Source organism: Chiloscyllium plagiosum, unplaced genomic scaffold, assembly GCF_037043375.1.
Source record: "Chiloscyllium plagiosum isolate Xiang-an unplaced genomic scaffold, Cpla_swu_hap1 HiC_scaffold_20, whole genome shotgun sequence".
NCBI classification, from domain to species: Eukaryota; Metazoa; Chordata; class Chondrichthyes; order Orectolobiformes; family Hemiscylliidae; genus Chiloscyllium; species Chiloscyllium plagiosum.
The window spans coordinates 23,612,283-23,722,006 of NW_028270158.1; the positions used below are offsets into that span (position 1 = coordinate 23,612,283).

Here is a 109,724-nt window from a genome sequence, read left to right on the forward strand (position 1 = left end):
CTTTGCTTCTTGTGATGAAAGTAAAATGGGAATAGTTGTCTCTACTACTTAATGAGCTAATGATCGAAACAAAAAAGGTGACCTGATGCTCTTCCCTGGTGGGATGGGAATGTTGGGAACTGAGGCCAAACTCCTCCTGGTTCTGCCAAGGTGGCCTGAGGGGAAAACTGGGAGCAAATCTGTTCCTGAGGGGGTTGGGTCAGTGGCTAAATACTAATCTGCCTCTGGGCAATTGTATCAGAGGAGAGATCATCCTGGATTCAGAAGAAATTGCCTGGCAGAGGCGCGGAGATAAGTATTGACAATGAAGTGGTCACGTTGATTCCCTTAGGAATGTGTTTCCGGTAGAACACAGCTAAAGTTACAGGGTGCCCTGTGAAAGGATTTCCCCTCAACAATGATGCCCTGACAATCATGAAAACACTAACTTCTAATTATTTTTCAGATCTTCGAAAGCTCCTTTCAGACTGAGACATGTTTGTCTCCCTCATTGGCTGTGCCCACCTCTCCCAGTGCATCATGCAGAGCCCTCCCATTGGCTGTGCCCACCTCTCCCAGTGCAGCTTGCAGAGCCCTTCCATTGGCTGTGCCCACCTTTCCCAGTGCAGCTTGCAGAGCCCTCCCATTGGCTGTGCCCACCTTTCCCAGTGCAGCATAAAGGGCCCTCCCATTGGCTGTGCCCACCTTTACCAGTGCAGCATAAAGGGCCCTCCCTTTGGCTGTGCCCACCTCTCCCAGTGCAGCATAAAGGGGCCTCCCATTGGCTGTGCCCACCTCTCCCAGTGCAGCATAAAGGGCCCTCCCTTTGGCTGTGCCCACCTTTCCCAGTGCAGCATAAAGGGCCCTCCCTTTGGCTGTGCCCACCTTTCCTAGTGCAGCATAAAGGGCCCTCCCTTTGGCTGTGCCCACCTCTCCCAGTGCAGCATAAAGGGCCTTCCCACTGGTCCTCCTTTGTTCGGGGATGGTCAAAAAGTGAGTGGGCCAGTAGCACACAACGTTGGGGGTCAGGACTCAAATTTGACCTGCGTTGAGGAGAGCAGATTCTGCCTCTTTTAAGTCTACTAATATCCCCATGATCAAATAGGTCCGTAAGTTGCTGAGCATTTTTCAGTTGAAACGCATTGCCTGCTCAAACACCCCCACCATTCTGATGGCTGCTGATGTGTTCAAGCCTGGTCCCATTGAACTACAATCTAAATCAAGGTCCTGGTCATTGCCTCAGCTCATTTCAGCTCTTCAGATATCAAGCTCAGAGAGTTAATAAAGCGGTTGTCAGAAATGAAGACATTATCTCATACATACACAGCAAAGGTGAGGGTACACTTGCCATGCCAAAAGTAAGGATTTCAATAGACATTGTATCTAATCCATGCTGTACCTGAGATGGTTCGATGCTGTCAATGGTGAAATATTCAATCATCATACACTGTCATCCATCACCTTGATGAGAGACACAGTCCTGAAGAACAAATCCTCTTCCTGTGGATTGAGACTGAACCTCTGCAAGGAGCAGACTCTTAGAAGAAGAGAAAAATAGATACAAGCTGCACATTGGCTGCTACTGATGGAGTTCTGGCACAGTAAATGCGTGCAGGTTGGAGGCCAAGTTGTGCATTATAATTAGATTATGCATTATGCAGATAAGTGTGTCACGATCGCAGAAAGAAAGACTTGCATTTATGTAGAACCTTTTGGGACTGCAAGACATCCCAAAGCGGTTTGCAGACTATGAGGTAGCTCTGATGTGCACTCACTGTTGCAATACAGGAAACACAGCAACGCATTTGTGCACAGCAAGCTGCCATAATCAGTCATGTGACAATGACTCGATTATCTGTTTATAGATATTCTTTCAGGTATCAAAATTGGCCAGGACACTGGGGGCAACCTTTCTGTCCTTTTGTGAAAAGTGACACAGAACATTTTACTAAAGAAGATGGACAGGGTTCTGTTTTGGTTTGGAGTCTAATTCGGAAAATACCACCACTGGTGGAATGACACTGTCCCAATGCTTCACTGGAGCGTGGGCCTAGAGTATTGGCTCAACCATGTGGCCTGGGACTTAACTACCATTAACAGTTAACTACACTGGGGCTCAGAGGGGAGAGCACCAGCTCTCTCTGATTCTTGACTCACATCAATATTTCCAAATTGCTGAGAATTCCTAGATTTTAGGGGGGAAAAAACCCACGCAGAACAGGGAAAAACTGGAAAGGATGATGAAGATGATGGCAGCAGGTGTATACAGGGCGCGAGGGAAGGAGGCGTGAGGTGGAGACGGTGCGAGGTGGAGGAGGTGTGAAGTTAGGAGGCATAGGTTGGAAGGGTTCATGAGATAGACGATCACGTGAGTCGGAGGAGGCATATATTGGAGCCAGTATGAGGTGGAGGGGGTATGAAATAGAGGGGAAGTGATGCAAGGAGGCACGGGTTGGAGGAGAGTTAGAAGGGACATGAGCTGGAGGGAATAAGGAGTGAAGGTGACATGAGATGTATGGGCCATTGTCATGACGTGATATACCTTTAAAGAAGTGTCTGTCACACTGGTGTCAGTCACTACCATGTTGACTTTGTGATGCATTAGTTCTGTGGCTTGTCATCTCCTTGCAAGGAGCAATTTAAAAGGCAGATACATGTACTTAACTTCCGAGTTAATATTACTTGTATGGAGTCCTATCTTCAAATAAAGAACACAAAGGGCTGAAGCTTATGATATTTTGTGTGTCATTTTCATAAAGGGTTTTATCCAGTCTTCTTACACTATTTTCCCAAATTCACCTAATTAACTACTTAGCCCATCCCTATGCCGTCCCCCTTGACTGATGCTAGCCTGATTCCACTATACGCCATGACTGGAAACACTTGCCACAGCCAGGATATCCAGAAATGGAACATAATCCCTGGCCTGAGTGCTACCTTTGTCAGCACAGAATAGCCCTGCACGGTTTCAGACGTTTTCCTCAGAATTGACACAGAGAAGGAATTTGGAGCCTACTTTGCGGACAGTGACTTAGATGTTGCGCTGGAAGGGGTGGTGTTGAGGGGATTCGTTCCACCTCCCCACCCCCCCACCCCCCTTTCCCTCCACCTCCCCCCCCCCACCCCCCCAGGACCCACAGACACAGCCACACATTCGTGTCAGAGTCAAAGACTAGCTAAGCATGAAACCAATGATATAATCTTCCACTGGGGCGATCGCTGCTTTGTCAGATCCTACCACTAGTTATTTAAAGCCAAGTGCATGCTTTGCAAATTGATCCCCTGGGACCAAAGGAAATGTATTTCATTTTGTACGAAATAAATGGAAGCAATTTATTTACTGCCGTAGTGAAAATCCATTATAAATATTAACTTTCATCAAGGAAGAGGGAGAGGCAACAGGAAGCAAGATAATGAAACCTTTTGGGTTAAAGGTGGAATCTCCTGCTGATGAGCTGAGGTGGTTTTGTTACTTTCAAAAGGAATTAAAATCTTATTGAGGAAAAATCAGCAAATATTTTAAACACACACCAGGCATCTCAAGAAGCAAAGGGGCTGATAGGTTTTCTTTCATTCCAGGCTATTTATCATCCAACAAATGAAAAAGGAATACCTTTATTAAGATTTAAAACACAATTACATTGGCAATTTGTTCCTCAAGTAAACTCTGTGCTCAGTAGTCTGACTAGGCAGTCTGCCTCTCACCAGTTGCTATTTGGTACATTGTGCCAGGGCCAATTGCTGCAGAATATGAGAGATTAAAATCCCTACAGTATGGAAACAGGTCCTTTGGCCCAACAGGTCCACACCGACCCTCCGAAGAGTAACCCACCCAGACCCATTTCCCTCCGACTAATGCACCTATCACTACGGGCAATCTAGCATGGCCAATTCACCTGACCTGCACATCTTTGGATTGTGGGAGGAAACCGAAGCACCCGAAGGAAACCCATGCAGACACAGAGAGAATGTGCAAACTCCACACAGACAGTCGCTCGAGGCAGGAATCAAATCCAGGTCCCTGGCGCTGTGAGATAGCAGAGCTAGCCACTGAGCCATCGTGCATAGTACTTTGTATTATTCACTTGGGGGATATTGATGGGCCAGCATTTATTGCCTGTCCCTGGTTGCCCTTGAAAAGGTGTTGGTGAGCTGCTGCAGACATGTGCTGTAGGTAGAGGGAATTCCAGGATTCAGACCCAGCAGCAGTGAAGGAACAGTGGTGATATGATTCAAAGTGGCGTGAATGATTGAGAGGGACAGTGTGGTTACCAAGAGAGTGGCAGTGGCATGCAGAGTGGGCCTTACTTTGTTGACGTCAAATGAACATTTCTGCATCCCTGCAGGACTGGTCACTACAAGGGCAAGGATTCTCTCGTTGCAGAGACGCCAAATGTCAGGCATCACCCTCCCTGCTCCTTTGTACCACCCAGTCCACCAAGACATCCAGGTCCCTAGCTGAGAATCACAGCCATCTCCCCCTTCTCTACCATGTTCTGACTCTGACCTTTGACCCCAGGCAGTTTTAGAATGTCAATGCTCATCTGAACACATGTGGCATTTCTAACGATGGCCTGGGTGCAAGGAATGCTGGTCTTTCAGTGGATACCTGCTGACACATGGGTTGTTCCAAGAACAGCATGAAGTAAGAAGAGATGGAAATTGGTCTCGACAGATGCTGTAAACATGGTGTGGGTAAATAATGAGGGGAGTTTGATGAGAGCCAGTCAGAAACCTCCTGGGCCTTGGGGACACAACTAGGCAAAAAAGTAAGATTCATCCCTTAAAGAAGAGGAAGTGGTAGAGGCAAGTACAGTTACATAATTTAAAAGACATTTGAAGAGGTACATGGATAGGAATGATTTAGAGGGATATGGACCAAATGCAGGCAAATAGGACTAGTTCAGTTTAGGAGACGCGGTCAGCATGGACAAGTTGGGCTGAAGGGTCTGTCACTGTGCTGTATCACTTCTTGACTCTATGACTCAACAAGAAATCATGTTCTAAGTATCTGTTACAGGATTTATTATAATATAATTTAGAATTCATTTTTACCACAAATATTCTTAAGCAATTATAAAAAGGTTGCAGTCAAATGCATTTATATCCTCACCAGCCCACATTGACATAACAATATCCTATAATTCTTTAGTTTGGTGAACATTTAAAAAAGTTTCTTCTGTTCTAACATATATGTGTAGATATATTCTAACCTGAGATAATTTTGTTGGTTTGAAAACTCCTGGGGGCAAGGGGAGGCAGGAGTAGTGGACATTTCACTACACAACCCAGTCTATAGCTGGTAAAACTGACTAACAATTTATGATCTGAAATTTCTCTTCCTTCAGGTTTTAAGTAAATGCTAAGATGGACAGGGTAGGTTTACCTTGCTGGGGGGAAGGTAGCATAACCATTAACAACCATAAGGTCAGAAGAAGGGTGTTCACTGATGACTGCACAATGTGCAGTGCTAAATGTGACCCTCACATACTGAAGCAATTCATGGCCATATGCAACAAGACTTGAACAACATCCAGGCTTGGGCTCAAAAGTGACAGGTATCATTTTCACCACACAAGTGCCAGACAATGACCATCTTCAAAAGACAGACTCAAACCATAACCAATTGACATTCAATGGCATTGCCATTGCTAAATCTCCCTTTCTCAATATCCTCAAGTTATGATTGACCTGAAAATGAATTGCATCAACCATATAAATACTTTGGTAACAAGAGCAAGTCAGGCGCTAGGAATCTGGGTCAAAACCCTGGTACTTCCTTATGAATATTGTGGGTGTATTTTGCCCCCTGGAGTGCAGCAGTCCTGAAGACTCCTCACCACCAGTCTCTCAAGGGCAGTTGGGGATGGGCAATAAATGCTGACCTAGCCAGCGACACCTTCATCCCAGGAATGAATGAAAACGCAATTAGCTATTGGCTGGTACTCTGGCAATTTTACCTTTGTTGAGCAAGCTACTAAATATGTAAATATGAGTCGTCTGCTACCCAGCTTCTCTTCTCTATTTAAAAGTCATTGTTGAATCTGCCCCTTCAGGTGGTCACACATTCCAGGTTATAAACCCAGACCCCTGTTTCCATTCAGGTTGCAACAGAAGGACTGGCATGGAGACATCATTAGAAACCAGCTTAAGTGGGTCACAGTGGGATGAGGAGGAGATGGAACAGAGTATTGTGATTCATCTGTGCCTTCCACAAGTATCCCATTCCTCAGTTGTGACTCGTGGATGGCCTCTCACCCCCAGCACTGCTCCCTGTTTGTGGGGGAAGGGAGAGTAAAGACTAGGGAGGAAGCTATTGGTGACCAATCTCCCTTTGCTGCTTACAGTGACTCTCCTTTCCGAGAGGAGGCAATGAAGTGAGAGTGACCTCTTGTTGCCATGGGATACAGTCTAATCCCAGACGTTATTAGCATGCAAAACATAATGGCAGCAATGACAGATACTTGCAGCAAGTAAGCAATTATATACCACTTGATGCTTTTAGTGGGGTGAAAGCACATCATAATGTGAGTGAAGGAACGGTTGTAGGTGAAGGTTGTGTGTATAGTGACCCCAGCCTACCTGAGGCACACTGATAGGTACTTCACCACACTGAAGGGGGAGGGGGTTGAAGTTGATTGTAAGTTGTGGGCATGTTCACTGCAGTAACTTCATTAGACTTGGTTAGGTGATTACACACCTTGTTGAACTAAATTGCCACTTGATTTTTAGAAGCTCATTCTCAGGGGGACGGCATTGTGGAAATGATCAGCCCTCAGTAGGGTAGTGGTTGGCCTCGTTTCTGTGACTGTTACATTGTGCACCACGCAGTCAGGGAGGGAGTTCCAGCATTTTGTCCTAATGCCAAGGAAAGAACAGCTGGTATACATCCAAGTCAGATGTTGTGTGACTTTGAGGGGAACCTGGTGATGATGAAGCATCCAATGCGGTCTGCTGCCTTGATACTTCCAGGTAATGAGAGGCTGCTGAAAAACACCTTGACATTCTATCAGCAATGCATCCAGGCAAGTCACCATGCAGTCATAGTGTGTCAGTCTTGCAGGAAATGGAGAATCGATCAAATGGCTTGTCGTTGTTTTTCCCGGAATGGTAGCCAGGATTCCTGAGATCAGCGAAATCTGTAAACAGGTAGTGAAGAGAATTCCATCATACTCCTTCCTTGTGCCGTGTTCCTGATGGAACAAGCTTTGCAAGGTCATGAAGTGATGGGCACACAGCAGAATGTTTCAGCAGACCAGAAAGTCCACCATTTTCCAACTTGGGCTTTAGCCTGAGCCTGAAAAGGCTCAAGTGATATGTAGCTGTTGGTTGCAGCACGTGTCTGTCTCCTGAGGAGGTCATTACGGTCCCTTGTTGTGGCACATGGGAACTGGCGGTCAATGAGTTGAGCATCATACCCCATTCTTACGAGGGTATCCCTGAGTACTTTCAGGTGCCCGTCACGTTCCTCCTCATCTGAACAGGCCCAGTGTACGTGTAGGGCTTGTCCATAGGGGATGGCTGTTTTAATATGTTTTGGGTGGAAGCTGGAGAAGTGTAGCATTGTGAGGTTGTCTGTGGGTTTGCGGTAGAGTGTGGTGCTGAGGTGTCCGTCCTTGATGGCGACACACATGTCCAAGAATGAGACAGACAGTCGAGAGGAGTCCATGGTGAGTTTGATAGTGGGATGAAACTTGTTGATGTCACTGTGTAGTTTTATCAGTGACTCCTTGCCATGGGTCCAGAGGAAGAAAATGTCATCAGTGTACCTGGTGTACAATGTCACAATGGGGGTGATGCAGGTTGGTGTCTGTATGGCGGTGGTGTCGGTGGGTGTCCGTATGGGGGTGGTGTCGGTGGGTGTCCATGTGGGGGTGGTGCAGGTGGTTGTCAGGGTGGGGGTGGTGTGGGTGGGTGTCGGGGTGGGGGCAGTGCAGGTGGGTGTCGGGGTGGGGAGGTGTAGGTGGGTGTCAGGGTGGGGGTGGTGTAGGCGGATGTCAGGGTGGGGGTGATGTTGGTGGGTATTGGGGTGGGTGTGGCGTAGTTGGGTGGTGTAGGTGGGTGTCAAGGTGGGGGTGATGTACGTGGGTGTTGGGGTGAGAGTGATGTGGTGGGTGTGTGTATGTGGGTGGTGTAGGTGGGTGTCGGGGTGGGGGAGGTGTAGGTGGTTGTCAGGGTGGGGGTGGTGTAGGCGGATGTGCATGTGGGGGTGGTGTAGGTGGGTGTCGGGGTGGGTGTGATGTAGGTGGGTGCCGGGTAGGGGTGGTGTAGATACTTGTCGGGGTGGGGGTGGTGTAGGTGGGTGTTGGGGTCAGGGTGGTGTAGGTGGGTGTGCGCGTGGGGGTGGTGTAGGTGCGTGTTGGGGTGGGTGTGGTGTAGGTGGGTGTCGGGGTGGGGGTGCTGTAGGTGAGTGTCGGGGTTGGGGTGGTGTGGGTGGGTGTCGGGGTGGGGGTGGTGTAGGTGGGTGTTGGGGTGGGGGTGGTGTGGTGGGTGTGCGTGTGTGGTTGGTGTAGGTGGGTATCAGGAAGGGGGTGGTGTAGGTGGGTGCTGGGGTGGGTGTGGTGTGTTGGGCGTGCCTGTGTGGGTGGTGTAGGTGGGTGTCAGGATGGGGGTGGTGTAGTTGGGTGTCGGGGTGGGGGTGGTGTAGGAGGATGTACGTGTGGGGGTGGTGTAGGTGGGTTTTGGGGTTGGGGTGCTCTAGGTGAGTGTCGGGGTTGGGGTGGTGTAGGTGGGTATCGGGTGGGGGGTGGTGTAGGTGGGTGTTGGGGTGGAGGTGGTGTGGTGGGTGTCAGGGTGGGGGTGGTATAGGTGGGTGTGCATGTGGGGGTGGTGCAGGTGTGTGTTGGGTTGGGGGTGATGCAGGTGGGTGTTGGGGTGGGGGTGGTGTAGGTGGGTGTCGGGTTTGGGGTGGTGTAGATGGGTGTCGGGGTGGGGGTGGTGTGTTGGATGTGCGTGGTGTAGGTGGATGTGCGTGCGTGGGTGGTGTAGATGGGTGTCGGGGTGCGGGTGGTGTAGATGGGTGGGTGTATATGTGGGTGGTGTAGGTGGGTGTCGGTGTGGGGGTGGTGTGGTGGGTGAGTGTGTGTGAGTGGTGTAGGTGGGTGTCAGGGTTGGGGTGGTGTGGGTGGGTGTGTGTGTGTGTGTGTGTGTGTGGGTGGTGTAGGTGGGTGTCGGTGTAGGGGTGTGTGGTGGGTTTGTGTGTGTGAGTGGCGTAGGTGGGTATCGGGTGGGGGTGGTGTAAGTGGATGTGTGTGTGTGGGTGGTGTAGGTGGGTGTTGGGGTGGGGGTGGTGTAGGTGGGTGTCGGGTTGGGGGTGGTGTAGGTGGGTGTTGGGGTGGAGGTTGTGTAGGTGGGTGTCAGGGCGGGGGTGGTGTAGGTGGGTGTTGGGGTGGAGGTTGTGTAGGTGGGTGTCAGGGCGGGGGTGGTGTAGGTGGGTGTCAGGGCGGGGGTGGTGTAGGTGGGTGTTGGGGTGGGGGTGGTGTAGGTGGGTGTCAGGGCGGGGGTGGTGTAGGTGGGTGTTGGGGTGGAGGTTGTGTAGGTGGGTGTCAGGGCGGGGGTGGTGTAGGTGGGTGTCAGGGCGGGGGTGGTGTAGGTGGGTGTTGGGGTGGGGGTGGTGTAGGTGGGTGTCAGGGCGGGGGTGGTGTAGGTGGGTGTTGGGGTGGGGGTGGTGTAGGTGGGTGTCAGGGTGGGGGTGGTGTAGGTGGGTGTCAGGGCGGGGGTGGTGTAGGTGGGTGTCAGGGCGGGGGTGGTGTAGGTGGGTGTTGGGGTGGGGGTGGTGTAGGTGGGTGTCAGGGTGGGGGTGGTGTAGGTGGGTGTCAGGGCGGGGGTGGTGTAGGTGGGTGTTGGGGTGGGGGTGGTGTAGGTGGGTGTCAGGGCGGGGGTGGTGTAGGTGGGTGTTGGGGTGGGGGTGGTGTAGGTGGGTGTTGGGGTGGGGGTGGTGTAGGTGGGTGTCAGGGCGGGGGTGGTGTAGGTGGGTGTCAGGGCGGGGGTGGTGTAGGTGGGTGTCAGGGCGGGGGTGGTGTAGGTGGGTGTTGGGGTGGGGGTGGTGTAGGTGGGTGTCAGGGCGGGGGTGGTGTAGGTGGGTGTTGGGGTGGGGGTGGTGTAGGTGGGTGTCGGGGTGGGGGTGGTGTAGGTGGGTGTTGGGGTGGGGGTGGTGTAGGTGGGTGTCGGGGTGGGGGTGGTGTAGGTGGGTGTCAGGGCGGGGGTGGTGTAGGTGGGTGTTGGGGTGTGGGTGGTGTAGGTGGGTGTTGGGGTGGGGGTGGTGTAGGTGGGTGTCAGGGCGGGGTGGTGTAGGTGGGTGTCAGGGTGGGGGTGGTGTAGGTGGGTGTCAGGGTGGGGGTGGTGTAGGTGGGTGTTGGGGTGGGGGTGGTGTAGGTGGGTGTTGGGGTGTGGGTGGTGTAGGTGGGTGTCAGGGTGGGGGTGGTGTAGGTGGGTGTCGGGGTGGGAGTGGTGTAGGTGGGTGTCAGGGCGGGGGTGGTGTAGGTGGGTGTCAGGGCGGGGGTGGTGTAGGTGGGTGTCAGGGCGGGGGTGGTGTAGGTGGGTGTTGGAGTGGGGGTGGTGTAGGTGGGTGTCAGGGCGGGGGTGGTGTAGGTGGGTGTTGGGGTGGGGGTGGTGTAGGTGGGTGTTGGAGTGGGGGTGGTGTAGGTGGGTGTCAGGGCGGGGGTGGTGTAGGTGGGTGTTGGGGTGGGGGTGGTGTAGGTGAGTGTCGGGGTGGGGGTGGTGTAGGTGGGTGTCGGGTTGGGGGTGGTGTAGGTGGGTGTCGGGTTGGTGATGGTGTAGGTGGGTGTCAGGGCGGGGGTGGTGTAGGTGGGTGTTGGAGTGGGGGTGGTGTAGGTGGGTGTCAGGGCGGGGGTGGTGTAGGTGGGTGTTGGGGTGGGGGTGGTGTAGGTGAGTGTCGGGGTGGGGGTGGTGTAGGTGGGTGTCGGGTTGGGGGTGGTGTAGGTGGGTGTCGGGTTGGTGATGGTGTAGGTGGGTGTCAGGGCGGGGGTGGTGTAGGTGGGTGTTGGGGTGGGGGTGGTGTAGGTGGGTGTCGGGGTGGGGGTGGTGTAGGTGGGTGTTGGGGTGGGGGTGGTGTAGGTGGGTGTCGGGGTGGGGGTGGTGTAGGTGGGTGTTGGGGTGTGGGTGGTGTAGGTGGGTGTTGGGGTTGGTGTGGTGTAGGTGGGTGTTGGGGTGTGGGTGGTGTAGGTGGGTGTTGGGGTGGGGGTGGTGTAGGTGGGTGTCGGGGTGTGGGTGGTGTAGGTGGGTGTTGGGGTTGGTGTGGTGTAGGTGGGTGTTGGGGTGTGGGTGGTGTAGGTGGGTGTTGGGGTGGGGGTGGTGTAGGTGGGTGTTGGGGTGGGGGTGGTGTAGGTGGGTGTTGGGGTGGGGGTGGTGTAGGTGGGTGTTGGGGTGTGGGTGGTGTAGGTGGGTGTTGGGGTGGGGGTGGTGTAGGTGGGTGTTGGGGTGTGGGTGGTGTAGGTGGGTGTTGGGGTGGGGGTGGTGTAGGTGGGTGTTGGGGTGGGGGTGGTGTAGGTGGGTGTCGGGGTGTGGGTGGTGTAGGTGGGTGTTGGGGTGGGGGTGGTGTAGGTGGGTGTTGGGGTTGGTGTGGTGTAGGTGGGTGTTGGGGTGTGGGTGGTGTAGGTGGGTGTCGGGGTGTGGGTGGTGTAGGTGGGTGTTGGGTTGGGGGTGGTGTAGGTGGGTGTTGGGGTGGGGGTGGTGTGGTGTGTGTCGGGGTGGGGGTGGTGTAGGTGGGTGTGGTGGGTGTTGGGGTGGGGGTGGTGTAGGTGGGTGGGTGTGAGGGTGGTGTAGGTGGGTGTGGGTGGGTGTCGGGTTGGGGGTGGTGTAGGTGGGTGTGTGTGAGGGTGGTGTAGGTGGGTGTGTGTGTGGGTAGTGTGGGTGAGTGTTGGGGTGGGGGTGGTGTAGGTGGGTGGGTGTGAGGGTGGTGTATGTGGGTGTGTGTGTGTGGGTAGTGTGGGTGGGTGTTGGGGTGGGGGTGGTGTAGGTGGGTGGGTGTGAGGGTGGTGTATGTGGGTGTGTGTGTGTGGGTAGTGTGGGTGGGTGTTGGGGTAGGTGTGGTGTAGGTGGGTGTGTGTGAGGGTGGTGTAGGTGGGTGTGTGTGTGTGGGTAGTGTGGGTGGGTGTTGGGGTGGGTGTGGTGTAGGTGGGTGGGTGTGAGGGTGGTGTAGGTGGGTGTGTGTGTGTGGGTAGTGTGGGTGAGTGTTGGGGTGGGTGTGGTGTAGGTGGGTGGGTGTGAGGGTGGTGTAGGTGGGTGTGTGTGTGTGGGTAGTGTGGGTGGGTGTTGGGGTGGGTGTGGTGTAGGTGGGTGTGTGTGAGGGTGGTGTAGGTGGGTGTGTGTGTGTGGGTAGTGTGGGTGGGTGTTGGGGTGGGGGTGGTGTCATGATTTAGAGGCTGCGAGGCACAAACAGGTGATGGGAACAGAAATCACTCAAAGCTGCTCACCCCTCCCTCCTTGCCACCTTTTAGCCTGGTCTGCAAAACATACTAAATGGCCGTTTTTATTCTGCCTTCGTCAGCCTCTGGAATTAGTGCAGCGGCAGGAAAGTCCTGTCCAAAGCACTGTTTTCCTGAATGTGACTCCGCACCTGCTTTAGTTTACATGCATCCCACCCGCCCCCCACCCCTCCCCTCCCCCGCCACCACTTCAAGTAAGTTGGGGGGGAAATATAAAATTCATTGCACTGACTCCAGAGAAACTAACAACGGGAGGTAAAAACATTACATCTGCTCAGCTTCAGTGGAGTGGTCATCAGCTGTTTCCTTGCAGAATTAGCACAATTTACAAACAACTGACTGGGACAGGGGTAAGAGTCATTGCATTGTGGTTGGCACCATTGTTAACTCCCTCCTGGCAATTCATCGATGCCACAAAATTTATCCTGACAGCACTAACCTCGGACTAATCCCAACGATCACTGAGAACTTTCAGTCAGATTGATCAACCCCATTATAGTTTGATAATTAATTTTACACCATTACTAGAAACACTTGCATGGGATTGCTCGTCAGCCAAAGTGACAGACCGATGTCAATAATTCAAAGCGATCCACAGTGCTCTGAATACAATATTCCGCAGTCGCAAAAGCCATATCTTTTAATGGTCAGATGACGATGTAAATGCTGTATAGAATAACTATGAAATCACTCTGAAACTGTGTAAAATATTTTATCGTTGGGTATAGCAAAGGAATCCCAACAAGGCTGTGTAGAATCTAATAAATCCCTGGTAATCCCCCCACAAAATCCTGCCAATATCGCTGAGTGCGGCTGATTATGGCCACAAATATTTGCTGAATATCAGTAACTACAAATCCCAGCCTTCCTCCAGTGACAAAGCGGATCAGGCATTTCCTCTCACATGACAAGTTCTATTCTTCTGACATTCAACTTGGGAGCTGAAGCCATGACAACAAGAGGTATGATGTAACTCTTTTGCAATGATCCTGAATTCCAGTTTAAGCTTAACCCTATTAGTGACACTATAACCCAATTGACAGCTGAGCCAATTCCAGGTCAATGGCCAGTCTTTAGAGGAGCAGTCATTGAGGTGGTGAAACCAGGTCATCAGAGCAAGTGGATTGGGAATATGTCAACTGGAAAATAGGATTTTGAATGTTAAAAATACAGCCACTTTGTAAGCTGTATTTTTGGCTGATTGTATTTGTTGAGAGCATTGATCTAGAGTCCAACGTAAGCACTTGGAAGCTTGAAACATCTAGACAATGGAATGAGATAATGTCCTGGGTGAAAACTTTAGAAGGCGAGTACTTCCTGTCACAATTGGTGGCTGGCTTTACACTGCTGCAGTCCTTTAGATGGGTATTTTGTTCATTCAGTGGAGAGATGTCAATGTTACAACTGGAAATACCAACCATTTCTTGCTGATGTCAACACCACACATGTACAATTTACATACAATTGTACTGCACTCAGATCAATTAAACATAAAAGACAGAATCAGTGCCGACTGAGTACAAAGAAGCAAAGGACAGTACAGCACAGGAACAAGCCCTTTGGCCCATCAAGACTGCGCTGACACATGATGCCTTTCTAAATAAAAAATCTTTAGCCTCTACACGGTACATATCCATTTATTCTCTGCCTGTTCATATATCTATCAAGCCGCCTCTTAAACATTGCTATTGTATCAGCCTCCACCACCTCCTCTGGCAGCACATTAAAGGCACCTTCTGATTAGATTAGATTACTCACAGTGTGGAAACAAGTCCACACCGACCCTCTGAAGAGCAACCCACCAAGACCCATTCCCCTACATTTATCCCTTCACCTAACACTACGGGCAATTTAGCATGGCCAATTCACCTAACCTGCACATTTTTGGATTGCGGGAGGAACCCGGAGCACCCGGAGGAAACCCACGCAGACACGGGGAGAATGTGCAAACTCTACACAGACAGTTGCCTGAAGCGGGAATTGAACCCGGGTCTCTGGCGCTGTGAGGCAGCAGTGCTAAGCACCGTGCCACCCATACTTCTCATAGTTCCTTTAAAATTACCCGCTTTTACCTTAAACCTATGTCCCCTAGTAATTGACGTTTCTACCCTGGAAAAAAGACTATCCATTCTATCCATGCCTCTCATAATTCTATCAAGTCACCCCTCACCCTTTAATTTCAAGTGAAAACAAACCAGGGTTTGTCCAATCTGTCATCATAGCTAATACTTTCCAAACCAGGCAACATCCTGGTAAACTGTTTCTGTAGCATCTCTAAAGTCTCCATCTCTTTCTGGTAAGGTGATGACCAGAATTGTATGCAATATTCCAGTTGTGGCCTAACTAAAGTTCTAGACAGTTGCAACATGACTTGTTAAGTTTTGTACACTATGCCCTAACCGATGCAGCTAAGCATACCGTATGCCTTCTTGACCACCTTATCACTTGTGCTGCCACATTCAGGGAAATATGGACTTAACTGCCTAGTCCCTCTGTATGTTGATACTACTGAGAGTTCTGCCATTTACTGTATTCTTCCCTCCTGTATTAGATCATCCACAATGCATCACCTCACATTTGTCCAGATTAAGTACCACCTGCCATTTCTCCGCCCAAGTCTCCAGCCTATCTATATCCCGGTGTATCCTCTGGAAATCTTCCTCATTCTCTGCAGCTCCCCCAATCTTTGTGTCACACAGACTTACCAATCAGGCCACCTACATTCTCCTCCAAATCATATATATAATATATTTTATATATATATATATATATATATATATTACACACACAACAGGGGTTTGAGCACTGATCCTGAGGAACACCATTGGTCACAGATTCCAATCAGAAAACCACCCTTCCACTGCTACTCTCTGTCTTCTGTGATGAAGCCAGACTGTATCCATCTTACCAGCTCCCATATGCAGATCCCATATGACTCACCTTTTATATCAGCCTGCCAAGAGGGACTTTTCACAGGCCTTGCTAAAGTCCATGTAGACAACATCCACTGACTACCCTTATCAATTATCTTTGTCACTTTCTCAAAAATGCAGTAACACTTATGAGAAAAAATCCTTTCCCATACAAAGCCATGCTATCTATCACAAATAAGTCTATATTTCTCCAATTATGAGTAAATCCTATCTATAAGAATCTTCCCCAGTAATTTCCTTACCACTGCCATAAGGCTCACCAGCCTATAATTTCCTGTGTTATCCTATTGCCCTTCCTAAACAAAGGAACAACATTAACTTTTCCTTAGTCCTCTGGGACCTCTCTTATGACTAAAGTTGATGCAAAGATTTTGTACAAGGTCACAGCAATTTCCTCATCTACCTCCCTCAGCATTCTGGGATAGATACCATCCAGTCCTTGAAATTTGTCGATCTTAATGCTTTTCAACACGCCCAATACCTCCTCCTTTTTAGTAGTGACATGCCCCAACATCTCAACATACTTTTCCTGAGATCCCCAACCACTATATCCTTCTCCTTTGTAAATTCTGATGCAAAGTTTTTGTCAATGTCTTTACCCACTTCCTCTAGCACCATGCATAAATTCCTTCCCTTGTCCTTGAGTGGAACTATCCTTTCCCTAGCTACCCTCTCCCTCCTTATATACACCTTGACATTTTCCTTAAAAAAAATTACATAATTGAACCAGCTGTTTTTCTTTTCCTTTCTCCAGCCATTTAACCTGATTATTACTACACTCCTAATTCCAGACTTTTTGTTGATCTTCACTATCTGCCAGAGCACAATTCCAGTCAGGTACTCTGAACATTACCTCAGTCTGAGCCTCATCCCTGATGAAGGGCTTTGCCTGAAATGTCCATTCTCCTGTTCCTCGAATGCTGCCTGACCTTCTGTGCTTTCCCGCACCACACTCTTGACTTTGAATTAACAATCTAGCAATAATACCACTCGGCCATCACCTCCCCTTATTCATGGGAATCTATAATTTATAAATATTCCATTATTATCTTCTTGCTATTGCTGACATGAGTCAATATCTGATCAATGAATGTCAGATAACCAATACAATTCTAAAGCATGCAATCACCAAGAATGAAAACATGGCATCACAACCACATTTTAATTAGCATTCCTATAGTATCAAAGAAATGGGCCAATGTTGTGCAAAGGGTTAACTATACTGTTACTCCAATAACAGTTAATGATTGCACCTATGCCATACTGCTGTCAGATCACACGGAACTGGCATGTGAAATGTAGGGTTGCAAAGGTGTCTGCTCTTACCTTCTCCAGTGTGCAGTTGCAGTTAATAAAGATTGTCCACTGGGTGTGGGTTACCTCTATGAACACAACCCAAACATGATCATGCAACATGATAGCAAGCAGTGACCAAATCCGCAGGTCCAGTGGCAAGCAGTAAGAGAGCACCTGAAGAAAAACCCAGTGGAACTAGAGTGTAGTGGGTGAGGGCAAGCCCAACAAACCAACCACAGGAATTCGGGAAAACCTGAAGAGAAACCTGACTATAAGAGGGAGGAATGGTGATGGACTTTGAGGCCAACCCATTCATTGGGTCACACAAAGGTAAAACTACACAAGAGAGGTCACCCCACTCAAAACTGAAGAAGGGTGTGAAGCTAGAGATTTTACATAGCACACCTTACAATAATACCTGATAATGGAAAAGCCTTACCTTCACCAAAACCTCCAGACCATGCAGAGGCCCTGACAAGATTGTGTATTGGAGCACCTGACGCTGAGGTTTCAGCAGGTACCACATTGTCTCAAACCTCAATCAAAAACCATTCAAAAGCCAAGTCCGAATGCCAGAGTAATTCTCATCAGACAAGTGCAGGAGACGAACTCACTAAATATTACAATGCCATTGATGTCTTTGATTCTTAGTTTAAGATATAACCCCATCATACACTGGAATCATCGATACTTTTCTGAATGACTTGCACCACCTCGCTAATCATGTGGATCATTGAAAGATGATCTCAGAAGTGACTGCATTATGGTGAGATGCTGGATGAAGCTGTGTTTAAATTCTGATGAGGAATTCACCTTAGCAGAAGACGAGCAACTCAGCAGACATGTTGAACTTCACAAGCTAAGTAAGTTTATCCAGGGGACAGGGAACGCTCCTGAAGCCAGACAACTGACTACAATTCAGAGCAATTAATAAATTAAAGAGTTCCTAACATGCCTGCAATGCGGCAGCCCCAGTGTGAGAAGGATGTAATTTCCATTGGGGTCTTTGGGGTTTGCTGTGGCAGGAAAGCCACAACCTTGCCCACCTTTGCATTCCATAATGAAGGTCATTTTAAAGTGGTTTGTCAAAACAGCAATAGGAGATTTCCATTTGCAGGGTGAAAGTTCAAAGCAGATCACTCCAATCTGCTGCTCTCCAAGAAGTAGATGATACTGAGGACTGGCTGTGTGGAGTTTGCACATTCTCCCCGTGTCTGTGTGGGTGTGCTCAGGTTTCCTCCCACAATCCAAAGATGTGCAGGTTAGGCGAATTGGCAATGTTAAATTGCCCGGAGTGTTCAGGGATGTGTAGGTTAGGTGCATCAGTCAGAGGTAAATGTGGAGTATTAGGGTAAGGGGGATGGGTTACTCTTCAGAAGGTCGGTGTGGATTATTGAGCCAAATGGCCTGTTTCCACAGAATATAGATGCTATGATGTGTTTCCATACCTTCAGGTTCAGCACCACTTCTCTAGCAAGCTTCAGGTTTAGGAGGTATTGCATAAAGGCACAGATAGGGTTATTTTTGGCTACACTGGGCAAGAAATCATTAACTCTCAGTCAGGATTGGTTATTATTAAACAGAGTAGCTTTGAATCTTATTTATTCACCAGCTGCAGCAGAAGAGGTTGTCTCATTCCCCTGCCAGCCAGTCCTTATTGAAGAGTCAGCAGCTCTAGAACTTCAGGAGGATTTTACAGATCTTTGCTTTGTCTCTGAGGGGAGGTGAGAAGATCTGAGAACAGGATGTAGTGAGAACGACAGTGACTGACAGCAAAATGACATTCTAGACTTTATCTTGCTCTTTCATGAACATAGAATGAAGCAACAATCTACTGTTTGAAGCGGTGCTGGATCTTGCTGTACTCTGCGTCTGATCATTTGAGTCCTGGAGCTTTGCCTCTTCAATCAGTTTTCCCTTGATTGCTCTTCACTGTTTTTACATTCAGGTCATAGTACTGTCAGAGCTCAGGACCAGCTATTGTGAGAAGTTAGAATTCCATTCTCCCAATGTGTTGACCTTCCAAGGAAACGGTACATCCTACATGTCCTTCATGAGAGCAGAGAACATGGCTGGAGATTGACACTTCAGGCACAAGAAAATTCACATGGTTGAGGGGGAGAGATCTAAGGGTTGAATGGTAACTGTGAATACTCAAAGGTTAACAGTTTGTGGCTATGTCACTACATTGTGAGACCATATGGAATTGGGATACATGTGATACAGTGGTTAGCACTGCTGCCTCAAAGTGCCAGGGATCCAGGTTCAATTCCGGCCTTTGATGACTCTGCGTGGAGTTTGCATATTCTCCCCATGTCTGCTTGGGTTTCCTCCGGGTGCCCTGATTTCCTTCCACAATCCAAAGATCTGTGAGTTAGGTGGATTGGCCATGTTAAATTTCCTATGGTGTCCAGGGATGTGTAGGCTAGATGGGCTAGCCATGCGAAATGCCGAGGTAGAGGAATGGATTTGGGTCAGATGCTCTTCAGAGGGTTGGTGTGGAGTCAGTGGGTCAAATGGCCTGCTTCTGTACTGTAGGGATTCTATGATAAAGTGTGTAGGGTTCTAGAGGTGTCCTCTCTTACTGTCGCCTGTATGCAGTATGTTTAATGAAGATTGGTGATGTTTACTGAATATTGGTGTAGATTACTTCAAATCAACAAGCCAGACATGATCACACTACAACCTGCATATTATCAATCTGACTCTGGATTCAAACTAAGGATCGAGAGCTTAATTTGTATTTTCATTCTAACTTTCTTCTCTCCACACTTGAGTACAGTCAGTTGTTTTGCAGCACAATTCTATGAACTTCAAAGCCCTTTCAAAGTCTGGATATGGGATGCTCAGATGGCGAATATAAGTGAATTTATCTATTAGTAATGGGAATGTCCTCGGCGAGACTGAATGAATCTTCATGCATTGCCCACATACAAACACTTCCAGCCAGGAATAACTGGAGAGTGATTGTTCAGGGCAACATTAGACTTCTTAATCTATCAGCTTGGAATAGATCCAAGGCTGATAGTTCTTCTTCCAAAATGGTTTGACCCAACTAAGTGACTTGTTTAGTCATTTCAGAGGAAATTTAGAAATGAACCATGTCGCTGACAGTCTGGAGTCTTATCTGGGCAAGTCTAATCAAACTTCCTTCCTCTGAGGACATCAGTGAATTATTCCAATAATTCAGTACTTTGATGGTCTCTGTTACTAGTCTTTTTAATTACAGAATTATTGATTAATTGAATTGAAATTCCACCAGCTGCTGTGGGCAAACAGGATTTGAACACGAGTCCCCAGAGAATTGTCTGGGCCTGAGGCTTAATGGTTAACCCACAGCAGTACCCCCAATTAATACTCTGGCAGCTTCCCAGAAACTGAACTGGATCGGCTGTTTAAAAGCTGTAGCTGCAATAACTGATCCAAAGCTGGAAATTCTGCAGGGAACAACTCACTTCCTGACTCTCCAGTTCCCATATACCATCTACAAGGCACCAATCAGGGGTGTGATGGGGTGCTCTCCATTTATAGACACAAGTATAGACCCAACAATGCTCAAGAAACTTGACACCATCCAGAACAAAGAACCCATTTGATTGGCACCGCGTCCACTAACTTGAACATTCACTTCCTCCAGCGCCAGTACACAGAGCCAGCAGAATGGGCCTGCTGTTGTAGATGGGCCTGAAAGCGATGCCATAAGCACAATCCACTCTGATGATATCATCGGACATGTGGGCAGAACAGTCTCTGTATAAGTATCAGTTATACCAATGTGACCTGTACCTAGTTTGCTAACATGAATTAAATGATATTCTGTTAACTACAAAATATTCCTGTAGTTGTGGAGGAACTCTCTACCACATCAGAGCATGCCAGCCCTCAAGTTTTGTGCCCTTAAATAGGATGTTAGCAGCAACCTTCATCTTGGGCAGCAGCTCAGACAGAACTTAACCAGCTGGCATACCCATCCAACATGGGCAAGGCAAATTATAGAAATTCACCAATCTTCCTTTGGCAACACCTTCCAAACTGGAAAATGTTACCATCTAGAAGGGTAAAGACAACAGATGAATGGGAACACCACCAGTTACAAGTTCTCCACAAAGTAACACATCATCTTGAGTTGGAAATACATCAATGGTTCCCTGACCATTACTCTGAATTAGAATCTTGAACCTGGCTTGGTAACACCACCTTGGGTACAGCGACATCAAATGGGCTGCCTCAATTCAGGAAGGTGGCTCACTTCCACCTTCTTGAGGGCTTACCACCCACTTCCTGTGGAAGAATTTTCAAAAATATTTCTGTCTTATAATGGAATGAGTAGCCCCATGATTGAACTAGCAATTTAGAGACATTGATGGTAGGGACAACAAATGCTGGAGAATAAACACAGCAACAAAGAGATCAAAGCCCAACTCAGGGAGGAGTCTGATCTGAGTTGGGGATCTGATCCTGAGGAGGCTCCAGTCCTTGAGGTATGGGGTGCAATCTGTTACACCTGCATTAGAAAGGGGTTCAAACCGATGGATACAGGAGATATTTGTAGTGGGACATAAGTCAGGGAGCAGCCTGATGGAACTTTGGTCAGGGAACATGTGCCTTGGAATAACTGGAGTCATTAGGATAGGTGGGGAAGAGAGATCAGAGGTCTCTGTTGGGAAGTTTAAGAGGATGGAATTCAATGAGCTGATAATCTGCCTGGGAAATGTTCTGTCACTTGCCCACCTTTCCTCAAGAGGAAAACATATGTGTGAAAATGTGTTAATAAAAGCCTCAACTACTCCATGTAGCAGCAACATCCACATTCCCGCCATTCTACAGGTAAATAATTCACTCCTGAATTCCCTGTTGGATTTATTAGTAACTGTCAGAGTTCAAATTATTTAAATTTTATGTTTTAGACAGAATCAAAATTAGATCAGTGCAAAGAACTCACAAATTAAACACTGCCAAAACAGTCTATTGCCATGTTGGGTGTTAAAATCATCACTAAGTTTAGATCAGATCATTTTAGGTCGTTATAATGACTCAACAGCCTCAGGAGAGAACATTATAATTTCCCTTAAATGCACTGCATTTCATACATGGAGAAAAACAAAGAAAGCAGAAACATTGCTTTGAAGGCATGTGAATAATAAATATCACTGACAGAATTGAAGTACTGGGTGTCCCCTAGTCAGTGCACACTCTGTACCATGCACAAGTGCCAAGAGTTGTGACAACAATTATATCCATCCATATGTTTACATAAATTTGTTGCTCTTTAGTGGAACAGAGGGAATATGGTCTATTGGCAAATGCTTTAATTTGAGAGGGTGTGAAGGGGTATAGTAAATAAAATTTAACAAGAGGATTTCAGTAAGAGGACATATCCATTTGCAGCCCTATCAATGCTCAAAGACTGTGTTCTAATTTCTCATTGGCCTGATGTTACATTTTGTTTGGTAATACTTCTAGGAAGTGCTTTCAGACATTTTAGTAAGTCAAAGACACTATATAAATGCAGATTGTTGTATTCGAGCCATTGCATGAAACCCATTATGCAATGATACATAGAAGAGCAACAGCCTGCTGCTGCCTGACACAAAATTATCACATATCACCAGGACAGAAATGTAACTATGAATGTGGTGGAAAAGCTCTTGCAACTGGCTTCCACACACTCCACTGAACAGGTTGACTTTCCTCTTGATAACCAGGGAAGAACAGCTTGGTGGGAGGGGTTCCTTACCTAGCTTGGCCAATTCTAGCTCAACACATGCCAAGTTCGATCACATGATCTCCCAATATCCTAGCTCCACTTGGTCAGCGGACATGCCCTATGTGATGCTTCACCACCTGCCCACAGCCTGTTGGATAGTGAACAGACTCTTCATTGCTAGATTGGATGGTGTTGACTCTCAGTTAAACTGCCTTTTCTTTTCAGTCATCCACACATTTTTGTATCTAACAAATAGATATTGATAGACACTTTTAATACTTCTATGATTTTTCTCCAGTGTTGTTTTCAGCAGAATTCTGGGAATTAATCTTTAACTCTGAAGAGTTGGCAATCCTATTGTGAGTGCAGGCTGCTTAGAGTCTTACATTAAAGTGAATGATGGAAAACCAAGAAAACCTTAGGCTTAAATTTGTGCTGAAAGCCCGTCCTCTACCAACTTCTTACAACTTGAAAAGGAAATATTTACCTTTAACTCCACAATAATGTATCAAATATTTAATTCGCTATCTTTAAGCATTATTGCCAATATTTTTCCTCCTTACACATCCAGTGCTGACACATTGTCAAGGGTTAATTCATGGATGTTAAGGTTGTACAGGACATTGATGAGGCCTCTTCTGCAGTACCATGTCCAGTTCTGCCCCCCCACCCCTCTGCTATAGGAAGGACATTATTAAGCTGGAGAGGATTCACAAGAGATTTACCAGAATGTTGCCAGGAATGGAGGGTTTGAGTTATAAGGGGAGGTTGAATAGGCTGGGACTTTTTCTATTGGAGTGTAGGAAGTTGAGAGGTAACTTTGGTGAGGTTAATAAAATCATGAGGGGCATAGATAAGGTGAATGGCAGGTGGTTTGGCCCTGGGGTGGGGGATTTCAAAGTTGAAACTTTATTGCTGGAACAGCACAGCAGGTCAGGCAGCATCCAGGGAACAGGAGATTCGACGTTTCGGGCACAGGCCCTTCTTCAGGAATCCTGAAGAAGGGCCTGTGCCCGAAACGTCGAATCTCCTGTTCCATGGATGCTGCCTGACCTGCTGTGCTGTTCCAGCAATAAAGTTTCAACTTTGATCTCCAGCATCTGCAGACCTCACTTTCTCCGTGGGGGATTTCAAGACAAGGTGGGCATATTTTTAAGGTGAGAGGCGAAAGATTAAAAAAGATATGAGGGGCAACTCTTTTTCATTTGTTTGTGAAAGTCATGGACGTGGTTTTAGTTACAATGTTTAAAAGACATTTAGATAAGTGTATGAATAAGAAATGTTTGTAGGGATAAGGGTCAAGCCCAGGCAGGTGTGACTAGTTTAGTTTGGGATTATGGTTAACATGGACTGGTTGGACCAATGCTGTGGGTTGGTTTCCATGCTGTGTGACCCTATGACTCCATGGATACACTTCGTGTGAGCCTTTCAACAAGGTATCCTTGCACACAATAATACTTGAACATATGCTTAAAAGGAAAAGCAATTTGCATTTTGAGAGTGCCCTACATATCTTCAGAAGCTCTAAATGTGCTTTGTAGTGAATAAAATACTTTTGAAGTGCTGTAATTTGGGAAACACAACAGTCAATTGGGCTGCAGCAAAATCTTACAAACAGCAATATGATCATGACAAAGGATTTTATTTTTGTTTTGTTTTATTGAAATTGCTGACAGATAAATATTGTCCAGGACACCAGGGATGATGCACCCATCTGTTCTTTAAAGTATGGCCAGGGAATCAGTGACATTTTTATGAAAAGGACAGAAAATACCTCAGTTTAATTTCACAGCTAACACAGGTATCTCCAACAGTGCAGCATTCCCTTCATTAATGATGACTGAAACAAACTGTTGAGACCTCTAAGTTGGACGTGAACCCACTACTTACTGCCTGAAAGACTGGAAAGGTCATTCTTAGAACCCCACCATACTTATAATCCCAAAATTATAATAATGGTTGCCTGGGGATTCAAATGTATGATAATTCTGACCAAAGTATCTTAGGCCTTTATGAGTTCCAACATTACATAATGACAATTCTAATACCTTTCCCTCCCTCCCTCTACACATCAATCCATAAAGTTCTGCATTGCACAATAGGGTAATCAGGGATCTGTTGGCTCTCTCATCAATATGAGAAGGCTGGGTGCCTTGAGGTTGGGCGTTTTGAGGAACCAACAATGCAAGAATGGGTAAGGGAGGTCCTGTTTTGAAATCTCCTGGAATATATCCAACCTCAGAGGGCAGCCCAAGCTGTTTAAATAGAAAGACAATAGAAGAGAGAAACATACTTACATGCTCAGCTCCTGCACAAAGCGTGGACGTTGGGAGCTGAGCTTTGAGGAGCTAAATCTCAAATTCCTAAATTCCTGAAGAAGGGCTCATGCCCGAAATGTCGATTCTCCTGCTTCTTGGATGCTGCCTGACCTGCTGCGCTTTTCCAGCAACACATTTTCAGCTCGGAGCTAAATCTCAGCATGAGTCAGTGCCTTCAGGAAACTGGATGGGGTGAAACCAGTCAAGGGAATAGATGGCAATTCAATCACAGGTCCTGGTGATTTTCATCAATCCCTGAAGACAATCAGCATCACAGAAATGGAAAGCACCTTTTCAAGGAGTTACAGTAATTTCATTCCCAATAACACGCTCATCAAGCACTTGTTTGTATCCGTGAAGGCATTTTCCAAGTTGGTGAGTCCTTTTCTCGATGGATACATCTTTTCCAAACCTGATCATTCATGCCTGTGAAACCAAAGTGAATGATTACACTTTTCAGAAGCATACTTTCTCTAGATTTTGCTCTTTCTGGCTGATCACCTCATTGTGGAACTGGATGAAGTAGGGCTCAGATTAACCCTAATCAACAAGGTTTGGAGCTCTGACTTTCCAAATATGAGTAATGGAATGTTCTAGAACAGCAGTCAAAAAGAAAAATGACTCAAAGTAGGTCCATTGCTATAAATACAGATTTCTGCCTGCAGGGTTTAGATGAAAGGTTAATTAAAGAAGAATGATTACAGCTCCATTTGTTCCTTTAGTCAGAGGACGGAATGTGGGCAGTGCAGGTATATTGTTTGTGTTAAGCAGGAGGCCCTGGGGGTTTCTGAACAGGAATATTAATTCATTGCATGAGATGCTTGTATAGATAACAGCAAATTAGTACTGACTTTTTCTCAGTACAACATAGGATTTTATACTGTTTCTATGCTATTGTAGGCTCATGGCGTAACATGTTTGTACATTAATGAGATCTTTCTATGGGATGAACAGTGCCTTTACCTGCCTGCTACCTAAACCTCTGCTCCCTGAAGGTGTCCTATCCATTTTTGGAGCTGGTCTGCTATGACAGCCTGCTATCATTGCAATTCCTGCACTCAATCATTTGCATTTTTGCTTAGCACCGCAATTTTATTTTAGAAAACATTTAAAAACTGCAGATGCTAGGAGTATTTTTTTTTCAAAAAGCAGACTTTGCTGGAAACACTCAGACAGTGTCTGCATCGAGAGAAAAGATAATAAGGTTAACCTATCCGGTCAATGACCTCTTGTCGGAGCTCTATCAGGCTTCCAAGTGATAGAGTGAGATTAAATGATTTAGATTTTCTTTTGCTATTTAATTCAATTTATTTTGCCAAGGAAGAACAGTGAACTAAAGCATGTCATACTCAGTGAAGATCTGAAAATTATTTTACCAAAACCACAAGAGACAAGTGAAACAGACAGAATAAGCACAGCATATAACAAGTGAAGAAAGAGAGAATTTATAAGCAATCCGAATTTAAGAAATACTGAATTATTTCAAGTGTATGATTCAACAGAATCTTAGCCAGCCAAGCTTAACAAGTATCATCAGTGTGTCAGCTGTAGTTCAGCAGTAACACTCCTGCATCCAAATCAGAATGCTGCTTGCACTCCATTCTGCAAACACTTGAACACATAATCTAGGCTGACTCTCCGGTGCAATACTGAGGGAGTGCTACATGTCCAAGGTGCTATCTTTCACTTGCAACATTAAACCAAGGATCCATCAAACTCCACAGATGAAGTACTACAGTAAAATTTCGAAACTAGTCATGGAATCTTAGCCAATATTCATCCCTCAACTAACACAAAAATTATCTGGTCATTACCATGTTGCTCTTTGTGGAAGTTTGCTGCAGCTTACCTTGCATTTTGACTGTAACTGTATTCCAAAAAGTGCATCACTGGCAGTAAAGCCCTTTAAGATTTCCTTAGGTTGTCAAAGCCTCTATATAAATGCCTCTTTCTGTCTATCCATTGCATCGTTTATGAGGGAGAATTGCTTAATATTCAGCTATTTAATTTCTATAATAATTTAAGCCATGATTCTAGGATTAAAGTGGACTTCAAGCGAATCAGTTCTTGACCAAGGTGCACTTATACAGGCACTGAAGGTACAAATGGTCTCTAGAATTTAAATTCAAAATACAGAACAATGCCTCCATTTGCTTTCTCAAGGAAAAGGTCAAGGAATTATTTCATGTGCACCTCAGTCCTAATGTCCTGTCTTTATGAAGGAAGTCAGTTAGAATTGACACACACTTGTCCACTTGATGAACACGCAGTGGCATTTGCAGCAAACACCTTACTCAATGTGCTAAACAAAGCAGTCATGTAACTTCTAACAAAGTACATTCAGATTGATGCAGAAATGTCATTTTCAGACCTCAAGGCCACTTTTGCATTGCTCTGCCTTTCTCGGTTATGTGAATAACTTACAAACGTCCTGGAATATCTCTGGTGATTGAGGGCTGGAGTTAGTGAGTTAGTTTGTTTTATGCTGACTTGCACGGTACGAGAGCAGCATCCAGCTCAATTAATAATTAAAACAAAGAATAATGAAAACAGAAGAATTAATCTTCAGATTTATCAGCATTTGAGAATAGAAGAACAGAGTTAACTTTTCGAGTCCAATGCGACTTGCCTTCCAATTCAGTCAGCCAAGTTGGCAGCATATTAATTGGTTCATTAAATTGGCCAACACGCAAACAAAACTAAACCAGTCAGATTTTGCCTGTCCTCGGATGCTGCCTGAATTGCTGTGCTCTTCCAGCACCACTGATCCAGCACCAGCAGCTTGTTCTGTGAGTGCCATTAATGTGTTAAATTTACCATAGGAGCTCTATGAGCAGGTACATTGGAACAGGTGGCCATTCAGTCCCTCAGGACTGATCCACAATTTAATTAAACCCTGGCTGACTGGGATCCTCACTATTTACCTGTCTAACAGAAATCTATCAACTACACTTTTGACATTTTCAATTTATTGCCAGTTCAGCAGCTTTTTAGGAGATGAGGTTTCACATTGACACTGCCCTTCAAGTGAAGAGATGCTTGTAAACATTGCTCGTGAAAAGTGTGAGCTCTAGTCAGGTTACAGCCGTTCATTAATGTAATAAATCGCCCAGCAGAATCTGCAGGAACGGAGCAGCATTTGTTCCAAACCAGGTGGAACGTTAATGGGCAGTGGGCCTCAATTGTCCTAATGTACAGTCACAATGTGTGAGGGATCCCTTACCTTGTGCTTAGGATCAGGTCACCCAAGTCCGTTAAATTCACCATCAAATCCCTGTAGAAAATGTAACTGCTCCAAATCCAATTGCAGAACTTCACAAAAGACGATGTCAGTCTTTCAGCGCCTTTTCATACAAGGAGATGAGATTAACAGTAAGAATGAAGAATTACTTGAGAGCAGCAAGTTAACTGATATGCCTTCTTATTCTTCCCATCTGCCAACTCACTCCTTAATTCTCCATTACACTATGAGTAGGCGTTATTAATTAATTTGATCGTTACCTTCACTTAACTTCTGATCTCATCCTCATATTAAAAATTAAGTTCAATAGAATTGATGTAGAGAAAATACTTTGTATTTATATAGCACCCTTCATGGCATCAGGAAATCCAAAAGGTTCCCAAAAGTGACAGTGCGGCCATTAAACTGAGACTGAGTTGTGGGGCAATGGCCAGTTATGTGTTTTTCTTTACTTATTTGTGGTACGTAGGTGTTGCTAACAAGCCTAATGTTTTACTCATCCCTGTAGTCCTTGAAAAGCCCTTGAGGATAATTAGCTCTTTTTTAAAATTGCTGCCCTCTATATTTTTTTGGTATACTCACACTGTTGTTAGACTCAGAGAATCCCTCTAGTATGAAAGGAGGCCTCTAGGGTCATTGGGCCCAAATTGACCCTCCAAAGAGCATCCCAGGTGGATCTACTCCCCTAACCTATCCCTATATATCCCACGGCTAATGTACACATTCCTGGACACTATGGACAATTTAGCATGGCCAAACCACCTAACCTGCACATCTTTGGACTGTGGATGGAAACCAGAGCACCCGGAGGAAACCCACGCAGACACGGAGAGGATGTACAAACTCCACATAGACAGTCGCCTGAGGCTGGAATCAAACCCAGGTCCCTGGTGCTGTGAGGCAGTGGTGATAGCCACTGAGCCACTGTGCCACCCAAAAATCCCCTTCGGGAGGGAGTTCTGGGATTTCAACCCACCAACAGTGAAAAAAAAGTGGTGATATAATTCCAAGTCAGGATTGGCCTGTGATTTGATGGGAACTTGAGGGTGGTACTATTCCAGGCAGTGGGAGGTGAGTTACTCACTGCAGAATTCTGACCTGCTCCAGGACCCAAAGTGACAGGGCCAGCTAAACTTTTCATCAATAGTAATCCCAAAAGTAATCTCCAAAGGGATTAAGCTTTTTGACCAAAATGGAAAACTGGAGGTCAGAGCATCTGCCCGACCTCTGACAGAGCAAAACTGGTTACAGCACCTTATTAGAATCAATAATTTAATCCTGAAAGAGAACTGGTCACACTACTATATTACACTTAAGCTTCATCATTTGCCATTCCACAGATGTCTTGGCATCATACCTCATCCTGATAATGGCACCTCCAACTGTGCAGCCCTCCCTCAGCCTAAATGATGTGCTCAGCTCTCTGGAGTGGGGCTCAACCCCAGAAAGTTATGACTTAGAGGGTTACCCACTGAGCCACAGCTAATAGCTTTGTAGGAGAGTCGACTTCCACTTTGATAGCAACGTAGAACAGGGTGTAAAATATCGTGCGAGATCTGGGAGGTTACACACTAAATTACTTTTATTTCAAGTGAACAGTCAAAAGCTCAAGCCCCGGAGACTGGAGTTCAGAATTCTTGAGAATGCTGATTAAAAAAAAAAGTCCGCTGTCACATTGATTTGACAATGGTTGAGCTGCAAATCCGATGGTAAGCACTGAATGTGCAGTTCATAAGTGATTCTGTATGCACAGAGATTCACTGGGCTAACATGTGATGAGGTTATGAGAAAATGCAACCTTCCAACTGATGCTCTGCCAATAACCTTGCCATACCCTGAACTCTTAAGCAAAAGGATGTATCAGATATTTCAATCATTTAAAGTAACTATAAAATGTACTCTGCAAAGACAAAACTTTCACCATCTGCTCCAGTGTAAGGACATTTGATTGGTAAATATCAGACTATAGGGATTTATGTGTGGCTCACTACTCAACTGAATGCACTGGAGGAAAGATACCCTTCAATTAAATCTGGAATGATGACTGGGACAGGGTTTTGGTAAGTGGAGTACTGGTCAGTTGGTCAACTACCAAGCCAACATTCTGAAAGTGTCCAAAGTGCAGTTCAAGCAGATCAACCAAGAAAGGAGAGAAACAACGACACACAGTAAGAAATAAGGACATAAACTTGTCTTGCTGGATTTAACCCCATTCAGGCTGTGAAGGATAAATCCAACATTTTGTGGGGAGCTGAGGAGGAGAGGTGGAGAAGATAGTTAATTGTCTGGGTTTGTTCGAAGGGATGGGTGGGTGTGTTCCAGCACCACCCTGGGATGTCTGTCCATCACGCAATAGCATAGCTTTTGGGAGGTCAAACCAGCTGAGAGCTAGAATGGATATTTACGTTGAAGAAAGGCTCCCACATTATCTTTGGGCTCAGGTATTCTATCCCATCCAAATAGTTTCAATCTCCCATAGCACTGCAAAACATTGCGTTTCAATTATCTATGTAACCTGAAAAGATTATTTATCAAATCTCTTTCCACCACCCCATCAGGCAGTACATTCCTGATTATAACATTGTACAAATTTCAGTGGATTAGCCAATCTCCACTTATTCATTGCATAGAATTCTTAATGAAGACGTAACACATTACCAACTTATCCAATCACTATCAAAATCTTTATAGTTACTGTTTCATGATAACATAAAATTAATCACTGGCAGATTTTACCCTATGGAAAACAGCAATATTCGAAAAGTCTATAAAACGGATGTTTCTAGTGTTTGTTGTTGTTTTTCAGACTGAATGAAGAACTAAATAGTTTGCAGTGCAACTATCAAATTGATTGGTTATGTTTGAAGTTTACTGAAAGTTTTTCATCAAAATAAAGGACATTAGTGCAATGGGTGCAGTGAGCATTCCACTTCAGGCACCTAGTTTTTGAATAAAGCAACATTAGGTCAGTTACCACACAGTACCACCCAATAAAATGCCTCATCGCAAAATTCTAAACTCGCAGAAAGCCTCTGTGTAAGCCAGGTATAAATGAGAAGCCAGTTCTATGTTACCCAAAGTGAAGTAATCCCCACCTTACCCTTGCAGTCTCCACTTGTGGACAAACATAGTGGCAAGGCTGAGTTTTTTTGAAAAATATACTTCATTAAATTCTTAAGGCTACTTTACAGAATAGTTCAGATTTGATTTGACATGAAGTGTAGCATAGATCAGTTTCTTTCAGTATAGTACATGAGTTTTCTCACTACACCTGCCATTACAGGTTACATTTACAATGTACATTAACATTTCATGTCAAATATTCTTTGGTGCATACAGCATGAAAAGTCTTATACAAGTTCCAGACCTTCCTGGGGAGAGAGTCTTACAAAATGGTCTTCCCTAACAAGGTCCTTCATGTTAGGCTGAACATGAAGTCACATGGGATCCACGGTGAGTTGGTAAGTTGGATACAAAGTCAGCTTGGTCATAGAAGAGAAGGTAGTTGTGGAGGGATGTTTTTCTGACTGGAGGTCTGTGACCAGTGGTATTCCACAAGGGTCAGTGCTGGTACCCCTGTTGTTTGTTATATATATAAATGATTTGGATGAAATGTAGATGGTCTGATTAGTAAGTTTGCAGATGATGTGAATGTTGGTGGAGTTGTGGATAATGAGGAAAATTATCAAAGGATACAGCAAGATATAGATCAGTTGGAAAGTTGGGTAGAGAAATGGCAGGTGAAGTTTTATCTGGGAAAATGTGAGGTGATGAACTTTGGGAGGTCAAATGCAAGTGTAAAGTATACAGTAAATGGCAGGACCCTTAAGAGCATTGATAAACAAAGGGATCTTGGGGTCCAAATCCATAGCTCCCTGAAAGTGATAACACAAGTAGGTAAGGCAGTAAAGAAGGTGTGTGGCATGCTTGCCTTCATCAGTTGGGGCATTGAGCATAAAAGTTGGTAAGTCTTGTTGCAGTTGTATTTGGAGGCCACCTTTGGAGTATTGTGTGCAGTTCTGGTTGCCACACTGTGTGGGGTCTTTGGAGAGGGTGCAAGAGAGCTTTACCAGGATGTTGCCTGAATTGGAGTGCAGTAACTATGAGGAGAGATTGGACTAAACTGGATTGTTTTCAAGGCTGAGGGGCAACTGATCGAAGTATATAAAATAAAGAGAGGCATCGAGAGGGTGGATAGTCGGAGTCTTTTTCCAAGTGGAAATGCCAAATACTGGGGACAAAGGTTTAAGGTAAGAGGGGGAAAGTTTAAGGAGGTGTGTGAGACAGGTTTTTCACACAGAGGGTGGTGGGTGCCTGGAATGCACTGCCAGTGGACGTGGTAGAAGCAGAAACATTAGCAAAGTTTAAGAGTTCAGACAGGAAATAGAAGGATGTGGGCCATCTGCAAACAGAATGGGATTAATTTAGAATGGTATCATGATTAGCACAGACATAGTGGGCCATAGGGCATGTTCCTGCGCTGTGCTCTTCTATGTTCTATGATGTGTTGAGCTAGAGAACTCAGGGTTGTGTATGTATGGAGTTGGGGCATATTGGGAATACAGGTATTCATTTTCTTATAACCCCAACACATTAAAGTTTCAACCTTCTGTGTAGACCATAAAGGGATGTTTGAGAGAGGCACAATGGAGCAGACTTCAAAATTTGAAATAAATATCCATGCATCTCAGTTAAGGATACTGTATAATGTATGATTGCACTCTCATAATGGAAAAGGAGCTCTGAAGTGCAGCCAACTGAGTCTCATAAAACAGAAGTTTCTGCTGATTAAATGCAATTCCTAATTAAATGTAGAGTATTGTGGTAGCAAGTCTTTCTTTAGCTTTGTCACTCAGATTTCACACCTTTCATTCCAGCACCTTGCCAACAAACAGAGCAGCTGTGTTGCTCTCTTCTTTCCAAAATGCTATTAATAATGATTTACATAGTCCCTCATCAACCACCAAAATGGAATAGTAAGGCCATACTACAGGAAAGAGATCCCCAGGCAGTTCAGCAAACCTTGGTAATTGTTGAGGAATCTATACAGCAAAAGAAGTTCAAGGACCAAACAAGGAAAAGACAGAATGTGTGCGTGTGTGTAAGAGAGAGATAGAGAGAGAGAGAATAAATGTCAGGGAGAAAATGAATAGGAATAACACATTAGTAATGAGACCTGGGGAAACAAACTCTGCAACCTAATGGAAATATGGTGTTGAGAAGCGCAATTCCAATCTGCTCTACCATTTTTAGTTGTAATTGAAACAGTAGTGAGACATAAATTAGCTCCACTGATTTTTGAATCCAGGCTATCTATGCAAATTAAAAGCCTTTGCATTGCCAATACCAATCTAAGATGAGTACATCCACTTGGCATATTTCGCTTTGTTGACAAAACATTTTTAACTTGGACCTAACATTTTTTACTGTTCAACCAATTTCCAATCCCATTGTTTCACCTCAATGTGCATCACTTTGAAGTTCACCTGCAAGCTTTTGTGCAGAGTGTTGTTGATATTGTTTGGATGGTTAGACGCATCACATCATGGAGCTTCCCATTGGTTTGCTAAGCTGGCCCTTTCAAAAAAGCACAGTGGTTAGCACTGTTGCCTCACAGCGCCAGAGACCCGGGTTCAATTCCCGCCTCAGGCCACTGACTGTGTGGAGTTTGCACGTTCTCCCCGTGTCTGCGTGGGTTTCCTCCGGGTGCTCTGGTTTCCTCCCACAGTCCAAAGATGTGCAGGTCAGGTGAATTGGCCATACTAAATTGCCCGTAGTGTTAGGTAAGGGGTAAATGTAGGGGTATGGGTGGGTTGTGCTTCGGCGGGTCGGTGTGGACTTGTTGGGCCGAAGGGCCTGTTTCCACACTGTAAGTAATCTAATCTAATCTAATCTAATCTAAAAGATTGTACAGGGTCTTCCTCTTTCAAGTGTTAATCTAAAAACAGGTATTGCTGATCTGGCAGTATCTGTGGCTCTTTCAGTTTTTATTTAGTATTTAACTCACTGCACTTCTCTTCTAGACATGGTCAACTTGAAGAAGTTCTGCTCCTCTCTCTGACAGCATTTCCATTTCCAATCTCTTTTCTTGACCACCATCATTAATTTCACTGTCGCTCCTAGTATTTGACCCAGTATTCGCTAAGACCCGTTTCCAATTCGCTACATCACATTCTTCAGTGACTGCACCTGGCTCAGACTCACCCCACGTGGATTTTAACTCAATTTTCATCCTCCGTGCTTTGAATCCATCCAGGATTATAGGTTTTCCACAGATGCTTCCAGACTTGCTGAGCTTTTCTAGCAATTTCTGGTTTTGTTTCTGATTTACAACGTCTGCAGTTCTTTCAATTTTTATTTAATCTATTTTGACATGGTAGGCCACTTTAAAAAGCCTTGCATTTATATAATATCTTTCATAAACTCAGGACATCCCACAGCGCTGTGGAGCCAATGAAATACATTTTGGGTTCAGCCTCAGAGTTTCACCTCACCAGTTAGACAGAAATGCAATCTGTGGAGTGTTAAGTGGAATGCGTAAATGTTGCATTAATGCATGAGCTGCATTCTGAAATATGAAGATTATACAAACCTGCACAATGTGCCATCTGTTTGACAATTTTGATTGTGTGTGACATAACAGTTCAAGTAAAAGGTCCATACGTGTATCAAGTTACAACAGGGGGGTCAGTAATGTAACCGAATGTTTTTCAGCATCATCCTGAATAACCACTCGTAATTTAGCTCAGCTCCTGCACACCATCTTGAAGAAATATTGACTCTTTATTGTCATTGGACAAAAGCTTTGGGAGCCAACCCATGGCCCCATTCCTCCCATCTCTTATTCCGAGTGATGGTTCAGGGAACTGTGATTTAAATCAATGTAAAAGGACATTAGCAAAGCATGCAGAAAACAATCGCCATTGCTTCCAGCTCGTTTTCATCTCACATTTTATAGGTATGGGCAGGCAATGTAACTTCCTTCAAATACCAATTTAACACGAAGTCAATCTTTACATCTAAAAAAAAAGTTTATTTACATTTAAAGCACTGCTTCCATTTTCTCTTGAGCATTCTGCGATCATTCATAACTCCACTGAACCCATATTTTGACTTGGCCCATTATCAGTTCCCTTTGCCAAGCACCAGCATTGCTTTCCGTTATTTAATCATTACTGCTTTCTCCCACACCTTTCTCTTTAGTTTTCTTCACTTCCACCTCCTTTTGCTCTAACTCATTTTCTTAAAAACTCTTAGAGAATTGTCTGTGCTTTCATTCAGGCGAAGGAGTTGTAATCTGTTAGCCTGCGCACACTGGTTACAGTGGAAGTGGGTAACATCCAGTCTCAAAGTTGTCAAGCTATTTTCATGTCTGCATTCATTAAGCAGCACCTCAGTGCTCAGCAGCAGGAATTTGCTGGCTGTGCTGTGTTCTTAACAATGGATGCAGGGAGCTTTTTGTCATTAAAGGTAGTTTATCTCTGATAGGTGATAGGGGCAATTGTTGAGTGCTATTGCTGTAATTTTAATCAAAGATAATATAATGGCAGGGCAGAGATGGAGCTCCAGGGTCACGGATACAGTGCTGGAGGTTTTAGTATTGGAAGTGAGTAAGTGGGGAGATGCCATAGTTCTGTGGTGAGCAGAGGATCTTAAGAACAAACATCTGACAGCAGATGGTCAGACAGATTAATTCCTGATGTGTAGCCTCAAAGCCTTGGCAGCAAGGCTTCAAAAATCCTAATGATCTCAGGAGAGTGGACACGCTCAGTGAATGCACGTTCATGTAGTAACCCCTATCACCTCCCCAGCAACCATTCACCCACCTCCAAAAGCACCATATTCCATCACTCACCCATTAGTGGAGACTGCACTCAGGGTTCATGCACAACAGCCAAGTACCCCACCTCACTCTCACATACATTCCAATGCAGCTAACCTCAACATTGCTGCTGCTTTTCAGTCATTCAGATTATCAGTCAGGCAATCAAAGGTTATGGGGAAAAGGCAGGGAGGCGGAGTTGTGGGTGATCAGATTAGCCATGGTTCTATGGGCTGAATGGCCTACTTCTTCTCCTCTGTTGTATGGTTGCATTCCCAACTGCACTGCGATACAGTCACTGACATTCTCCCATCCTTTTACAAGACAAGATGTCACACAATGGGAGCAGCGGGGAGACAGTGGGGAGGGAGAAGGGTGCAAAAACCTATGGCTGAGGTGATACTCTATAGCATGAGGTCAGCTTTGCTCGACTCTTGGTACCCAGTGTCAGTGAGAATGTGGAGGAGCTATGTTCCTGCCCCTTGTCCCTTCTCAATTCCAAGTTCACCTTCATCATTGTATCTGGTTTAATCCGTATGGTCTAACATGGATTTTCAGCTTACAACCTGTCCCCCTTTACATGTTCCTAAACTCCTCCCTCTATTTTCCTGTTTTCTAACACCCAGGAACTGCCATCCATAGGAAGCGAAACAGAGAGAGAGGCAGCACAATTCTGATAAAGAAGCACCATCACTCAATGTGATACTCACAGTGACTGGTATGGATATTACAACAGCAAAGACCCTGGACACGACGAGATATTTTTAATCAACTTTCTTGGAGATGGCACACCTCTGGAGCAGGTGGGGTTTGAACCCAGATCTTCTGGCCCAGAGATAGGGACACTTGCACTGTATCAAAAGAGCTCCCCCTCAGAGATAGGTATTGAGTTTATCAGACTGCTTATCATGTATGCAGAGCTGAAATCAGGTCAGGGCTATGTGTTAGCTGCCCAGAGGACAAGATGGCAAATGTCTTCCATTGCAGGGGTCTCAGATGAAGACCTCAATAGAGTTACGTGCAGGGAGATTCAATGGATATTCACATATAGAGGCTGCATCCACTAAATGAGCTGTCAGCCAGTCTCATGCCACTGTCAAGATGAACAATGGAGTTTGGCTTCATGTTGGAAGAAGCCATCTATGCAGCTTTTACTCTACTTCTCTGTTGTGCTACAAATGCAGAGGTATCCCAACACCGTGACCCAGTGGTTAGCACTGCTGCCTCACAGCACCAGTGATCTGGATTCAATTCCATTTTGTGGTGTTTGTATATTCTCCCTGTGGCTCTGTGGGGTTTCACTGGGTGCTGCAATTTCCTCCTACAGTCCAAAGATGTGCAGGTTAGGTGGGTTGGTGGAGGGAAATGCAGAGATAGAGTAGGGAGCTTGGTATTTGGGTGGGATGATGTTCGGAGGTTTGGTGCAGACACAATGGACTGAATGGTCTCTTTCTGCACTGTAGGGATTCCATGATTCTAATCATTGCTCTCCCCATGCACTTTGGAGCCTTTGTACAGAAAATTAACCCACTCCTCTGACATCTCTGTGAGATGCAGAAATGCTCACTACCACACCCAGACACATTTTCAAAAATACTTCACTGATCCTATCAAACAATTTGCAATCGTAACAGTTCTTCAAAATGATCCTGTTGCCAAGTTGGGCATCTGGCCCTATAAGTAATTTTAATATCAAGCTGCAATTGCAGCTGGACCCTTGACCTGAACTGAAAGACAAGCTCTGTTTCTCTCTTCGCTGATACTGCCATACCTGCTAAGTGCTTCCAGCATTTATTTTAAATTTCCAGAAGACAATGTATTTTGCTTTTAACTCATTTATTAACGTGTTTCACTGATGCTGTGCGCAAGCTGGAGAGATTGAATGTGGTTACCTTCTATAGTACTCTGAATGGAATTTTAAACAGGTATTGGCCTTTGCCTAGCAGCAGCCTCTGATTTCCTGGGCTTTGGATTATTAAAGTAATCTGCAGTATCTGCACTTTAGACAAGTGTCCTGGACAGCATGGTTAAAAACTAGGCTGTCAGACAAGTACAGTAAGTATGATGTGTGAGTGTAAGGTAGTAGGAGTAATGAGTAATAAATATTCTGTTCTTATCTTGGAAAGGCTCAAGCTTGTTCAGATAAAACTGAAGCAAGAGTATACGCATCCTTTGTTCCATATTTCCACTCATTCTAAATAATAAATGAATGAATTAATGAGTGTATGTTTATTCTGAAATAAATGGTAAATTGCAAGCTGGATTTCAATAATCGTCATGTTCCAGTTTACAAACCTGCCAAGAATTGCACCTGTGTATTTACAAACATGGAAATTAGAATCTGTCCCCTTCGGGCTCCAGGTTGAATTCAATCCTTTTTCTTAAAAGAAAACCTGGTAAACCTATTTGTAGATAAATCAAACAGAATATTAAAATTGCTGTGAAAAATCTACTGAGTTTTAAAAAAATCATAGAAACCTTACAGTGCAGAAGCAGACCATTCAGCCCATCAAGTTCACACTGACTCTCTGAAGAGCACCCCACCCAGACAGACTCCCCATCCTAAACTGTAATCCTATATTTCCATGGCTAATCCACATAACCCACGCATCCCTGGACACTACGGACAATTTAGCATGGCCAATCCATCTAACCTGCACATCTCTGGATTGTGGGAGGAAACCGGAGCACCCACACAGACATGGGCAGAATGCACAAACTCCACACAGACAGTTCCCTGGCGCTGTGAGGCTTTGGTGCTAACTACTGAGCCATTCAATTCTAGATCAGCTGCTCCCAATTCAAGAAGATATTGAAAGAAAGAACCGGCTCAGGAAATTGCACTCCTAATTTTCTTTTCAGTTGGAATCCCAATTAGATTTACAAAGGTGATATCATTATATTTTCAACTATGCACAGAATCTTACAATATTTTGGCTAAATGCCAGATTTCACAGCTGACTTCTCATTTCACAGATGACTACTGTGCTCTTGCATAGGTCCCAGAGTGGGAGTGTACATTTCAGGTAGTTACACAACAACATTTTTCACATTCTGGTATTGAAGTAGGCATTCACTGTCTCTGTTCAATGGAGACAGTGTAGTGTGTTCAGTCAATCAGCTATTTGTGTGCAAGGTACATGAGCAAGCACAGAAGAGAGAGAGATGAAATAGAAATTGCTGGAGAAGCTCAGCAGGTTTAGCATCATCTGTGGAGAGAAGTCAGAATTTCGAATCGAGTGACCCTTCCTCACAAGAGAGAGTATGTGTAATCCTGTGATACTTTCACGATGTAAATAGTTTGTGTTGCTGATAAACCTCAAGATATCTGCCTCAGCAAGAGGCTGTTCTTTGTGACATATATTACATGAGCTCAGGTGAAATCTTGCTGGCTATGGTGTTTGACCCAAGAAACCATGTCTTAGTAGCACATCATGCAGCGCACTCTCAGGTTGGTGTGTTCCAGATCCAAACCTTCTGTATCTGAACCTCTATCGCCCAGAAGGGCAGCAGACACTTTGGAGAACCACCACCCACTAATAGCCCCTGCAAGCCACAAATGATCCTGATTTGGAAATATATCACCATTCCTTCACTGCTGCTGGTTCAAAATCCTGACACTGTTACCTAACAGCACTGTGGGTTTCCCCCAGTGAAAAACACTGCAGCAATTCAAGAAAGCAGCTTCCCAAGGGCTGTTTGGGTTGGGTGATGAATATTAGCTCAAGCAGTAACTCTTACATCATGTGAATACATTTTAAAAATATTCAAAATGTTTTCCTGATATCACCTTTGATTTTTTTGATATTCACATGAAATTGTTGTGCACTGGTTTGCAACTTTTCTGCCATGGAAAATGGTATCTCTCTACTTTATCCTGAGCCCATGTTATTTTGAACTCCTTTAAAAAAGCTACCTCGTGCCTTTTCTTCTTTGAAGAGAACAGTTCCAGTTTTTCCAATCCATCTACGTAACAAGTCCGTCATCACAGGTAATGTTCTTGTAAATCTTTCCTGCGTTCTCTCCAATGCTTTCACAATCCTACCAAAGACATGTACCCCAGAACTCGAGAAAATACTCTATAGACCTCACCACTCCTCAACCTGCTTCTCCTTCTCTCAGGTCCACCCAAAATACCTGGCTGACCACGCTTTTGGTCACCTGATAGCATGTCCCCTTGTGTGGTTCAATGTCATTTCTTTTGTTTGAAACTGTCTTTGTGAAGTGCTATGGAGTGGTTTATAAAAGGCTGTGTGTCAGACCATGGGCAAATTGGATAGGAACCTAAATGACTTGGGTTAAGGGGAGATTTGTGGCAGATTTGCACAAGCAGTCAGTGACATAGGGAGCAGCTCGCTGTGTTTCCCAACAGTGTTTCACAATGAGATTCTCGCTGAGCAGCTGTGTGGAGTCTTTAAATGGGAATTACTGCTTATTAACAAGGCTTCCATCTCATAAATATTAATGTATGGCACGGTGGCTCAAGGGTAAGCACTGCTGCCTCACCAGGACCCCAGGTTCGATTCCAGTGGGGCTACAGTAAGAGGGTAGGGGGATGGGTTTGGGTGGGATGCTCTTTGGAGACTGACTGGGCTGAATAGCCTCATTCCACACTATAGGGTTTCTATAAAAATGCAACTTCCTATCCTACCTCCCGCTGCAAGGAAACTAGAAGTCAACAATTCCCGACATGAAAGTCTGTGTGGGAACCTGGTAACTGCTACATTAGGTTAGATTCCCTACAGGATGGAAACAGGCCCTCAGCCCAACAAGTCCACACTGAAATTCTGAAGAGTAACCCACCCAGACCACTACCCTATATTTACCCCTAACACTATGGGCAACTTCACATGGCTAATTCACCTGACCGGCACTCTACAGATTGTGGGAGGAAATCAAAGCACCCAGAGGAAACCCACACAGACACAGGGAGAATGTGCAAACTCCACACAGACAGTTGCCCGAGGTGGGAATCAAACCCAGGCAACAGTGCTAACCACTTAGCCACCGTGCCGCCCCTTTCTATTTTGTGATCAAAAATGTAGAGGTCATTTCCAGCTCGCCATCTTGGACACCTGGTAACAATGTTTCAGGGTCTCTAGGCATGTTCCAGGGCCACCAGTCACACATATTTCATCTCCACAGATGCTGACAACTTCCAGCTTCTCGGAATCCTTGTGGCACTTGCTGGGTGATCATATACTTTGGTGGACACACTAGCCAACTGTATTGAAAGGCTGCTGGAAGAGTACTTTATTCAGAGGTTCAGGCACTCTGCTCACACACTGGACCAGGCAACACCTCAGAGCTTGCTCACTTACTTTCTTCGTGCTCATCCATTTAGTGCCTCCCTGGTGATTCCAAGCATCCCTGCCTTACCTTACCTTCCCTGCCCTGCCTTTTAGCACTTTTCTGCTGCAGCTGCACTATAAACACTCACAGTACTTCTCTCTTGCTTTGCAGATTAGCACAGACACAAGCTTGTCAGCCATTATCTGGCTGGATATGTTGCTGCGTAGCACTGTGCTGTCAATGTCATACCGATACCAATAGCTTACACCATCATCCCACTGCATGGACTTCAACCACATTGTTGTGTCTCAAAGTCGGAGGGCAAGCAGTCCTTAGTCAAGTCAGGGGGAGCTGCTGCCGATCAGTCAGAGTCAAAAAGTATGGCGCTGAAAAAGCAAGTCAGGCAGCATCTAAGGAGCAAGAGAGTTGACATTTTGAGCACAAGTCCTTCATCAGGACCTTGACGCTTCTGCCCCTCGGATGCTTCCTGATCTGCTGTGCTTTTCCAGCACTATACTTTTCAACTCTGACTCTCCAACATCTGCAGTCCTCACTCGCTCCTGTCAGTCAGTCAGTCAGGGAGGGGAAGCAGGGTGTTCCCACTGCAGTCAGTCTATGGCAGCGACTGTGATTAGTTGAGGGGTTTCAACACACTCAGATATCTGCTTGGAGGGGTCTGGGTCGTGAGCTCGTTCCAGTCCAAGGAGTGGGCTTTGGCCAGTCCTACAGGTCCAATGCAACCAGTTAGGGAAATGCATGGATATTGGTCAAGGCTCTGGTCAGTCATCATTCAAGGATGACCATTCTAGTCAGTCAGGGGATGGGGCAAGGTCAGTCATGGGTGGGACAGGGGGTTGTCAGCAGAGTAATGTCAGGAATATGCATCTGGGGACACTTGTGATTGGGAGCACTCAACTCTGAGGGTTGCAGACAACAAGCTGGATTGGAGAGGGGACGAGGAGGGAGATAGGCAGTTACCACTACTATGGCCACGATAGGAGGGGGTGGTCTGTGCAGCAGGATGGTGGGAATAACCCGACTATAGTGACAGGGTTGGGAGGGTAATGGTGGAGAGTTGGAGATGCAGGACGAGGTGCTGGGTGGGAACATGTCGAGGTTCAGTTGAGATGGGCTGTCCAAGGAGTGTTGGGTGGAATGGGAATTGGAAGCTCAGTGAGGGGACCTAATGTCCAGGCTAAATCTGATACACATAGCACTGAGATCAAGCTGCTAAACCTTCCAGATCTGTTGAGTGCTAAATGTGGCCTCCAAATTGATAATGGCTTCCACCAGCTGAAGAGAATAGTTAGAAAATTCACTTTTAACCTATTGAACATCCAAATTACTTATCTAAATAGAACACAGCTGGCTGAGGAAAGTCAAAAAGTGTGGCACTGGAAAAGCACAGCTGGTCAGGCAGCATCTGAGGACCAGGAAAATTGATGTTTCAAGCATAAGCTCTTCGTAGCAATGTAGGGGGACCCAAGGGGACTGAGAGATAAATGGGGGGGGGGGGGGGGGGTGGGCTGGGAGGGGAAAGTACCTGGGAATGTGGTAGGTAGATGAAAGTGAAGGGGGTGTGATAGATCAGAGAGGAGGATGGAGCTGATAAGTGAGAAAGCAGATGGACAGGTAGGACGGTTCAAGAGGGCAGTGCCAAGTTGGAGGGTTGGATCTGGGATAAGGTGGGGGGAGGGGAGATGAGGAAACTGGTAAAATTGATGTTGATGCTGTGTGGTTGGAGAGTCCCCAGGTGGAAGATGAGGCATTCTTCTTCCAGGTGTTGGCTAGCTAGGATTTGGTGGTGGAGGAGGCCCAGGACTTGCACGTCCTTGGCGGAGTGGGAGGGGGAGTTGAAGTGTTCGGCCACAGGGCAGTAGGGTTGATTGGTGCGTGTGCCTCGGAGATGTTCTCTGAAACATTCTGCAAGTTGGTGCCCTCTCTCCCCAATGTAGAGGGGTTCAGCCGCAGGGTGGTGGGGTTGATTGGCTGGGCAGGCAATGTATTGCAGCTACTGTATGTGGGAAATCTGGGACACTAGGGTGATAAGGACAGAAAAAATCAGAGCAGGAGTAGGCTATCTGGCCCATCAAGCCTGCTCTGCCATTCAGTAAGATCATGGCTGACCTTTCCCTGGACCCAGGTCCACTTACCTGCCCCTTCAACAAAACCTTTAATTCCTTTACTGTTCAAAATTCTATTTATCTTTGCCTTTCAACGAGGTAGCCTCAACTGCTTCACTGGGCAGGGAATTCCATAGATTCACAACTGTTTGGGTGAAGAAGATCTTCCTCAGCTCAGTCCTAACTTTGCTTCCCCTTATTTTAAGGTGATGTCCCCTAATTCTAGTGGAAACAATCTCTCTGCTTCTATCTGATCTAATCCCTTCAATCATTTTATATGTTTCTATAAGATCCCCTTCCCTCATTCTTCTAAATTCCAATGACTATTGACCCAGTCTAGTCAATCTCTCTTCATAAGCCAGTGACCAGATCTGCAGCAAATGTCAGCTGCAAGAGGAACCTCAGCTCAGAGTAGATGAACTGGAGTCTGAACTGTACAAACTGCAGGGAGGGGGAGAGGTACCTCTGAGAAAGGAGGGTGAGGCAGGTATGGGAATGCAGAACTTAGCTTTGGAGGAGCTGCAACCAGTGCTCTTGCCATGTAAGTACAAGACTCTTGCTCCTGGTGTGGTTAAGGGCACAGACAGCAGGGAGGATGAGCAAATTGACCAAAGCCAGAGCACCATTCTAATAAAGAAAGAAAAGAGAATTGTAGGAGTAATTGGGAATATGATGGCTCAGGGACTAGATGTTATTCCCCACACTAAAAACAGAGAGTGTGTCGCCATGTGGTGGCAAGGTTTAGGACATCTATTCCGGACTGAAGAGGAATTCGGCACAGGATGGGCCAGATTCAGTTGTGATCCGTGTAGGTATCAGTAAGACGAGGAAAAACATTCTGCTCAAGCATAGTGGTGGTGTCCTTACCTTTGAGGGAGAAGGCCTGGATTTAAGTCCCACCTGCTCCAGAGGTGTGTCTGAACATCTTTGACGTGGTTGTTTAAGATAATTGAAAGGCTACAGCCAGACCCGGTGGCGGTTTCAGCACTTCAATTTGCCATACGATGTGTGAATTGCTGTTCATCAGGGAAGGAATGGATTTACTGTCGCTCGTACCACTTGCAAATGTAAAAGCTGCCCTGCACACTTATGTAATTAGTGGTTAGCGATGTGGTCTCAGTGGGAGATATAACCTCCAGTGAGGAGGAGAGAGTGCAATTTGATTTGATTGATGGTTCCTGATCTGTATGGGATGAAGGGGCTGCTGAGGGCAAGATGCTAAAGGCACTGAGTCGGGCTGGGAGGCCTTATCTGTCCAGCCATGTGTACAAATGAGGAATGACATTGCAGTAAATGTCAGAAACACAGTGCCAGAGGAGAATCACCCTTCAATATTGACAATGAGTTCACTGTTGCGAGATCAGCTCCAATTGGGCAGGGGGCAGCCCCTCATACAATCCGAATAGCCCTGAAGGTTAATTCTACCCTGAGTTTCCTTATAGCTGCTCACAAGAATGGGTTTCGGGGAACAGAAACTTCGATCATGGAGACCCATTGGAGATGCTGAGGCTGGTTACTCCACTCCAAGGAAAACAAAGAGGAGATTTGACAGATGTTTTCAAAATCCTGACAGGTCTGGTCAGAGCCCACAGGGAGAAGCATTTCCTGCTCATCAAAGGATCGAAAAACAGAGGGTGCAGATCCAAAGTAATTTTCAAAAGAAGCAAATGCGAGCTGGGACAAATCCATTTCACAGAGTGAGTGGTTAGGGTCAGGAGTGCACAACCAGAAGTGTGATGCAGGTGGGTACAATTCAGGCCATTCAGAAGGGTAATGATAGGAATAGGAGAAATTTGCAGAAAGATGGGAAAAGGCAGGAGAATGGCACTAAGTCGTAATGCTCATTTAGAGAGTTGGTGCAGGTACTCTCTGCACTGTAGTGATATTGAGCCCCTCACTCTGGATGACAGCAGGAGGCCTGGGCTGATATCAGAGACCCCTGTCTCCTTTGGCCTGACTGAGGCCTACCCCCCTTAGGTTTTCAGACATGGCCATTTGACTTAAGCACACGCAATCTGATTGCCAAATGTGCTGCTGGCACATGGTACAAATGTGAGATGGACATAGCACAGTGCTGCCCAGCAACATGCCTGATCACCGCTGACAAGTTACTGGCCTTTGTATCTCCACTAAAAGGCAACTTTTTCTTTGAATTCACTTGTGGGATGTGAGCATCCACGTCGCTGCAGAGTGAGTGAATGTTAAGAGAGCAAGCAATGTGTTCTGAGACACAGTCTGGTCTGATCTGCGAGCTGTGTGCATGTCCCTGGACAGCAGTGTTACAGTGATAAGTGTCTCCAGCACTCAAGTGCAGAAATGTATTGTGAGTGGACTGGAGATGAGCTGTGGCAGTGTGATGAGACTGTGGTGAGGTACCAACATCTGTGGAGGGGCTGTGCGGCCAGTTGTTACCCATGGAGGGTGCCCTGAGATGGGAGGGGCTGATGACCAAGATGGAGGAGAAAGTGATAGGCGGGAGTTGGTAAGTACATGCTCCAACTTTCTTGTTGGCAATTATTATCATTTAGTTTCTATCCTGAGGGTGGGAGAATAGAAAAATGCATATCAATGAGGTGAGATTAGATAATAATGACATGCAAATGGATACAAATAGGTCTTTTGCCATATATATTAATGAGAGTCTCATCTCACCATTCAAAATTTTGTTACAGAATACTCAATGTTGAGAGTCTAATTTGTCTGATCTTGCCATATCTTCCCAACCAACTGGCAACTACGGTGTTGCTCATGGGATGGGGATGATTCTGCCCAATGAGTCAACTGGCCTACTCCTGCATGCTGACAATTGTGTGATTCTGTGGAACAGAATCATTTCTGGCTATATGAAGAGACCTCTGTGTAACAGCACATTGGCTATCCCATCACCAGATAAGGCTCTTTATCAATGCTATGTTCAGGTCAGAGACAGTGGCAGGTTTCCCAAGTTATTCAAGGTGTGATTGAATGCACATGTCACCAGCAGGGTTCCATCCACGTGGATGTCTAAACAGAAAGGCCTTTCACTCCCTGAATATACAGTTAATGTAAGGCCAAAGAAACTCAAACAAACTCCCAGGTACCAGACTTGTTTCCCTGACTGAATGCCTTGGAAACACAGTTGCTGGGTGACAAGGGCTACTCTTTGAAAAAAGGGCTCGGTATGCCCATGTGGGTTCCTTGGGTAGACACTGGGAAAAGGTACAATGCTAGCCATAGCACTGGTCAGGGCTATCATTGAGCAGTCCACAGGCCTGCTGAAAATGAGACTTTCATTGATCAGCAGGACCTCTGCAATGCACTCAATCCAAAGTGTCCCTGATGACCATTGTGTGCTGTGCTCTTCTACTCAGCCTCTCCTCTCACCTGAGGTGACCCTCAATTAAAACATCGCCACTCTTCTCTTTCAAATAAGAGAGCAGCCCTGTGGCCTTCTGGGACCATGGTGATTTTACCATTACTCAACTGAGCGTGAGGCCTTAATTCGACAGTGTTTCCAAGCATTCGCAGAATCAGGGCCACTGGACAACATGTAGTCCCGTTACATTCCCGGCAGCCAGGGAACTAGTCCCACAATTCCAGTCTCCACAATCACGATCCCTGCTCAGCATGCCAGGCTACATTTCGACACACCTCCCCCCCCCCACCGACATTCTATAGGGTCTTCATGTTCCTGCATCTTAACTGCTAAGACATAAACCACTTCACCTCTGCTTGAGATCTATGAAGCACATTATTCACTTACAAATGGTCCCCTGCAAATTGGTTTGGATATCAAAGGTAAAAACACCCTTCCAAACCAAAACGTGATGAATGTAAGTTCTTTCTGAATCTCTGCCACGTGCTGTGTAATCCATTCAGTGACAGTGGATACTGCCAATTCGTTTGTGCCCCACCCCGCCCTGAAAGAATTTGGAAGGCATTGCCTGGGCAATTGAGTCCCCGAAGGCCATGTTGCAGGAGAAAGCTCTTACACAATGATGTCATGAGCTTCTGTTAGTGCAGCAATTGAGAGTGACAGTGCAGAGAGTCAGAGGGAAGGACACCCCCAGAAGAAATGCCTGGAGAGATGTTTTCAATTGGATCCCTGATATTCAACCTCAGCCCAGTTTGAACTTCCCTGCTGAAGCCTCCCTCCACGCCAATACCTTGCCCCCACAACATAGGCTGTTATCTTATTAGCAGCCTCCTGTGAGGGCCTTCTGAAAAATCCAAATAGAACACATCCATCAGCTCTCCTTTATCTAACTTGTTCATCGCCTCCTCAAAGAATTCCAAGATGACCATCCCTTGACAAAGCCTTGCTGACTCCATCCTATATTACCATGCATTGCCAAGCACTCCACAATCTCATCCTTAATAACGGATGCTAAAATCTTACCATTGACCGAGTTCAGGCTAACCATTTATTGTCCTGCCTTCTGTTTCCTCCCTTTTTAAACAGGAGTGTTACATGAGCCATTTTCCAGTTCTCTGTGAACCTTCCCTGACTTGAGTGATTCCTGAAAGATCACTGCAATGCCTCTACCACCTCCTCAGCTATTTCTTTCCAACCTCTGGGCTGTAGTCCTTCTGGTCTGGGTGATGTATCAACCTTTCAGCTTCCCCAGCACCTTCTCCATAGGGATGGCCACTGCACTCATCTTTGCCCCCTGACTCTCTTGAAATAACCCTAACCCGAACCCCATCCCTCAATTACATAAAATAACATTTTTGAGTTGTGAAAATTTGCTTCAATTTCTGCTCAAGGATGTTGACAATTGATCTCTCTCATTAAGATTTGTACAAAGGTGTGGGTATGCATAAGAGATGCTTTGGGAATGTGTGGAATTTCCATGAAATAGCAGCGTTGGTACCATCCAGTCACAGGACTAACCACAGACTCCATTGTAATCTATGGCTTTGCTGCCAACATGTAACACAAGGTATAAGTATTGGAATCATTGTCAGGTTTCATCTTACAGTCTGCAAAATCTGCATAGCTGGCTACTTCAATCTTGGTCCTTAACAAGATGAGACAGAACTCTTTCTAATCCAAAGAGAATAAATAAATATTCACTGCAAAAACAGAACCTTTCTATATTCCGACAACAAGACATTTAGTGTAAAGTCTTTTGGGATATCTGAGGTCTATCTCTTGCTTTCTCTTTTTTCTTAGTACATACAAGTGTTTAAACCATATGCTTGGGGCTACAGAATACTTCATTAATATTGTGTTTGCTCTTTCAGTGCTTAGTTTTGTCATAGTTTTAGACCTTGGCCTTTCACTTAGATTTCTGAAATAAAAATAAAAGACCCTTGCTTACTTGTCCATCTGCTACTGCTGCTCTCTCTTCTAAAGTAAAGGGAATGCTGCTAAAGAGTTTGCATGAACTATTCCAGCAGGTCCCCCAGAATGTAACATAACGATCATGTAATGATGCACAGGACTGTGCTCTTTGCGGATGGAAAGACTGTGTACACACACTGCATCTGTTTCAAATCAACAAACTAGGTGACACCCATGTTCTGGTTCACTTCTCAGGGCAATGTCTTGATCAACGAGATTCAGCCTGTCTGGTTTCAAATGTTATCAAAGCTTGGCAGTTAATTCTCAATCATCATTAAGTATTGTGTCCTCCAAGGCAATGCTTGTACCAATCAGAATTCACTTGCCAACCAATCAGCACTGTCCTCTCACACTGTGTCAATATTACGTTCCCCTTACTTTAGTATTTCTTGCAAGTTGAGTACAAAATGAAAAGCTTTAACAATACATGTGTTTGACTCAGCAAAACAAGTATACATAATTCATAATGTAGTTACAGACTTTCATAAATTAAAGTATAAAATAGTACAATAATAAAAAGCTCGAACAATCATTATCAATTCAATATACAAAGAATTACAATACTACAAATACAAATATATTTGCCTCAGACTAAATGCAATGTCTTACACATACAAATGATACATACAGAAAAGATAATGTGCTTTTAAAAAAAGTAGCTATTTCAGACTCTGCTTTATGATTACCAGTCTATTATTTGGCAGGTTTATAGTCTTCAATGGTTTCAAATTTAAGTGAGTTTCTTTTAAAGCAAAAGATTCAAAGCAGGTTGTAAAGTTTGTTGGAGATGAATGGTGAAGTATTAGGTCTCAAGTGAACTTTAAATGGGAACGGATTATGTTGTCTGGTTGAATTCTACCTCACAACATGTTTTGGAGTCTGGTTCGCAGATTAGTCTAACCAATAGTTTGATAGCCTCGGTGAAGCTACCTCGAGGAGGCAGTGAGATCACAGATGCTGGAGATCAGAATTGAAGGTGTGATGCTGGAAAAGCACAGCAGGTCAGGCAGCTATCTCTAACCAGCTCTTAGCTGAACGAATAAACAAGAAATTATGAATGTTTCAGTAGATGACTTCTCACAAGCTCATTGGTTCCAACACCCTTGAAGGTTTGAACGAGTCAGAGTATTTATTTTAGAATGATTTATGCAATGTGATAATGTATTTTTGATTGATTTCAGGGAAGGGCACTGACTCACCTCAATCTGGAAAGTTATTTTGCTTTCTCTTGAATCAAGGTAGTAGTTCTAGACCTCAAAAAAGTCAAGTCTCCCTTGGGTGGTCATTGTTGAATATGACTTGCCAGAATTGGTATAACACTGGCCTACACAGTATAGAAATGCAAGATCTGCATTTTGTAATGTGGTGTTAGGTTGTGTTTGTTAAATTCTCCTTTTTTTCACATACTATTTATAAATGTTACAAAGTTGGATATCCATTGGAATTCACCACATGAAACTGGCAAAATGTGCAGACAATTTTGGAAAGGGTTTCTATTAATTGCCCACCTAAATTATGGCAAACCATCAGGAATGATAAAAGTTTGCTTACTTCTAACTGAACATCTGATCAGAGTAAGTACATTGTAGCGATTATGGTCCAAGCTTTGTCTCATCTTGTTTAATTATTCATTGTCAATGTTATGAACCTTGCTGATGATATTCCTGGTCAAGTCAGTTTCCAGACTAAAACCTGGTTTGATAGAACATATTTTGTTTTGTTTTTATTTAAATTAAAGGAGCTCTTGCTAAAAAATACACATGAAATGCTGTAAATTTTGCTTTAACAAGAAAACAAGTTTATTAGCAAACAAAATGAAGATAAAATAGAATAAAACCAATCTACTTATCTCATAATTTCAAAGATATTTGAATGTGCAGTAAAACTATAAGTACAGTGATCCCAAAACATTCCTTTAAAAATTGAAAAGAGAAACGACATGTTTTATATGTAGTATTCACATCAGAGTTCCTGTTTCTAATGCCTTGATATGTTAAAGTACAGACCAAAACTTCAGATAGCTCCTTCTTGGACCTAATATACACCTGAATTTAAACATCCCCAGCTTTAAGTAACCTCTTCATGGGTTTGTCCCAACACTTTTGTCTGAGATTAACACTAACACCTGACTCCAAGGTAATCTGATTTCATTATCTCCCTCCCTTCACAGGAGCACTGATCTACACAACCATCTTCATCTCTCAGAACTTCACAGAACTGTTCAAAAATCAAAGTAAAACTGAAAAAAAACTCTTTAAGATGTACATGTTTCCCTTAAGCTTAAGAAACACAAATGCCAAAAATCCCTAACAAACCTTGACATCCCATTATTTACCTTTCTGGGTTACAAAACAATCTAAGGTAAACAAAAATCAATTAATTGTAAAGTTAGACATCAAAAACTGTTTTAATTGGCTCTCAAAATACCTGCAAGTTAATTATTAAGTTCAGACACAAAGAAAACCTACACATTACGATCTCAAAGGCCAAAAATCCAAACTTACAACAAATTATACTAAAAATATATAAATCATAATCTGCATCACAACAAGAATATTCCATAGTTATGACAATTAAAGTATTACTTATTGTCACACCAATTTTAATGTTTATTTAAATATAATTGGGAGAAGCAGTGGAAAACCAACGGCTGACTGCTTAATGAGAAGCATTTCTATACTTACTTGTGCATAACGACAAAGCCAATTGTCCCATGCGTATAGGCATTTTATGGAATAGGTCCTGATCCAGTCCTAACCCAGAGGAATTGGCAATGTTACTGGCTTAGTGATACAGGAGCCTGCACTAATGCTTGAGAGACTTAATATCAAATCCTCCTGCAACCTGTGAATTTAAATTGAGTTAATTAAATAAATTTGTAATAAAAATTCTACTATCAGTAATGCTGACCATTAAGTTACCAGATTGTTGTAAATACCCCGTATGCTTCATGAATAATTTTTAGGCTCACTTGCTCTGACCTTTCTGTGCTTCCAAGCTGTTCGGGAGAAAGTTCCAGGATTTTAATCCAGTGACAATGAAGGATCTGTGATATATTTCCCATTCAGGATAATGCATGACTTGAAGAGGAACTGGCAAGTGGTGCTAATCCTATGCCTTCTCGTCTCTTGGTGGTAGGGGTTGTGAGTATGGAAAGCACTGTCAAAGATGTTTTGGTGAGTGCTACAGTGCGTCTTGTAGATGGCACATATTGCAGCTCACTCATTATAGTGTCTGACCTTCCTCTCTCTGATGCTTAACATTCTGTGCTCAGCAAAGAACACAGTTTTATCCTCTTATATCTCCACTTCAATGAATTTCAGTATCAGAGTGACGTTGAACTATCCTTCCATTGCCTTTGCTGACTTCTTTGCACAGGAGTCCTCCCACCATTCAGTGGACACTTTCACTCATCTGCAGTACTCCGCCTCCCTCCTGCCTCTTATCCATTCTTGATATTTTCATCAAGAACTGTCTGCAGGACATAGACCATCTGAATTTCTCTGCTCCCGTCACTCACACTAACCACCTACCTCTGATCTGCTTACTGCATTCTCTCAGATTTGACCCTGACGTGGTTTTTATAAATGTTGACAAAGATAGGACAGTTGTTGTCTGGTCTACTGACCTCTACTCTACAGAGACTGAGAGCCAACACTCAGATATTTCTTTCTATCTACTTCTGGACTATAAATCCCACCATCCAACACTTAGCCATTCCTACCTCGCTTCAGTTCTGAAGAAAACTCATATTGGACCTATAACAGTAGCTCTGTTTCATTGTCCACAAATGCTGCCAGACTTGTCGAGTTTTCCAAGCTCTTTCTGTTTTTATATAAATTCAACAACCCCTTCCACTGCTTAACTGTTAAAAACAAATGGGGAAAAGTAGGGCAGAAAAATTATATATTTAACCTTTTTACATTGTGTACATATTGATAAAAATAAATATCTTTGGCAATTTTCTTGTCAGTCCACATTGATACTACACACATCTGATTAAATTAGATTCCCTACAGTGTGGAAACAGGCCCTTCGGACCAACCAGTCTACACCGACCCTCCAAAGAGTAACCCGCCAGATCCATTTCCCTCTGACTAATGTACCTATGGGCAATTTAACATGGCCAATTCACCTGACCTGCAATATCACTGGATTGTGGGAGGAAACCCACACAGTCATAAGGAGAATGTGCAAACTCCACACGGTCAGTCGCCCGAGGCTGGTATCAAACTTGGGACCCTGGCACTGTGAGGCAGCTGTGCTAACCACTGTGCCATCGTGCCACCTAAGAATTCAAATTCAACCATCTGCCATGGCAGGATTTGAAGCCAGGTCCCCAGAACATTACCTGCATCGCTAGATTATAAACCCATGATCATACCACCAGGCCATTTCCTCCTCCACTATCTGCTTGTTAAAATGACTGTAATATTCACATCTGGTCAAGCAATGGGGGAGAAACAACTAAAACCTCATGCAGTTTTCGTTTTGGCAGTTCAATTCTAGATGCAACTTTCAGAAAGGAACCATCTGATCTGTACCTCACAAGGAAGGCTGTCGTATAAAGACAATAACCAAACTGACAGCAATTGAAGCCAAGACTGGAAACCAATAACTTAAAACCAACAATTTATGAGGCTAATATGGAACAAGAAAATTGAGAGGAATTGTTCAGCATGTGGACAGCATTGGATTCTGTAACAATCTTAAGGTGTAATTGTTGAGTACACAGTTTGATCAGTTTGAATCTGTTTTACTGCCATGTCTCTAACAAGGGTAAATCAATATGTTTGTCCACTTCCTCCTATTTCTCTTCCCAAAATAGAATCACTTCACATCGAAAAGAAAATCAGGAATCAATTGACTGTTCAACAACCTGTGGCTAAAGAGCAATTGTAACCTAGTAAAATATCTTATGGCCCTTCAGAAACAATTATCAAAAATGACAATGAGCCATGTAAGAAAGCGTTAGGACAGTTGACCAAAACAGGTAGGTTTCAATGCATTGTCTGAAAAGACAAGTGAAGAGACGAGAGGTTTCAGAAGGGATTCTGGAGCTTAGGATCTAGGCAGCTGGAGGCACAATTATCAATGGCGGGTCAAAAGAAACTGGGGTTGCACAAAAAGCCAAAATGGGAGGATCACAGAGATCTCAGAATGCAGAAAAATATAAGGATGGAGGAAGTTTCAAAGGCAACACTAAGGAAAGGTAGCAAAAATTAGACTGAGAAACACCAGTCTTTTTGTTATTAATTTAGTGATGAACAGCTACGATTTCTGTTACATAATCAAAGACTCACTCCACCTTGCCTTTGATGTGTGCAATTTAAGACATTTATAAAGGGAATCAGAAACTGCTTTTAGAGCAAGACGTAGGAGGAGAAGTAGATCATCTAGTCTATTAAATCTTCTCCACCATTCACTATGAGCATGGATGATGTTGAGCTTCAATGTCACTTTCCTGCAAGTTCCCTGTCTACCATAATGTTACTGAAAAGTTGGGACACACTGTTATAGACCCGACTTAGTCAGCCTCTCACTTATCCCGGGGAACGTTTGATGTACTGCCTCCAATGCAATCTTACCAAATGCCTTTTAGAAATTCAGGTGCACTATATCTATTAGTTCCCCTCTAGGTACTGTACCAGTTACATTTTTACAGATGTCTAACAAATTGATCAAACAGGATTTCCCTGTAGTAAGACAATGCATCTGGACATCCTGAGGTTATGATACAAATTTAGGTCTGTCTTTTTTCCAATTCATTTGACCAGCATTTATGCAGCATTGCTGGTACATGCGGAAGTATCAATATTTGTCATAAAATTGAGTAGTACATTATAAAACAAGACAAGGACTAAACGCTATTTTTTATTCACAGGGCGATGCACAGCGTTTCAAAATAGCAATTATCCATTAAATCCTGAAGCTCTATACTAATATTTACATATATTCTCTGGCCTGCATAATAATTATTCAACGTGAGTGTCACTACTTGCATTGCAATAGGAGGTACCCATGAGGATGGATCATTAGGAAAAAAACTAAGATTCCAGCAACTGCTGAAGGAATTACAAATTTATTGCATGTACTGAAGGTCAAATATACTCTGGCTTCTGCAACAAACACCCTTTAGCCCTATTAATCCATGCTATGGAACATCTCAGTACATAGATACACAATAGGCAAAGATCCCATCCAGCTTCTCTTCAAAAGCATTCTTGACAAAATACTAGAGTGTTTCAGAAACTGAGCCTCCTTTTCAAACCCCCACTGCTCAGACCAATTGACCAATCCCTTACACAACAATTCCATGGCAAGTGAACCTAATTAGGTGAAAGGCCATCCCCAATGTCTGGCACATTACAAGATTACAGTTGGAGATCATTCAGAATGTGACCGCATACCAGAGCTCTGATAAATGGAGTGGCACAGTGGTTAGCACTGCTGCTTCACAGCGCCAGGGACCTGGGTTCAATTACAGCTTCAGGTGATTGTGTGAAGTTTGCACGTTCTCCTCGTGTCTGTGCGGCTTACCTCCAACTGTTCCAGTTCCATCCCACAATCCAAAGATGTGCAAGTTAGGTGAAATGGCCACATTAAATTGCCCATAGTGTTCCGGGATGTGTAGGCTAGCTGCATTAGTCAGGGGTTAATGTAGAGTAATAGGGTAGAAGAATGGGTCTGGGTGGGTTATTCTTTGGAGGGTCAGCGTGGACTTGTTGCGCCCAAAGGGCCTGTTTCCACACTGTAGGGATTCTGTGAATTAAGTAGCAGTTGGTTTGTGATTGCTTTTAAGAGGAAACATTCCGATGCTGCAATGAGCGTATGTAGCGTGAGTACTTACTGTAAATTTGTAAAACCAGGTATTACCAGAGTTAAGGGTCCTGGAAAGGATGCAAAGTTAGAAAAGCACCCACATGCCCATAAACATGCAAACTGCACCAGTGAGGCTCAGCCATAATACAGGACCAATGGAAACAATCCATGAATTATACCTACAGACAGCTACCCTCACCTCACCATCACCCACCAGCTAACTGATCTGCCTTACTACCAACTACCTCACCCCATAACCTTCACCTCACCATCACCCACCAGCTAACTGATCTGCCTTACTACCAACTACTTCACGCTGTAACCTTCACCTCACCATCACCCACCTGCTAACTGATCTGCCTTACTACCAACTACCTCTCCCCGTGACCCTCACCTCACCATCGCCCACCAGCTAACTGACCTGCCTTACTACCAACTACCTCTCCCCGTGACCCTCACCTCACCATCGCCCACCTGCTAACCGACCTGCCTTACTACCAACTACCTCTCCCCGTGACCCTCACCTCACCATCGCCCACCTGCTAACTGACCTGCCTTACTACCAACTACCTCTCCCCGTGACCCTCACCTCACCATCGCCCACCTGCTAACTGACCTGCCTTACTACCAACTACCTCTCCCCGTGACCCTCACCTCACCATCGCCCACCTGCTAACTGACCTGCCTTATTACCAACTACCTCTCCCCATGACCCTCACCTCACCATCGCCCACCTGCTAACTGACCTGCCTTACTACCAACTACCTCTGCCCTGTGACCCTTACCTCACCATCACACACCTGCTAACTGTCCTGCCTTACTACCAACTACCTCTCTCCTGTGACCCTTACCTCACCATCACCCACCTGCTAACTGACCTGCCTTACTACCAACTACCTCTCTCCTGTGACCCTTACCTCACCATCACCCACCTGCTAACTGACCTGCCTTACTGCCAACTACCTCTCCCCGTGACCCTCACCTCACCATCACCCACCTGCTAACTCACCTGCCTTACTACCAACTAACTCTCCCCGTGACCCTCACCTCACCATCACCCACCTGCTAACTCACCTGCCTTACTACCAACTACCTCACCCTGTAACCTTCACCTCACCATCGCCCAACTGCTAACTGACCTGCCTTGCTACCAACTATCTTTCCCTTTGACCCTTACCTCACCATCACCCACCTGCTAACTGACCTACCTTACTGCCAGCTACCTCTCCACGTAACCCTCACCTTACCATTACCCACCTGCTAACTGACCTGCCTTACTAACAACTATTTCTCCCCATGACCCTCACCTCGCCATCAACCACCTGTGCCCGGGGTCCTTCAGAAATTCCGGAGTGTGCAAGACTGACAGCTGCCAAGTAATCCACTGCTGCCAGATTCCGATTGGCTGGGAGCTCTCAAGGGCCAGGATTTCTGCTCCTGGTGTCTTCGAACCCAAGCTGGGCTTGCTGGTCGCTGTTTGAATGTCGGATTGGCACCTAATTTGGCAAACATAGAGTCATACAGTATGAAATCAGACCTTTCAGTCCAACTAGTCCCCGCCAACCATGTTGCCAAACTAAACTAGTCCCACTTGCGTTTGGCCCATATCCCACCAAACCTTTCCTATGCATGTACTTATCCAAAGGTTTTTTAAACATAGTAACTGTACCTGCATCCAACACTTCCCTTGCCAGTTCATTCCATTTACAAATCCTTGTGTAAAATAAGTTTCCCCTCATGTACTTTTTAAATCTTTCTACTCTCAGCTTAAAAATAGCCCCCTTAGTTTTGAATTCCCCCACCCTAGAGAAAAGACCTTTGCTATTCACCTTATCTATGCCCCTCATGAATTTATGAAACGTTATAAGATCACCTCTCAATCTCCTACATTCCAGTGAAAAAGGTCCCAGCCTATCCAGCCTACTTTTATGACTCAAACTCTCCATTCCCAGCTATATCCTAGAATCTTTTCTGAACCCTCTCCAATTTAATAAATATCCTTCCTATAGCAGTACTCCAGGAGAGGCCTCACCAACATCTTGTACAACCTCAACAAATATTCACAACTCCTACACTCAATGGTCTGTGCAATGAAGACACACATGCTGAATGCCTCCTTAACCACCCTGTCTACCTGTGACCCAAATTGCAAGGAACTTTACACCTCCTTCCGGAAAAGAGGGGATGCGGAACTCTGACTGGATCTCCAACTGGTGGATAAGAACACAAGTAGACCCTTCAGCCCATTGAACCTAACCTACTATTAGAGATCATGGTCAATCATCTCTTGAATGCCATTTTCCTGCACCACCTCCATAAACCTTAATGCTATTCGTCTCCAGAAACCAATCAATTTCTCTCCTGAATCTGCCCAATGGTTGACCTTTCAAAGCCCTCTCTGGTATGGACGTCTAAAGATTCACCACTCTCTGAGTGAAGAAATTCTTCCTCTTCTCTCTCTGAAATGACCTGTTCCTTATCCAGAGATTATGTCCCCTAGTTGAGACACCAACTTCGGGAAACCTCCTAACTATATCCACCCTATCATGCCATATGAGCATTTTTTTTTCATTTTAATCAAATAATCTTTCATTCTTCAAAATGCTATGGAATAAAGGACCAATTTGTATAACCTCTCGTCACCACACTACTGCACAAGCCCAAGAATTAATCTGGCGAACCTCCACTGCACTCTCCCCATCATAATTTTTCAATCCTTAAATAAAATGCCCCGAACTGTTCACAATATTCTCGGTGAGATCTCATCAATGCTCAATACAACTCCAGTAAGGCAACTTCACTCTGATCCACAAGACCTCTTGAAGTGAATGTCAACAAACCAGTTTCCTTCTCATCATCTTTCTACAACTGCATTCATGCTTTTATTCATTCGTGTACGAGACACCCAGATCCCTTTGGGCATTTTCACTTCTAAACTTCTCACCATTTAAGAAATATTCTGCCTTTCTGTTTCTGTTATCAAAATGTATCTCTTCACAATTATTTACAATGTATTACATTCACCATGCTCAATCTCAGTTACTTAGCAGTCTAAGCCCTCTTGAAAATTTTCTGCACCCTCTTCACAACTTAAGATCTTACACAATTTGCATCATCAGCAAATTTGGAAATGTTGCAACTAATGTTGTTACTATACAAGTCAAATCCCAGACCTAAATCTCACTTGACAGATCACAGCTATAGTTTTAACTTAAGATTTAATTCAATTTCCCACCTTGTGAGTGTTTTAGCCACTTCTTTGATTAGTCATCCAATTATAATTAGAATTTCTCAGCTTCAAATAACTTTTCTGGGTTCTAACCAAACACTTCTGGTCTGGAATTTTCTAACTAAAATCCTTATACTGAGATTCCTAATAGTTCTAACCTATATCCTTTCTTCCAGAAAAGCCCGTTTCACATATCTCACTTCCACAAAAGTCTCCTGCGAACAGAAAAACAAAGCTGTGTACTCAGCCCCTTACTATACTCCTTATACACTCACAACTGTGTGGCCAAATTCAGCTCTAACTCCATTTACAAATTTTCTGTTGACACCACCATAGGGGGTCAAATCTCTAAAAACAAAGAGACAAAGCACGGGAAAGAGATAGACAGCTGAGTGATATGATCTGAAGGCAGAAATCTCTCCCTCAATATCAGCAACACGAAGGAGTTGATCATCGGCTTCAGGAAGCAGAGTGGAGGATACACCTCTGTCTGTATCTGTGGTGCTGAGGTGGAGATGGTCGAGAGCTTCAAGTTCCTAGGAGTAAATATCACCAACAATCTATCCTGCTCCATCCACATCAAAGCTACAGTCAAGAAATCACACCAAAGCCTCTGCTCCCTCAGAAGGCTAATGAAATTCAGCATGTCCACATTGACTCTTACTAATTTTTATAGATGCACCATAGATGCACCTATCAGCATGCATTACAGCTTGGTATGGCAACAGCTCCACCCAGGACTGCAAAACAGTTGCAGAGAGTTATGAATGCAGTCCAGTACATAATGAAAAGCGGCATTCCTTCTATATATACTCTGCCCATATTTCCCATTGCCTTGGGAAATCAAAGACCCCCCCACCCCAGTTACTCTCTCTTCCATCGAGCGGAAGAAACAAAACACGTACCAACAGATTTAAGAACAACTGCTTCCCTGCTGTTATCGAACTTATGAACAGATCCCTCAGGTATTAGAGTTGATCTGTAGCTGGAACACTCTTCTGTATTCTGTTCTATTACCCTGATGTGCTTATGTAAGATACGATTTTTCTGAATAGCCCGCAAAGCAATACTTTTCACTATATCTTGGTACATATGACAATAATAAATCAAATCAAATTTTACGTTGTGCATTGCAGACCATTCCAACTTGTTGCATTTAGAAGAATGTCGATGGTTATTCGATTCTTTTAGCAATTGTTTTAATTGTGTCTACTTCTTATCAAATTTTCTCAGTAGAAATAAAGTCTTCCCATATACTCATACCAAAGCCCCTGACAATTTTAAACAAATCTATTAAATCACCCCATAATCTTCACTGCTCCCGGCACATCAATCCCAGCTTACCTGGTCAAAAACATGTGCATGAAATCCCTCACCCTGACAACATTCCAATAAATCTCAAATGATGAAACAAATTTGGTTGGTTCACTGGGACCTTCTTTTGTGTCTTATTTTTATCTTTCTACCTGCAATGTTTCAACTTAGATGTGGGATTCTGAACAGTCGGTCTTCATGGTGAGGTAAAGAGACTGAGGAAAAGCATAACCTGCAACAATCTGTAATATCTTCTGCAACATTACTGGTCTCACAGCAATGTCATAAACGTGTTGTTAATTACTGAAGAAATTTGAACACTAATTTTTGACCATGTTTGAAACTAGGTTCATCTCCTTGCAATGACAATTCACTGTAATGTTGACGGTGTGATAGAAGTCATCGAAAGCGTGGGAATTAATTTTTTTCCCTGATCTTGAAAGCATCCAAACTATGTTGTTACTCTGTTTGCAACTGGTTAATGAGCAAATGGAGGATCTAAAGCCCATTTCCTTCATTACCACTAATTATATTCAAACGTTAATTGTTATGTTGTTGCTTCAGGCGACAGGTTTTATAATTAATTTGCTTTCTAGTGACATCTCGGGACCTGGAACCTAGAAGACTTGCTTTCTACAAGCATCACTAAAGGCTAGGACTCTAATTCAAATTAAACATGTCTGCCAACAATGCAAAAGTTAAGGTGAAAGTGAAAGTGCTAAAACAAAGTCAATTTACTTGTTTGCAAGCACTGGGAACACAGTGTTCTTCATTTATTTTACCTCAGATGATGAACCTAGAGTGGAGGAGGAGAGACTATTTGGCCAAATATGTTCATATCAGTTCGCTGTAAGAGCTACTCAGCTTATGCCATTACTGCCCCTTTCCCTTATGGGCTGGGAGTTGTTTACTCCTGGTGCTTATCTCTTTCGAAAGCTTCAGTTGAATCTGGTTCCATACAACTCTCAGGTGCAAATCCTAATCAGCCTTTGCATAAATGCTTTTCCAAACCTTGAATCGTTGCCCTCTGGTTCATGACTCTGATAGAGTCATAGAGATGTACAGCATGGAAACAGACCCTTTGCAGATGACACCAAAATTGGAGGTATAGTGGACAGTGAAGAGAGTTACCTCAGATTACAACAGGATCTGGACCAGATGGGCCAATGGACTTAGAAGTGTCTGATGGAGTTTAATTCAGATAAATGCGAGGTGCTGCATTTTGGGACAGCAAACCTTAGCAGGATTTATACACTTAATGGTAAGGTCCTTGGGAGTGTTGCTGAACAAAGAGACCTTGGAGTCCATGCCGACCAGATATTCTAACCCAATCTAGTCCCACCTGCCAGCGCCCGGCCCATATCCCTCCAAACCCTTCCTATTCATATACCCATCCAAATGCCTCTTAAATGTTGCAATCTACCAGCCTCCACCACTTCCTCTGGCAGCTCATTCCATACAGGTACCACCCTCTGCATGAAAAAGTTGCCCCTTAGGTCTCTTTTATATCTTTCCCCTCTCACCCTAAACCTATGCCCTCTAGTTCCAGACTCCCCAACCCCAGGGAAAAGACTTTGTCTATTTATCCTATCCATGCCCCTCATAATGTTGTAAATCTCTATAAGGTCACCCCTCAGCCTCCAACCCTCCAGGGAAAACAGCCCCAGCTGTTCAGCCTCTCCCTTTGCTCAGATCCTCCAATCCTGGCAACGTCCTTGTAAATCTTTTCTGAACCCTTTCAAGTTTCACAACATCTTTCCAATAGGAAGGAGACCAGAATTGCACACAATATTCCAACAGTGACCTAACTAATGTCCTGTACAGCTGCAACATGACCTCCCAACTCCTGTACACAATACTCTGACCAATAAAGGAAAGCATACCAAACGCCTTCTTCACTATCCTATCTACCTGGGACTCCACTTTCAAGAAGCTATGAACCTGCACTCCAAGGTCTCTTTGTTCAGCAACACTCCCAAGGACCTTACCATTAAGTGTATAAATCCTGCTAAGGTTTGCTGTCCCAAAATGCAGCACCTCGCATTTATCTGAATTAAACTCCATCAGACACTTCTAAGTCCATTGGCCCATCTGGTCCAGATCCTGTTGTAATCTGAGGTAACTCTCTTCGCTGTCCACTATACCTCCAATTTTGGTGTCATCTGCAAACTTACTAACTGTACCTCTTATGTTCGTATCCAAATCATTTATGTAGATGACAAAAAGTAGAGGGCCCAGCACTGATCCTTGTGGCACTCCACTGGTCACAGGCCTCCAGTCTGAAAAACAACCCACCACCACCACCCTCTGTCTTCTACTTTTGAGCCAGTTTTGTATCCAAATGGCTAGTTCTCCCTGTATTCCGTGAGATCTAACCTTGCTAATCAGTCTCCCATGGGGAACCTTGTCGAATGCCTTACTGAAGTCCATATAGATCACATCTACTACTCTGCCCTCATCAATCTTCTTTATTACTTCTTCAAAAAACTCAATCAAGTTTATGAGACATGATTTCCCATACACAAAGCCATGTTGACTATCCTGAATCATTCCTTGCCTTTCCAAATACATGTACATCCTGTCCCTCAGGATTCCCTCCAACAACTTGCCCACCACCGAGGTCAGGTTCACCGGTCTATAGTTCCCTGGCTTGTCTTTACCGCTCTTCTTAAACAGTGGCACCACGTTAGCCAACCTCTAGTCTTCCAGCACCTCACCTGTGACTATCGATGATACAACTATCTCAGCAAGAGGCCCAGCAATCACTTCTCTTGCTTCCCACAGAGTTCTTGGGTATACCTGATCAGTTCCTGGGGATTTATCCACCTTTAACCATTTCAAGACATCCAGCACTTCCTCCTCTGTAATCTGGACATTTTGCAAGATGTCACCAACTATTTCCCTACAGTCTATATATTCCATATCCTTTTCCACAGTAAATACTGATGCAAAATATTCATTTAGTATCTCCCCCATTTTCTGTGGCTCCACACAAAGGCTGCCTTGCTGATTTTGAGGGGCCCTATTCTCTCCCTAGTTACCCATTGTCCTTCATATATTTGTAAAAACCCTTTGGATTCTCCTTAATTCTATTTGCCAAAGCTATCTCATGTCCCCTTTTTGCCCTCCTGATTTCCCTCTTAAGTATACTCCTATTTTCTTTATACTCTTCTAAAGATTCACTCGATCTATCCTGTCTATACCTGACATATGCTTCCTTCTTTTTCTTAACCAAACCCTCAATTTCTTTAGTCATCCAGCATTCCCTATACCTACCAGCCTTCCCTTTCAACCTGACAGGAATATACTTTCTCTGGATTCTTGTTATCTCATTTCTGAAGGCTTCCCATTTTCCAGCCGTCCCTTTACCTGCAAACATCTGCCTCAAATCAGCGTTCGAAAGTTCTTGCCTAATCCCGTCAAAATTGGCCTTTCTCCAATTTAGAACTTCAACTTTTAGATCTGGTCTATCCTTTTCCATCACTATTTGAAAACAAATTGGGGGGTCTATAATACAATCCCAATAAGGTTATCATCCCTTTCTTATTTCTCAGTTTCAATAACTTCCCTGGATGTATTTCTGGGAATATCCTCCCTCAGCACAGCTGTAATGCTATCCCTTACCAAAAATGCCACTCCCCCTCCTCTCTTGCCTCCCTTTCTATCCTTCCCATAGCATTTGTATCCTGGAACATTAAGCTGCCAGTCCTGCCCATCCCTGAACCGTGTTTCCGTGATTGCTATGATCTCCCAGTCCCATGTTCCTAACCATGCTCTGAGTTCATCTGCCTTCCCTGTTAGGCCTCTTGCATTGAAATAAATGCAGTTTAACTTATTAGTCCTATCTTGTCCCTGCCTGCCCTGACTGTTTGACTCACGTCTGTTCTCAGCTGTACCAGTCTCTGATTGATCTCTTTCCTCACTATCTCCCTGGGTCCCACCCCCCCATCTTACTAGTTTAAATCCTCTCAAGCAGTTCTAGCAAATTTCCCTGCCAGTATATTATTCCCCTTCCAATTTAGGTGCAAGCTGTCCTTCTTGTACAGGTCATTTCTACCCCAAAAGAGATTCCTTTGATCCAAAAATGTGAATCCTTCTCCCATACACCAGCTCCTCAGCCATGCATTCATCTGCTCTATCCTCCTATTCCTGCCCTCACTAGCTCGTAGCACTGGGAGTAATCCAGTAATCCTTGAGGACCTCCTTTTTAAATTTCTGCCTAACTCTCTATAATCTCCCTTCAGAGTCTCAACCTTTTCTCTTCCAATGTTATTGGTTCCAATGTGGACCATGACCTCCTGCTGGCCCCTCTCCCCCGTGAGAACATTCTGCACCCTCTCTGAGACATCCTTGATCCTGGCACCAGGAAAACAACACACCATTCTGCTTTTTCTCTGCTGGCCACAGAAACCTCTGTCTGTACCTCAGACTACAGAATCCCTAACACAATTGATCTCTTGGAAGCCGACTTACCCATTGTTGCATTAGAGCCAGTCTCAATACCAGAAACTTGGTTGTTTGTGCTACATTCCCCTGAGAATCCATCACCCCCTACATTTTCCTAAACAGCATACCTGTTTGAAATGGGTATATCCACAAAAGACTCCTGCCCGAGGTGGTGACCTCACTCACCCTTCCTGTATCTGTATCTGTATCTGAGACATCCCCCCCCACCCTTCCTATAACTGCCATCCATCACATACTGTTGCTGTTGCAAATTCCTCATTGCTTCTATCTGTCTCTCCAACTGATCCACTCGATCTGATTAGATTCGCATCCAACAGCATTTATGGCAGATATAATCCGCAGTAACCCTTAAACTCTCTTTAAACTCCCTCATCTGACAAGAAGTACATATCACTGCAAAGGCCATTTTTGCTCCTTCACAATCCACAGACCCAGAAAATAACACCATCTTATTCCTCTACAAAGACTGCCCCAGGTTGAATTAATAGCTATGGCTTATATTTTAAGTTTAACCAAGAGAGTTATCTCCAAAAACATATAATCAAGAAAGAATCCACTATACTCACTACTGCAGCCTTTCTCTTGGACGGACTTAAAACAACAATTAACTTATCTGATTCTGTGCTGTGAACTTCGCCCAACAGTCCCTCCAAGATTAGTTGTGAATTTCACAGTCACTGGCCTTCAGGCATTTCAAGTCTTAAACCTCATTTAAATTCTGACTAGAACAGTTCTAGCCTAGAGCAGTGGAAAGTCAGACCAAATCTACATATGAGACATGTAATCAGAATCTAAGCAACAAAGGTAAATTGCTCTAAACCAACCAGAAACAGCATAGTGTTGTTAGCAGGAACAATAGTTATGGTCTTTCGCAAAAGCTTAAAGGAATATGGAATCCATTCCAAGGCAAGCAGGGAGATTAGGAACTATGACCAAAACGCCTGGTTGAAGAGATTGTTTACTTTTTCCCTGAAACCATTGGACAGTACAACACATAAAGGCAGTGGCCAGGTCTGGCAGCATTTCGCGGACAGAAAAAAAGTTATAATTTCACTCTGTGACCCTTCACCAGTTCTGACAAAATGTCACTGACCTCGAACATTAATGAAGTGTTTCCCTTCACAGGTCACGAGAGGTGATGATTTTTTTTTTACTTAGTTTTCAGAATCTGAAACACTTGAGGAATTTTAAAGGGGACGTGGACTGGTACTTCAGAATGAGGAACCTACAGGACAATGAACAAAAAGTGGGGATCCGAATTCAGCATCAGTACTCTTTCAAAGAACCTGCATAGGTACCTTGGGCCAAATGGCCTCCTTCAGAATTGGACTTTCCTGCAATTCTATCTTCCTCTTCTCAAGAAATTAATTTTCTGTTCAATAAAATGGTAGCCCTTTACATCAAGAATGTCTTCTGAAACAGAATTATACAATTTAACTCCCATCTAACTTAAGATATTTTTCAAATATTCCCTTCAATTTTCAATTAATAGCTTTAGTGTATGCCCTTGCCTTATTAGTGAACAAAAAATCTCCTATTATTCCCTTTAACCAGACACCTGACAGGTAAAAGCAGGACTTGGACTAACATCTCCTCTAAAATACAACACCTCCAACAGCATTGTACTGCCCTTAGTACAGCACTGAGAGAGTTAGTCTGGATCAGCATGAATTAACAACTACTTGGGTAAGGAAGGAAAATAAATGTCAGCCAGGATTCCCACCATCCAACAGCCACTGCTGAAAGGGAGAATGTGTGAGGATTGAATTGGATTCAAAACTAAAGGAACATTCAACTCCTCAACACCATATAACCTACTCCCATTCAGTCTATCAACTAATTTATAGGATCTACGTTAGCAAGGTGTCATAGCTTCCATAAATAGAGACTCTTTGAGAAAAGAGGCTGGGAGTTACTGGTGATGGGAGGTTTTGGGATCGGGGGCACAGTGCTTGAGGTGGAAGAGAAAGGCATCTGTAGCATTCCATTCATCTGTAACCCAATTACATGAGGATTGAACAGGTTTTCGTATGCAGCAATTTACATTTCACTGTTGATTTGTGCAAAACTAGCCAAAGGTAAGTGTGGAGAATGGGATATTTGCTTTATAGCTGGAGTCCTATAAGCTCCGTTTCAGTCAAAGAATGGCTTGATTTTAGATTGATTTTGCAAAGGAAACAGTTCACACATGAATATTATGAAAGCCAGGGGTTTCCATTGGGAGCTAACTGGGAAACTGCAGCAATGTCCATCCCATTTAATATTGGAGGCACGATCCAGGTCTCTATTAGATGTTTTGTAAGAAATAGCAAAAGAACTTCCAGAAGGACTGAGATAAATGTCATTCTGATTGTAGTTTCTTGACCTTTGATTTCCCACATATCGCCTAGTTATAGAAACATCGCAAAATAAAAGGTGGATCTTTTCTCCATTGTCAGGCAGTCTTGCATGCTTATCAATTTTGGAAATCCCATTTGAATTCAAAGTCAATCTTCAAATTATGAGAAGTAAACCTGAATGCAGTTCAGTTCCAAACGAAGTTCAAAGTATGAGTCAATCTGATTTAAGGTGGAGTTTAGAAACATCCAAAATTTCAGCTCTTTTCATTTGCTGTTTATTCAGGGTGACTTCTGCACTTAAACAAAATGAAAGATTACATATTTGCCCAAAGTGACAACAGTATTTACAAAGCACCTTCATTGTCACAAAATATTCCACAGGTTTTATAAGAAGGGTGTCAAACCAAATTTGTCACCAAGACATGTGAGAGTGAATTAAGACAGACTAGATTAAAGAGATAGCTGAAGGAGTATTTTAAGGAAGGCATGAGAGGTCAAGGAGTAGTTAAGTTTAATGAGCAAATGCCAGAACTTAAGACCCAGGCAATTGATAGCTTTGATGCCACCAAAACCTGGGATGTACAAGAATTCCGAAACAGAGGAGTGTAAAGATTACGGACTGAAAGAGGCTATAGAGGGGGGGAACAAGTGGGCTGTAGGAGAGGACATGGAGAGATTTGAAAGCTAGAGTAAGAAGTTTACTGAAATGTGGGGCCAGTGTACATCAGCAATTGCAATGAGTGCTGCAGTTTCAGGACATTTTCTAAATTTGGACAGAATTTTAAGTGAAGAAGGTTGAAAGGTGGAAGGTTGGCTAGGAAACCATTAGCTTACTTCAATGTTATGCTCCTCCTGCTGCCTTTGATAGAGCAGAGAATTTTCCTGCCAGCGTACCAGCTGCTCTCAGTACCATGCTCCAATAGAGTAACTCCAGTATTATCAAAGCACTGGCAATCCTAGGCCCATTCAAGTGGTAGGATCAGTGAGGTTTGGTTACTAGAGAAGATCTCCAATTGATTCGACAACATTCATTGTGTTTCTAAAACATGAATTCCCCATCTCAAAAAATATCTGTTGGTGGCATCTTCTCTGGCTCTGTAATGATATGCAATAAGAGAAGCTGAAACAGTATTGGTCACAAAAAGTCGAGTTATAAACTATGCCCAACAGTAGAAACTAGTGGTTTAATTTCCCCACTACTAACTGGGGCATATCCATGTAAAATGGCCAAAAAAGAGGTTAATGTAGAGTAACTCAAAGTAGAGAAGCGTGGTATAGGCACAGTGTAAAAAAGAATTCCTTCTCAAACTGGGCCAGAGTCCAAACAAAATAGTACCAGCAGGAGTGTATCGTGGTATGTTAAGTAAGAGTTGGAATGGATAAGAGCACAAATTAATGTTAGAACATATTTACACTTCCTACTGCTCGGTTTTCATTTCATCATCTCAAAGGTCAGGATAATTGCTCATATTGGCTGTTCGACACTCTACATTGATACAACCAAAGGAGCAGAAAGAAACTCACAGCTAAAGTGAACAAGGAATGCAAGGAATGAACTCTGGCCACAAATATGCTGAAGAAACATTCAGACCAAGTCAGTAGGTGCTCACTGTGTTACTCAAGCCCAAGATAATCAACATAACTATTTGCCGGTGAATATTGCATGTTAAAGTACAGTATAGTCAACCTATAGCTTTTAGTCATTTTAAGCATATGTTTGGAATGATTGCTAGACACAATCTGACATCAGAGTGACAAATTCATGCTGTCAGTGCAACCGGTGTTATAAAAATCCAATCAGAGGAACACAGGGCATATCATCCTAGTCTCTTCCAGATGGCTCTTTTATAACTTTCAGGAAACAGGTGGCTTGATCGAACACAGGATCATGAGGTTTAATTTCAAGCTAAGATCTTAATAGGATCACAACCTATATTTAATGTAGGTTCCCTTGACAGTTGAAATTTAGCAGCCATTAATATATCCGTCTATCCCATGGAAGGATGTATTGGACTTCCGGAATTGTGACAACTGTTTAGAGAATGTTCCATCTAGACTCATTGGTAAGTAGCCACACCTTTTGTTGAAGTATTAAAGTAATGAGAAAGCTATATGAAAATCTAAAAGTAAGTTTGGAAGGAGAAAACAATTCTTGTAGGGGGAGAGGCACAGAATGGCCATTAGTCTGAATACAAGAGCAAGTTTAGATTACATTACAGTGTGGAAACAGGCCCTTCGGCCCAACAATTCCACACCGACCCGCCGAAGCGAACCCACCCATACCCCTACATTTACCCCTTACCTAACACTACGGGCAATTTAGTATGGCCAATTCACCTGGCCCTGCACATCTTTAGACTGTGGGAGGAAACCGGAGCACCTGGAGGAAACCCACGTGAAAGAGATTAGTTACTCCACAAGAAGAGTGAAGCAGCACAAAGCAGTAGATATAAAGTCTAACACCAGCAAATACTATCAATATTATTTACGCAAGTAAAGTAACTGGGAGCTTAACGTCTTGTGAGAATTGGATGGATACATGATAAAGGAATGGCTAATCACCACTTAGAGTCATAGAGATGTACAGCATGGAAACAGACCCTTCGGTCCAACCTGTCCATGCCAATCAGCTATCCCAAGCCAATCTAGTCCCACCTGCCAGCACCTGACCCATATCCCTCCAAACCCTTCCTATTCATATACCCATCCAAATGCCTCTTAAGTGCTGCAATTGTACCAGCCTCCACCACTTCCTCTGGCAGCTCATTCCATGCACATACCACCCTCTGCGTGAAAAGGTTGCCCCTTAGGTCTCTTTTATATCTTTCCCCTCTCACCCTAAACCTATGCCCTCTAGTTCTGGACTCCCCAACCCCAGGGAAAAGACTTTGCCTATTTAGACCAGTTCTTGGAGAAAGACAGACACAATCCAGCATGAAACCTATATATGTGTACTTTTCACTAAGACAGAGATAGAAAACCAACACAATCCATTCCCCAAAGCAGACAATTGATGCGTCAAGGTAGAGAGACAAAGAGGGAGGTATGTGAAATCAAACTAGAAATACCGTATATAGTCGAGTGATAGTCAAATTTTTTTGGACTACTTTTAAACGTTACATTTATGGGGTCAACTATTACATGGATACTACTTTTCAGGGCCTGAAATTCATGCCTGTCAAAATTCATACTGTATCATTAGCAGAAGTCCAATTGGTCTCTAAATGAATAAAGGGAAAAAAAGAATTACAGAGCAGAGTGGAATAACCAGCAGTCTGGAAAACTGGAGCAGAGTGTGACAGCTGGCACATTGACTCATAAATGTTGATCTTCTATCTGTGAAGAAGTAGAGTTGACCTTTACATGAGGCATATGGAAAATTCCAGATTTTTTGGGCAAACGTAGGGGATCGACTTTTACATGAGATCGACTATAACTCGAGTATATAAGGTAAAAACATTAATTTCAGAATAGGAAATAGTAATGATGGGTCACGGACTGAAGGATTACTGAAACCAATAATCATCAACGAAATAGACAAAAAAAAATCCAAGAAATGCAAGCGAATATGAAGGAATTGATTGCGTTTGGCCAATTCCGTGGACTGTGCATGTGAAGGAGGTGATAGTTTGAATGAATGCGAAACAATCAAAAGGTAAGGCAACTGTTTGTTCCAATAGCGTTAATTGAATTAAGACAGAGATTGCTCGGCACTGGCACCGTGTCAATGGGGAAGGAAGTGGATGAATCTCCTCCTGGCTTGTTCAACACCACCGTTGGAACATTGGCAAACATTTGGTGGTCATTCAGACTTCTGATGAATTTCCAAAATGCCGTGGTGTGGTAGAAAATTCAACACCAGATCTTGGTTTCGGAGCAGATAAAGGGAGGAACTAAAGAAGCTGGTTGATGAAGAGGAATCAGATCACAATGAAGGATGCACAGATTGGACAGCTAATGGTGGGGGGAGACAGTACTGAGAGTCATCTTGTCCCAGGCAAACACAAACTATTTGAAATCATAATCTCAAAGAAAAGTAGTCAAATCTAAGGATCATACCAAGCTAATGGACGCATAGACACAGAGGAATCAGTCAGGATATTTCAGCAACATTCAATAGGATTAACATCTTGTGATGATTAACAACAAATGCAGTTCAGATAGTACTTGAAACTAAAAGTAAAAATATCAGGCATGTACTGTATATGAGCAGCATAGAACTTATATTTACATAGAGCTATTAATATAATAGAAATGCTCCAAGGCAAGTACACTGGAGTATTATCAGTCATAATTTGACACTAATCCTCATGACGAGACACTAGGACAAGCTAAAGCAAAGAAATGGATTTCAAGGAGCTTATTAGAGGTAGAGAGGAAGGCAGGAAAGCTGAAAGTTTGAGGGGGAGAATTCCAAAATTGAGGGCATAGCAATGGGTAGTGATGAGGAATGGAGAGTGAGAATGCAGAAGAGTTCAGAATCGAGGAGATTAAATATCATGGTGGATTTTACAGATGGAGGAAGTTACAAACATGGGGAATTCTGATCAGAATTAAGGTTTGACTGATCATTAAAGACGTAAGTCTGCATGCCACTCATGAAATCTAAACAGAGACAGGGACCACAAAGGAGCACATGAAAGATCCTAAATTACATAATCAGATTAGCCTTCTTCAAATCTGAGGGAGTCAACTGAGATTATATATTTGTTCCGGTGAGGATTTACACAGAATATTCAAATCGGAATAGCTTAAAGAAAACTGAAGCAATGCCAGAAGCGTTCAACAAATTTGGTTGCTGTTCAGGAACTGGGACAAAGAAAAATAATTTAGAATTGTTAATGCTCAGAAAAAGATGTCTGAAGGACAGTGAAGTTTGTGAAAAATATTTATAAGACTCAGAATTTCAATCTCAAAACTATACTCACATAGAGCAGTGCAGCAAAAACAGGACAGAACAAGCTCAGGGAGTGGTTAGAATGTGGAACAGACTACAGTGAGGAAACAGCATTGATATATTTATGGGGAAGGGAGAAAAGTAGATAAACAAGAAAGGAATAGGGGATTGTGGTATTAGGGTGAAATAAAGAAATGCAGGATGAGGTTCGTTTCAAGCAATAACACTGGTATATACCGGTTGGGTTCGGTGGCTTGTTTCTGTGCTGTAAATATATTGTGAGAGCAAATTTAAGTGAGGCGTCATGAGCTATTTCTTTACATAGAAGGTGACAACAGATGGAACAGGTTGGCAGGAAGAATGGATGAGGCCAGAACATCGGACTCGTTTGAGAAACAGTTGGATCCTATAATGGAAACAGTAAGCTATAGAGTACAGTGCATTTCAACACAAAGTGCTTGAGAGAGCCAAAATGGTTGTGACATTGAAACTTTTACATTTCTTAAAGCAACAAGGAAATACATTAGCTTAACCATATTACTCTATTATCAATTTACAGATTACATGGGAAGTATAAAACTGCGAACATTCTCAATATTGAAATCATCAAAATAATTTGGATCTGAAAACCAAAACAAAATTAACTTGGCAGCCACTGGCTGCGCCATTTTGTAAAACATTTAGGTAATAATGTTCAGCCTGGTGTCATGTCAATATTGATCTCTCTGTTGATAAAATTCCAATAGCAGTTTAACAAATCACTGTTTGTGGGGCATTCCATCGTCCATATTGACCACCGTATCTCCTGCATCAAAACAGTAACTTATTGGCTATATACCAATAGTCTTGTATGGTGCTATATAAATGCAAGTTGGTCTCTTTTAATTAAACTCTACAACCTATTCCCTACTCCCCCATATTGTCCCTTTTTCACTGTAGCCATACATAGAAGACCATTTGAGAAAGACTTGCTTTCAGGGGAGTTATCGGTCATGAGTTATTTTTAGACTGTTGTTGACTTCAGCCAAGTTAAAAGCCTGGAATGATGAAAATCCCTAGCCACCGCCGTAACGCTGAATCCTAACAGTCACAGCACTTTCAAATGATGTTCAGCTAAATGTCTTGAAGTTTAATGGAATCAAAAGAATCTTTGAGGAATCTTCTTCAACCCTACTGATGTTTTACAAAATTGGAGTCTGTCATTCTTTATGTCCATCTGGTAATCTTTTACTTATGGAATGGCACTGAACAGTGGAGCTCTCATCTACGTTAGGAAGCAGTGGCAGAAGCAGGCACTCCATGACAACCTGTTTAGTGAGAAGTAGATTTGAGTTTCCTCTACTGTCTCCCTGTGTCTCAGACCCAACCTGCAGAATAGTGCTCTCTACAGCGTTTCTCTATCTATTTCAAAATCTATCATATGTGGTCCACGCAATGCTGTCATCTGGCACCAATTTGGAACAGTTTAGAGCTGCTGTCCAATGCCCAAGAGTATTTGCATTTTGAATTTACATAATCTCAATTCATAGAAAGCTCCTAATACCAGGAGAAATGCAAATTATTAGTCTGGGCTGCATTTGAGAGAAAGTCCTGGAGCTAAAAGACCCCAGACAGATTCAAGGGAGAATTGCATTAATCAGGCACTTACATAGTACAGGATGAAGACATCGGCAAACATAGCACCCTGGATGTTTAATTCATGTGGTGTCCAACTGTGTGTGATACAAATTCTGCCCGCAGGTAACCTTGACCATGTCATTGGTCATTACAGATTGATCATGATCATCAAGGATTGATCATGGTCATCACAGATTGATCATGGTCATCTCTGTGAAGCAGACTTAATCACATGCAATCTTTAAATGTGTTACCTGTTGGGTCACAATGCACAAAGACAGTCCAAGGTATCATAGGCTGCACAAAGGCATGTGGCTGAATTCTTCTTGTATTCAGTTGTAAGTGTTTACCTGCAGGTTTCTATCTGCAATGCTGCCTTGCCTGGGTGATGTAGGAGGGCGTGGGAATGTGCGGGACATGATTTCAGTCATGTTATTGCATGGCAGCATGGCTTGTCTTTGGAATAAGGTCCTCTATGCCAATTGTCCATGCAGAGGCATCCCCTGGCCCTTCTTGTTGAGTCCTCAGTGCCTCATTGCATTGAGGATTGTGCTGAGATGTCATCTGTGTATGGCTCAAATGTGGACTGTTCAGCGTTCTGGTGCTGATATTCCCCACCCAGGTTCATTGGAACCATGACTACTGGATCCAGCCACAGCAGGGTTACCATCACTGTTGCTACAGTGTCACCAAGCCATAGAGAAACAGGGAGCAACAGATGCAGCAGCAAGCCCAGGACCAGCAGCAACCTCCAGCCACTGCTGAACAGCCTCTGCATGAAGAGGCCACAGCTGCAGCTCCCCCTCAAGATGTGGAGGACATACAGGAGACCAGATGAATGAGGCATATTATCACCGCAGACTGAGGATATCCTGGACATCACCATAGTACACATGACGCCTAGTGGAGGAGGACTTGGTGTCCTGGAGGGATTGATTAGCCACCGCATCCCATCCCAGTGGCTGTCATGGTAACAGCTATGCAAAATTATTATGGATTGCAAGGATTCATAAAGTCCCTACCACGTGGAATCAAACCATTCAACCCATTGGATCCACACCGACCCTCCAAACAACATCCCAACCAGACCCTCACACCCATCCCTGTAATGTGGCATAGTGTTTTTACCAAGGCTAATCCACCTAGCCTGCACATCTTTGGACTGTGGGAGGAAACAGACAGCCACCCAAGACTGGAATCAAACCTGGGCCCCGCCGCTGTGAGGTAGCAGTGCTAATCACTGAGCCACCTTGCCATCCATTTCATTGGAGATCTGTGTGAGATCTCATATTCGTAACTTACAAGTATATCAAGATTATTGGCAATGCAGTTTGTGCCAGATCTCACCATTTTCCCTTGTCTCCCTGTGGTATGATCAGTACTGCAGCCTGAATTGTAGGCTTTACCAACACAACTGGCTTTCCCCAGGTACAGCGCTCTGCAGACTGCGCACAAACATTGTGTTGAGAGGGCCATTCCATCAGTAGAAGAGCTTTCCATTCAATCAATGTACAAGTCATCCGCGATCATCAATACCACAATCTAGAGACCGGCAGCAGGTTCCCCAGTAGCTGCCTACCGCCCAGAGAGTTCTCAGGTTCCTCCTTCACTTCAAGGGCTCGATGCCTTACAAGGATGACTGATGAGAGTCACAGGCTACCCTCTGGCTCTGTACAACGGCAGCAGGGAAGCAGGGGGTTGAAGATGGAGCATGAAGAGTTAGCAGTCTTGGCAGGTGGGTAGGTGGTGAGAGCATTGTGCTATAGGAGCACCACCCTCACTGTGATACATCACTGCAAGATCAGCAGCAACAAACCAGACAGGACTAGATTGTCAGCCAGATCCAAAAGACGTGAGAGCGAGGTGCAGTGGTTACTCCTTGACTGGAAATTTGTTGCTGCTTAAAAGCCAAATGGTCCCTGTTTATTCCCAGAAACAACTGCAAATCTTCTTGTTTGTTTTCCTTCACCTTTGCTGTTGTTTAAAAAAAGTGGGCGCTCTCTACTATTTGCGATCTAGCTTCAGCTTCTCCTCCATGACGTCCTTTTAGAGTCATAGGGTCATGTAGAATAGTCCATGCCAATGCAGTTTGTGCCAGATCACACTATTTTCCCTCATCTCCCTGTGGTATGATCAGTACTGCAGCCTGAACTGTAGGCTTTACCAAACAACTGGCCTCCCCCCAGGTCCAACCAGTCCATGCCAAACATCATCCCAAACTAAACTAGACCCACTTGCCTGCTCCTGGCCGATATCCCTCTAAACCTTTCCTATTCTTGTACTTATCGAAATATCTTTTAAATGTAATTGTGCCCACAGCCACCACTTCCTCAGGAAGTTCATTGCACATGCAAATCACCGTCTATGTAAAAACATTGCCCCTCATATCTCTCTTTTCACCTTAATAATGTGCCCCCGAGTCTAGAAATCCCCCATCCTGGGGCAGAGACACCTACCATTAAACCTATCTATACCCCTCATGGTTTTATATACTTCTGTAAGGTCATCTCTCAACAGCCCACACTCCAGTGAAAAAAGTCCCAGCCTATCCAACCTTTCTTTATAGTTCAATTCAAGACATCTATAAAGATCCAAACGGTTAATGCAAATGAATTAATTTCTCTTCCCATTTCCTCAATTCTCTATCCATGCCATACCCCAGCTGAGGATGGGAAGGTGCTAATATAGCAACCCTCCTTGTAATCCCAATTTTCACCAGCCAATAGCAACTTCACAGCTGAGATTGGACTATTCTTCTGCATTGGGGTGGAGGGGTACCTTCTCTGGTGATTTGTCAAAGAACAGGAACTTGCTGATTGGAAACTCTTGAGAAACAGTTAAATTCCCAAATCTTTGGTACAACAGCCGGTGTTGAATAAAATATGTCAGTTATATAGTGTTCAAGAAGAGTTCTAGCATAAAACACTCAAGCTGCTATGCAACAAACAGCATTGAATGCATTTGGATTCCAAATATAGATTACAACATTGGTAGTTTATTTAGTGCAACATCCTGAACCATGAGCAGATACCTTAGACTTTATCTAAAGAACAGCATTTCCAGCGGCCAGCTTCTAATACATTCTGTCGCTGGCTTGCTTGTATTGCCAGGAGTCTAATATGCACCTTTAGCACCACACAGCTTTTCCAGGATTGTTTCGATGAGAGCATGCTGGAGTCATATTTTCAGAGAGTGGACCCAGTACTGCGATTAAACTGGAATCAAAACCCCAACAACCTCAAAATCTCCAGACCCATGTGTGAGCAGCACCATTCGAAGAAAAAAACAGAAGAGTTCACATAGTCTCCTGACCAATATTTATCACTGAACCAATATTTGGCATTTATATCAATGATTTGCATGTGAGCAAAAGAGGTATACTGTAGTTAGTAAGTTTGCAGATGACACCAAAATTGGAGGTGTAGTGGACAGTGAAGAAGGTTATCTCCAATTACAATGGGATCTTGATCAGATGGGCCAATGGGCTGAGAAGTGGCAGATGGAATTTATTTTAGATAAATGCAAGGTGCTGCATTTTGGGAAAGCAAATCTTAGCAGGACTTATACACTTAATGGTTAGGTCCTAGGGAGTGTTGCTGAACAAAGAGACCTTGGAGTGCAGGTTCCTAGCTCCTTGAAAGTGGAGTCGCAGGTAGATAAAATAGTGAAGAAGGCATTTGGTATGGTTTCCTTTGTTGATCAGAGTATTGAGTACAGGAGTTGGGAGGTCATGTTGTGGCTGTACAGGACATTGGTTAGGCCACTGTTGGAATATTGTGTTCAATTCTGGTCTCCTTCCTATCAGAAAGTTGTTGTGAAACTTGAAAGGGTTCAGAAAAGATTTACAAGGATGTTGCCAGGATTGGAGGATCTGAGCTACAGGGAGAGACTGTACAGGCTAGGGCTGTTTTCTCTGGAGCGTCGGAGGCTGAGGGGTGACCTTATAGAGGTTTACAAAATTATGAGGTGCATGGATAGGATAAATAGGCAAAGTCTTTTCCCTGGGGTTGGGGAGTCCGGAACTAGAAGGCATAGGTTTAGGGTGAGAGGGGAAAGATATAAAAGAGACCTAAGGGGCAACTTTTTCATGCAGAGGGTGGTATGTGTATGGAATGAGCTATCAGAAGAAGTGGTGGAGGCTGGTACAATTGCAACATTTAAGAGGCATTTGGATGGGTATATGAATAGGAAGGGTTTGGAGGGACATGGGCCGGGTGCTGGCAGGTGGGGCTAGATTGGGTTGGGATATCTGGTCAGCCTGGATGAGTTGGACCAAAGGGACTGTTTCTGTGTTGTACATCTCTATGACTCTATGATTATCAAGAAAAAATTAACTGATCATTTCTCTTATTGCTTGTGTGATGCTCCAGTCTGTAATTAGTTTTCTGTGATTCCTACAACATAATAGTGACTACATTCCAGAAACACTTTGACATTACTAAATTAATTTGGGATGCCCTGGAGATGTGATTGGTGCTTTGAGATGCATGCTTTTCCTGTTTTTAAAGGGCTACCAATTTAAATTGTGACACATAAGAATTCACTCCATGAAATAAAATTATATGATAATATTAAAGCGATCCACACAGGCGTTGTAAGTATATCATCAAACTTGATGTACACAATTCATACTTACACTGGAAATGTTGTCTCCATTCATCATATTCAATATGAATACCACAATATCCCTGGTTGTAGATAATTTTGCTGGGATTCTTTGCACACTGCATAAAGTAACTCATTCACTTCTTAAGTATCACTTTTTAAAATTAATGATTGGATTTATTTTCCCTGGGCATATGGGTTTTTGTTTCTTGTTGTCCAAAATATTCCTTTATTAGACCAGAATTGCATTCCTTAAAACACCTAAAACTTATTTACTTAAAGTGGCTTGATTATCAATTTCTCGAGCTCTCCCACACCTGGAATATATACATTCCCCTTAGACCCTCTCCTAATTTTATTTCTCAGCCTGGCCTTGTGGCATCTGTGTGCTGTGGCAGCCACATCCGGTTTAAGTTTCAACTTGATTTTTAACCCAATTCTCAATGTCAGGTCAGTTCTCTGTGGCAATACTGACTTGTGGCTGCTTCTACAGGCCACTGCCTCGCAATATAACCTGTACCTCTACCGTGGAGCTTCTTCTGTTCTTGTACCTCTTCTACCAGGCCTGATATGCTTTTTACGCCCATTTTCTGAAGTTTGACTTGCGTTCAATGCTGCCAGGAGGGTTATGGGATTCACTGTCATCAGCAGTATCTGTTTGTTTTGAAAACATCTCCTTCAATTGCAAGCTATTTTACTCTTTTTTTTTGACTGTTGAAGGCTTGAAGTCTATTCGTTATTAGTTGGCACCCTTTAAAAAATAGTGATGATCGTTAAGATGTGACAGGGGCTGTCTGTTTATGCCTCATTATTGCTCACCATGTATAATGTGGGTTACTTCAGGCCCAAAGTGATCCAGAATGGATGTGGATAGCCACTGAACATGTCTAAATCAAGGAGTATTGTTGAACTACACAGAGTGAAGTTAATTGCGTTCCTGCAATTATTTGCAGATTACATGAATATCATGTGCATTGCTGCAGAGATTGTTAGGAGCAGATTAACCACAGATCTATCTATTACAGACTCCTACTTCACTTTCACCAAGTCCCTGAGACGTCACCACGTGAGTGGTGCTTACTGCACTCAATCAACTATTAACCCTTTCAGATCCACAGACAGACAATATCTACTGCCTTTTTAAAGTAATTTAGTTTTAATCTTAAAAGTTTGTTGTGGGAAAAAAATGTTCCCATTTCATGACTATTTCTTTTGCCATATACCTTAAACCATTCTCTTTTGGTTACTAATCTTCCTGCATTTAGAAAGTTTGTCCTAATATATGCTCTCAAAAACCTTTATAATTCTGAACAATTTATTAAATCAGCTCCTCTTTAAGGAGAACATTCCTTGATTCTCTGATCACCTCCCAGAAATGAAGTCCCTCATTCATTTTGTTAAATCTCCTTCACATTTTCACCAGGGCATCAATATCCTTCCTAAAATATCGTGCCAAGAACTGGGTGCAATTCTCTGTGGATTTATAAGGTTGTGGCAGAACTTCCTTCTTCTTGTACTCTCTTTTCCTATAATGATACAGCCAATGACCCCTTGTATTTTGTTAATGGCCTTTTAAATTTGCCCTGCTGAAGGATTTACATACATAAATTCTTGAACATTTCCTGTTCCTTCACTCAGATTAAAATTGTACCATCATATACACATCTGAATAAATGTTATTCGCTCAGAAAACTAAAATGCTTTAATTATTAAATAATAACCTTTTAAAATATCTGCCAAATAATCTCATTGGTCATCACTAATGTAAAAGGTCAAGAGACCAGCAATTATATCCAAGGCAACATCAATTTAGGAAGCAGTTCAGAAGCCTTCCTAAAATGTTAATGACACCACAGAGGAACAATCAATGGCCCTTTATAATAGCATCTATACCCTCCTTGCTACTAAGTGCAGCATTAGCTAACCCTCATGTTCAAAACCATATCATGCATCCAATGTGACTAAGGAAGGAATTGAGCTGTGCTGGATCCTCACATACGTTAGTACGATTTCTATTTATCACACTTTAAGGAGTTGATGTTCTTAACCACTGTGCCACCCCAAACTGGCTGGTTAACTATATCGACACAAAATTTAAATATACTTGAACTAACATGCCTTAAGAATTCTGCCATAGCTTTAAGACTCCTAATGTAGATGGAGCCATCTGAAAATACTCACAAATCAGTTGAAAAGCACAAAGTAGATTCAGATAATGAGATTTCTGATCAACAAAGATTATGGCAAAAACCCCACTGCAAAAAAAATAGGGAAACGAATTTGGAAATGTCATTCAGACAGAGGCCTTCTATTAATATTGTGAAATAACCCAACCAAATGTTCAATCCTTGCACCATCTCATCCATATCTCAGATATAAAGTATAATGACTTACATTGTCTAGGTTTTATGATAGTACAAGTGAATCAAGCTTGCTACAAACCATTGTTTTCAGGTTTCCGAAAGGGCTTGAAGTGTTCCCAGCAATTTGAATAATATCATTTAATATTAATGCCAACATGTCAATACATGGCACTGAAGTTGGCAAAGCAGATAACAGCTCATTGCGAATATATCACCAGCTTGTATTCTATTCCTTGCTACTGGCAGCAGGGTCTGGCAGCAAGATATTTGTTTTAAAATAAGAATTGTTCTGAGAAGTCTTATTGCTGTGAAAGGAAGACATCCAAGGTTATATTCTGCCATTATACACTCTCCAAAGGCTGACCGGAATCAAGGTCTACACTCACATTGATCTGCATCCCTCCAGTGCAGCTCCCCATCTGAGAGCAGGAGCTTTACACTTGCTCCTAGAAGCATGGCTTTGAATGTACAGCCCCAGAGATAGGGACACTTGCACTGTGTCCTGAACAGCCCTAAATTATGTGGGCTGATTTCCAGTGCAGAGATCATTCATGCATCCCTCTTTGTTGGTCCCACCCTTACCCTGTAAAGCAACAACAGACCCCCACACCCCTCCACCCTCAGTCTCCAAACTCCTTGCTGCTCATTTCTGAAGCGTTCCCTACAACCCCAGCCTTCCTTTGGATAAACCTGTTGGACTATAACCTGGTGTCATGTGATTTTTTTAACTTTATCCACCCCAGTCCAACACCAGTATCTCCTCATCATAAGTCTGGTGTGGTAGAGGAAAACTACTTTCAGATCTGCTTATCTTGCTGTTTACAAGATATAGTTTATCACGGGTCAGCAGCATGTTGCAGGTTACATTGATGTGATATACAGTGTAACAGAGAGTCTGAACAGTACCCTTGTGGTGAAGTGGTAATGTTGCTACCTCAGGACCAAGAAGCCTGGGTTTAAATCCCAACTACTCCAGTGATGTGTCATAACACCTCTGAACATGTTGGTTTGAAAATATTTACTAGATGGAAGATAGAATGTTAGATCTCATTCCTTCAAAATCCTAAGTTGCTCTGCCCATAAGTCTGTATGGATCATCCTTGTGGGTGCTTGGCATTCCTCTTAGACCCACATATAACAATTAGCACTGACCTTCATCTCTCCTGCATTCCCTTCTATCCTCTCCCGGTTTATCTACTCCCTAAGACTCAACTCTGTTTTGATCTCATCCCCACTCCACTTCCCTACTGACCATTGTGCTTGATCATGTTGTTCAAAGCACAACTTCTTTCCAAAACCATGCTACTTTTCTCACCAACAGTCATCCATTGTCATTAGCTCTTTAATTATGCATGATTGACAGATTGATTTGACCCAAATAAATCCTGGGAGCTACATCCTAGTTCTGGGAGGTCATCAGAATGTTGTGGACAAACACGGATTTACATCACCGATATTCAATTCCTCATGTAGGAGGCTTACACACCACAACTGCATCATCCAGAATCTCACCAGAATCAGACTGGAAAAAACCTATCAGGTTGGAAGACGTATCAATTAACCAGTATTTGAATTTAGGAAAGTAGTTTTAGCTTATGCAGTGCTCTCTGACTAACATTTTTTTCTGATCCAGCAATGTCTCAGATTTAAAGTTCTTGTTTTGAGTTGAATTCCTTCGAGTACCAAGCCCCTCATTCTCTATCTATGAGGTCCCTCAGCTTCACAATCCTCCATGATCTCTGCACTCCTCCACTTCTGGACATTCCCTTTCACTCCATTGTGGTGATTGTTCCTTCAGTTGCCGAGACCCAAAATTCCAGAATTCTTTGATAAAGTTTTCAGCTTGTCCACATTTCCCTACTCCTTTATGTCACTCCTTTAAGATCCACATCTTTGATCAAGAGTTTGGTAACTTGTCCTAATACGTCTTGAGTGTAAATTTTTGTCTTACAATAAGAACTAAGAGCAGGAGTAGCCATTCAGCCCCTCAAGCCTGCTCCATCATTTAATACAATCATGGCTGGTCTCATCTTGGTCTCAACTCTATTTTCCTGTCCACTCTCCACAACCCGTCAACCCTTCACAAATTAAAAATCCATGCATCTCCTCCTCAAACTTACACAATGTCCCAGCTTCCCTGGGGTAGTGGATCCCATGGCTTCATCACCCTCTGAGAAGTAATCCCTCCCAATTTCTGTTTTAAATCAATTACCCTTATCCTAAAACTATGATGCCTCATTCTAGATTGATTGCCTAACATAAGGGAACATCCTTTCTAATACACCTGTGAAGCGCAGTAGGAAGTTTTGTTTATGAGTGGACCAAAGACACTATATAAACACAAGTTGTTGTTGTACTTTTTGTACTAAATATTGCCTTGTTGCCCATAGCTTGGTAGGATACAATTTGAGAATATTTTCCTATGTTCCCCACCAACTTCTCCACTCTCACCCCTGCCCACACGCCTGTCGCCTTGTTCCTAAGATTGACAGGAAGCACTTCAGTGAATTTCCATTAGGGAATTGGGTTGGGCCAGACTCCACATCATTAAATTTCCCTATATGCAGGGAAACACTCACACCGTCATCAGTCACACATCAAAGCTCTTTCTGCAAGGATTGAGCATAATATGTGATGCCCAAGCCAAAGTGTGAAGGAAAGAAAATCTTGCAGCTATAAAGCTCCCTTTACCAGACTCTCAAAGTGCATTCAGAGCAATCCTTTTGAAGTGTTGTCACTGTGATAATGTTAGAAACATATCAGCCCAATTTGTATTCAACAAACTCTGACTAATAGCGATGTGATAATGATTAGACAATCTGATTTTTGACTGAGACAAAATATTGACTAGAATTATTCCCAGTCTTCTTCAAGGTCATGCTTCAGGATGTCTTACATGCTCCTGACAAGACTTACATGGCATAGCATTAGTGCCCCATATAAACAAATTGGGTCTTTCAAATCCATGTCCACTTCCGTCTCGAAGGACAAGGGTTGCAGATACATGGGGACACCACCACCTGCAAGTTCCCCTCCAAGCCACTCACCATCCTGACGTGGAAATATATTGCTGTTCCTTCAGTGTCACTGGTTCAAAATCCTGGAATTCCTTCCCAAGCGGCAGTGTGAGTAAACCTCCACCAACTGGACTGCAGTGGTGCAAGAAGGCAGCTCACCAGCACCTTCTCAAGGGCAATCAGTGTCGGACAATAAATGCTGGCCCAGCCAGCCACACTCACATCCCACAAAATGAATAAATAAAAAGAAACTACTGAGCAAGCCAGAACCAATTTTATTTTGTGCTACTTTAAACTGACATCATCTGCCAGTCTGTATAATTGGGCCAGCCTTTTACGGGAAAGATGTTCTGTTCTCCAATGAGTAAGTGTGTAAACTTGATAAGGATGTGTAATCTCTTGTTTGACTCATTCAGATAGTGTCATTGCAGTTCAAAATGGTCAATGTTACATCCTTCATTCCCAAAGGGAATGGGTTAAAAATGTACCCATAGAATCCCTACAGTGTGGAAGCTGGCCATTTGGCCCATCAGGTCAACAGCAACCCTCCACAGAGTATCTCACCCAGACCCACCCCCTGCACATCTTTGGACTGTGGAAGGAAACTGGAACACCCAAAGGAAACCCACACAGACACAGGGAGAATGTGCAAACTCCACACAGTTGCCTAAGGGTGGAATCGAACCCAGGTCCCTCGGACTGTGAGGCAGCAGTGCTGACTACTGAGCCATTGCACCTTCCATGGCATTGCTGATGAACTTCCTGCTCTCACAAATAAACTATGGCTATTAAATCATGATCAAAATGCACAAAAATAAGAGAAAGAGCTGTGGATGTTGAAGATCTGGAACTAAAGCAGAAATTGCTGGAGCAACTCAGCACATCTGGTAGCATCTGTGGAGAGAAAGCAGAATTACATTTGATTTAGTCAATATGAATCTATAAATGAGAATACACAAAATGTTAGCAATGCAGGTCTTCAATTCTGTCCTAAAGACCTGACGTTTTCCAAATTTTTGACAATAGGATTCTGAAATAGGGAAGAAGACTTGGTGCTATAAAAGATGCAGTTCCATTGGCAGTGAATCAGCCCAATTTTCCCTTAATAATCTGCCAATGTTGATCTAAAGAACAAAAGTTAAAAGCAGCTTTTCATCTAGAATTGTGCCTAGAAAGTGAAATGGTATTGTCAGATGATGGCATTCTGAAGACATTAATTTGATACCATGTTAGTGAAGAGCAGCTCCTGTTCTTTGAGAAACCAGATTTCAAGATTGTGGTAAAGTGGAAAGAGATGAGGCCAAGCAGACAGCAGTGATAGGAAACTTTGGGTTTTTAACTGTGTAGATACTGCAGGAGAAAAAGAACAGCAAAAGGCATAAGGAGTTTCATACTTTTGAGATTGTGAGCAGTAAAAAATTAGGTAGTGTAGAAGGGGAGAAATGGGGAAGATGGGGAAACCACACATCTCCACCTGAGGAACAGAATGTGAGTCACAGCCAACTTCCATTGGGCTTCCAGCCTCTGCAATCTGCAAATAACACTATATAATGGGGTGAGTCTGGTGAGGGCAGTGCAGGAAAAGGAGAGCAAGGATACCTTTGCCCACTCCTATTGCCCCCAACATCAAGGGGAAGTGTATGTGGCCACTTCCTGGCCATTTCAGGGATTTGATGTGGGTTTGTGAATTAGATAAAATAAGGGAAATACTATATCTATCATAGCCATTGGCATGCTCACGGATTCATATTTTGGGCAATAAGCTCATTCAGGAACACCTCAGAAACAGCCTTGTCTTTGGGGGTGTAGTTGGGATCCCATCCCACCGAGTTACAGGTGACCCAATGCATCAATCCTAGCTGGAAAAGCAACACACGAGGTGTGAGAAGGTTCAATCCCAATAGTCCTTGATCTTGGGCTTGGACATAGAACATAGAACAATACAGCGCAGAACAGGCCCTTCGGCCCTCGATGATGAGCCAACCTGTGAACTAATCTAAGCCTATCACCCTACACTATCCCATTATCATCTATATGCTTATCCAAGGACTGTTTAAATGCCCCTAATGTGGCTGAGTTAGCTACATTGGCAGGCAGGCCATTCCATGCCCTTACCACTCTCTGAGTAAAGAACCTGCCTCTGACATCTGTCTTAAATCTATCACCCCTCAATCTGCAGCTATGCTCCCTCATACAAGCAGATGTCATCATCCTAGGAAAAAGACTCTAACTGTCCACCCTATCGAATCCTCTGATCATCTTGTATGTCTCTATTAAATTGCCTCTTAGCCTTCTTCTCTCCAATGAGAACAGACCCAAGTGCTTCAGCCTTTCCTCATAAAACCTTCCCTCCAGACCAGGCAGTATCCTGGTACTCTGCATCTTTTCCAATGCTTCCACATCCTCCCTGTAATGGGCAACCAGAACTGTACACAATATTCCAAGTGAGGCCGCACTAGTGTTTTGTATAATTGCAGCATGACATCATGGCTCCGGAACTCAATCCCTCTACCAATAAAACCTAACACACCGTATGCCTTCTTAACAGCACGATCAACATGGTGGCAACTTTCAGGGATCTACATACATGGACACTGAGATCCCTCTGCACATCCACACTCCCAAGAAACTTTCCATTGACCCAGTATTCTGCCTTCCTGTTATCCTTCCCAAAGTCAATCACTTCACATTTATCTGCATTGAACTCCATTTGCCACCTTTCAGCCCAGTTCTGCAGTTTATCCAAGTCTCCCTGCAACCAGCAACTTTCTTCCACACTGTCCACCAGTCCACCGACTTCAGTATCATTTGCAAACTTACTAACCCATCCACCTATGCCTGTGTTCAAGTCATTTATAAAAATAACAAACAGCAATGGTCCCAAAACAGATCCTATGGCACACCATTAGTAACCGCACTCCAGGCTGAATATTTTCCACCACTCATTGCCTTCTTACAGAAAGCCACTTTCTAATCCAAACTACTAAATCACCTTCAATCCCATGCCTCTGCATTTTCTCTAGTAGCCTACCATGTGGAACCTTATCAAGGGTTTTGCTGCAGTCCATTAACACTACGTCAACTACCCTACCCTCATCCACATGCTTGGTAACCCTCTCAAAAAAACTCAGAGAGGTTTGTGAGACATGACCTGCCCTTGACGAATCTATGTTGACTATTTCCAATCAAAGTGTTGCTTGCTAGATGATTATAAATCTTATCTCTTATAATCCTTTCCAAAACTTTTCCTACAACAGACGTAAGGCTCACTGGCTTATAATTGCCTGGGTTATCTCTACTGTCCTTCTTGAACAAGGGCACAATATTTGCAATCCTCCAGTCCTCTGGTACTAAACCTGTAGACAATGATGACTCAAACATCAAAGCCAAAGGCTCAGCTATCTCCTTCCTAACTTTCCAGAGAATTCTCGGAAAAATCCTTGTGCTGTAGATAAAGGAGAACCAGTGGATATATTGTATTGGGGTCATCCTACCTTCTAGAATTGATAACACCTCCTGCTTACTCACCTTAATCTTTTCAAATTATATATATAACACGTAAAAAGATGAGACCCAGCACAGATTTTTATGCACGGGGCTCGTGATATTCTGGCAACCTGAAAAAGATCTAATTATTCCTACTCTTTGTTAGTCAGCCAACCTTCTATCCATGCCAATATATCATCACCTATACCATTAACATAGTTTCCACCATAACCTTTCATGCAGCACCTTATTTAAGTACAATACATCCACTGGTTCTCCTTTATCTACAGCACAAGTTACTCCTCCAAAGAGCTTCAATAAATTAGTTAAGCTTGATTTCCCTCTGAAAAAAACCATTTTGGCTTTGCCTGGTTACCTTGAACTTATCCAAGTGGCCTATTATAACATCTTTAATAATAGCTTCTAACATTTTCTCAATGATAGTTAAGCACACTTGTCTGTAAGTTTCTGCTTTTTGCCTTTCTCCCTTTTCAAATAAAGGAGTTACGTTAGTGATTTTTCAATCTAAAGGACCCTTTCCAAAATCTCATGGATTTTGGAACAATTAAACCAATGCATCATATTTCTCACCAGCTACATCTTTTAAGATATCAGGATGAAACTGTCAGGACTAGAGGACTTGTCAGCTCTCAGTTCCAATAATTTACTCAGGACCACTTCCATGGTAATTATAATTCTCTTGAATTTCTCCCTCCCTTTCAATTCCTGATTTATAGCTGTTTCTCGGTTGTTACTTATATCCTCTCTAGTAAAGACCAATGCAAAATATGTGTCAAATTCATCTGTCATCTCTTTGTCCTAGAACATAGAGCATAGATCATTACAGGCATTACAGGCCCTTCGGCCCTCGATGTTGCACTGACCTGTGAAACCAATCTGAAGCCCATCCAACCTAAACTTCACTATTTTCATCCAAATGTTTATCCAATGACAATTTAAATACCGTGAAAGTTGGCTAACTTGCCCTCATCTTCTGATTTTCTTTCTCATTAATCGTTTAATAATTCTTTGGTGTATCTAATACTCTGTTCAATTTCTGCCAGCTATCTTTGTACAACTACATATTTTTTCCTTTGGCTTTGATATTAACTTCAACTTTTTTTAGTTAACTAAAGATGGCAGATACGTCTCTTAGAATGTTTCTTATCTGTTGCAATGTATATATTCTGCACTTTCTAGAATATACCTTCAAATGTTTGCTACCATATCGCTATGGACCTATCCCTTAATCTGAACGAACTGCTCACTTTTGCTAGCTCTGGTTTCATGTACTATTATTGTACTTTCTCAAATTAAAAAATAACATTCTTGGACACCCCAATCCCTTAAACTGTGTCTAAGATTCAATCGTATTATAGTTGGCTGTTTCCCAGGGGTGTATTCACAATGAAGTCAGTAATAAATCCTATCCTGTTGGTCAAAACCAGATGTAATATAGCCTGCTCTCTAATTGGTGCCATAACATAAGAAACTGCCCTGAAAACTTGCAATGAATTCCTCGTCAGGACTACTTTTTATTCATCTGATTTTCCAGTCTATATGTAGGTTAAAGTCCTACATGATAATTGCTGCGCCCTTTTGACAAGTTCCCATTATTTCTGAAAACCAAAGGGCTGCAGAAGTTGGCAATAAAAGCAGAAATAGTTAAAAAAAACTCAGCAGGTCTGGCAGCATCTGTGGAGAGAAAGCAGATTTAATGTTTCAGATTCAGAGACCTTTCTTCAGAACTGAATCTGAAATGGTTTGTCATTTCATTATTTCTGTATTATTTCTATTATTATCATAGACAAAGAAGCCATTGAACAACACTGGGGGACCACTACAGAGACCTCCTCAACCAGGGCTCTGTCATCGATCTGAGTGCCCTTGCAAGCAGTCCACAGCACACTACACACCGTGAGCGCAGCAAAACCCCAGCCTTGCATGACAGAGAGCAGGCCACTCACCAGCTTAAGAACAACAAGGTATCCCCGCTGAGGCATTGAAGTGCGGAGGCAAAGAATGCTTGTTGCAGCTACATACCTTTATCTACTTTATCTGGGAGGAGGAGAGCATCCTGGGAAAGCTCTAAGATGCCACAATCATGAGCATTAGATTCTCTACAGTGTCGAAACAGACCCTTCAGCCCAACAAGTCCACACTGACCCTCTGAAGAGTATCCCACCCAGACCCATTTCCCTCTGACTAATGCACCTAACACTATGGACAATTTAGCATGGCCAATCCAGCTGACCTGCACAACTTTGGGTATGATTTTCACTGAGCGACAGCTGCAGGAAAAATGCAGAGAAAAGAACCGCGCCCCCCCCCCCCCCCACCCCGTACATGGCCTTCTTTGACCTTACAAAGGCCTTTGACACAGTCAATCGGGAGGCATTATGGAGTGTCCTTCTCCACTTTAATTGCATCATGAAGTTTCTCACCATCCTTCATCTGCTCCATGATGACATGGAAGTTGGGGTTTTGACAAGTGGCTCCACCACCGACCTATTCCCCATTCAGACCGGTGTTAAGCAGGGCGGACTTTTTGCCCTACGTTGTTCTCGATCTATCTCACTGTAATACCTCGCCTCAGCACCAACAAGCTCTCAGCTGGAGAGGAGCTAACTTACAGAACCCTTGGGAAAGCATTCAACCTCCACAGCTTTCAAGCCAAAACCAAAGTAACCCCAACCAGCTTCATCAAGCTGCAGTACACCGATGATGCTTGTGTACGTGCAATCTCCGAGGACGTACTCCAGACCATCGCCAGCACCTTTACGGAGGCATATGAGAGCATGGGTCTCACCGTAAACATCTGCAAGTCCGAGGTCCTCCACTAACCTGGCCTGGCAATGTGGAGCAAGCCCCTGATCAGCAAGGTCCATGGGGAGGCCTTACAGGTCATTGACCACTTCCAATACCTCGGGAGTGTATGGCCTTGAACTAGCATTCCCACAGAATCGCTGGTTCAAGGCCATCCTAAGTGGAGGAGTAGCACCCAGGAAGATGCCAACACTGAGAGACTTGCCACCAGGAAGAAGCAGCAGGTGAAAACAGCATAAGGAGTGCGCTGTCACACAAATGCTTCACCCACCCCTTCCCATGACCACCTTCTGCCCCAAACGTGTCAGAGTCTGTGGAAGCCTCATCGACTGCACAGCCACCTACAGACTCCCCCTGAGAGTGGAAGAGAGTCATCCTCTTCTGCAAGGGACCGCCAATGGTGATGATGATGATCATCATTATTATTTATTTCTAGTCATGGCTGCAGGCTCTCAGATCTCTATTTTTTTGTCCCTTCTAGTCTTTGTCAGATTATTATTTCCTCCAGTAACATATTCCCCTGTTGTCTTTTCCCACTTTGATCCATCAGAACTTCTGAAATTTGTCCCTTGTCTCTACAATTTAAATCTTGCTCTATTTCCCGCTCTAGTTATTCAGCTCACAGGAACAGCAGTGCCCAAACAGTTCAGGAGTAAACCATAGCAACAGCACAGATCCCACTCTCCCCAGTATTGGTACCAGTGCCCCACAAACCAGAACCTACCTCTCCCACACCAGTCTTTCAGCCACGTATTCATCTCTCTAACCTTGTTCACTCCAGCCCAATTTGGACGTGGCTCGGGTAATAATCCAGAGATTATTACCTTTGTGATTCTGCTTCTCTATTTTTGTGCCTAGCTCCTCATATTAGCCACGTTGAACCTATCTCCTAGTTCTGCCAATGTCATTGGTACTTACACGGTTGGTGACAACTGGATCCTTCCTCCCCCTGCAAGGTCATCTCCAGCTCACAGCAGATATCCTTAACCTTGGCAGCAGGCTGACAACACAACTACCTGACCTCAGGTTCTTTGCTGAAGGTAATAGTGCCAACCTCCACAGATATGTAGCCCTCTACCATCACTATAATTCTTTTGCCTCTCCCCATTTGAATAGTTTCCTGTACCGCGGTACCATGGCCATTTCATTCATCCATCCCACAGCCTGAGAGAATCTCAAACCTGTTGGACATTTACAGAGTTTGACGCTGGGCATTTGGAGATAAAACATTTTTGGGAAGTTTCTGTTCTCCTCTGGCAACATGCATGCCAACATATGGGTAATAGAGAGCTGTTAGTGCATTAAAAAAAAACCTGATTCCTTCTCTTGCACCACATGCATCGTCTATGCCAAGTGATCTAACATCTCGAAGGATCCCAATCTTATAAACAGAGCATTCCAACTTGGCAACAACAAATGAAAAAACTGCCAATATTTAAGAGGCTACAAATATTTCAATCACCATCACGGAGGAACCTTAAATTTTCATTAAAAGTTTATTGTGAAAGTTTGTTACTTGGCAGCAACAAGGACAAATTTAATAACTCTCTTCATTTCTGGGTTCCAGCATTATTCAGTTTATAGGCTGTTTCTCTTTTGAATCGTCAGCAGGTTTATGATTGATTGCAGTGGGAAAGTAGGACATGCTAGTGAGAATAGGAAAGCAAATCACACTGGATCTCATCAGCATCAGGGAGTTGCATTAATATAATATTTCTTTTGGCATGCTCTCTTTACATTAATATTTCACCACTTAAGGATAAAAGGAAACCTGCACCCTTCAGCTTACCACTTGATCAAGTAGAGAATCCTCATTATAGATGGTGCACGTTCCTTTATGCAGGTTTGCCAGGCCAGTTATGTACAGGCACAACTATTCCAATGATTTCCCAATCAACCTTTCGTATCTTGTCCTTTAGTTGAGCCTAAACATCACTCCCTTACCCTATCCTGTACTCACAAAGCCACACTGGCCTTGATGTGGTAGCATCTCAATTTTAAAAGTCTTGACCTTGTTACTAAATCTTTCAATGCCTGGCTTATTGCCATCTCTGCAACTTCCTCAGCACAACGGCCCTCCAAGGATTCAATGCTCGCCTCTTTCCTTAATATTTTGGATCATGTTTCTTTGTTTGATGATGCTCCCATGAAGTCCCTTGGTTTATTTTACTACATCACATGTTTGATACACTACAATAAAAAGGATTAGAATTTCTCCTCTCTTCATCCACTATTTGTTAGACCACAACAATTTACTTGCCACTCCAGTGAATGTTTACCTGTTTATGTGCTGCGGCGATTAAAGGCACATACAAACAGGTTTCCTTGTAAGTTTTTAAAAGTGTGTATTGCACTTAACATATGGTTTAAATAACTAAAACACCCAGACTGTCTCAAATATGTGCTTTCAAGAGATCACACATATTTACAAGTAGATTACAAACTGGGAGGACAGATTAATTAAACCCTAATGAAATGGTATTCCAATTTTGTTGATGGATGATATGGATGGCTTTAGGCTGAGCTCACTGGTCCTTCTGGATTCTGGATCAAAACAATTTTAAAATGTTGGTCGATGATTTCCTTTTTCTGCTGTACTTAGCAGCTGATGGATTGGTTCTTAAACTACTTGCTGCAGCGTGTGATCAAACAACAGGCAGACTTAAAGCTTATAGACTGGTTGGAGATAGAGAGAGAGAGAGAGAGAGATAAGTACCCACTACTTTAAAGGTTTCATATCCACAAGAAGGTGGTGTACTGACCTCTTCCTGGCAGGTTGATGCAGTTTTCAGAGAAGTCATCCTTCATTGCTTCTACTTCAAATTCCTTTGTGTTATTAGAATACACCACAGTCAAACAGCATAAAGTGTCACAAGGTGTAATTATTTTATTCATTTTCATAGAATTTGCAAAGAATCAGACTGCACAGAAGAAGCTGCTCAGTCCATCAGAGGATAGACAGAGGATTGGTTGACTAACAGCAAGCAAAGAGTGGGGATAAATGAGTGTCATTCTGGTTGGCAATCAGTGACTAGTGTGCCTCAGGGATCGGTGTTGGGACCACAGTTATTCACAACTTATATCTGTGTAGTATGCCAAAGATAACACTAAGATGAGTGGCAGAGTAAAATGTGCAGAGGACTGTGAAACTTTGCAGAGGGACAGAGATACTTTGAGTGAGTGAGCAGATGGAATGTTAATAAATGTGAACTTATCCATTTCAGTAGGAGTAACAGTAAAAAGGATTATTACTTGAATAGTAAAAGTCGCAGCATGCTGCCATGCAGAGGGACCTGGGTGTCCTTGTGCAGGAATCGCAGAATGTTGGTCTGCAGGTACAACAAGTAATTAGGAAGGCAAATGGAATTTTGTCCTTCATTGCTAAAGAGGTTGAGTTTAAAAGCAGGGAGGTTATGTTGCAGCTGTACAGGTTGCTAGTGTATGCAGATTTGGTTTCTTTATTTAAGAAAGGGTGTACTGGCACTGGAGGGGCTGTAGAGGAAGTTCACTATGTTGATTCCGGAGTTGAGGGGGTTAGCTTATGAGGAGAGACTGAATAGACTGGGATTATATTCATTGGAATTCATAAGAATGAGGGGGAAATCTTATAGAAACATACAAAATTTTGAAGGGAATTGATAAGATAGAAGTCGAGGGGATGTTTCCTCTGGTAGGTGAAACTAGGACAAGAGGGCATGGCCTCAAGATTAGAGGGAGCAGGTTTAGGACTGTATTAGGAAGGAACCTCTTCACCCAGAGGGCTGTGCATCTGCGGAATTCCTTGCTCTGTGAAGTGGTTGACACTACTTCAATAAACATTTTTAAAGCTAAGATAGATCTTTTTGAACAATAAAGGAATTAAGGGATAAGATGAGAGCGCAGGTAAGTGAAGCTGAATCCATGAAAAGATCAGCCATCATCTTATTGAATGGCAGAGCAGGCTTGAAGGGCCAGATGGCCTACTCCTGCTCCTAGTTCTTGTGTTCTTATGCTGGCAGTTTGAAAGACCTAGGTTCAGGCTCTCTGCCTGTATTCCTGATGAAGGGCTTTTGCCCGAAACGTCGATTTTACTGCTCCTCAGATGCTGCCTGAGCTGCTGTGCTTTTCCAGCAGCACTCTAATCTGGACTCTGTTTGAAAGACCTGTCCATTCCCACTCCAACAGACTACTTCCCCATAGCTCAGCAATCTTCCTTACCTTTTTCAAAGTTTTGGTTAGTTTCCTTTTAGCTTCCACCAACATTTCAACAAATGCATCCCTATAATAACATTCAATGTGTATGAAAAGTTAATTTGCCCTCTGGTACTTTTGCTTAATATCTTAAACGTTATTATTGCTTCATCTAATTAATAGTCGCTTCAAATTTCAGGAATAATTACAAAGTTAAATGTTATATGTATTGGGTGGGGTGGGGGTGTGTGTGTAAAATGTATCTGGTGTTCCATATGATCATATTAGTTTCCTCACAAAAGAATTAAACTAAACTTACCCACTCCACGTCTCAAGTTATAAATAACTTTCCATCGAAACTGAAAGAGCAAGAAAAACAGTTAATTTACGTTTCAAATAACAAATTGTGATTTCATACTTGAGGAGATGCTCTGAAAGAGCTCAATTCTGAATCCTCCGCATTCTAAACTATAGCAGTTGGACAAGAATGGTACAAATGCACCTGAAAGGCAAAGCGTTTGATGATATCAATTTATCTTTCACACAGAGTGATCAGCCTGTGGCATGGTCATGGGGTTGGTTCGTGATACTGAAAAACCTGGAATTATTTAAGGATCAGCTGGATGCTAAGAAACAGAGATTTGGGCTGGAAAAAGGAACTGAGCTAAGGCTACCATAATCTTGGAATATAGATGACATTCCTCCCTTATCTATAATGCTATGGATTCATAACATCTGTTTATTTATCCTCTTCTTCCAACCACTTGACGTAGTTTGTTACAAGGCATGCAGCTGACCTCTTCCTCAGCTTTCCAAACACGATTTTAGTCCGTGTGTGTATTTCCTTAAGATTTAAATAGACGCGGTGCCCTTTAAACTCATATGAATCATTCACTCTCATATGTCACAACATGGTTACATCATCGTGCCCAGAGTCACTGACCTGAATTAGGTATGCCAACAGCTGAACTCGGTTTTAAAAAAATTGGGATGTCTTTCAATCCTGATTAATTGGAAGAAGATTTTTGTTTCTAAATAAGGCCACGTTTATATGAAAAAAGTAGCGAACCCCTTTGGAACTCGCTGCAGCACTCAATTACACATAAACCTTTGAATTCTATATATTGATTAACTACAGAGTTTATAATCAACATGAACTATTCCATGGTCAGAAGAGAGAGTGAAGCCTCGCGAAAACAATGTGAGCTGTGTTGGGAAGATCATTGGTTTAGCTATTTTTAAACAGCATATTAAACTGATTTGAATGCCTGCAATGAGAAAGCATCCAACCTTTGGTATGAGAAAATGCTTTCTATTATATGAGAAACTGTTTTACACTATATCAGGAGTCATTTTCAGTTTTCATATGGTGATCATTTTGTTCTGCATTGGAAGCAAATCTGTACTATATTTATGCTGATTCTTTCCTCACTGCATACTTCTATCTGTTCATTGCAAAATTGCTGTAAACAAACAAGTGTGGGTCCCAGATTATAGAGCTTTATAAAATCATGAGGAACATGGATAGGGTAAATAGACAAGGTCTTTTTCCCAGGGGAGGGGAGTCCAAAACTGGAGAGCAAAGGTTGAAGGTGAGATGGGAAAGATTTAAAAGTAACCTGAGGGGGAACATTTTCACACAATGGGTGGTGCATGTATGGAATGAGCTGCAGAGGAAGTGATGCAGGCTGGTACAATTACAACAGTTAAAAGGCAACTGAATGGGTATCTGAATAGGAAGGGTTTAGAGGGATATGAGCCAAATGGTGGAAAATAAGGCTAGATTGGTTTAGGATATCTGGTCGGCATGGATGGGTTGGACCGAAGGATCTGTTCCAGTGTTGTACAGCTCTATGATTCTTGAAACAGCCCACAAAGAGGTTAATTCCACAAGGCAAACCTGCTCTTTACTAGCAATAAAGCAGCAGTTTCGTCAGGAAGTTTGGATGGTTATTTTGGGAAATGAAATGATGGTTTTCTGTTGTCACAATTAAAATGCTTCACAGATTGAGTCAAAGTTTCATTCTACATCAACCTGTCTCGCACGTGACTCCATGTGCTCTTGATCCTACTTCAAGTGCAAATTACTTTATTCTCCAGCATGAACAGTTTAAGCTGCAACAGTACAAAATTCACCGGAAAAAAAGGCTAATCAAAAGAAAAGGTGAGAATTTGAGCTCGTAATGGTGATGCTGTAAATATTCACTGCTGTGTACTGACAGAAACCTCTGGCATAGGCAGAAAAGGTGGAATCCCAGAAATTGCTGTCAGTGACAGCCTCCACATCATACACTGTTACAGTCTTCACCAGAGGATCACTGGAATCACTCATTCCTTGCATATTTCATCCATTATGCATTATCCTGGCTTAAAAAAAAACTAATTAAAGTGTTATGTCTTGTTCAGTTATGAATAACTAATTTCTTTAAAAGTACTAAGTTATAACTACTCCAAATAAAATAGTCTCATCCTAAAATATAATTTGTAAGTATTGCAGATTTTTAATCAAATTAGTTTCTTAAGTGTTCCTGTTCCGATATTTGAATTCTCCCTTAACCTGTGTGTATGTATCACTCTTTATTTTACTCTTTGTGCAATATTCTCAATGTGATTTGTATTCCCTCTATTTATTTCTTGAGTTGCTGACTTTGAGAATGCCTCAGTTGGATTGGCTGATCGATCTCTCTGCTGTGTGCTCTTTTATTGGACATCATAGTTCTCTGACAGGGAGAACCACATTCAAACTGACAACGCTCAAAATGTGCCCACCACCAGCTTATCTCACAATCAGCAGTGAGTGTCATCCCTTTTACATTGATTTCAAGATATGGAAAATTAGCTGCAAAATACCTTGATATCCCTGCAAATTGTAAATGTATAATTAAACTGACTGAATAGCAATATACAGTAAATGAGGTCTTCATAGTCGCCTGTTGACGATAATGAATATACTCAGCTATCTCCAATGTAAGGATATGATTTGAGTTATAGCAGTAAGTTGGATTTCTAAATATGTCTATTCAAAATCAACATAGTACCTTACTCACCTTATAAGTAATCAAGAATCAATAAGAGCATCTCTGTTGCAGACTCAATGGGATATTGTATTTGTTTCTCCTTTTCTAGTCATCTGGCCTAATCTCCTGAAGTTGTTCCCTTTGTGGAAGTTATGGTCCTGTGCTACCTCCTCCTCGGGGAACAAACTGCACTAACACTTTGGATGCTTATATCTCCCCCATTTACCTAAGATAAAGTAATGGACCTGAGAATCTCTCTGCCATCAGAAGGATGTGAAACTTCAAAGGATTCAGAAAAGATTTACAAGTATGGCGCTAGGGTTGGAGGGTTTAAGCTATAGGGAGAGGCTGAATAGGCTGGGGCTGTTTTCCCTGGACCGTCAGTGGCTGAGGGGTGACCTTATACAGATTTATAAAATTATGAGAGGCGCAGGTAGGTAAATAGCCATGGTCTTAACCCCAGGCAAGGTAGGGGAGTCCAAAACTAGAGGACATAGGCTTAAACTGAGAGGGGAAAGATTTGAAAGGGACCTAAGAGGCAACTTTTTCACACAGTAGGTGGTGCATATATGGAATGAGCTGCCAGAGGAAGTGGTGGAGACTGGTACAATTACAACGTTTAAAAGGCATCTGGATGGGTATATGAATAGGAAGCGTTTAGAGGGATATGGACCAAACACTGGTTGGCATGGATGATTTAGACTGAAGGGTCTATTTCTGTGCTGTATACCTCAACTACCTGTTCAGAAGTAGGAGAAATCCTGAACCCCTTTCCCCTAAAAACTTATGGATGTTGGGACAGAGACGTGGAGGCACCTGGCCTAATTGGAGCTTTCAATGGATTTTTGTTCACTGAGTATCAAGATTACTAGGAGCTAAGATGGGTTAAGGCAATATTAATGCAAATCAGTTGTTATCTTAATTGAATGGTTGAACAGTCGTGGGAGACTGAGTGGCCCTTTCCTTTTCCAATGCTTCTAAGGCAAATCCTAATTGTAGGAACGTTATTTGATTCCATGAGTGTGGAATGTTACAGTCAATCTCAATGTCTTTCTCAGCATCCACCGCACATACAGACTCTATTGAAAGACAATGAAACCTGATATTCTTCTCTTCTCAGTCTAGGAATCATTGACCAACAGAACCTTCCTAACTGCTGTCCCTACCTGGAGGATGGAGCAAGAACTTGCTCAGATCCATATTAGGCAATGTTTTTCACCATGAAACACAGATGGGTGCAAGTAGAGAAGTGATGGGAGTGAAGCAAGGATTCAAAGAGCTAAGGCAGTTGCTACTCTTTCTCTTCTCTCAAATATAAGGCAATGACTATACCGAAAGAATGATTATTTTGTCAAGAGGTTTTGAAACTCTTAGTAAAGCTTAATGGGAGAATGAAACAAAATTGTTTGCCCTTTTGATCTTGCATTTCATTTTCTTCACACCATGTACAAATTGCTCATTGTGAACTTGCCCAATTGTATCAGTTTTCTAAGCCACTACTTTAATGGAGCTGTTCCGGATTTGCCCTGCAGAGGCCTACTGCAGAGTGTTCTGGCTCATTAATACATACTGCTGACCTTTGCCCTTATGCCATGTGTTCCTGCCAATCACAGCAGTGTGTGGATTCCAGTATCGGAAGTGCACAGCTCCTGTTTTCCAGAAAGTGATCTGTCCTTGGCACCACACAGACCCTTTTTTCTCGCTGTTATTTTGTAGCAGCAATTTTATCTTTTCCGGACGTGCTGTAACATTTGGTGATGGAGGGGTTGCGGCTTGAAATAGCCCTTCGAAATTTTCTCACATTTTTCTGATGCCCCGAATCGAGTTCAGCATCCCACATGAAGCCAATAAAAACAGGAAAATACCAATCGGGGAAAAATAGCATTAGGTGATGAGGCCAGGTTATACACTAAGCTTGTATTCCCTCGAAGTGGCTCAGTGGTTAGCACTGCAGCCTCACAGCACCAGGGACCCGTGTTTGATCCCAGCGTCGGACGACCATCTGTGTAGAGTTTGCACCTTCCCCTTTGTCTGTGCAAGTTTTCTGTGGGTGCTCTGGTTTCCTCCCACAGTCAAAAAAATATGTAGGTCAAGTGGATTGGCCTTGCTAAATTGTCCATAGTTTTAGGTGCATTAGTCAGAGGGAGATGGTTCTGGGTAGGTTGCTCTTCGGAGGGTCGATGTGGACTTGTTTCCACACTGTAGGAAAACTCGTATAAAAGAAATAAGTGGATGCACAAGATCCCATAGGCACAATTTTGAAAAAAAGCAGTGGGTGCAATTTTCCCCTCCCCTGTGGGTTATGAGAGAGGGGACAGGAGATGAATATATTTGGGCAAGTTGGCCCTGAGAGATACTTGCCCTTACCTCACCAATTAAGCTCTATGTGAGAAGGTCCTTTAGGGACATTCTTGACTCAGCACCAATTAACAGCCACTAAAGGCCTTCCACTGACCAATTGCCTGCAATCCCAGCAGGCAAGAAAAGTGGCTGGGTAACCATGGGAACATGCCTCCTGAATTTTGTACAGGCAGCCAATTGCCCCAGTCCGGGGGCAATCAGAGGCATAGATGGCAGGACATAGATGGGGCAGCTGCTGTCCTTGCCTCCTAGTCACTTGACATCATCTCTTCTGACCCCTATTGCAAGGAAAGCGATGGGATAAAGACCTACCTGCTTGTCATTAGGTCCACTGAGGCTTAACTAAGTGGCATCGACAGCCACTTAGGACCCAGAGGTCATTGGCATCTGATTAGTTGGTCAATTCTGGGGAGTCATGACACCACTGTTGAGGCTTGCAATTGGCCCTCTGCAAGATACCCTCTGCAGCTCACCGATCGGCTCTTAGCAAGCTGATTGGTGCATGATCAGTGACGATTTCTCAGTGCTGAGTTAGTCAACACTGAGTGTACCCATCCTACCACTTCGACTCAAAAATGGAAAATCACAGCCAATGGGTTTTCCCCAGTGCCATAGACAATTCTTATTTACCAGGCAATATCTAAAAGGAAGATGATCCATTGGAATAGAAATGACCTGATCGTAAGTTAATTCTTTGTGTTTTTTGAAATCTTTGTTTATGAAAATTGGGTGCCTCGTTTCCTACAACAATGTCTATGCTTTACTTCACTGGTTTTGCGACACCTTGGGAAATCCTGAATTTTGATAGGAATTAATAAATGCAAGTTACTACAGCAAAAGAGATTCATTTAACGATCCCAAAGAACAACTCTCACAAAAATTCCTTTCACCATTTGCATTTAAACCGTCCCAGGCCGCTTTGCAGGAGTGTTATGTACTACCAATTAAGAACAATTCTGAAATGTAGTCACTATTGTAAGACGAAGGGAAGCCAAGTTGTGCACAGCAAGCTCCCACAAACAGCAATGAATCAGCTGTTTAAAATTCTAACACTTTGTTCCAAGTCAGAAGGCTGTACAATGTGAGTATTTAGCTCTCAGCATGCAGTGCAAGCTCTAACCTCATCTCAATCTTTCAGGAAAAGGGTGCTAAATATTCACTGAGAGTTGCCGTTCGTATATTAAATAGCCCTGATTTGGGGAGAGGTGGCGGTTGAATATAATGCTATAAAACATGGATTAGATTACTTACAGTGTGGAAACAGGCCCTTCGGCCCAACAAGTCCACACCGCCCCGCCGAAGTGCAACCCACCCATACCCCTACATTTACCCCTTACCTAACACTACGGGCAATTTAGCATGGCCAATTCACCTGACCTGCACATCTTGGGACTGTGGGAGGAAACCGGAGCACCCAGAGGAAACCCACGCAGACATGGGGAGAACGTGCAAACTCCACACAGTCAGTCACCTGAGGCGGGAATTGAACCCGGGTCTCTGGCGCTGTGAGGCAGCAGTGCTAACCACTGTGCCACCGTGCCGCCCACCGTGCCAATTGCTGCAGAATAGTCACCCAATTATAGTACTAGAGGTAGTGCTGTGGAAAATCTGAGGTTGGGGTTGGGGGGTGTGATGTACTGAGAGGAAATTCAAGGGCACCCAACCATTGTTTTCTTCAAGCGACCAAACTGATCACAGCATGAGATACTTCAACCCAATATAATGTGACTGCAAATGCAACTAACAGTTAAAGGATTTAATGTCTTTAATATGAATGCTGATTTCTTAATTCTGTGTTGCAAGAAATATTACGTAACTCAATCGTTGGACCATTATTACCAGAGAAGCTGTTCAAACAAAGTGAACATTTTTATGGAGAATGTGCTATTGAAACTTGACATTGAGATGCTTTGGGAGTTGTTGGGAGAGTTAACTTGTAAGAAGCAAAAGAGGAGATACTGGTAGAGAGAAGGAGAAATCTGATGAGAGGGGGGAGAGGTGAATTCCAATGGTTTGAACTGAAGACAGAGCCACAAGCTGTGGATGAAAGGAGTGTAGGATGCAAAATAGGTCAAAACTGGAGGAGTAAAGTGATCTCAGCGAGGGCTGGAGGAAAGAAAGTGAGGGAAAATAAGAAGCAAAATGGTACTACACACCACCACTAAATTCAGAATTTAACCAGAGTGGACTTCAGGATAATAAGACCAGACATTGAGTTAATAACCCAGGAACCCAGGTTCATGTTCTGAGGCATGAACTCAAATCCTATCATGTCAGCTGGAGGAATTTACATTTGCATTGTTAAAATCTGGATCTGAACACCAAGTGCCAGTAATGGTGAAGATGAAACTATCAATGGTGATTAATTTGCTAATGTCCTCATGAAAGGAAACCTTCAGATTTAAGCTGATCTGTCCGATATGTGACACCAGATCCATAACAACATGGTTTATCTTCTGACATTTGCTAGTCCTAAACTCCAGCTGACACATTTTTAAAAATATTCTTTTTAAGGGAGATGAGCATCACTTGATAGGCCAGCACTTATTGCCCTGGAGAATGATGTGGTGAGCTGTTTTCTTGAACTACTACAGTCCTTAGGGTGTAGGAACAGAATTAAAGGGCAACTTTGTCACACAGAGGGTGGTACATTTATAGAATGAGCTGCCAGAGGAAGTGGTGGAGGCTGGTATTATTACAACCTTGAAAAGGCATCTGGATGAGTACATGAATAGAAAACAGCTTAGAGAGATATGGGCCAAATGCTGGTAAATGGGACTAGATTAATTTAGGATATCTGGGTGGCACGGACAACTGTATGACCACAGTACAACTAGGGAGTTCCAGGAATTTGACCAATGACAACAAAGCAATGATGATATATTCCCAAGTCAGGATGATGGATGGCTTGGAGGGGAATTTGCAGGTGGTGGTATTCCCACATATCAACTGCTCTCGTCCTTCCAGGTTGTAGAGGCCATGGGTTTGGAAGGTACTCTCAAAGGACCCTTGGTGTGAAATGAGTCACTCTCGCCTCACCACTGAAGTTCAGCTGTTATGCCATTGCTTGAAATAAGCTGTGATAGAGTCATGGAGGTACACAGCACAGAAACAGAACCTTTGGCCCAACTCGACCAAGTTTCATAAACTGAACGAATCTTGTTTGCCTACGTTTGGCCCATATCCTTCTGAACCTTTCCCATCCATGTGCCTGTCTAAATATCATTTGAATGTTGTCATTGTATCTGTGATGGGGCTAGGAATCAAGTGACCTGGGTGGAACCTAAACTGACCTTCAACGAGAAGATTACTCTATTACAGGTGCCTCTGACAGCACTGTCGGCAGTTCCTTCCATCACTTCACATATTGATGGAAAGTAGACTGATAGGTGATTACTGTTGAGGCTGAATTTGTCTTGCTTTTTACACAGATACCTGGGCAATTATTCACAGGTAGTTGCCAGTTGTGTAACTGTACTGGAAAAGCTCAACTAATTCTAAAGCACAATGATGTCATTCTTTACTTTCAGAGCTAACCCTCCCCCTTTTCCATACTGCCAGTTTTTTTTCCAAATTTTTTGGACCCTGGACTGTTTACTTCCATATTATTGCGTAGCCTCTGAGATTTTGGATTGCCTTTGTGCGTTGTGGCCCATAGGTACCACATTTAAGGTTCAAGACAGAGGCACAGCCTGTCCCATGATTTCAGTTCACCTTCATGTTTCTGATCTGTCTTATACAACAAGCTTTTCTTTCTGGTCATTAAATTCTTGTTACATTGGTTTCAAATAAGTAAAGGGGGGGTTATCACCACCCCATTCCCCTTTAAAACCCACAAGTCTCTGACCTTATAAATGACTGATGACCCGCTGCATTGACAGTCTGCTGATGGAGGATGAAAGTTACAGTTTGGTTTCACCCAGGAATTTTGACAAATCTTCAATTTCCCGGATGCACTTTGCTGACAATGTTTTCTGGCATCAATATTACTGCTGAATGTTGGTTTACCTTGGAAGGCCTGTCGCTTCCTCAAATAGTGTCAGAGGGCAGAGTTGGATGTCTGAATGAATTCACCCTCTCTGTTTGACGCTGCAGTGAGGTTAATTCATGTGATCCTTCTTGCTCATATTCCTTTGGATATTGCCATCATTTGGATCAGATTCAATCATAGGCAGTAATGCTGACTCAGCTGTTTTAGTTCTGCTTCTTCTAAACTGTTCAACCACCTGCATCAAGAGTCCTCACTGTCTAATACAGTAGTTATGTCACCATTGAGGTACTGCCTCCCCACTGTACCTGTGTACTCTCTTGTCCTGCAAGGAGGCAGTTCTCAGGGAGAAGAACAGAATGCACTAAGGGGTGGAAAGGAGAGTGACTTTCAGACATCACTGTGAGATGGCACATTGGTAAAAGTGAGTGAGAGTGTTGAGTGCTCAGATGCAGGAGGGTCTGAATATACAGGAAGGGGTGGAGCAGCAAAGTGTGCTGGCCTGAGATACGCTGTGCAGGACAACGCTGAGAGTGTGTCTTGGCACCTCAAAGTAGGATATCACTTGTCATTGCTAAAAATCACACAACACCAGGTTATAGTCCAACAGGTTTAATTGGAAGCACTAGCTTTTGGAGCGCTGCTTCTTCATCAGGTGGTTGTGGTACTCCTTTGGCCCATTCAGTCAAAAACAACCAAATATTCTAATCCCATTTTCCAGCACTTGGCCCACCATCTTGCATGCCTTGGTATCACAAGTGCACATCTAAATACTTTTTAAATGTTATGAGGACTTTGCCTTTACCACACTTACAGGCAGTGAATTTCAGACTCCCACCATCCTCTAGGTGAAAATATGTTTCCTCACAACCCCTCTAAACCTTCTCTCCTTTCCCTTAACTCTATGGCCCATGGCCATTGATCGCTCCATTAAGGAGAACATTTTTTCCTGTTTACCTACTTATGCCCCTCAAGATTTTGTACTTCTGAAATATGTAACCCCTCAGGCTCCTCTGCTCTAAGGAGAACAGCCACAGTCTATCTCTCTTCAGAACCAAAACTCCCCAGCCCTGGCAACAGCCTGGTAAATCTCCTCTGTACCCACTCCAGTGCGATTACATCCCCCCTATAATATGGATTCTGGAACATTTTTGAACTTCTTACGGTAGTGCGTACAAGTTGGAGTGAACACACTCCTGCCGCTTACTAGCTTTGAGAGGTTAATGTTCCCTCCTGTCCTTCAGAAACATCATCTGATCTCAGCCAGTCAGATCCCACAACAAAACCTCCAGGTAAGAGACAGGGACCTCCAGCACTTTCCATTGTTATTGTTGTTGAAAGCAAGAGATAATTCAACCAGTTAACAAGAATCTTCCCTTTGACAGACATGGCCTGCCTTCCAATTGGTTGGGAATCCATCAGTGGAATGTTCATGCTGTGATTTAGTTAAAAGCCCATTGGAAAGCCTGCCTCAAAGACAAATAACCTCCAAGGATGCATGAGAATTTGTCCACCCATTGGATCATTTTCTACAGAAAGAGTCGATTTATCCATCATGCCTTTATCAGCTCTTTAAAGAGCTCTCCCATTAGTCCCGCTCCTCTACTCTTTCCCATTCCCTACAAATCATTTCCCTTTCCAAAACCGTACTCATTTCCCTTTTGAAAGCTTTAACGGAATCTTCTTCCTTTTAAACAGTACATCCTTGATCACAACAACTCTCTCTGTAATAATATTCTAATCTCGCCAGTTCTTTTACCAGAATACAGCTCCTATTAACCTTAAAACAATAGTCAAAAGATAACATAGTTATAAATAATATACCAGATATATAACTGGAATATGATTGCAGTTGGCTATGTAACATGATCTGTTTCCACTCAGAACTCACATATGAGTTAACATTCAACTCACTTATCTCTATCTATATCATAGTACAGGGACTCGTGCTAACATTTGATTTCCACCTGTCCTAGTGCCAGTTCTTCTTAGTATTATCTCTCACACATCAATAAATTTCTAGTTAACCACTAACAGAATGAGCTACATTGAAGGTGATCACTGTGAAATTAATAAACAAAAGCAAGTACGTAATAAAACACAGTATAACCACAACTCCTCTCCCATCCTCAATTCACAGCAACTGTAGTCAAATCCTTAATTGTGTCTTGGTGCATCGTTTCCAGTTGAGCATCCATTGGCTGTCATTGCAAACTGAAGTACTGTTTAAAGCCATATTACTCAGTTGAAATGTAAGCTATTTATAACATTCTGAAGAATGTTATAAATAGGCCATTACATAAAACTGTTAGAATTGATTTCAGAAGTATGGAGGGACAGTGAAGAGTAGGGAATTCTTTCTCAGCTGAGTTGAGAAATAGTAGTCCTGGAAATGGACAATTTTCCATCTACTCTTTTAAAATAAATGTTAAACAAGATAGACAGCCCTGATGGGGCATTATAATGAAAACAAAAATCAAACGCCTAATTGATGGAGAAACTTATCTAAATTAAATTGAAATGTCACTGCCAGATAGGAGAGTGCACCTGATTTCAGGCATTTAATGCCATTGCTATTCAAAAAAAAAGCATGATGAATAAAATCAATAGACTTGCTCACCAATGAATACCATCAGTTCCACTCAACTCCAAACTTTTTGCAGCTTTGGTCGAAACGGGGACAGAGGTAAAAGTGATTGCCCTTGACACCAAGGCAGCATTCAATACATGTGACGTCAAGGCATCCTGGTAAATTTGAAGGCATTAGGAAGCATGGGAAATATCTCCACTCGTTGGAGGACAATCACCTCACCCTCAGGACATGATTGCAGGAATTCCTCATGGTAATGTCTAAGGTCTAATCAGGTTCAGCTTCTTCCTCAAAGATTTTCCTTCATCATCAGATAGGAAGTGAGGACGGCCATGATCTGAAACTCACTGGTTACCAATCTTCAAATTATGAAGGGGAAAATTCAGCCCATTATCCCAGTACCCCAGCAATACAACAGCATTGATTTTGCACTCCATGATTTGCAAAGTCAGAGGCAACAATATTGACCACAACACCACAAATAAATCCAACAAATGTAAACCAACTCAGGTCAGATTTGTGAGCTTTCATTAAATATAAACTTAGGGGCAACTTACATTCTCATGGCTCAACCTCATGCCTGGGACATGACTAGAAATCAACAGGAGTAACTGAGCAAGCTTCACTTGGTTGATTGGAAACAAGATGCAAAGAGTAACGGACACTTTCCCATTTCATTATGCTCATGTATTCATTTAGCTCTTGCCAATTAATAACATGACTTGTTTTCTAAAACCCAACATCAGCTTAGAAAAGAAAGCCTGTCATACAAATTTCTTTCTTCTCAAAGGTCTATCATTAAACAATTGAAGTAAACTTCAATCCAGTTCAGAATGATTGCACAAAAAAGTCTCATCTCTTTGTCTAGGCTGTAAGTGAAAATACTGTGAATAAGCTTGACCCAGCTCCTAGTGGGCATATTTCCAGAGTAAAGACATGTTTACAATTTGGCCTGAATTTGAACTAAATTAGTTGGCTGTTATAAACAGGCACCACCTTGTAAGGAAAGGAAATGTTACATATAAGAAAATAAAAACACTTGCACTTCTACAGCACCTTCCAGGAGGCCCATAAAGCATCCGAGAGCCAACAAAGTATTATTGTTGTAAAATGGCAAAATATTAGAGCCATTGGTATACAGCAAGGTCCCACCACAGCTGATGAGATCAATGTGCCGACCTCCTATTTCGGTGATGTTTGTAAATATACATTGGGACATCTGGGACTCACCTGCAATTTTCAAATAATGGCATGCAATTTTGCATGTCCACCTGAAATGGAACAAAAGGATTGAGCTGAATAAGCCTAGTTTTCCCACTTAGGTCTCTGGAATGATTCTTCATAAACTTATATACCAACATATAAACAAGGAACAATAGCAGGCCACTCAGCCATAGAGTCATAGAGATGTACAGCACAGAAACAGACCCTTCGGTCCAACCAGTTCATGCCGACCAGATATCCCAACCCAAACTAGTCCCACCTGCCAGCACCCGGCCCATATCCCTCCAAATGCTTCCCATTCATATACCTATCCAAATGCCTTTTAAATGTTACAATTGTACTAGCCTCCACTACTTCCTCTGGCAGCTCATTCCATATACGTGCCTCCCTCTGCCTGAAAAGGTTGCCCCTTAGGTCTCTTTTATATCTTTCCCCTCTCACCCTAAACCTATGCCCTCTAGTTCTGGACTCCCCTACCCCAGGGAAAAGACTTTCTCTATTTATCCTCCTTCAGACGGCACAGTGGCCCAGTGGTTAGCATTGCTGCCTCACAGCACCAGAGTCCCAGATTTGATTCCAGCCTTGGGCGACTGTCTGTGTGGAGTTTGCACATTCTCCCCGTGTCTGCGTGGGTTTCCTTCGGGTGCTCCGGTTTCCTCCCACAATCCAAAGATGTGGAGGTCGGGTGGATTGGCCATGCTAAATTGCCCTTGGTGTTCGGTACATTAGTCAAAGGGCGATGGGTCTGGGCGGATTGCTCTTCGGAGGGTCAGTGAGGACTGGTTGGGCCAAAGGGCCTGTTTCCACACTGTAGGGAATCTAATCTAAACCTGTTCCACCATTCAATAAGATTATGGCTGATCAGATTTTAACCTCAATATCTACATTCCTGCATATCCCAATAATCTTTCATCCTCTTGGCAATCAAGAATCTATCTACCTCGGCTTTAAAATTATTGTAAAATTCTGTATCCACTGCTTTATGAGGAAGGGTATTGTACTCACAACCCTCTGAGAGCCAAATATTTCCTCATCTCTGTTTTAAATGGGTGACCACTTATTTTTAAACTGCGAAGCCTAGTTCTAGATTCTCCCTCAAAAGGAAACATCCTTTAAACATCCACCCGGTCATGTCCCCTCAGGATCTTGCATATTTCAACTAAGTCACCTCTGACTCTTTTAAACTCCAGAGGATACAGGCCTAGCCTGTCTAAATTTTCTAATAAGGCATGTGAACTCATTCGAGGCATGATGTGCCTCTGAGGCAAGATAGCTGTCAGTATAAAGGCAGCCTTAGATTTGTTTTCCAAACACGATGTTGAATTCGTGGCACAGTTTGTGCAGAAGGAGGGAGCCTATATTTAACCCAAGCTCATCAATGATGCAGGAGGGTCCCACACACAGAAACATAATATCAGTATATGTTAAATAAAGTTCCAGACAAAGTAATTGGAGCCACTCAGTGTTTCTAGGAATGGAGTAAATATGCCTGACATTTGTACTATACCTTATACAGTTTTAAAATGTTTGAATGGCTTACCATTAATGTCCAGAAGGCAGCATAGTAACCTTTACACTTTGACCCTTTACCTGGAACCATTCCTCCAGTTAGCGCCTTCACCCATAATGTTATGTTCCCTAATTTCTTACAATTCCAGGCAGGATATCCCTAATTGTTTGGCTCATAGGCTGGTCACAACAAAGTTAATTTAAAAGTGGACCTCTTTCCTTGTGATGCCTTTCTCCCAAACTCAAGTAAACTTAGGTTTTTATAAGGAGCCAATTTAAGCAGACTTTCTGGAGTTAACAAAGAGTGAAATTATTTATTACTAAACACAGGAAGAGTTATTAATTGAATACACGTACGCGTAGAGATAAGAGATGAGTCCAAAAATGTAAGTGTTAAAAGATGCAAATGAGCAGTCTCTGAATTGTTTGCAAAGAGCAGTTAATTGAAAGTTGCAGCTGTTGCTGTGGGGGTTACCAGTGGTGTTGACATTGGTAGTTGGGGAGTAGGTTTCACAATCCTTAGTTTTGCCATGATCTAATTTCTATTTGAAAGTCACTCGTGAATCTGCTTCCCTTTCTGACAATGCATTACCATGTGGTCATAACCTCCTTCTCATTCTCCTCACAATTGTCTTCAATCTATGTCCTCCACACAATAGAAACTCCTCCTCCTTTATTGTGTCACAATGCTCATTGTCTTGAAGCTTGTCGAGTTAGTGAAGAGATTGGACTGTGGGTGGAAGCGGTTAAGTTAAACAACCACACTCCAATCTGGGCTATCTCAGCCTCTTCACCTGAATTCAGCAACTGGAAATGAAGTCCCCTGTCCAAAAAGTCTCAAGGAGGATCACATACTGACGAGCAATTTTGCCATTCAGATAAATCAACTTAATGTCTGGATGTGGTTAGTTTCCACAAAGAACTTTCAAAGGAACCTCCTCAATTATGCTAAAGACTCAGAGACCAAATGAAAGAGAGGAATCTTTACACAAAATCCCATTCATTATGGGCGTTGACAATGTTAGAAACAAGTTTTAATAAAATTAGACGAGACCACCAAAACTGGAAACAAGACTATTTATTCTACGATCTTGCAAGAAAGGGCATCAAATGCAGAAGCAAATGAGCAATGAACATTCAAACTAGTACACAGTTATACTTTTGAGCTGCGTGAGGTCATCTCTCCCAACTCTTCCATTACCCAATCCTTCTTATTGTATTCTACCACTACCCTGGGTTTCTCCCTCCTTTAGGCCCTTCCCTTATTACTTTCTTATTGATCTTCTAGCAAGTTATACACCCTGTACATATCTGTTTTGCCAATGTATATATTCCCTTGCATCCATATTTCCTTAATACTATGTCACACATAGCTTGGGAGCCCCAATTACGATCCTGGT

The 109,724-nt window shown here is 43.3% G+C and overlaps 1 long non-coding RNA gene across 1 annotated transcript; it reads right to left on the reverse strand.

Moving 5' to 3' along the window:
- Nucleotides 1–24,007: 24,007 nt before the first annotated feature.
- LOC148146585 (uncharacterized) lies at nt 24,008–94,737 on the reverse strand. Its single transcript, XR_015760550.1, has 4 exons — nt 94,579–94,737; nt 93,955–93,994; nt 27,903–28,023; nt 24,008–25,105 (listed from the first exon to the last, which is right to left on the reverse strand). It is a non-coding gene; the product is annotated as an uncharacterized LOC148146585 (long non-coding RNA).
- Nucleotides 94,738–109,724: the final 14,987 nt, after the last annotated feature.